Genomic DNA, 142,947 nt, shown 5'->3' with positions numbered 1-142,947 from the left:
ACTGCGACTAGTAAGGGCACGATCATCACCACCTAACAAGGTACCAGTGGTATGAAACACACACTTGTTGTATTCCACTTGTATGCACAATCATAGTGGGTCACAGGCTGAACTGATATCCACAGGTAGTACGTGGCAGTCGGGTGAACAGGTCGCCGGTGGCAGGAAACTAAGTCAGTGCGTCAGAGGGGGGAAAGCCGAGATTCAGTTTGTTAGGATGGGGGACAGTGCGTTTGGAGGATGGGTGCAAGACTGAGTGTCCCGGAGCAAAATTCAGTGTTTGGATTGTTTTCTGGGTCTCCCATCCTCCTCTTCATCATTCTCTTCCACTCTTGGCTCCATCATCATCACTGTCGTTGTCGTCAGTGTCAGTGTGATTGGCGTCACTGTCAGGACCACTCTCAGGGACACTTTCGTTGTCACTCTCATCCTCCTCATCATCCCAGTACCACCTCATTTCTTCAACAATGGGATCTTCTGCTTGCTGGGCCGGGTGTATTTCAATTTCTCCTGCTGGGATTTCTTCTCTGTTATTGACCCAGGGTCCTTCAACTTGAGGTGGATTTATTTCTGTGCCTGCCTTGAACTCTTCAGGTACAGTCGGTTCCCCAGATTGAGTCATGTGGTCTGACTGTTGAAGTTGAGCATTTCTTCTTGGATGAGGATGGTGATGTTGATGTGCACTTTACACAAGTCATTCTGAAGATGTGGTCAGAGATCAGAATTGGTGCACATGTTCCAGGGTGTTTCCCATATATGGTTGGTTGTACCGATGTGCTCGGCATGTGCGAGCAGACGTAACAGTCTTTCTCTGTGGTTCTGTTAAACACGTATCTGTATCAGACATTTTTCATCCAAGGATGGATGTGGTCTTGTGTCACGTCCGGTAGATGTGAGTTGTCATGTCTCTTATCTTGGCTCGTGTATGGGATTCTGCCGTCTTCCAGGTCAGATAGTCTGATGAATAGAGCCGTTGCCAGTAGTAAGACGCCAGTCATCACCTGAGAACACTTCATGCTTGAGGTTGGCCACACCCAAATGTATCAGTGAGCCTAAAGTTGGTCAGTGGCTGGAGAGAATGAGAGTGCGAGCTGAGCTCAATCAGCACTCCTCCCTCGCCACTGGACTCACTGACACCTGGTGAAACACCCCTTTACACTTCTGTGAATCTCTGGTGGTCTGGGCTTCAAGCTCTACTTTCTTGCAGTGGCTCTGATGAATCCAAGATGGTCTCTCTGCTATTTTACAGGCTGTGGGTGTGGTCAATAACACTTGGTATGGGCCCTCCCAGGGTGGCTGTGGCTACAATGTAGCTTGCCATCACCAGTGTGTGAATGTGTGTGTGAATGGGTGGATGACTGGTTGTGTAAAGTGCTTTGGGGTCCTTAGGGACTAGAAAAGCGCTATACAAATACAGGCCATTTACCAAACCATATTAATGATGGTAAATGGCCTGCATTTGTATAGCGCTTTTCTAGTCCATAGGACCCCAAAGCGCTTTACACTACATTCAGTCATTCACCCATTCACACACAGGCGATAGCAAGCTACATTGTAGCCACAGCTGCCCTGGGGCGCACTGACAGAGGCGAGGCTGCCGGACACAGGCGCCACCGGGCCCTCTGACCACCACCAGCAGGCAAACACGGGGTTAGTATCTTGCCCAAGGACATTTGGCATGCAGCCAGGATGCAGCCTGGGATCGAACCACCGACCTTCTGATTAGTGGCTGACCTGCTCTGCCACCTGAGCTACAGCCACCCCATGATGATAGGAAGGCCCCAACCCCGCCTTCCTAATGTGGGAGCCAACCAATAGGACCACTCACTCCATAACTGCGACTAGTAAGGGCACGATCATCACCACCTAACAAGGTACCAGTGGTATGAAACACACACTTGTTGTATTCCACTTGTATGCACAATCATAGTGGGTCACAGGCTGAACTGATATCCACAGGTAGTACGTGGCAGTCGGGTGAACAGGTCGCCGGTGGCAGGAAACTAAGTCAGTGCGTCAGAGGGGGGAAAGCCGAGATTCAGTTTGTTAGGATGGGGGACAGTGCGTTTGGAGGATGGGTGCAAGACTGAGTGTCCCGGAGCAAAATTCAGTGTTTGGATTGTTTTCTGGGTCTCCCATCCTCCTCTTCATCATTCTCTTCCACTCTTGGCTCCATCATCATCACTGTCGTTGTCGTCAGTGTCAGTGTGATTGGCGTCACTGTCAGGACCACTCTCAGGGACACTTTCGTTGTCACTCTCATCCTCCTCATCATCCCAGTACCACCTCATTTCTTCAACAATGGGATCTTCTGCTTGCTGGGCCGGGTGTATTTCAATTTCTCCTGCTGGGATTTCTTCTCTGTTATTGACCCAGGGTCCTTCAACTTGAGGTGGATTTATTTCTGTGCCTGCCTTGAACTCTTCAGGTACAGTCGGTTCCCCAGATTGAGTCATGTGGTCTGACTGTTGAAGTTGAGCATTTCTTCTTGGATGAGGATGGTGATGTTGATGTGCACTTTACACAAGTCATTCTGAAGATGTGGTCAGAGATCAGAATTGGTGCACATGTTCCAGGGTGTTTCCCATATATGGTTGGTTGTACCGATGTGCTCGGCATGTGCGAGCAGACGTAACAGTCTTTCTCTGTGGTTCTGTTAAACACGTATCTGTATCAGGCATTTTTCATCCAAGGATGGATGTGGTCTTGTGTCACGTCCGGTAGATGTGAGTTGTCATGTCTCTTATCTCGGCTCGTGTATGGGATTCTGCCGTCTTCCAGGTCAGATAGTCTGATGAATAGAGCCGTTGCCAGTAGTAAGACGCCAGTCATCACCTGAGAACACTTCATGCTTGAGGTTGGCCACACCCAAATGTATCAGTGAGCCTAAAGTTGGTCAGTGGCTGGAGAGAATGAGAGTGCGAGCTGAGCTCAATCAGCACTCCTCCCTCGCCACTGGACTCACTGACACCTGGTGAAACACCCCTTTACACTTCTGTGAATCTCTGGTGGTCTGGGCTTCAAGCTCTACTTTCTTGCAGTGGCTCTGATGAATCCAAGATGGTCTCTCTGCTATTTTACAGGCTGTGGGTGTGGTCAATAACACTTGGTATGGGCCCTCCCAGGGTGGCTGTGGCTACAATGTAGCTTGCCATCACCAGTGTGTGAATGTGTGTGTGAATGGGTGGATGACTGGTTGTGTAAAGTGCTTTGGGGTCCTTAGGGACTAGAAAAGCGCTATACAAATACAGGCCATTTACCAAACCATATTAATGATGATAGGAAGGCCCCAACCCCGCCTTCCTAATGTGGGAGCCAACCAATAGGACCACTCACTCCATAACTGCGACTAGTAAGGGCACGATCATCACCACCTAACAAGGTACCAGTGGTATGAAACACACACTTGTTGTATTCCACTTGTATGCACAATCATAGTGGGTCACAGGCTGAACAGATATCCACAGGTAGTACGTGGCAGTCGGGTGAACAGGTCGCCGGTGGCAGGAAACTAAGTCAGTGCGTCAGAGGGGGGAAAGCCGAGATTCAGTTTGTTAGGATGGGGGACAGTGCGTTTGGAGGATGGGTGCAAGACTGAGTGTCCCGGAGCAAAATTCAGTGTTTGGATTGTTTTCTGGGTCTCCCATCCTCCTCTTCATCATTCTCTTCCACTCTTGGCTCCATCATCATCACTGTCGTTGTCGTCAGTGTCAGTGTGATTGGCGTCACTGTCAGGACCACTCTCAGGGACACTTTCGTTGTCACTCTCATCCTCCTCATCATCCCAGTACCACCTCATTTCTTCAGCAATGGGATCTTCTGCTTGCTGGGCCGGGTGTATTTCAATTTCTCCTGCTGGGATTTCTTCTCTGTTATTGACCCAGGGTCCTTCAACTTGAGGTGGATTTATTTCTGTGCCTGCCTTGAACTCTTCAGGTACAGTCGGTTCCCCAGATTGAGTCATGTGGTCTGACTGTTGAAGTTGAGCATTTCTTCTTGGATGAGGATGGTGATGTTGATGTGCACTTTACACAAGTCATTCTGAAGATGTGGTCAGAGATCAGAATTGGTGCACATGTTCCAGGGTGTTTCCCATATATGGTTGGTTGTACCGATGTGCTCGGCATGTGCGAGCAGACGTAACAGTCTTTCTCTGTGGTTCTGTTAAACACGTATCTGTATCAGGTATTTTTCATCCAAGGATGGATGTGGTCTTGTGTCACGTCCGGTAGATGTGAGTTGTCATGTCTCTTATCTCGGTTCGTGTATGGGATTCTGCCGTCTTCCAGGTCAGATAGTCTGATGAATAGAGCCGTTGCCAGTAGTAAGACGCCAGTCATCACCTGAGAACACTTCATGCTTGAGGTTGGCCACACCCAAATGTATCAGTGAGCCTAAAGTTGGTCAGTGGCTGGAGAGAATGAGAGTGCGAGCTGAGCTCAATCAGCACTCCTCCCTCACCACTGGACTCACTGACACCTGGTGAAACACCCCTTTACACTTCTGTGAATCTCTGGTGGTCTGGGCTTCAAGCTCTACTTTCTTGCAGTGGCTCTGATGAATCCAAGATGGTCTCTCTGCTATTTTACAGGCTGTGGGTGTGGTCAATAACACTTGGTATGGGCCCTCCCAGGGTGGCTGTGGCTACAATGTAGCTTGCCATCACCAGTGTGTGAATGTGTGTATGACTGGTTGTGTAAAGCGCTTTGGGGTCCTTAGGGACTAGAAAAGCACTATACAAATACAGGCCATTTACCAAACCATATTAATGATGGTAAATGGCCTGCATTTGTATAGCGCTTTTCTAGTCCATAGGACCCCAAAGCGCTTTACACTACATTCAGTCATTCACCCATTCACACACTGGCGATAGCAAGCTACATTGTAGCCACAGCTGCCCTGGGGCGCACTGACAGAGGCGAGGCTGCCGGACACAGGCGCCACCGGGCCCTCTGACCACCACCAGCAGGCAAACACGGGGTTAGTATCTTGCCCAAGGACATTTGGCATGCAGCCAGGATGCAGCCTGGGATCGAACCACCGACCTTCTGATTAGTGGCTGACCTGCTCTGCCACCTGAGCTACAGCCACCCCATGATGATAGGAAGGCCCCAACCCCGCCTTCCTAATGTGGGAGCCAACCAATAGGACCACTCACTCCATAACTGCGACTAGTAAGGGCACGATCATCACCACCTAACAAGGTACCAGTGGTATGAAACACACACTTGTTGTATTCCACTTGTATGCACAATCATAGTGGGTCACAGGCTGAACAGATATCCACAGGTAGTACGTGGCAGTCGGGTGAACAGGTCGCCGGTGGCAGGAAACTAAGTCAGTGCGTCAGAGGGGGGAAAGCCGAGATTCAGTTTGTTAGGATGGGGGACAGTGCGTTTGGAGGATGGGTGCAAGACTGAGTGTCCCGGAGCAAAATTCAGTGTTTGGATTGTTTTCTGGGTCTCCCATCCTCCTCTTCATCATTCTCTTCCACTCTTGGCTCCATCATCATCACTGTCGTTGTCGTCAGTGTCAGTGTGATTGGCGTCACTGTCAGGACCACTCTCAGGGACACTTTCGTTGTCACTCTCATCCTCCTCATCATCCCAGTACCACCTCATTTCTTCAACAATGGGATCTTCTGCTTGCTGGGCCGGGTGTATTTCAATTTCTCCTGCTGGGATTTCTTCTCTGTTATTGACCCAGGGTCCTTCAACTTGAGGTGGATTTATTTCTGTGCCTGCCTTGAACTCTTCAGGTACAGTCGGTTCCCCAGATTGAGTCATGTGGTCTGACTGTTGAAGTTGAGCATTTCTTCTTGGATGAGGATGGTGATGTTGATGTGCACTTTACACAAGTCATTCTGAAGATGTGGTCAGAGATCAGAATTGGTGCACATGTTCCAGGGTGTTTCCCATATATGGTTGGTTGTACCGATGTGCTCGGCATGTGCGAGCAGACGTAACAGTCTTTCTCTGTGGTTCTGTTAAACACGTATCTGTATCAGGCATTTTTCATCCAAGGATGGATGTGGTCTTGTGTCACGTCCGGTAGATGTGAGTTGTCATGTCTCTTATCTCGGCTCGTGTATGGGATTCTGCCGTCTTCCAGGTCAGATAGTCTGATGAATAGAGCCGTTGCCAGTAGTAAGACGCCAGTCATCACCTGAGAACACTTCATGCTTGAGGTTGGCCACACCCAAATGTATCAGTGAGCCTAAAGTTGGTCAGTGGCTGGAGAGAATGAGAGTGCGAGCTGAGCTCAATCAGCACTCCTCCCTCGCCACTGGACTCACTGACACCTGGTGAAACACCCCTTTACACTTCTGTGAATCTCTGGTGGTCTGGGCTTCAAGCTCTACTTTCTTGCAGTGGCTCTGATGAATCCAAGATGGTCTCTCTGCTATTTTACAGGCTGTGGGTGTGGTCAATAACACTTGGTATGGGCCCTCCCAGGGTGGCTGTGGCTACAATGTAGCTTGCCATCACCAGTGTGTGAATGTGTGTGTGAATGGGTGGATGACTGGTTGTGTAAAGTGCTTTGGGGTCCTTAGGGACTAGAAAAGCGCTATACAAATACAGGCCATTTACCAAACCATATTAATGATGATAGGAAGGCCCCAACCCCGCCTTCCTAATGTGGGAGCCAACCAATAGGACCACTCACTCCATAACTGCGACTAGTAAGGGCACGATCATCACCACCTAACAAGGTACCAGTGGTATGAAACACACACTTGTTGTATTCCACTTGTATGCACAATCATAGTGGGTCACAGGCTGAACAGATATCCACAGGTAGTACGTGGCAGTCGGGTGAACAGGTCGCCGGTGGCAGGAAACTAAGTCAGTGCGTCAGAGGGGGGAAAGCCGAGATTCAGTTTGTTAGGATGGGGGACAGTGCGTTTGGAGGATGGGTGCAAGACTGAGTGTCCCGGAGCAAAATTCAGTGTTTGGATTGTTTTCTGGGTCTCCCATCCTCCTCTTCATCATTCTCTTCCACTCTTGGCTCCATCATCATCACTGTCCTTGTCGTCAGTGTCAGTGTGATTGGCGTCACTGTCAGGACCACTCTCAGGGACACTTTCGTTGTCACTCTCATCCTCCTCATCATCCCAGTACCACCTCATTTCTTCAGCAATGGGATCTTCTGCTTGCTGGGCCGGGTGTATTTCAGTTTCTCCTGCTGGGATTTCTTCTCTGTTATTGACCCAGGGTCCTTCAACTTGAGGTGGATTTATTTCTGTGCCTGCCTTGAACTCTTCAGGTACAGTCGGTTCCCCAGATTGAGTCATGTGGTCTGACTGTTGAAGTTGAGCATTTCTTCTTGGATGAGGATGGTGATGTTGATGTGCACTTTACACAAGTCATTCTGAAGATGTGGTCAGAGATCAGAATTGGTGCACATGTTCCAGGGTGTTTCCCATATATGGTTGGTTGTACCGATGTGCTCGGCATGTGCGAGCAGACGTAACAGTCTTTCTCTGTGGTTCTGTTAAACACGTATCTGTATCAGGCATTTTTCATCCAAGGATGGATGTGGTCTTGTGTCACGTCCGGTAGATGTGAGTTGTCATGTCTCTTATCTCGGCTCGTGTATGGGATTCTGCCGTCTTCCAGGTCAGATAGTCTGATGAATAGAGCCGTTGCCAGTAGTAAGACGCCAGTCATCACCTGAGAACACTTCATGCTTGAGGTTGGCCACACCCAAATGTATCAGTGAGCCTAAAGTTGGTCAGTGGCTGGAGAGAATGAGAGTGCGAGCTGAGCTCAATCAGCACTCCTCCCTCGCCACTGGACTCACTGACACCTGGTGAAACACCCCTTTACACTTCTGTGAATCTCTGGTGGTCTGGGCTTCAAGCTCTACTTTCTTGCAGTGGCTCTGATGAATCCAAGATGGTCTCTCTGCTATTTTACAGGCTGTGGGTGTGGTCAATAACACTTGGTATGGGCCCTCCCAGGGTGGCTGTGGCTACAATGTAGCTTGCCATCACCAGTGTGTGAATGTGTGTGTGAATGGGTGGATGACTGGTTGTGTAAAGTGCTTTGGGGTCCTTAGGGACTAGAAAAGCGCTATACAAATACAGGCCATTTACCAAACCATATTAATGATGATAGGAAGGCCCCAACCCCGCCTTCCTAATGTGGGAGCCAACCAATAGGACCACTCACTCCATAACTGCGACTAGTAAGGGCACGATCATCACCACCTAACAAGGTACCAGTGGTATGAAACACACACTTGTTGTATTCCACTTGTATGCACAATCATAGTGGGTCACAGGCTGAACAGATATCCACAGGTAGTACGTGGCAGTCGGGTGAACAGGTCGCCGGTGGCAGGAAACTAAGTCAGTGCGTCAGAGGGGGGAAAGCCGAGATTCAGTTTGTTAGGATGGGGGACAGTGCGTTTGGAGGATGGGTGCAAGACTGAGTGTCCCGGAGCAAAATTCAGTGTTTGGATTGTTTTCTGGGTCTCCCATCCTCCTCTTCATCATTCTCTTCCACTCTTGGCTCCATCATCATCACTGTCGTTGTCGTCAGTGTCAGTGTGATTGGCGTCACTGTCAGGACCACTCTCAGGGACACTTTCGTTGTCACTCTCATCCTCCTCATCATCCCAGTACCACCTCATTTCTTCAGCAATGGGATCTTCTGCTTGCTGGGCCGGGTGTATTTCAGTTTCTCCTGCTGGGATTTCTTCTCTGTTATTGACCCAGGGTCCTTCAACTTGAGGTGGATTTATTTCTGTGCCTGCCTTGAACTCTTCAGGTACAGTCGGTTCCCCAGATTGAGTCATGTGGTCTGACTGTTGAAGTTGAGCATTTCTTCTTGGATGAGGATGGTGATGTTGATGTGCACTTTACACAAGTCATTCTGAAGATGTGGTCAGAGATCAGAATTGGTGCACATGTTCCAGGGTGTTTCCCATATATGGTTGGTTGTACCGATGTGCTCGGCATGTGCGAGCAGACGTAACAGTCTTTCTCTGTGGTTCTGTTAAACACGTATCTGTATCAGGTATTTTTCATCCAAGGATGGATGTGGTCTTGTGTCACGTCCGGTAGATGTGAGTTGTCATGTCTCTTATCTCGGTTCGTGTATGGGATTCTGCCGTCTTCCAGGTCAGATAGTCTGATGAATAGAGCCGTTGCCAGTAGTAAGACGCCAGTCATCACCTGAGAACACTTCATGCTTGAGGTTGGCCACACCCAAATGTATCAGTGAGCCTAAAGTTGGTCAGTGGCTGGAGAGAATGAGAGTGCGAGCTGAGCTCAATCAGCACTCCTCCCTCACCACTGGACTCACTGACACCTGGTGAAACACCCCTTTACACTTCTGTGAATCTCTGGTGGTCTGGGCTTCAAGCTCTACTTTCTTGCAGTGGCTCTGATGAATCCAAGATGGTCTCTCTGCTATTTTACAGGCTGTGGGTGTGGTCAATAACACTTGGTATGGGCCCTCCCAGGGTGGCTGTGGCTACAATGTAGCTTGCCATCACCAGTGTGTGAATGTGTGGATGACTGGTTGTGTAAAGCGCTTTGGGGTCCTTAGGGACTAGAAAAGCACTATACAAATACAGGCCATTTACCAAACCATATTAATGATGGTAAATGGTAAATGGCCTGCATTTGTATAGCGCTTTTCTAGTCCATAGGACCCCAAAGCGCTTTACACTACATTCAGTCATTCACCCATTCACACACTGGCGATAGCAAGCTACATTGTAGCCACAGCTGCCCTGGGGCGCACTGACAGAGGCGAGGCTGCCGGACACAGGCGCCACCGGGCCCTCTGACCACCACCAGCAGGCAAACACGGGGTTAGTATCTTGCCCAAGGACATTTGGCATGCAGCCAGGATGCAGCCTGGGATCGAACCACCGACCTTCTGATTAGTGGCTGACCTGCTCTGCCACCTGAGCTACAGCCACCCCATGATGATAGGAAGGCCCCAACCCCGCCTTCCTAATGTGGGAGCCAACCAATAGGACCACTCACTCCATAACTGCGACTAGTAAGGGCACGATCATCACCACCTAACAAGGTACCAGTGGTATGAAACACACACTTGTTGTATTCCACTTGTATGCACAATCATAGTGGGTCACAGGCTGAACTGATATCCACAGGTAGTACGTGGCAGTCGGGTGAACAGGTCGCCGGTGGCAGGAAACTAAGTCAGTGCGTCAGAGGGGGGAAAGCCGAGATTCAGTTTGTTAGGATGGGGGACAGTGCGTTTGGAGGATGGGTGCAAGACTGAGTGTCCCGGAGCAAAATTCAGTGTTTGGATTGTTTTCTGGGTCTCCCATCCTCCTCTTCATCATTCTCTTCCACTCTTGGCTCCATCATCATCACTGTCGTTGTCGTCAGTGTCAGTGTGATTGGCGTCACTGTCAGGACCACTCTCAGGGACACTTTCGTTGTCACTCTCATCCTCCTCATCATCCCAGTACCACCTCATTTCTTCAGCAATGGGATCTTCTGCTTGCTGGGCCGGGTGTATTTCAATTTCTCCTGCTGGGATTTCTTCTCTGTTATTGACCCAGGGTCCTTCAACTTGAGGTGGATTTATTTCTGTGCCTGCCTTGAACTCTTCAGGTACAGTCGGTTCCCCAGATTGAGTCATGTGGTCTGACTGTTGAAGTTGAGCATTTCTTCTTGGATGAGGATGGTGATGTTGATGTGCACTTTACACAAGTCATTCTGAAGATGTGGTCAGAGATCAGAATTGGTGCACATGTTCCAGGGTGTTTCCCATATATGGTTGGTTGTACCGATGTGCTCGGCATGTGCGAGCAGACGTAACAGTCTTTCTCTGTGGTTCTGTTAAACACGTATCTGTATCAGGCATTTTTCATCCAAGGATGGATGTGGTCTTGTGTCACGTCCGGTAGATGTGAGTTGTCATGTCTCTTATCTCGGCTCGTGTATGGGATTCTGCCGTCTTCCAGGTCAGATAGTCTGATGAATAGAGCCGTTGCCAGTAGTAAGACGCCAGTCATCACCTGAGAACACTTCATGCTTGAGGTTGGCCACACCCAAATGTATCAGTGAGCCTAAAGTTGGTCAGTGGCTGGAGAGAATGAGAGTGCGAGCTGAGCTCAATCAGCACTCCTCCCTCGCCACTGGACTCACTGACACCTGGTGAAACACCCCTTTACACTTCTGTGAATCTCTGGTGGTCTGGGCTTCAAGCTCTACTTTCTTGCAGTGGCTCTGATGAATCCAAGATGGTCTCTCTGCTATTTTACAGGCTGTGGGTGTGGTCAATAACACTTGGTATGGGCCCTCCCAGGGTGGCTGTGGCTACAATGTAGCTTGCCATCACCAGTGTGTGAATGTGTGTGTGAATGGGTGGATGACTGGTTGTGTAAAGTGCTTTGGGGTCCTTAGGGACTAGAAAAGCGCTATACAAATACAGGCCATTTACCAAACCATATTAATGATGATAGGAAGGCCCCAACCCCGCCTTCCTAATGTGGGAGCCAACCAATAGGACCACTCACTCCATAACTGCGACTAGTAAGGGCACGATCATCACCACCTAACAAGGTACCAGTGGTATGAAACACACACTTGTTGTATTCCACTTGTATGCACAATCATAGTGGGTCACAGGCTGAACAGATATCCACAGGTAGTACGTGGCAGTCAGGTGAACAGGTTGCCGGTGGCAGGAAACTAAGTCAGTGCGTCAGAGGGGGGAAAGCCGAGATTTAGTTTGTTAGGATGGGGGACAGTGCGTTTGGAGGATGGGTGCAAGACTGAGTGTCCCGGAGCAAAATTCAGTGTTTGGATTGTTTTCTGGGTCTCCCATCCTCCTCTTCATCATTCTCTTCCACTCTTGGCTCCATCATCATCACTGTCGTTGTCGTCAGTGTCAGTGTGATTGGCGTCACTGTCAGGACCACTCTCAGGGACACTTTCGTTGTCACTCTCATCCTCCTCATCATCCCAGTACCACCTCATTTCTTCAGCAATGGGATCTTCTGCTTGCTGGGCCGGGTGTATTTCAATTTCTCCTGCTGGGATTTCTTCTCTGTTATTGACCCAGGGTCCTTCAACTTGAGGTGGATTTATTTCTGTGCCTGCCTTGAACTCTTCAGGTACAGTCGGTTCCCCAGATTGAGTCATGTGGTCTGACTGTTGAAGTTGAGCATTTCTTCTTGGATGAGGATGGTGATGTTGATGTGCACTTTACACAAGTCATTCTGAAGATGTGGTCAGAGATCAGAATTGGTGCACATGTTCCAGGGTGTTTCCCATATATGGTTGGTTGTACCGATGTGCTCGGCATGTGCGAGCAGACGTAACAGTCTTTCTCTGTGGTTCTGTTAAACACGTATCTGTATCAGGCATTTTTCATCCAAGGATGGATGTGGTCTTGTGTCACGTCCGGTAGATGTGAGTTGTCATGTCTCTTATCTTGGCTCGTGTATGGGATTCTGCCGTCTTCCAGGTCAGATAGTCTGATGAATAGAGCCGTTGCCAGTAGTAAGACGCCAGTCATCACCTGAGAACACTTCATGCTTGAGGTTGGCCACACCCAAATGTATCAGTGAGCCTAAAGTTGGTCAGTGGCTGGAGAGAATGAGAGTGCGAGCTGAGCTCAATCAGCACTCCTCCCTCGCCACTGGACTCACTGACACCTGGTGAAACACCCCTTTACACTTCTGTGAATCTCTGGTGGTCTGGGCTTCAAGCTCTACTTTCTTGCAGTGGCTCTGATGAATCCAAGATGGTCTCTCTGCTATTTTACAGGCTGTGGGTGTGGTCAATAACACTTGGTATGGGCCCTCCCAGGGTGGCTGTGGCTACAATGTAGCTTGCCATCACCAGTGTGTGAATGTGTGTGTGAATGGTTGTGTAAAGTGCTTTGGGGTCCTTAGGGACTAGAAAAGCGCTATACAAATACAGGCCATTTACCAAACCATATTAATGATGGTAAATGGTAAATGGCCTGCATTTGTATAGCGCTTTTCTAGTCCATAGGACCCCAAAGCGCTTTACACTACATTCAGTCATTCACCCATTCATTCACACACTGGCGATAGCAAGCTACATTGTAGCCACAGCTGCCCTGGGGCGCACTGACAGAGGCGAGGCTGCCGGACACAGGCGCCCCCGGGCCCTCTGACCACCACCAGTAGGCAAACACGGGGTTAGTATCTTGCCAAAGGACATTTGGCATGCAGCCAGGATGCAGCCTGGGATCGAACCACCGACCTTCTGATTAGTGGCTGACCTGCTCTGCCACCTGAGCTACAGCCACCCCATGATGATAGGAAGGCCCCAACCCCGCCTTCCTAATGTGGGAGCCAACCAATAGGACCACTCACTCCATAACTGCGACTAGTAAGGGCACGATCATCACCACCTAACAAGGTACCAGTGGTATGAAACACACACTTGTTGTATTCCACTTGTATGCACAATCATAGTGGGTCACAGGCTGAACAGATATCCACAGGTAGTACGTGGCAGTAAGGTGAACAGGTCGCCGGTGGCAGGAAACTAAGTCAGTGCGTCAGAGGGGGGAAAGCCGAGATTCAGTTTGTTAGGATGGGGGACAGTGCGTTTGGAGGATGGGTGCAAGACTGAGTGTCCCGGAGCAAAATTCAGTGTTTGGATTGTTTTCTGGGTCTCCCATCCTCCTCTTCATCATTCTCTTCCACTCTTGGCTCCATCATCATCACTGTCGTTGTCGTCAGTGTCAGTGTGATTGGCGTCACTGTCAGGACCACTCTCAGGGACACTTTCGTTGTCACTCTCATCCTCCTCATCATCCCAGTACCACCTCATTTCTTCAGCAATGGGATCTTCTGCTTGCTGGGCCGGGTGTATTTCAATTTCTCCTGCTGGGATTTCTTCTCTGTTATTGACCCAGGGTCCTTCAACTTGAGGTGGATTTATTTCTGTGCCTGCCTTGAACTCTTCAGGTACAGTCGGTTCCCCAGATTGAGTCATGTGGTCTGACTGTTGAAGTTGAGCATTTCTTCTTGGATGAGGATGGTGATGTTGATGTGCACTTTACACAAGTCATTCTGAAGATGTGGTCAGAGATCAGAATTGGTGCACATGTTCCAGGGTGTTTCCCATATATGGTTGGTTGTACCGATGTGCTCGGCATGTGCGAGCAGACGTAACAGTCTTTCTCTGTGGTTCTGTTAAACACGTATCTGTATCAGGCATTTTTCATCCAAGGATGGATGTGGTCTTGTGTCACGTCCGGTAGATGTGAGTTGTCATGTCTCTTATCTCGGCTCGTGTATGGGATTCTGCCGTCTTCCAGGTCAGATAGTCTGATGAATAGAGCCATTGCCAGTAGTAAGACGCCAGTCATCACCTGAGAACACTTCATGCTTGAGGTTGGCCACACCCAAATGTATCAGTGAGCCTAAAGTTGGTCAGTGGCTGGAGAGAATGAGAGTGCGAGCTGAGCTCAATCAGCACTCCTCCCTCGCCACTGGACTCACTGACACCTGGTGAAACACCCCTTTACACTTCTGTGAATCTCTGGTGGTCTGGGCTTCAAGCTCTACTTTCTTGCAGTGGCTCTGATGAATCCAAGATGGTCTCTCTGCTATTTTACAGGCTGTGGGTGTGGTCAATAACACTTGGTATGGGCCCTCCCAGGGTGGCTGTGGCTACAATGTAGCTTGCCATCACCAGGTGTGTGAATGTGTGTGTGAATGGGTGGATGACTGGTTGTGTAAAGCGCTTTGGGGTCCTTAGGGACTAGAAAAGCGCTATACAAATACAGGCCATTTACCAAACCATATTAATGATGATAGGAAGGCCCCAACCCCGCCTTCCTAATGTGGGAGCCAACCAATAGGACCACTCACTCCATAACTGCAACTAGTAAGGGCACGATCATCACCACCTAACAAGGTACCAGTGGTATGAAACACACACTTGTTGTATTCCACTTGTATGCACAATCATAGTGGGTCACAGGCTGAACTGATATCCACAGGTAGTACGTGGCAGTCGGGTGAACAGGTCGCCGGTGGCAGGAAACTAAGTCAGTGCGTCAGAGGGGGGAAAGCCGAGATTCAGTTTGTTAGGATGGGGGACAGTGCGTTTGGAGGATGGGTGCAAGACTGAGTGTCCCGGAGCAAAATTCAGTGTTTGGATTGTTTTCTGGGTCTCCCATCCTCCTCTTCATCATTCTCTTCCACTCTTGGCTCCATCATCATCACTGTCGTTGTCGTCAGTGTCAGTGTGATTGGCGTCACTGTCAGGACCACTCTCAGGGACACTTTCGTTGTCACTCTCATCCTCCTCATCATCCCAGTACCACCTCATTTCTTCAGCAATGGGATCTTCTGCTTGCTGGGCCGGGTGTATTTCAATTTCTCCTGCTGGGATTTCTTCTCTGTTATTGACCCAGGGTCCTTCAACTTGAGGTGGATTTATTTCTGTGCCTGCCTTGAACTCTTCAGGTACAGTCGGTTCCCCAGATTGAGTCATGTGGTCTGACTGTTGAAGTTGAGCATTTCTTCTTGGATGAGGATGGTGATGTTGATGTGCACTTTACACAAGTCATTCTGAAGATGTGGTCAGAGATCAGAATTGGTGCACATGTTCCAGGGTGTTTCCCATATATGGTTGGTTGTACCGATGTGCTCGGCATGTGCGAGCAGACGTAACAGTCTTTCTCTGTGGTTCTGTTAAACACGTATCTGTATCAGGCATTTTTCATCCAAGGATGGATGTGGTCTTGTGTCACGTCCGGTAGATGTGAGTTGTCATGTCTCTTATCTCGGCTCGTGTATGGGATTCTGCCGTCTTCCAGGTCAGATAGTCTGATGAATAGAGCCGTTGCCAGTAGTAAGACGCCAGTCATCACCTGAGAACACTTCATGCTTGAGGTTGGCCACACCCAAATGTATCAGTGAGCCTAAAGTTGGTCAGTGGCTGGAGAGAATGAGAGTGCGAGCTGAGCTCAATCAGCACTCCTCCCTCGCCACTGGACTCACTGACACCTGGTGAAACACCCCTTTACACTTCTGTGAATCTCTGGTGGTCTGGGCTTCAAGCTCTACTTTCTTGCAGTGGCTCTGATGAATCCAAGATGGTCTCTCTGCTATTTTACAGGCTGTGGGTGTGGTCAATAACACTTGGTATGGGCCCTCCCAGGGTGGCTGTGGCTACAATGTAGCTTGCCATCACCAGTGTGTGAATGTGTGTGTGAATGGGTGGATGACTGGTTGTGTAAAGTGCTTTGGGGTCCTTAGGGACTAGAAAAGCGCTATACAAATACAGGCCATTTACCAAACCACATTAATGATGATAGGAAGGCCCCAACCCCGCCTTCCTAATGTGGGAGCCAACCAATAGGACCACTCACTCCATAACTGCGACTAGTAAGGGCACGATCATCACCACCTAACAAGGTACCAGTGGTATGAAACACACACTTGTTGTATTCCACTTGTATGCACAATCATAGTGGGTCACAGGCTGAACAGATATCCACAGGTAGTACGTGGCAGTCAGGTGAACAGGTTGCCGGTGGCAGGAAACTAAGTCAGTGCGTCAGAGGGGGGAAAGCCGAGATTTAGTTTGTTAGGATGGGGGACAGTGCGTTTGGAGGATGGGTGCAAGACTGAGTGTCCCGGAGCAAAATTCAGTGTTTGGATTGTTTTCTGGGTCTCCCATCCTCCTCTTCATCATTCTCTTCCACTCTTGGCTCCATCATCATCACTGTCGTTGTCGTCAGTGTCAGTGTGATTGGCGTCACTGTCAGGACCACTCTCAGGGACACTTTCGTTGTCACTCTCATCCTCCTCATCATCCCAGTACCACCTCATTTCTTCAGCAATGGGATCTTCTGCTTGCTGGGCCGGGTGTATTTCAATTTCTCCTGCTGGGATTTCTTCTCTGTTATTGACCCAGGGTCCTTCAACTTGAGGTGGATTTATTTCTGTGCCTGCCTTGAACTCTTCAGGTACAGTCGGTTCCCCAGATTGAGTCATGTGGTCTGACTGTTGAAGTTGAGCATTTCTTCTTGGATGAGGATGGTGATGTTGATGTGCACTTTACACAAGTCATTCTGAAGATGTGGTCAGAGATCAGAATTGGTGCACATGTTCCAGGGTGTTTCCCATATATGGTTGGTTGTACCGATGTGCTTGGCATGTGCGAGCAGACGTAACAGTCTTTCTCTGTGGTTCTGTTAAACACGTATCTGTATCAGGCATTTTTCATCCAAGGATGGATGTGGTCTTGTGTCACGTCCGGTAGATGTGAGTTGTCATGTCTCTTATCTCGGCTCGTGTATGGGATTCTGCCGTCTTCCAGGTCAGATAGTCTGATGAATAGAGCCGTTGCCAGTAGTAAGACGCCAGTCATCACCTGAGAACACTTCATGCTTGAGGTTGGCCACACCCAAATGTATCAGTGAGCCTAAAGTTGGTCAGTGGCTGGAGAGAATGAGAGTGCGAGCTGAGCTCAATCAGCACTCCTCCCTCGCCACTGGACTCACTGACACCTGGTGAAACACCCCTTTACACTTCTGTGAATCTCTGGTGGTCTGGGCTTCAAGCTCTACTTTCTTGCAGTGGCTCTGATGAATCCAAGATGGTCTCTCTGCTATTTTACAGGCTGTGGGTGTGGTCAATAACACTTGGTATGGGCCCTCCCAGGGTGACTGTGGCTACAATGTAGCTTGCCATCACCAGTGTGTGAATGTGTGTGTGAATGGGTGGATGACTGGTTGTGTAAAGTGCTTTGGGGTCCTTAGGGACTAGAAAAGCACTATACAAATACAGGCCATTTACCAAACCATATTAATGATGATAGGAAGGCCCCAACCCCGCCTTCCTAATGTGGGAGCCAACCAATAGGACCACTCACTCCATAACTGCGACTAGTAAGGGCACGATCATCACCACCTAACAAGGTACCAGTGGTATGAAACACACACTTGTTGTATTCCACTTGTATGCACAATCATAGTGGGTCACAGGCTGAACAGATATCCACAGGTAGTACGTGGCAGTCAGGTGAACAGGTCGCCGGTGGCAGGAAACTAAGTCAGTGCGTCAGAGGAGGGAAAGCCGAGATTCAGTTTGTTAGGATGGGGGACAGTGCATTTGGAGGATGGGTGCAAGACTGAGTGTCCCGGAGCAAAATTCAGTGTTTGGATTGTTTTCTGGGTCTCTTCATCATTCTCTTCCACTCTTGGCTCCATCATCATCACTGTCGTTGTCATCAGTGTCACTGTGATTGGTGTCACTGTCAGGACCACTCTCAGGGTCACTGTTGCTCTCAGCCTCCTCATCATCCCAGAACCACCTCATTTCTTCAGCTATGGGATCTTCTGCTTGCTGGGCCGGGTGTATTTCAATTTCTCCTGCTGGGATCTCTGCTCTGTTATTTACCCAGGGTCCTTCTACTTGAGGTGGATTTATTTCTGTGCCAGCTGCTGGAACAGCAGCCTCTTTCTCCTCTTCCTCATCAGCCTCTTCCTCATCCTTCTGAGGATTGTCCTCCTCAACATCATGTTGTTGCTGTTGATTAATAACTTGGCCCAGAACACGGAGAATTTCTTAAGTTAAGAGGCCGCGCAGCAGACCAATTTGAAGCCAGTGGACCATCGGGTGAATTGCTTCAAAATCTTCACTGTACTTGTACTCTGGATATTGTTCCATTTCATTTACTAAAAGATGTTATGACACTGTGGGTATGAGTTTGCTGTCTATTGTCCATAGCAGTCTTCAGTCTGGGTGTGTCCCTGCTGACTTTAAACATGCTGTGGTGGAACCTATTCTACAGCTCCAGACCTTTCTAGATAAAAATGGCATTAGTGAAGTATTTCAGTCTGGTTTTAAAGCCCACCACTGTACTGAAACTGCTTTTTAAAAAGGTTTTAATGACCTTTTCACTTTTGCTGACTTGGGAGATTCTGCCATTTTAATACTATTAGACCTCAGTGCTGCCTTTGATACCGTAGATCATAGGATTCTTATCTCTCGGCTTGAACACTGTCGGAGTCAAAGGGACTGCATTGGAGTGGTTTAAATCTTATCTGTCCAACCAAAGCTTTTCTGTTAGACTGGGGGATACATAATCCTCAAAAACCTCACTCGCTTGTGGGGTCCCCTAGGGGTCCATTCTTGGCCCAGTTCTCTTTTCAATTTATATACTCCCTATGGGTTCAGTTTTTTAAAAACATGGCATCTCATTTCATTGTTATGCAGACGACTCACAGATTTAGCTGCCACTGAAACGTACATCTTTGAATCCTCTGTGTCACGGTTCTGGGTCAGTTTCTACCCAGTATTTTGAGTTTATTGTGTTTTGGTTTAATTTTGCATCAGGGTCTGTTTTCTTGTTCTCTTGTTGTGTTTATGATGATGATGATTATGATGTTTATTGTTAGTTTCATGTTTCTGTTTAATTGTGTTTAGGATTTGTTCTTCGGTTGTGTCATTTTCTGTCTGTCTCTCAGTGTCAAGTCTGCGTCTTTGTGTGATGGTTTCTTGTTCCTGTTTTATTGTGAAGGTCTGCGTCTCATGTGAGTGTGTTCAGTTTTACCTCTTGTCTCGTCCCGTTGATTACTCCCAGCTGTGTCCCCCACCTGTGTGTAATCTCCCTGTGTTTCTCTGTGTGCATTTAAGTCGTGTCTTCTGTCTTTGTAGTTGCTGGTCCGTCTGTGTATCCACCATGTTTCATCCGTGTGTTCTCCCTGCTGTCCGTCGTCATTCTCCGCTGCTCATCCTCCTTCATGTTCATGTCCTGGTTTGTGTTCACTAGTTTAGTTGTTCTCAGTTTAGATAGCCTTCTGTTCCGTTTGCCTATTTTTGTGTTCAATAAACCACCTCACCTTCGCGAGTGCCTGCGACAGCATAGAGGATCGCACTGGCCACAACAGACTCATAGAAAATCGTCAGAAAATGCTGAGGATTTTCTATGAGTCTGTTGTGGCCAGTGCGATCCTCTATGCTGTTGCATGCTGGGGGAGCAGGCTGAGGGTCGCAGATGCCAACAGACTTAATAAACTGATCCGTAAGGCCAGCAATGTTGTGGGGATGGAGCTGGACTCCCTCAAGGTGGTGTCGGAGAGGCGGATGCTGTCCAAGATAAAGACAATGTTGGATAACACCTCCCACCCACTCCATGACATGTTGGTCAGTCACAGGAGCTCGTTCAGTGAGAGACTGAGATTACCGAAAAGCACCACTGAACGACACAGGAAATCATTCCTGCCTGTGGCCATCTCCCTGTACAACGCATCCACTTAACACACTGTTTGCTGCTACAGCTACACATGTTTCTTTTCCAACTATTTATTTATAAGTGACTTATGTATGTATGTATGTATATATATGTATATATTGTACTATTCTTAGTTAGCGTATTGTCTGTCTTGTCTTAATGTTGGTTTAAAATGGAGCACTGTAACAAAAAATAATTTCCCCCAGGGATCAATAAAGTATTCTGATTCTGATTCTGATGATTCTGATTGGATCCTCATTTATTATTTTATACGGCTCATCTCACTCGCCATGACACTCTGAAGGGTTTGCTAGATGTCCAGGAGCAAAATTCAGAGTTTGAGTTGTTTTCTAGGTGCCCCATCTTCTTCTTCGTCATCATCCTCCTCCCTTGGTCTCCTCCTTGAACCTCCTGGTACTGGGCTGGGGGGCAGTGGCACAGGGGCATCCTGAACATTGTCTCTGCCATCATCATCGTCATTCTCATCAGTGTCATTGTTATCATTGTTGTTGTTATCAGTGTCACTGTGGTCGCTGTCACTGTCAGGACCACTCTCAGGGTCACTTTCATTGTCGCTGTCATCCTCCTCATCATCCCAGAACCACCTCATTTCTTCAGGAATGGGATCTTCTGCTTGCTGGGCCGGGTGTATTTCAATTTCCAGAGGTGTGGACTCGAGTCACATGACTTGGACTCGAGTCAGACTCGAGTCATTAATTTTATGACTTTAGACTTGACTTGAAATAATGTTCTAAGACTTGTGACTTGACTTGGACTTTTACACCAATGACTTGGGACTTGAATTGGACTTGAACCGGTTTACTTGAAAAGACTTGATATTTTACCCCAAATATAAAATTTAACATGCATATTATATAGAGATTGAAAATGTGACGTCATTCACGGGTAGAACCGCAAAGGATTCTGGGAACTCGTGGCAAGCGGTACTAGCGCACGCAGGCTTTCAATTGAAACCAGTCACACAGCGATAAAAAGAAACACAAAAATGTCAAGAAGCTGTTGTGTTATTAACTGCAATAGCTGGTCGCATGACAGCCACGGGAAGCCGACGGGTAAAGAGATCGGTTGTTATCGGATTACGTCGTTGAAGAGAAATTGTTCAAGCCATGTTTCCGAAGTAACAAAGATGCGACTGGATTGCAGCCATTCAAAGACCAATTATAACGTCCCAGAACCCTCCAGCTCACAGGTTAGTCTGCTCCAAGCATTTCCACAAAGGTCAGTCTGCTGTTGTAGTTAATGCGTCATTTTTCTTAACATAATTGGTGATATAGGTTACAAGCAAGTCTGGCGCTGAACAGAAATTGTCGCGCTATGCTCCTTTATTTATTGTGCATAAATAGTGAATTGTCGTGACAGAATATTGTGTTTCGCTTCTGTTATTATGGTACATTGACAAAAACATATACTTTTATTCACAGGGTAAAACAGTTGTTTTGTATCACTAATTGTCCAGTGCGATTACAGCATACAATATTATTGTCACTGCTACATTTCTGTGATGCTACCAGAAATTATTTCCACTGCTAATTAATTACCGTTGAGCTCAAAGGTCCTATTAATAAACGGTTAACGAATGTGTATTTATGACGACGATTTGTGAGACTGGTAAACTTATGATACGTACGATGGTCTTTCGTTCTACACGGTGCATTTCAAGGTCCTGCACCCATCTGTCGGTAAACTGTACCTGGGCTTGTTGCAGTGACCTGAAGTTACTAAACTTCATGAGTGTATGCACTCACTCCAAGAAGCGTATAATTATAAATATGCATATAAATATGCTACGATGAGATAGCTGACTTCATCTAACTAGCAAATGTTTTCCAGGCTACGTTGGTGATGCAGTTTTTTTTTAAATTATATTTTTTTAAAAATATCATTTATTTATGTATGATATTTTTGTCATGCGATTTTAAAGCCGGTCCTACAAGCGCATCCAAGAATAACATGCAGCTTATCTCAGAACTGTCGGTGAAAATTATTCTTGGAGCTAGGTTTAATTGAGCTGCATTTTAAAGAGGTGCAATTTCACAATTTGTGTATATTTTCTAAGTTCACTATTTTGTCATGTGTTGAGAAAAACACAGATTTTAAAATTACATGGTCTAATATTTACATTTAGCATAACTGCAACATTATTTTTTCGTTGTTTTTTTTTTAAAGACTCGAAAGGACTTGAAATTCAAAATTTCAGACTTGTGACTTTACTTGGACTTTTACACCAGTGACTTGAGACTCGACTCTGACTTGCCTGACATTACTTGAGACTTGACTTGAGACTTGAGGATAAAGACTTGAGACTTACTTGAGACTTGCAAAACAATGACTTGGTCCCACCTCTGTCAATTTCTCCTGCTGGGATTTCTTCTCTGTTATTGACCCAGGGTCCTTCAACTTGAGGTGGATTTATTTCTATCCCCGCTACTGGAACATCAGCCTGTTCCTCCTCTTCGTTATCAGCCTCTTGATCATTGTCCTAAACTCTGTCCTCCTCCTCATCATTTTGTTGCACTTGATGAATAACTTGGCCCAGAACACGGAGGTTTTCCTCAGTTAAGAGGCCGCTCAACACACCGTATTCAAGCCAGCGGACCATCGGCCGAATCGCTTCAAAATCCGGACGCTGTTGCAGTTCCAAAACCAGTTCATCGACTGGTACCCCTACAACAACAAACAGAGAAATATATTATTGTTATCATTCATATGATGAGAAAACTGTCCACAAATTCCAATTTATGCAAAATAACTACTTAGGGAACATACAAACATACGTCCACTACACTTATTACAGTGTGATTGCTCCTTCAAATAAAAAAGGCTTCATTCGATGAGCAGCAACGTGTAAATGTCCTCATGTCAGTTTTCCTCAGCCCTCACTCACTGTTGTAATGCACTATTAAATTCAATTATTAGGATTTTGTTATAATTAACTCATTCACTGCCATTGACGTCTATAGCCGTCAATTGCAGTGAATGAGTCAATGGGTTTAACTCATTCACTGCCAATGGCTGGCAGTGAATGAGTTAAGTGCAAAGTCTAAATCATTTTTATAAAGAGACATGTGTATTCCCAGTGCACCAGGAAATACACAGTACCACACGGATGTTTTCAGGGCTCAGAGCAGCCTCTGGGCTTGTGTGACTGAGGCCTTAAAACTTCAGAAACTTTCATGTGTAGAAACAAACTGTCAGATAATCCATGAGAAAAACTGCAAAGAGAGACCACACTCTTGTCACAACCCTGAAAACACGGGGGAAAGAATCACGAACGTGATATTTAGTTGTCTCTCTCATGCAGTAGTTTACAGCGGTCCCTCGTTTATCGCGGGAGTTATGTTCTAAGAATAACCCGCGACAGGTGAAATCAGAAGTAGCCAACTTTTTTTTTCTTTTTTTTTTTTTTTTACAATTAAAAGATGTTTTAAGGCTGGAAAACCTCTCACTACACACTTTATACACTTTTCTCAGACAGGCACGAACATTTTCACACTTTTCTCTTTTGTTTAAACTCTCGAAGTTCAAACCTTCGTAGAAACATAAGTCCAGTATTATAGAATGAAACCAAAGGCACCCGCAGGAGCCTCTGACGGTGCAAAACGTTTCGTCGGCATTGCTGTGTTTGATGGGGAGAAAACTTACAACATACAGTACAGCACAGAGTCACACTGCTAGCGATTGAAGATGTGTGTAAATTCGACAAGCTAAACGCATTCTGCACTGTACAGCAGCGGTCCCCATCCTAAAACCAGTTTAATGTCACCTTTAAGGTGTGGCGGATAAATACAACAAAATAAAATGATACGACCAAGACAAAAACTGTGGTATTTTGTAAATATAATATATAATAATATCTAACTTTATTAGCAGCGTCCTCCTGAAATGCACCAACAACATTGAGAGTAACGTCCGATCCTCTCTGCGCCTTAATGCTCTCTGGTCGCTATGGTAACGCGTAAATAGTTATTTTAAAATAAGACAACTACACCAGGGGAAAAGACCCAGGAAAACCGATAAAAACCCTGAAAACCATAAATTTCACAGCCTCAACTCTCGCGGCCCGGTACCAAACGACTCACGGACCGGTACCGGCAAAGAGGAGAGCGCGCGAAAGCCCCCTGGTGGAGGATGGAGTCACTAACAATTGATCCCAGAAAGGCGATTAGTAATGGACTAATAAAATGACAACCATTAATGCAACATGAAAAAAATAATAACAATTTTCTTATCGTATTTACATCGTTTTTATGCTTATGGCACCTAATATGAATTAGTATTAACTGTATACACATTTGCTTTGTTGTGAAACCCTATGAATAACAGCTGTATTGAGCTTTTTGATACTGCCTATGGGGAATAACAGTAGTCTTCCAAACTATCACACACTTACTTTGAATCGGTAGTCTGTCTCCTCTGTCCATTCTTCTGGGATGATACACAATCTGGAGGAAACTAAAGCAGTACAGCTCTCAAACTTTACGGACTCAAACTTATCCAGAGTTATGACACAGTCCTTAAAATGCTGTGAAATCTTTTAGCTCTTTAAAAACGCGGAGTAAATGTAGACTAATCGCCACTGAATGCTGCGAGGAACGCTGCCAACTGGTAACTGATATTTCTCCACCAACTATTCAAATATAATGACGATGAGATGAACGTTACAGGTTAACTCTTCGGTGACGTCATCGATTGAAGCTGCTCAACGTTCTGTTGGTGAAAAAACGTCACTTTGAAACTTTTACAGGTGAAGCATTTTTTTTACAGTTTTGAAGGTATTATAGTGACAGAAAGAGGCCACGAGATGGCGCCATTTTTCACGTAGTTGATACCGTTGGCTGTTTGGTTTCTGTTCACACCCCTCCACGAGTGTTTTGCATAAAGTATTCAGGCTCATGATTTCTGCTTCCTCTCTGGCTGAATTATATTATATTAAATTAAATTAAGGAAACTAGAGCGAGTCTTTCATCAGTAATTAGTTATTTTAAACACTTTTCTACCTAAAGTGCATTTTTGGTGCTTTACATGTTTGCTGAACTGCTTCATGGGCTAAAAACCTTCTGATTCGTTAGACGCTGACTCTGTTCTTCAAATAAAATCTAAACTTTTTCATTTGGCTTCCTGGATTGCCAAGTTTGAAAATAAAAGCATTCAACAGAGTGTCAAAATGTGTTGTGTAATTGTAGAAACACTGAACAAAAATATAAATGCAACACTTTGGTTTTTGCTCCCATTTTTCATGAGCTGAACTCAAAGATATGAAACATTTTCTACATGCACAAAACACCCATTACTCTCAAATCAGTCTAAATCTCTGTCAGTGAGCACTTCTCCTTTGCATCCCACCTCACAAGTGTGGCATATTAAGGTGCTGATTAGACAGCATGACTATTGCACAGGTGTGCCTTAGACTGCCCACAATAAATGGGCCTACAGGAGGGTGAGCCCATATAGCTTTTTTTAGGCTGCACTTGGCCAGGCCACATGGGCAAAGGCCCAGCCATCAGGCTCTCTCTCTGCAGCTGCAGTCACAACTGACAACATACAAAAAGGACGACGACCTGATGAATTTTCTTTAAAAATATCATTTTTAAAAATGGCTGCCAATATTTATTTCAGACAGTGTGACAATAATTACAGTTTACAGCTTTCAAAAATCATGTTCACCACTCAGCTGTTTTAGGGAATACACCAAATACCATGTGTTATTATAATGTGGTCAACGTATTTTCACTTTATTTGTCACAAAGTTCATCTGCTTTTCATGTTGGTGCATTTCCACATCTCATTGTTCAAGCAGCAGGTTTATCTTGAAAACATGCATTTTCCCCCCAAGGCTGGTAAGGCGTTAGAATATTCAACCGTTGCTTTGGTTTCAGACGTCAGTGATTGTGGCTAAATGCACTTTTTTTTTTCCCTTATTTTCTCAAAAACAGATTCACTAACTGTCAATTTGTTTTCTGTTTTACTATTAAAAAAATATTACAATACCATTTGCTTCCATTGGGCTGGAGAGGCATCTGGGTGACAGTGATCACAACTTTGTACAGTTTGTTAAAAATCTACTCTACTATGTAACAGTATCTGTGTGAGGTGACCTGCACCCCTAGTGTCTGCTCAGTAGCTGAGTATCTGTTGCGCAGAACTGCTTTGCTGCTGAGGGGTGGCTGGCTGGCTCTGGCTGGGCCAGCCTGGATCTGGGCCCTGGCTCTGGGCCTCCTGACTCTCCCCATGTGCACCCTCCACCACTGGAGTGACCTGCTGCCCTCAGCTGCAGGTACAGGCCTCCATGCCAGAGTCGGGGCCTCTAGCTGGTGGCCCATGGGGTTGACCAGAGTGGCGAAGTTGATGAAATGGGCGACGGACTGGGGTGTCCCGCTTCCAGCAGGACCTACAGTCTCTGGGATGAGTTCTGCAGACCGGTTGTGCAGCACAGCGGAGCCACTGACTGTGTCAAAGGTGACCGTGAGGATGGAGTTGTCCAGTGTGAGGGGCCGGTCGCTGGCTGTCAGGTGGCCCACGGCGACAGGCTGCAGGCTGGTAAACTGGGCAGGGGCGTGGCTGGTGATGGGCGTGATTGTGATGTTGGCCAGTCCCACTGAGCTGTTGGGGAAGGAGGCTGATGGAGCACTGGGGTCGGTCAGAACCACCACCTGAAACGGCAACAATGAAATCAATTGCAACTTGATGATGAAAGCAGCTCATCTGGTGCCAAAGCACAACACTGTTGTTATAATCTAAGTTTGTAAGGAACAGCAACTGGCTGAGGCCGTGAGTCAAGCACAGCCAGCGATCCTGGCAGACCAGCTGACTGAACTGAACTGAATTTTATTGCATTCACATAGCACGAAATGACAACAACGGTCACTTCAAGGTGATTTATATTGTAAAGACTTTACAATAATGCAGAGAAAACCCCAACAATTAGACACCACCCAGTGATCAAGCACACGGTGACAGCGGGAAGGAAAAACTCCCTTTTAACAGGAAGGAACGTGTTGTTACTGATGCTGCCGCTCTCCCGGCCTCTTGGCTTTCCATACTGCACATGTTAGGAAAGTTCCAGAACAGAGGCCAAATATAAATTACTCCAGCTGGAAAAACAGCCTTATATTGACTCAAGAAATAATGTAGTAAACACATCTGAAAAATAAATAAATAAAATCAGAAACTATGTCTTATTTCACATTTTTAAATCAAACTATTTAAGCATCATGCCACTTTGTATAGTTATATTATTAAAATTGTTAAAGGTCTAATGTGTTTGAGCACATCTGTAATCACAAAGCCTTAGCTGTCAATTGTGGCTTCAAGCGTTGCACTGCATTTGTGTAATTTCATAACACTGTCTTAACAGTAGGAAAACAATTTGATATTATAAATGTAATCATTTTGTGGTTTGACTGTGTGTATTTTACACCTGCTTTACTCAACAGATCCACATTTTATCCTACAATTCCCAATGAAGTCATAACTACTAGGTCAACAATTACCAAAGTCAGCAATTTATTAGGTTATGTAACATTATAGTCCATTCAAAAAAACTTTATTAGACAACTGCCACAGTTATTTCATATCAAATAATCAACAAAACAAGTGCAAATCCAGATTTATTCAGCCTTTCATCGGCAATGTCGAGCCAGCCGCTGTGGGTGACTTAAGGGCTCTTCAGGGAGAAAAACTTCAGTCTGTGTTTTCCTTTTTAATCAGGCCGCCTGCCTTTATCCACTTATCGTGGTGTTCGGGGGGAAAGAAGTTGGACACGTTATTGTAGCAACAAAACAGAATCTTCTGGGGGAAATGTGCACACGTACCTGCTGGATGCTCTGTACAGCAGAGCTCATCTCAGTCTCATCACCGACAATGCCTTGATTCAGCAAAATCAACGTATTCATCGGACTCAGAGAGCTCCGGCTCAGCTGAGCTTCTCTGCTTCTTCTTGGGGTGTCGGGAAGGTCGACTGGGCCGCTTCTGACGCATCCCGTCTTTTTCCATGGTCAGAGAGGGCTGCAGAAGGAAGTGAAACATCTTTAGAGTACAGAAAAATGCAGATTTTAAGGCAGCTGACACCACAGACATACTTAATCCAATATGGTTTCTTGTTGTTTGTCAGTGTTTCCATAGCTACACCTCCCTAAAACCACCTCACTTGTCAATAAGGTCAAAGGTCAAGGTCAAGGTCAAATCTATTTATGTAGCACATTTCAAACAGCCGATGCTGCACAAAGTCCTTAACAATATAAAAATGCCAATAAAAAGCAACAATGTAATACAATAATAACAATATAAAACAATAATAGGACAATAAAAGAATTAAAACAATAACTAAAACTATTTAAAATAAGACCAGAATGCTTGGGTCATAGTGTGTTAAAAGCCAGGGCATAAAATGTGTCTTTAGTAGTGATTTCAATTGCTCAAGTGTTTGTGCAGATCTAATATTTAGGGGGAGACTATTCCAGAGTCTGGGACCTGTCACAGAGAAGGCTCTATCACCACGAGATTGGAGACAAGTCCGTGGGATGGACAGCATTCATTTTGAGCTAGACCTCATGGTTTTTCCTGGAGCATAAACAGAGAGGAGCTCAGACAGGTAAGAAGGCGCTCGGGCATTAAGTGACTTAAAAACAAAAAGTAAAAGTTTAAATTGGATCCTGTCAGAGACAGGAAGCCAGTGTAAAGAAGCTAAAACTAGGGTTATACGCTCTCTCCGTTTGATACCAGTTAGCAGGCGAGCAGCTGCATTTTGGACCATCTGAAGACAATGGATGGAGGCCTGGTCTAGACCAAATACAATGAATCGTTTTTGGTCTGTGGTGTCAGAAATCCAGAATTTTATTCTAACCTGCACAATGCTGATAGATGAATCATCCTTTGACAAATTTTCCTGAAGTTCATCAAACTCGTCGATTCTCACAGACACCACCTGTAGGCATATAGGAGAAGGACAGCATTTCAGGTCGAGTCTGCCTTTAGGGTGCTGTAATATGGGTTGTTTCCTCTCAGGTCTGACCCCACTCACCTCGGGATGTTTGCGTCGCAGGTGTTGGTTCATAGAAGTGCGAGTGGACACCTTTGTCCCGCAGAGGTGACACGACTGGGCCTCTACCTTTTCATGGGTCAGGTGGACGTGCTTCTGCAGCATGTACTCTGTCAGATATTTCTTATTGCATGTGGGACATGTCCACGTCTTACCCACTGCAGCAACAGAGAAGGAGAGGAGGTCAGCTCAACAGCATCACTTAGTATGAAGCCTCAAATTAAACTCTATCATATTCAATGTTGTGTGTAATGCACTCCAAACCATCTTTGCTTTGTGTTGTTGGATTTGTGATTTTTTTGGGCCATATTGATGACCCTCTGGAGTGCCTTTCTGTGTGCTGTGGTGCAGCTGGAGAACCACACACCGATGCAATATGTCAGCACACTTTCAGTGGAGCAGCGGTAGAAGACGGTCAGCAGCTCCTTCTTCAGGTCCATTTTTCTGAGGATTCTCAGAAAGTGGAGACGCTGTTGGGCCTTCTTTAAGACCGCAGAGGTGTTAGAGCTCCATTGGAGGTCTGTGTCTATGTGCACACCCAGAAACTTGAATTTTAGGGCAAAATTAGGGCAAAGACAGTGTGGTGGGGCTAAACAGGCAAAAAGAATTACAGCGACTGTGTTTGAACGTGTGCATGGAAAAATACAAACACACAAATTTGTGTAGAGAAAGATTTCTGACATTGCTTAAGACCTGTGTTTCTCTCTGTTGGTGGTCTCATCGTATCCTCACTATGCTGTTTCTTCCCTCCGTGTTCTAAGTAATTCCTGGTTCCTGGCTTACTTTGAGTTTTCCTATTTCTAGTTTTGAGTTGTTTTGCATTTATAGCAGTAATTTCCAACAATAAAGCTGCCACTTTCAGTTACATTTACCGTGTGAGTCTTGTGTTTGTGTCCTGAACAATGAATACTGAGAACAGAGACACACAGGTACAATCTGAGGGTACGACACAACACTGACACAAAGAAACACTGGGCTTAAATACACTGAGGAAGTCATCAAGGAATTAGAGACAGAAGGGGAACACAGCTGGGAGGAATGAGACCTAAGGAGACAGGGGAGCGAAACTAGAAACACAGTTAGTGGGTCAGGTTAATTAGTAACTCTAAATTTCCCACAGGTGTGAATGTGAGTGAGAATGGTTGTCTGTTCCTACGTGTTAGCCCTGCGACAGACTGGCGACCCCCTGAAAAAGGAAAAGCAGAAGAGAACGGATGGTCATTTATTTGTATATATTAGTTGTTCCTGTCTGATAATTGTGACTTGAAAATAATTGTGTGTTTTAAGTGGTTTCTAAATATATTTCATATATTTTCTCTGTTCCACTTCACTGTAGAAATATATTAAATGTTGATTATTTGATTGTAGAACTACATTCCCATTTTTTGTTTTGTTTTTTCAATTCCTGCTGAGTTTAAAATTTGTACTGCATTTGCATTGTGTTTATTAACTAGCAGTAAATCAACCATTATTTGGCATTAGTTTATATCAGGTATAGGACTATAATTATCTATTAGAAGCTACTTTTTGGTGCTCATCTGTCACAAGGGGTCACCACAACATGTTCGAGTTGGCAGTTTTTACACTGGATGCCTCTCCCGACCCAACCCAGAAGGTATCAGTGTCTTTTCCTCAGATCAAACCCGGGGTCTTTCACTTGTTGTTCAGATGCGTAAACCACTTTGCTATGGAGCTACTATTTAAAAATCTATTATTACTTATCATGATTTTATTTTACATGCTTCACTATGATGCACTTTTATTTTTATATACTTAAAAGTATGCAGTAAAGCAATGTTAGTATACGCGGCTGACTGTGTAAACTACTAAATGTTAGAGGGAAGGAGTGGGAACACAGTGAGTGCTTTAATTATCAATGTACATCCATTTAATTATACTTACAGAAAACACATTTGGTTAAATCTTTGTACAGCTTTGCAAACACTGATCTTTTTTTAAGCACAAAAGTCAAGACTTATTTGGGCACCATTCAATCTGAAAATGAGTTTTTCTTCATAAGAGAGACAACAGTTGATGCGTAAACATTTGACAACCATTCATGAAATTACAAAAATGAAATTACTCTGCCAACAATGCAAGACACTGTGGTGCAGGAACACCCCAGTTTATAAGACTGTGCTGAGCTTTCGCACGCCTGTTTCAGACTTGTTCCTTGTAAGAAAACGGAATAAAGTTGACCTGAACTGGCCACAGACGTGAACACAAGCAACTCAGGATGTGAACCACCCTGACTCTTGTTCACAGTAAGATTGTTCTTCATTCACTGGTGGGAAACTGATGAGAGGACGGCCTGTGTTTATGCTTTGCTCTGAGCTTTCTTCTGCAGCCGGGTCCGCGTGGGCTCAGTGTGGATTAAGGGCTCTTGGATGACGTTGGCGGGGTACTTCTTCCCAAGCAGTTCCACCTCCACCTTCTGGCCCAAAGTGCTTAATTCCAGAGGTAGATAAGCGAATGCCAGGCTCTGCTGGCTGCTGTAGCTGTAGGCACCAGAGGTTGTGTTGCCAACCACCTGAAGAGAAGGTCAAGGGACATCAGCGTCATGTGAATGATCACCAAATCTCTAAGCTAAATTGGAAATTGAGTTTTGATCTTCTGTTGTCGCTAACCTTGCCATTGTACCAGACAGTCTCGTTGCCTTCGGGGTCGATATCATCTGTGTTCACAGCAATGTAGGACAGCTTCCTGTTCAGGCCCTTGGCTTTGATCTCCTGGAGAGCTGCTTTGCCGATGAAGTCAGCAGGCTGCAGGACCACAGACACAAACAGTTAAAGAGGAAATGCATGACTGAAACTGGAATATGAATGCATGCAGGAAACAACGTTACCTTGTTTAGTTTAATAAAATAATCTAGTCCTGCCTCCAGAGGGTTAGTGTCACAGTTCATCTGTAAAGATCAATGATTTAAAAAAAAATAAAAAAATCATAAGCTGTACTTTATAAAGTAAAATTTTCACCAATATAATTGTGTCATTTGTTGTAAATTAAAAACAGTGAAATGCAACTTCACTTTATTAAGGCGGGTCTAATAAAAGGTGTTTGGAGTGTATACCATATACAGACTAGGTGAAAAAGATAAGAGAAGAAACATCTTCTCTCTCAAAAATTCAACTCTGTAAGATTCAGATTCTTTTCCAAAGTCACACAAAGACGTCTTTCTTTCATCTCCATTGTTTTGCAGATGTTCCTCTAATCCAGGGGTTTCAATCTTATGACCCAAGGCCCCAGTGAACAGTGAAATCCAGCCCTCATGATGGCTTTGCAAAGTGTGAAAACCCTAACCCTTCCAATGCAATGCTATTCACGATTGGTCCACTGGGTGTCACACTCTCCTAATGACAGTATCAAGGCCAAAGGCTGATATTCTAATATAAACACTACAAGTTAGACTGTGAAGCATACGCTGCTGTTTATTTGAGGCCTCTTTTGAAAATATCTTTATCATAAAAGGAAGAAATTGACACAGTTTGGGGTTTGGCGAGAAAAAAAATGGACCATAGATCATAGTTTTTCACTGGGCTAAAAGGGAAGCTGTGCGTTTGGTGTTTTCATCGCTGATGGAATATAATATTAAAGGACCACTATGAGACAGATCATGGAGAAAAACCACAAGATTTGTGTTTTTTGAATCAGCCTGGCTGGTGATGCAGCACCCTCCTGACTTCAAAAAAGGACAGCTGTCGTCCAAAACATTATGAAAAGTCCAAAAAATGCATCCCTCCATTTGCAGCCTGTATTTTTCTCTTGAATTTTGTCACAACAAGTAGTTTGTTTGTGTCGCCGTGTTGTCCTTAAAAGTGGATGAATTCATGAGTGAGGTTTTGTGAACTGTAATTTTCATCCCAGCCAAAGATTTGAATTCCCGACAGTTTGACAGCCTTCATACTGAAGAAAGCATCATGCGTGGCCTGCCTTACCACACCGAAGCCTCTTTGATTCACAGGAGAATTACAGGAGGCCGAATGGCTGCAAGGACTTGCTTTTTTGCGAGGCATATTTTATACCAGTTGAATACTTTCAAGAAACTTTTATAACAAAATTGTTATAAAAAGTTACAATATGACACTCAAAGTTTCCTGCTGAAGCTGATTTTGTGGAAGACGCAGCTATCAAGAGGTGACGTTTTCATTTCCTCTGTCTCCCTGTTACTGCGTAATATGCTGCTTCACATTTAAACAAGGAGTTTTTTCTTCTTCTTCATGTATATATGTATGTACCTCAGCTCCCCACCCTCTAAAGCCCTTCTCCAGTCGGAGCGAGGCCATGGCATAGGTGCCGAAATTGTCAATGCCCTCGTCTTTTCCTGCTTCCATCATGGCCAGGTACACAGCTGCCAAGTCCTTCTGGTCAGTGTACAGCTCCCAGCCAAGCTCACCTAGACACAAAACACTTACACTTAAGAGCATGTCGATACTCAGCACTGAAAACTATGCGACTGAAAGGAAAAGACAAAAGAATGGGAGCAGTCATAAACTCTAAACTATGAGACTATGCACACTGTAAAAGATTCATAAAAATAAAAGAAAATATCCATAAACCGTGAACTGAGACCATGGAGTGTACATGTTTTATAAAAATAAAAGGAAAATTAATGAAATGAAAATTAAAGTAGTTGAAATAGTTGAAGAAAGATTTTAGTTTGAATGAGTAAATTCAAAATTTTATTTAACAGCTCACATTTTTCTTAAATAAAACATCTCAGTAACTCATAATTCTACTTTTAACCCAATAACCATCATTTTGACTTATCATAATTTTACTACTACTACTACGAATAATAATAATAATGATAATAATTATAAAAATAACAAGTCCCCGTATTGAGTTTGCATCTAAAATCTCTTAATGAATATTTCAGAATTTTGCATTAGCAAGTCATAATATTTAATTGATGTCTAAACTTTGTTCGTAATAAGTCATAGTTTGCATTTTATTTTATAAATTAGGCTAAAGTTTGAGTTATTAAGTCAGAATTTTTGTTTTGGTATAAGTTTGTCTGAGTAATTCATAATATTGATTTTATATTTAATACTTGACATCGTTCTTTTTCCCCTAGATAATAATGACTTATTATTTGACTTAGTATGTCATTACTTTATTAGAATCTTGCATTTTTGTCAAAGTAAGTGAAAAATGTTCACTCGGTATCTCATAATTCTAAGTATCTCGAAATCCACGTGGAGTTTTCTTTTCTTGGGATAAATGAGCCTCCGTATTTTTTTATATTCACTAAACTGATGTTTTTGAATTTCTTTTCTTTTGTGTTTAGACACAAAAGATGAGATGTCAGGGGTTCACCTAGAGTGCCTGTAGAAAATTTCACTCTTTTCACTATTTGAAATATTCGGTCTGGACCAGTATGGAGGAAGCACTGGCCAACACAGCTGTTAGGCATGGCTAAAAATATATATTATTGTGCAAAGCTAGCTAGGGAGAGTTGCATTGCAAGACGCAATAAATGAACTGCCTTGCACTACCGGTGTAGGAGATCCTGATGGCACGGACAGGCTTGCCGGCAAGCTGGATGGACTTGCAGTGGAGAAACTTAAATCCAGCTTCACTCATATCCTCATTTGTCAGTTTCTGGAGAACTTTGCGAGAGTTTGGTCCGGCAATGCCCAGCACACCTATGTCTTCTGTCACATTTGTAATGTCAACGTCATATCCACCTTGTGCAACTTCAGTTTCTATCCACCTGTGGCAAGTGCAAATCCACAAGGCAAAGAGCTGTTAATACATTTATAGACTAGACAAATTTTATGGGCTTTGCAAATATGTGAATTACCACTAGATGTCGCTACATGGCATAAAAAAAACTTCCTTTTTTGAAACTGTGGTAGAGAGTTGATTACAGTGAAGGAATGAAAATAAATGGTTTACGATTCTGCCTCGTGATTGGAGGAGCTCGAGGGGCGTTGTGTTAACAGCTGCAGATAGGTTTTAAGTTTCTGCAGTACAAAACTGACAGCAAGCCAGCACAGCTTGAACTGGGCGCAGGACAGAGAGCAAAACAGTGTTTGCTTAACTGCTAACAGTATGAGCACTGTGCAGGTACTGAAATATTGAAATGTAGTCTAAATCAATATGTGCGTGGAGTTTTAGACATGCGGCACTGATTCAGTTCTGCTACTCTTAGTATGATGCAGTACTTCATTTAAAGAGTTTCAGAGTTATTTTTTTTGATGAGCTAATTAGTTTACTCATTTTCAATATTAAATCACATCTTGGCAACTCACTTCAGTAACTGAGATTCATGGGTATTGGTGTATTTTGACCCAAAGCAAACTGAAAGGAAAACACAAACTTGGAGAAAATCTGAAGTATCAGCCTTAAGACAGAGCTCTGTGTTTTTCTGTGCTATGCAACAAAACTCCTTATTTCTCTGAGTAAGACTGTAATAAGGAACCCAGTCTGGAAAATCTATTGAGCCCAGGTTCACTGAAACTGCATGAAGAGATAATGTTTTAAAATATTCTTTTTAATTAAATTTCTATTTTTTTATTTAAAGAAACTATTCAGGACAATTATTGCTGCTAAATTATCTACGGCTGAATTTGACAGAGAGTTTAAAGTTTAAAGGGTTTGATCCATTTCACCTGAGGTCGTGCAGCTCCGAACCGGAACCTGTGACGAGCAGAAACCTTCCTGGTGCCAGCTGGGTGATGGTAACCTCAGCGTATACTTTCCCAGAGGGTGTCAGCATGTGGCTGATGTTGGTCATGCCCACCTGAAATGGAGTTTGAGAAAACTGTGTGGTCAGGACCGTTTGTGCAGCAGTACAGTGCACTGGATATGTGACCAACACAATCATCACTTTATGAGCTGAACAGTTTACATTAGGTCTTCTACCTTGGGCATGGTGTTGGCAAAGAGGCGATCCAAAAGCTTGTGCGAGTCCTTCCCCTTTACTATGAACTTGCCAAAAGGTGTCAGGTCTATTACTCCAACCTTCTCCATCACCAGCTTGCACTCTCTTCCAACTGGTCCAAACCAGTTGGTGCGTTGGAAGCTGGGTCTGAGCACAACACAAAATCAGTTAACTATGTATTTTACTTACTAGTGATTTGCTTATTTTATTACTTTTTCTATTTGAAAGTGTTATACGTTTCACTGTAAAAGGGCAGTGCACTGAGTGAATATTGTTCCAATGGGAATGAAATATAAACAAGACTAGAGAAAAAAAAAACACTGATAAAAGTTTTAAAGTTTTGCAGACATACCAACATCTGTGCAGGCACTGCATTCTGTAACATCAAAAAAAAGCAACACTATCCATTGCTATTGCATGAAAAATGTTCAAAGCTTATGTTGGAGCAAATTCAACAATCTTTTTAAGCAGTTCTAGTTAGAATTGATACAAGCCAACACATTGCTGGCCCCAAGACTGGATAAATGCATCAAGAAGGGCATCCAATGGTAAATCATTGGCAGACCAAACCATAGTAGATGGATTGAGGCCCAGTTTAACAACAATCACATGCAGTGCTGTTGGCCAACAGGGTGCTGGTGAAAACTGCGCTACTGTTGACTGAAGATAAAAGAGAAGGAAACAGGGAAGGCATGTTTGGAGGCAGCGAAAGAGAAGGAGTGTGGCAGAGAGAATAAGTACTTTAAATGGAGGGACTATGACTGGTAAAGAGAGAGCTGACTGATATGATGGAGAAAGTGAAGACTGAGGACTATGGGGAAGGGAAGCAAGGCCAGAAGCATTGGAGGTAATTTTGAAGGAAGATTATGTGAATAGGGTTGTAAAGGTGAAGAGAGTGCAAGACAGGATCATGCGTTTGAAACTAGAAATCAAAGGGGTAATTGTTGAATGTGTTTATGCCCCAAAGGTTGGATAGTTGGAAGAGAAAGAGGAATTCTGGAGTAAGTTGGATTTAGTGGTAGAGTGTTCCCACGGAGGAGAGACTGACAAGAGATTCACTGGACATGTAGGTGCCAGGAACAGAGAGCATGAGGTCCTGGGTAGGTATGGCGTCAGGAAAGAAATGTGGAAGGGTAGTGGTTGAATATGGATGGTGGTGGATTTTGCAAAAAGGATGGAAATAGCTGCGGTGAATATGTTTCAAGAAGAGGAGGGTGAAATATAAGAGCGGAGGACAGGGGCACACAGGTGGACACAGGTGGAGTTGAAGGTGCTCAGATTTTCATTGGGAGGGACCATGATCGACAGCATTAGAAATGAATATATCAGCAGGAAAGCTCAGCAAGTAGGGAAAGGTGAGATGTTCTTGACATGTGACATCTTTGACCTCCCTACTACACTCCACTGGATAAGTGTTAAAGAAAATGGATGGATGGAAGCATGGATGAAATCAGAGAAGTTGTCCAAAGCAGAACCCCACCCCCCACAGCTGATGATAACCTCATGCTGACACTAGAGAACAAAGCCTGAGCAAAACAAACTCATACCACCACCAATATTCTGTCTTTTAACGGAGTATTCCAATATACAGGCTGATATTTTTTCCATAACATTTCTCATGTGTAGTTATCCAGTACTCATTTACACTCAATTCAGATAAAGAGATAATGTTTTAAAAGACTCCCATGTTATAGCTGATCTGACTGCTCGGATCAACTGGCTGATCGGTCAGGCTCTACATGAGATATCATGAGATTACCCAGAGTGCCTGAAAAAAAAAAAAAAAAATGTGTGTCCAACTATTTGAGATATTCGGTCTGGCTAAAAATATACATTTTATTGTGCAAAACTGGCTAGCGGAAAGTTGCATTGCAAGACACAATAAAGGTTTTGCAAGATTATAACCGCAGCTTTTAGCTTCCATACAAACTAAAATAACTATGTCCCAGAAAGAGCCAAATATGCAACTGCCAAGAAGGCCAACTGGATATGTTTGAGGTTTGGACAACCCAAAGGCTCATCGACATGTGGGTTTGTAAAAGAGACTTGTGCATCTGCTGCATGTGTTCTTGAACAGTAGCAGCTGTTTAGTTTCAGTGGGGAATTTAAATGGTCCTCTTGTGCTAATATCGTCAGAAAGCCTGTTAGATGATCTCGGGCGAACTTGTACCTGTACTACCTGAAAGAGCTTGAAGGGTGGTGGATGTGGTGTTGTAATGCACAGTGGATTCAAGTGGGAAAAAATTAGCATTCAGATTTTCCATATCAAAAAGACACTGTTAGAAATTTACAGAGAAACCTTACTTGTATCCAATGTCATCTCCAGGTTTGTAGAACCAGTGAGGTTGCTCCCAGCCAGCATGAAAGCCCATAGATCCTTTGTCTTTCAGCAGCTCATAAACACCGCTAGTTCGGCAGGTTGGTCGGCCAGCAAAACGCTCCTCCTTGGGGTAACCAACTGCAGTGACCAACAGCATGAGGAGGACACAGCAGGCTTTTAGTAACAATATAATAGAAGGCTCTGTTCCACAAATGCTGTGCAGCTGTCCCATGTTCTTCTTACCCACATTGTTGAAGCCATAGGATTCTCGAGCTTTGGCACATATGAAGGGTACATCAGTCCACTTGCCATAGCGGTTGGGGTCACATTCGATCAGGTCGTATGGAGGTTCTCCGTTCGTGATCCATTCACTCAGGAACTTGCCTATGCCACCAGCATGAATAATACCATACCTAAACAAATATTAAATCAGAGCTTTAGGTACTATCGATTGGCTTTGATGGATTTTAAGAAAAAAAATAAAGCTTTTCAAAGAAAATCAAAGTCTTCTAGAGGTTTAAGTCACACTGCATCTAAAAATATGCACATCACATTTGTAAGTTACATATAGTTGGGATGCAACTCCAACTGCATGTTGTAATGCTAGCCAAATCAATGACTCATACTACATCAGCTATTTTTTCTGTCTTTCACCTCTTAGCAGTATTTTAGATAGATACGGTTCAGCAACACCTGACTAAACACACACCCAAAGCCAATCGCTGTCCAGTAGTTGCGAACTCCACAGTGTGGTCCAACCATAGGCAGGAGGTCAGGAGTGTATGTGATTGGTCCAGAAACAATGTTAATGATGTCAGCTTTCTTTAGTACAGGGACCATCTCCATGGCCTTTTCCACATGCTCCATTATCCTGTCCAAGTCAGACTCAAACAGCTCCTTTCCAAAACCTGCAGGCAGATAGAAACAGTCATGCACAGGAAGATGAAAACTTTGTAGAAATATTTAGATTGGAAAATCTGATGTGGCAGACAGACCTGGTGGTACTCCATCTCTCACCCAGGAGTCCTGTAAAACCATCTTTTCCATCTTCTCATAGGGGCCAAACAGCAGGCCATCTCTTTCCTGACGCAGGTAATAAGACCCCTCCAGGTCCCTGATGACCGCCAGCTCCTCCTTCAGAGCCTTCACCTCCGGTATCGTTGCTGTCACAATGTACTGGTGATGCACTGGAATAGTAGGGTGTTCAAACCCAATCATCTTGCCAACCTCCCGGGCCCAGAAACCTGAAAACAAATTAGATGCAGTCAGTTCAGCTGAAGAGGTGAAGTCAGCCAACAGATAGAGTTGGCTCGCTCTCAATCTCTAAATGCATCTTTGACAAATATTTGTTCAGAATTGTCGTCTCATGAAAACATAAATGTCAGTCAGTTAAAGGTGAAGGCTCAAGATTTCTAGCTTATCTTTGCATAAAGGGGAATCATGATGCTAGCAAACAACAGCCATTTCCAAAATGTAGCTTCTCATAAAAATTTACAGAAGCAGAGTGGTAACAATCATCTTACTCACAGCATGAAACTGGGCTTCCTATTTAAAGAAACATTTTTTAAAGGATGTTTTTCTTTTATTGTTCGATTCTTTATAAAACTACCAAACAGATTACAGAATGTTTAAAAGGTCTGTTGTCTCTGTGTTTTTAAATTGAAACAGCAATTTATTATCATTATCATGGCATGATCAGATTGTGGAAGAAATGTGATTTAAGTGACTTTGAATGGGGCATGGTTGTTACTGCCAGATGGGCTGGTCTGAGTATCTTATCTGGGATTTTCCAACACAACCATCTTTAGGGTTTACAGACAATAATCCAGAAAAAGAATATCTAGTGAGCAACAGTTCTTTGGGTGAAAATGTTCATGCGAAAGATGAAAGAAAAATGGCCAGAGTGCTTCAAGCTGATAAGAAGGTAACAGCAAGTCAAATAACGATTTGTTACAACCAAGATATGCAGAAGAGCATCCCTGAATGCTCATTGTGTCTAAACTTGAAGCACATGAGCTACAGCACCAGGGGGAGTCTGGCTGCCACTCCTGTCAGCCAAGACCAGGAAACTACAATCAAAACTGGACAATAGAAGTGCTGCAACATTTGGAGGGTAAGATCCAAATTTTGCATAAACAACATGAAAACAAGGATGTATCCTGCTTTATATCAAACAATGGTTGATGCTAGCGGTGGTGTAATGGTTCCTGGAATATTTCCTTGGCACACATTTGGCACTTTGACACCAAATAAGCATTGTTTTAATGGCAGTCTACCTGAGTATTGCCGCTGATCACGTCTATCCCGTCATGATCACATTTGTACCCATCTTCTGATGGCTGCTTTCAGCAGGATAACACACCAGGTCACAAGGTTGAAAGTCCATCTCTAACTGGTTTCTTGAACATGACAATGATTTCATTGTACTCCACAGTCACCACATCTCAATCTAGTAGAACATTGGGATGTGGTAGAATGGGAAATTCATATAAAGGATGTGCAGCTGACAAATCTACACCAACTACTTTCAACTCCCGCCACAGATTTTCTATGGGGTTGAGGTCTGGAGACTGGCTAGGCCACTCCAGGACTTTCAAATGCTTCTTACGGAGCCACTCCTTTGTTGCCCGGGCGGTGTGTTTTGGATCATTGTCATGTTGGAAGACCCAGCCTCGTTTCATCTTCAAAGTTCTCACTGATGGAAGGAGGTTTTGGCTCAAAATCTCACGATTTTGGCCCCATTCATTCTGTCCTTAACACAGATCAGTCGTCCTGTCCCCTTGGCAGAAAAACAGCCCCATAACATGATGTTTCCACCCCCATGCTTCACAGTAGGTATGGTGTTCTTGGGATGCAACTCAGTATTCTTCTTCCTCCAAACACGACGAGTTGAGTTTATACCAAAAAGTTCTACTTTGGTTTCATCTGACCACATGACATTCTCCCAATCCTCTGCTGTATCATCCATGTGCTCTCTGGCAAACTTCAGACGGGCCTGGACATGCACTGGCTTCAGCAGCGGAACACGTCTGGCAGTGCGGGATTTGATTCCCTGCCGTTGTAGTGTGTTACTGATGGTGACCTTTGTTACTTTGGTCCCAGCTCTCTGCAGGTCATTCACCAGGTCCCCCCGTGTGGTTCTGGGATCTTTGCTCACCGTTCTCATGATCATTTTGACCCCACGGGATGAGATCTTGCGTGGAGCCCCAGATCGAGGGAGATTATCAGTGGTCTTGTATGTCTTCCATTTTCTGATGATTGCTCCCACAGTTGATTTTTTCACACCAAGCTGCTTGCCTATTGTAGATTCACTCTTCCCAGTCTGGTGCAGGTCTACAATACTTTTCCTGGTGTCCTTCGAAAGCTCTTTGGTCTTGGCCATGGCGGAGTTTGGAGTCTGACTGTTTGAGGCTGTGGACAGGTGTCTTTTATACAGATGATGAGTTCAAACAGGTGCCATTCATACAGGTAACGAGTGGGAGACAGAAAAGCTTCTTACAGAAGACGTTACAGGTCTGTGAGAGCCAGAGATTTTCCTTGTTTGAGGTGACCAAATACTTATTTTCCACCCTAGTTTACGAATAAATTCTTTACAAATCCTACCATGTGGATTCATGGATTTTTTTTTCACATTCTGTCTCTCACAGTTGAAGTGTACCTCTGGTGCAAATTACTGACCTCTGTCATCATTTTAAGTGGGGGAACTTGCACAATCGGTGGCTGACTAAATACTTTTTTGCCCCACTGTATGTGATGCTATAATGTGAGTACTGACCTCTGAGGTCAGTTTTTGAAAATATGCCACCAGCAGGTGCTCCAATCCAATACTGGCAAGGTGTGCTAGTACTGGTGCAAGCTGGATTTCTAATAACACTGACTGCTGGAGTATTTCATCACTTGCAAGGAGGGTTAAGGGATTAGATTTCATAAAAATGTCACATCACAGGGGCAAACACACAGGTGTACACATAGATATATGCAAGACAGACACACATAAGACCCGAAAATGAAGGCAAGAATAAATAGGACAGCACAGATTAAATAGATTCAATATAAACCACGAGGAACTAGTTTAAGAGCCCTATCGCTAATCTAATGTATAAGCATTACAGCATTAGAAGCAAAAAAGAAAAAAGAAAATACAAGTCACAACTATAAAAATCACATGTTATGAGATGACACCAGACATGAATCAGAAGTTACCCTCAGGGTTCAAAGCTCTACATTATTCACCAGAGCAGTTTTTTCACATAGAGGGCACTTCAGTGTGTAGAAGGAATACTAAGCTTAATTTACAACATCACAACATTTTGGTTAAGTTGCTTACTTGAATGTGTTCACTTAGAGTTTCCCCAACTCTTTCTCTTAAAAAAAATAAATTTGCATACACCTGAAGTACAGCATAACCCGTTTTATAAATTAATAGCCACAAAACAAATATGATGGGACACGTGAAAGCAACACAGATGTGTACTAATGCCTTTGCTGGGGCCCAGAGTGTGAAGCCAGAGAAAAACCTGTTGATCCCTGCTATCTTTAGCCAAGTGTTGCAACATACTCTTGTCAGCAACTCTTCACAAGAATTTGTATTCAATCTATGTACTCGTATGTAAGTCTGCAGCATAATAACATTGCAGATTCTATTTACAGTTGGTTACAGGTTGGAGCTTCATATACACAACACTTTAAGAGTTACTGAGTTACCTAGTAAACATTGGTTAATGGAGTAAAGTTTGTTTCTCTGAGAATTATAATAGTCAGACCAATTTACTGTAAAATCAGAGGCTAAACAGCTGTTTGCCACATGCTCAGAATATGTCTAGTTCAGTGGGTGCTGCTAGTCAACTGTGGTATGAGTAAAACAACTTTGAAGAGACTCAGTTTATTATCAGCTACTGGAGGGAGAGCGATTCAAGTTAGCAAGAAGTAATACTTAAACGATTCAAAACAAAAAATGGTTAACCCAGTTTATATGTTACAATGTGAGGCACTGAATGGTCAGAAGAGATATCCAGAAGTGATGGACTGTAGTTTATATAATTAGCTAAATGTAAAGGATAACATAATACAAAACTGCCAAATCACACTTACTGCTTCCACAGGAATTCAGAGGGCAGGTAGCAGCAGGTGCTGCTAAAAATGCACTTCATTTATGGATCATTAGAAAGTGTGAACACCTGTATATAGTTTTGGCATTTTGCTGGTCTGGAAGATTCAGGGCTGTGTCAACACAAAGCCACAATTGCTGCAAAGTCAGATTGTACATTTTGGGGTGGCTGTGGCTCGGGAAGCAGAGCAGGTCCCTTACTAATTAGAAGTTTGGTGGTTTGATGCCGCTCTGTTCCAGTCCGCATGCAAAATATACTTGGTTAAGATACTAAGGTGCTCTCCGACGTATCCATCGCAGTATGAGTGTGTATGAATTTTAGATAGAAAGTACTTACATAAGAAAAGCACAGAAAAAGTGCTTGTGTGAATGATTGATTAAGGCGAGCTAAACAGAAGTGCTCTGAGTGCTCAGAGTAGATATAAGAACCAGCCCATTTACAATGTTCGCATAGACTGCAAAAGAACCCCCCCAGCAAAAGCTACATTTCAGACTGTACAGGGCTTGGTTAGCATGCTAAATTTTAAAATTAATGACAGTACAGTACAAAAAAAAAAAAAAAAAAAAAAAAAAAAAACCCACTGAGCAGGTATCACTTGTTTGGAAGGGTTGCCAGAAGAAAGCCTCTTCTCTTCTCATATGAACAAACCACAAGACCTCTGCAACAATGTCCTTTGGACAGACAAAGTGTAGTCACAGCATAAACACCTCATAACAACTGTGGAGGTGGAGGGGTGATAATAATCTGGGCTTGTTTTGCAGCCAAAGGACATGGGCACCTTGCAGTCCCTGAGTCGACCATGAATTCCTCTGCATATTGCAGTTTCTACAGTCAAACATGAGGCAATCTGTTCAACAGCTAGTGCTTGGCTGAAATTTATGTCATACAACAAGACAGTGATCCCAAGCACATAAGAAAATCTGCAACTGAATGACCGAAAAAAGAAAATAATCAAGTTGTTGCAATGGCCCAATCAAAGTCAAGACTCCTGACTGAAAGGCTGTGGGCGGGGCCTTAAGTGAGTGGTGCAAAAACAAACACTCATAAACCTCAATGAACTAAAGCAAGGTTTTAACTTTGCTAGTCTGGCCATACATTTACACTATTTCATCATGTGATCTGCTATAATAAAGATGGATAAGGAAATGAAAGGGTGAGCTACAAGTTACTGATCTAATGCTAATGAATAGTTTTTAAGACTAACGGTTAAGTAAGAGCTAAAAATGATAACTAGTGAAGTATTAGAAACAGTTTTTATTAATAACAGATCGAAAGTTATGCAATGGTGAAGAAGATGAATACATGCAAAAATCACTGAAACAACAAATGAAATTCCAAGTAAATAGAACCAAACCAGCCTGTACACACATATTTTACATGATGAACAGACTCTAGTACTACAGACAGAAACATTGAGAAAACACTGAAGATAATCAAACGATCGCCTCGTATATTAGGTTCACATGGCAACCATGAGCTTTGGCTTCAACTGAGCCCTCTTTGGTAAGGAGGATGCTTTGATAGGAAGAGGACTTACAGGCTGTACTGCAGATCACACTTTCAACTGTGAGATGTTTTCAACAAAGAGATGTTTGCTGTAGAAGCATAGAGTTTGAGAATGTAAAGGAGTTTTTTGCCACGCTATGTGAGACTGCCCATGAAGCAGAAGAAACTCAAGAACCACAAAAAATTATATTAATCGAATAAATTTAAACTTATTTTGTAAAACTTTGCCTTTTGTTAAAGCTAAACCACAAACCCAAGGTCCCTGCATGCAAGAAGGAGCAGCTGCACAGCAGTAGTGAAAGGCTTAGAACTGCATGTCAGGAGGAGGAGGATTACATGTGCTGCTGCTTCAAGATTGGATGAAATCTGACCTGTTGCCCTAAGTCGATTGGCTGTTACAGTGATGGCGAAATGCCAGCAAGGCCTCAACATAACTGGATTCAACCAGAGTAAAGAAAATATGAAAGGAAGAAAATGTGAATGAAGTAGTAAATATGCTCTGCTGCTAAACATTTGCTATTTTCAGCTTCTTTACACCTTTGTGTGTGCTCCAAAACACATGAACAGACATAGTTTTGTTTCTAGTTTGTTATTTTTAAACTGTGCACATCTTTCAAATTCTTGTATTTATTTTTTGGCGGTGGTTGTTTGACTACAGTCGCTATTTCATTTGCCATTTGTTTCTAAGTTTGTGCATTACATTAAAAAAAGGGTGACTAATGAAATGCATGACTCCACAGGGGAGCACAGACAGGAGAAAGAGAGTGAAGCACATTCTTGAACTTCTGCCAGAAAAACAGGCAACAGCAGCAAAGAGCAGCGGCCAACAAAATCCCCCAAGAACTGGTATGACCCGGTTCAGACCAAAAACTCTGTTTTCTAAACTTTTCAGCCAGTGGTCTGGGTGGGCAAAGGTCTCCTACCAGAGTATCTATAGATAGATAAGGTGTTTTACTGTGGTCTGAAATCCGATATCTATCCTTTTCCCACAAAAAAAGAAACAAATAAAACAAAAACTATTCTTCTTTTACCAACATACACACGAAGAAACTTGAGACAAAGAAGAAAAATCTGGACTTGAACATATTCACATGTGAGTTGCAGACTGCACTTATTCCCTTGTACTTTTCCTTACATTTTCTGCATGGATATAGTGTTTACCATCTAAAATATCAGGATCACCGCTCCTATTATCCTTTGAATAAATGCGTATAGAGATTATGAATATTCACCTGCTGTGTTGACAATGCGGTTTGCCCGAATTGTTCCATGAGAGGTCTGCACGTCCCACTTGCCATCAGACGTTGGCTCGAGGCTCGTCACGGGGGCATTATTATAAATCTGGGCACCATACATACGAGCTCCAGCAGCCAGAGCCATAGTCAGAGAGTAAGGGTCGATGTGGCCGTCTCCTGGGGTGTAAAGACCTGCCAACACCTAAAATTAAACAGAAACCTTCACACAACAAATTCAAAATGGTGATTCAATAATAATAATAATAAACTTAATAATTAGCTGATCAAGCAGCTCCATGAAGATATATTGCTAACAGTGAAATATATCAACTCTATCGACTCAACTATCGACTCTAAGCACTTAAGCAGACGCAGGTCAACAACATATCAACAGATGTCTCATTCTTTGGGTCATTTAACTTAAGAGGTTTGTAGGTTTTACCTTTCTAAGCTGATGTCATACCAAAAACCTAATATTAGATCAACTAATTATTCCCTTATCATAACTGTGTTTGGTAAATTTCAGGAGCGCTGGATCAGGTCAACTTTAAAGCCCAACTTTACAACACTCGTCGAGATGTTTAGCTTTGGATCTAATGCTAAACTGTGAACTTTGGACAGAGCCAAGAGCACAAAACCAGGAACATACAATGACATGTTTCAGCAATAAAATAATAATAAAAACATTTCTAAATTTATTTTAAACTTTAATAGCTCATCCATTTTTCAGCAAGATTTCTACTCGTGTTTAAAGCTCAGATAAAGTAATAATTTTTACATATTTCTTGATTTGGATCACTCCCAACCGGTCATGACAGATGGCTGGCCTTCCCCAAGCCAGAGGTTGCTTCCTGTTAAAAGGGAGTTTTTCCTTCCCACTGTCACCAGGTGTTTGCTCACATGGGGTTCATCTTACTGTAGGGGTTTTCGCTCTATTGTAGAGTCTACAAACCTAATTTAATCATTAAATATAGATATAGATATACAGATATAGATCAGGGATACATTTATACTGACATGATTATCTGAAATGTCTGAACTAGATGGAACTAGTTTGTTTACAAAACCATGCTACAAATAAAAGATGCAGAGAGTCATTTAGAAATGTCACATAGTTTGTGCCATTTGAGAGTCTAGCACTCCAGTGTTACAATACTCTCAGCACTTTTTAAAGTATGTACCAGAGCAGCATTACAACTAAGCAGACGCATGCATGGTCTTAAGTGGGGGAATGTTTATGGCAAGTATCTAACCAGTTCTTGAAATACATTGCTTGAAATCTGTTAAACAATGAGCTCATCACTTTATCTTGTATTTTCAATATAACAGCTGATAGAGGGTTATGAGAACCTTTTACTGTCTAAAAGCTGGTATTGGAATTGCCTGCAAAAATCCAGTATTGGTCGGAGTCTAAGTTAAACATCTCCTTGCTGTAGTTTCATAATGGAAAAGGAAGCACTCCAAGAACGCAAATGTCCGCCAAGGCAGTTCACTGTCTGGGCAGTGTTTCCTTTTAAGGGAATAGCATTATATTTTATTTATATTTATTTTGTTTTCTTTAATCTTTTTTAACGTGCTTTCAGAGGTTTGTAGCGCACTAAAAACCATGACCAATGTTTACTTTAATTACACAAACAGGAGAAGGTAATGGATAATAGGTATTGATTTGTAATCAACAGGGAATGAATATTATTACTTATACAATATAGAGCTTATTGTATAATATCATTATTATTTATAATTTTATGAAAGTTTGACCATATTTGATGTTGAAGAAGAAGTCAGAAGTCCAAAAGTAATGTGATATTTAGAATGCCCATATATCATTCTCTATATGCTGTCAATACAAACAACTGCAGTAAGGAAAAAGGGTTTTAAATAGCTCTGCACAGCATCTCTCTGACTTTCAGATTAATCTACTGACTTTTATAAAAGGTCAGAGGTCAAATGTGACGTGATACTTAAAATCTTTATACAGTACTTTCTATATGTTGACAATACACAGCACACTTGTAAGACTCATCTAAGTTAAACGGTTATTTCTTGACCAACAGGTTATTACGCTGACCTTAATGACCTTGGTGGATGTAAGAAAAATTTTAAGGCACTTACTCTCCACCCCTATAAAGTTTTATCAAAATTAATCTAAAACTTTTCGAGCTGTTGCGCTTATAGACAGTAAGCATGGCAAGCACGTGTGCAAAAAACATATCCTCCATAGCAGAGGTAATAATTAGTGAACAGTTAGAGTGATATTTATCTTCTCTAACTCTTGTCAAGAAGTCAAGTATTTGGCTTTAAAAGTTTTGGGTAATTGAATACCAAAAAACCACATCTGTCAAGGTTCAGATAAACACTGTGCTTCTTCACAGTTTCTAATGTGTGTTTCAAGACAATAAAAAGATTGAGCAGGAACAAGTTTGAGAACAATCGAATTTATGACTTCTTGCTATCAGAAGTCATTAATGTGACTAATCCACAAAGGCATACAGACCTTATCCATATTAAGCAGAGGGAAGAGTTCTTGGATTTTTTCTGGTCCGATGAGGTACTGTTCTGTCACATGCCAGTGTGTGCGGGTCATCTGGTACTTCATTTCATCCACTCGAATCGGCGTTGAAGCAATACGAATGCTGCCAGGCTGGTGCAAGCCCACTGCCTGCAGAGAAAGTCAATATAAAAGATATACAAATATACAAATACAGTTATGCTTGTAAAAGCTAAGGAAAGTACCTCACCTGTCCAGTTTCAGCCTCCAGGGTCTCATATAATTTTATGCTGTCATGATGGATTTTCTTGAGGTTGATCCCTGGATGGTAGTATGTTGTCAAGCCAGCCTAAAATACAAACACACCATTAAGATAATTGGAAAATACACCCAGCAAGATACTGCTTTCACATATTCCAACTTAAAGCTGCAAGAACTGCTTTTTGGCCACTTGGGGGCAGCAAAAAAAAAAAAAAAAAATCAATGAGCCAAAACACTAAAATATTCCTTAAAGCTGTGGGAGCTCTAAGGAGCATTATAGCAATATACATAATCTGAACCGCTAATATCGCTCTTCATTAAACATTAAAAAAAGAAATCACAACTTCTGCCAGCAATGTTGTGGGGATGGAGCTGGACTCTCTTGGGGTGGTGATGGAAAAGCGAATGTTATCCAGGATAAAGTCAGTGTTGGATAATTTCTCCCACCCACTCCATGACGTGCTGGCTAGCCACAGGCGCACGTTCAGTGAGAGACTGAACCACTGAACGACACAGGAAATCATTCCTGCCTGTGGCCATCTCCCTGTACAACTCATCCATCTAATACACAGTATAGTGCTATAGCTACACCCTTTTTATATATTGTGCTATTTCTTACTTCTTGTATTGTCCATTTTTGTTATTGTTTGTACTGGAGCACTGTAACCAACATAATTTCCCCTAGGGATCAATAAAGTATTCAGATTCTGATTCGAATTACATATATTGGTTGGCAATTATAAGTCTGCAGCTACCCTAATTCCTCACCCAGTGTCCACTGGGTCCCTGCCCATCCAATGAGGCAAGTAAGTGAAGAGCAAGTTTCCCCTCTGACATGTGAAATGTCTATTAATAGTATAGGAGTGTTGCGTTTTTGTAAATGAATAACATGGAGTGTAAGGAGCAAGAGGATCAGGACCACAAGTACCTTGAAAACTTAACAGTTGCTCTCACTGGAAAGGGAGTAACAACTGGATGACAGCCACTTGCCAGTACTCGATCTAAACACTTTCACTGTCAAGGAAGAGCCAGACTTCAGTTTTCTGGCAGTATTAACCTCCTAGGACCCTGCGTCCACATATGTGGACATCACATTTTGGGTTATTTAGACCAAAATACTAAATTTTGCTCTACATGGGCCTGATATCCTCTTACGAGGACACTATACTGCTACTGTTCTATCAAAATTTTAAACAAATATCCTCATATGTGGCTCTGATTTTTCTTAAAAACAAAAATAAGGTAAAAAAAATCTGGTAATTCTTTGTTTTTACATTCATCGGGCCTCAATCAGCCCAAATATCAAAGAGAAATTAAAAATGCATGCTGTGAAAGAGTTCAGGTCTTTGGAGGTTAAAGGCTCAGTACCTTCAAATTATTCTGGAGACATGTTATGCTTATCATTACACCACATCACTGACCCAAGACCCAAAATTGAGTCATTTTATTATATTTTTCTTAAGTATTAAGCTAAGAAAGCTCATTCAGAGAATATAAAAATAAAGGCAATTTGAAAAAAATAATAATAATTGTTTCTCATTTTCCAAGCACAAATGCCAAATATACCCTCTTTCCAGTCTCTTAATTTTGAGCATTTGCTTATTCTTCTCTGTTATGCAAAACTCCAACTGTCAGATTACAATTCAACTGAAGGAAAGAAGCCAAATGTAAAGATTTCTTTCAATAACTGATGTAAAATTCAAGTTTAATGGGAGCAGTGGTTTATTGACTTTGGGCTGTGGTCCTTTCAACGTTAATGAAGGTAATAATGGTCGCCAACCAACATGAAAGTGAAATGTGTGACCCTGGCCTTTCTCTGGTTCACATTCAGGACCCTGCGGACCCCTGAAGGGTCTTTGGTCTCAGCACTTTTGTAAACTTACAGCATGCCAGGTAGATCCAGCTGTCAGCTCAGTCTTCTCAAGCAGAACCACATCCTTCATCCCAGCTTTGGCCAGGTGATAGGCCAAGCTGACGCCCACACACCCTCCACCAATGATGACAGTCTCTGCAGTGTCCTTCCACCGCTTTCCCAAAACTGAAGATGCATCACTGCCAGGACAGGAAGCAATTTAACTGCAGGTAAAATAGCTACAGCGCCATGCAACATGCACAAGTTACAAAAGTAGCTTGATAATGATGTACTGAGGTCAGCAAGTTGAGACTTTAAGGTCAGATAAGACTAAAGTGTGTTAAGTCCAACAGTTTTGTGTGAAGCTTGCATATCACGTTAAGTTTTGCTGCACAAATCGATCACTTTCATGGCATTTTTAAAGCCTCATTTGTGATCGTTACCCTGACCAAAACTGGCTGCATGAGACGAATCCTTAAAAATGAATCAAACTAAACTGTCTCACCTCTCCTCTTGTTTTCTTGAGGTGCAGCTGATGGTTCTCAGAGGCTGCCCAGCGACGCCTCGACACGAGGCTAAATCTCTGCGCAACTGAACTCTGATGAGGTTTAGTATCCAAGCCATGACTGAGAAACAGTACTGATGTTTAAAAAAACTACCAATGCACCACGAAGCATGACCAGCCCCCCTCTCTCGGAGTCCCTGTACTGTCGAGTGCAATTACAAATATCCCACTTTTGCACTGACAGCCGCTTTGGCACGCCCACAGTTCGCGAACCAAGTCAGGACGAAGGTTTAACGCAGTTAACGCTTTGTGTGCTGAGACTTCAAATGTAGGTCAGTTAGGCTGGTTTAAAAAAAAGAAAGAAAGAAAGAAAGAAAGAAGAAAAACTTTGTTGAGGGTTAAACTAATGTGCTGTCAGAGAAAACCCTCATTAACATTCTATAAGAGTCTGTATTTGTTTTTGCAGTAACTGGTTTCTGAACACACACTGAGTTTTTTTTGTAGGTGTTAAAACCGTTGCAGGACTGTTTTTATATCTATACAGGGATGTCGTTTTAGCACAAAAACTAATGGCACTTAAAAAAAATTGTGAGCATTTGATCAGTTTTTTTCAGCAACATCTAAAAAAAATGTAGCAGTGCCATGTGTTTATTTTATGAACAGGAAGACAACAGGAATCACTTTAGGTTTGCAGAGGTTACATAAGCTCTGCAGAAAAGGTGATTAATGTGACAGAGTCCTGTGGTCTGCCATAATGACAGCAGCGCTTTAAGCCACAAAAACATAACATGCAGAAATTATGCTTATAATGCTGCTGATTCTAGGGAGATATAAAACATACCAAAATGTGCATAACGTGTTGATTCATAGTGCAGTACAGTAACACTGTTTTTCACAGAAAGCCTTGCACCAGTTGTTTGTATCACCAGGTTTTTTGTGTCAATAGAATCGACTCACAAATGTCTGTCAGATCCAGTTTGAACAATCCATTCAGAAGCATTTATCTCTGAGTAGCCCTTGAGCCTGTAACCCAAGCGGGACAGCTGCAGCAGGTTTGAACTGGGTGCTGATAACTGCTTTATATGAACACAGAAATGAAGAAAGGATATTCACTACAGTACTGATTCATGTTGTGCATGTAATAGCTAAGCTCACAAAAAAGAAAAGCCAGAGTCTACGCAAACGCATGCAGTGGAAAAATATATAACTTTACACAAACACTTGCAAAATAACAACAACAAAGGAACAGCACCGCTGTTGCTGGACTAATTATTAACTCAAACATGGACGACAGGTTTTGGGCATCACCACACATGGTGCTGAAGATAAAACTGTAGCAGTGTATAGGCTGCCAGCTTCTGTTTGGACTATAATGTGCTGCACATTCTTTTTGCAAAACCCACCACCATCTACATTTCTTATCTTCTCCTTAACACTACCTCCTCATCATTTCTGTTCCCTTCACCTACATATCCATTTAAGTCTGCTTTGCCAATCTCTTCCTTAATGGCGACACTCTCTACCACTTAATTCAACTTACTTCATAATTCTTTCACTTCTAACTAACATCCAACTTTGGGGCATACACCAAGGCAGACAGTGTTCAACCTCACACCTTTGACTTCCAGGCTCTCTTCACCTTTACAACAATCTTCACATATCTTCCTTCAAGACTACCCCTACTCCACTTGCCTTCCCATCAACATAACAGGTTGAATCCACCTCCAGTGCTCACAGCCTTGCTTCACAGCCTTGCTTCTCTTTCATCTGGTCTCCTGCACACACGATATATCTGTGATACATCTTTACCAAAATTCTCCATATCAGCCAGCTCTGTCGCTTTACCAGTCAAAGTCCCTAGATTTAAAATCTTTGCTCTCACCATCATACTCCTGTCTGTCCTTCTCTCTTGGTGCCCTCTAACACATTTTCCAGTATGGAAATCTCATTAATGGCGATCCACATGTTTTAGTTACGATGGATGCACTTCCTGATGCAACCCTCTCCATTTATCCGATCTAGGGATCGGCATTAGGAGTACCTGGCTTGTGGCCCCGACTGTGCCTGAGTTGTATATATTGAGTAAATATGTAGTCAGATTTCATATCCATGCAATTTTTGTGTTTAATAAATGTTATATGGTAATCTGTACACAGTGAAAATTATATAAATATATTTCTCCCTGTGTGTGCTTTGTCTTCAGTTCATAATGACAAGTCTGCTCTGCCGCCCTCAGAATTAACATCCCACTGGTTGTTTGGCCTAGTTGACTCTTGTGTTAGTCTGGGCTGGTTTGCCAGAGGAGTGCCATGGAGATCTAGACTAACCTAAAATATTTGTGCAGTTTTGGTTTTGCTTGTGACTAAATAAATGTGTTGCCTTTTGTTTACATATAAAAAAGTAATAATTTCATCTCTTTCTTTTAAACTTTGCAGGCAGGGGAGAGAGTATAATCAGGCAGGAAAGGCTGGGCAGCAGAGCTCAGAGAGAAGAGCTGATGAGTAGGAATAAATAAAAAAGATATTAGTGTGGTAAAACACAATCTGGCAGTCTGCTGAGGTAGAGACTTATGGCTGTGGCTGCAGAAGTTGCAGCCCAGCAGAAGCTGATGGCCTCCGCCACCTCCTGTCCACCTCCTGTGGCTCTGCTTCACAAGGACACACAAACTACACGGATGTGGGAATTGTTGGGGTGAATTCCAAGGGACAACTCAGATTTCATATCACAGGACCTAAAAAACATAAAAAAAAATACAAGGACAACTAAGAGAGCACTGATTGTCTCTTTTGGTCCTTTTTGAATGTGCACCTTTTGGTCTGTAACTGGGGACAGGCATATAACAGCAGTTAGCTTGATTCTGGATCTTGAGGAGATGAGGGGGGCAGTGCAGGCTCATTTCCTGTGCTCGTGTATGTCTGCAGGTTTAGCTGATGCAACAGCTAATTCTTACCCCTGTAGAGGGAGATTGATAGCCAAGAAAGGACAAAAAAGGAGAAATACTTAAGGAGACATTAGATTGGCAGGGCAGCTGAGAACTCCAGGTGGAAGGATTGTCAGAGGGCAGTCCTCATCTCCTGGTTAGCTTTAGGAATGAGGATGGTAACCAGAACAGAGAACGTACAGTATGAGGCTCATAGGGCTAAATGCAACGTCTTCCAGACTTATGAGATGAAAGATGCATTTTATAGAGACAGAATATGATGGAATCCCATGAAAGATGAAGATGTGATTGACCAAGATTCTGATTCACTGAGGGGAGTATGGGTAAGGCAAGGAAACAAGCAGCAGTCAATCATATAGTTGGCTTTGAAGACTTTGTCATTTCAGCCACTAATTTTGCCCTGGCAGAGAGTGAGATGGAGTTTAGTCACATGTTTTTCATAGAAAGGTTAGCCAAATACTTTCTGCATCTCCTGAGTTAAGGTAAGAGAGAAGCAGGCCTCTGGTTGTGCCTCCCACACTGTTGAGTCTCAGTCTCAGGCAACTCCTCTCGACAAGCCAATCAGATAAGCTAGGCATGTGGGATCAGTGGCATAAATGTAGCATGGGAAAGTGAGACAAGATAGAAGACCAGGTATTTGAAGAGCACAGGGCAGTTAATTAAAGGCTTGAGAAACCCAGAGAATTGTCTCCAGGAGAATACCGTCTCAGTCTCCAACTCCATGTCTGGTGGGTTTATTTTATGGTCAGATTCTTTTGTAAAGGCAATAATGGAAAGCCCAAGGCAGTGGTAGCGCCTGACATTTTCTTTTTCTTCCTGTGATTTGAGGTTTTGTCAACTTTTCAGTGAGGGTGCTCTTAAATTTAGCAACTAATTGCCAAACAACACACACTGCACAGCAATTACACGTCATTCTGCTGAATGACTGAAGAGATTCATATAGATTTTAGTGTTGTCAATGTGACAAAGCCTTTGAGTTGCTGCCTCCCGTTGTTTTTTTTTTGTTTTGTTTTTTTGGATCTGGAATGATGGCTCCACTCTACTACATGCAAACATACACAGATAAAACTCCTCAGGCAACATCAGACCCATAGCAACCAGGGCTAGAAATCACCATGAAATAGCAGACCTGTACCGAAACTTTGGTAACTGATCCATATCCTCAATTTACTGTTTTTCTTTATATTGATGGAACAGTAATTTCTTGCTTTTACAGACATTTGCTCTATTGTTCTTGAACCTCTCTGGTCCCTTAATCAACTGCTCCACCTCTCCTCCTGCAGCTGAGCAGTAGCCCCACCCAGCTTACACCCCCCACATATGGTATCATCTCTTTGGTCATTTACGGCCTAATATCAGTTAACTCTGTCTTTACAGAACAATATTTTCCAATTTCAAAAATTCCCAGATATATGTGGATCTATTTTTCCATCATTTGTCCACAAGTTTATTTTACTGGAATGAAACTTTATTGTTTTATCGTTTCTCATTAGGGCTGGGTCATGTGACCCTGAACTATCCCTTAATCATGCTGCCACATGCTCAAGACTGCTACTTTACTTCCACTGTGATGCCCTGAGCATTTCTTCTGTATGTCTCTTCTTGTTAAAATTGAGTTTTTCTCTCCCACCATCTCCAAGCACTTGCTCATGGGGAATCTGGCTGTTGGCATTTTTCTCACAAATAATGTAGGGTCTGTGCTTTGCAGTATAAACACCTTGAGGTGATGGTTGCTGTGAATATGTGAGTATTGCTTATTTTACATAGGTAAATGATTTAAATACTTCTTTCATTACTTTGCTAAACAGTTAGACTTTTCATATAATACTGCATATTCAAGTACAGAAAACTGTTTAGGACCCTAAAAACATGGCATGCTGGGTGAACAGGGTCTCAGTTACCATGGCAGTTGTGTGGCGAATGAAGACTTGAGCCAAAGACCTGAACCTGAGGATCTGACCCCAGTTTACATCACTGTTGTCTATATTCAGCCCTGTCACACCCAAACAACCTACACCTTACTGGTTTGTAAGGTGTAATCACCAGGGGTGCCTCCAGAATTTTTACATAGGGGTGGCCGTATGGGGGCCACTAAAAATATTAGGGTGGCAAACCAAAAACAGAATTTCCAGTCTTATTATGATGTTGTCAAATATAGGCTACTTGAAAAATATGGCAAAAAAAAAAGGGAGAAAGAAAAGAATTATATGCCTAGTTAATTTTCTGCTATCAAAGATGATATCACTGAAAACATGTACATATTACAAATCTAATAAGATTTTGAAATCCATAACAATCTGTTTTAAGCAGGAATAAATAACAAATTAATGTCATTCAACTCGTTGTGGGGTGTCTTCCTCTCTCTTGTGCTCATGTTTATTAGAATCATTACCAAAATAGGACAGCCTTGCCAGGGGAGGCCACTGGAGGGGCCAGCAAATTTTGGGGGATGGGCAGTGCCACCCCTGGCCCCCCTTGGTGACTCCCTTGTGACCACATAATTGTTTTCCCAGTTGCCATTGACATAACATCATCAGTGAGCATACACACACAATTCATTCAGCTCTTTCTTAGGCATAACTGACCTACAAACACAAAAATTAGGCAGTGCTGTCTGACCCTGTGTGTTCACTTACCTGACCTGTCCTTACACAAACACTGCGAAAAATCATTTTAGAAAACGGTTTTTGTTTTTTTGTTTTTTATAGGTAATGGTTTCAAACTTCCTATAAAGGTTAGATGCTGTACTTTTATTCCGCAAAAGTGATCAAACAACGCCTCTCCACAGAGCCGAGATTTTACGGATTCTGCGCCGTCACCAACAACAAGATCAGAAGTGGAAGAGGGAGGTGGTATTCGGATGACATCAGGAGCGACACACCCATCTTGGATTATAAATGCAGCGTGGGTGCCGTAAGCGAGCCTTTTCCAAACTCAAGACTCTGCTGCTGAGAAGTGTGAGGCGGTCACTGCTACAGTAATCATGGCACCAGCGGGAGAAAAGAAGGTGGGCGTGCACTCCGATCAGTCCTGGATAATGCACACGTTGTATTTTGTTTTTGTTTATTATGTTTCTCGTCATGTTGCATGATTAAAAAATGTAAAGGGCGCTCTGAACTTGAGTCAGCTTGTCCGCGCTTCATGCAATGAAATGGGTGTTGTGCAGCTCTGTGTGTTGTTTTGATTTGATTTGCGTGTTAACTTCACGGCAGAACATTTTGAAGCGCCTGGATGCAGGAGAGGTCGTTATTGGGGACGGAGGCTTTGTCTTCGCGCTCGAGAAGAGAGGTTATGTAAAAGCCGGGCCGTGGACACCTGAAGCTGCTGCCGAGCACCCCGAAGCGGGTAGGACTCTGCTTGCTCTCCATTTAAAGCTTAAATGTTGAAGTTCCAGTTTTGTGAGTGCTGAATGGGGGGTGTTGTGTTTGCAGTGCGGCAGCTGCACAGAGAGTTCCTGAGAGCTGGTTCCAATGTCATGCAGACGTTCACTTTCTACGCAAGCGATGACAAACTAGAGAACAGGGGCCAGACTCTGAGCTTCACCGTGAGTTTGTTTTCATGTGCAGCTGCTCTGAGCTCTCATCAAGCATGCAGAGGGGTTTAAACGGACTCAAAACATGAAAGTTGAACTGATTTATAAGTGGTTTTAAAAAATATTTCCTTTCATCCACAGGGACGCCAAATAAACGAAGCAGCTTGTGACCTGGCCAGAGAGGTGGCCAATGAGGGTGACGCTCTGGTGGCAGGTGGAGTCTCTCAGACCCCGGCATACCTCAGCGGCAAGACCGAGGAGGAGGTCAAGGCCATCTTCATGAAACAGATCGAGGTCTTTGTCCAGAAAAATGTCGACTTCTTGATTGCAGAGGTATGCCGTGAACTTAAACATTTCCTTCTGGAAACTTAAAGCAACTTTTGATAAGAGATCACTTAGGTCAACATTTAAAGAGATGTCCCTGAACTAGAACTGTCTCAGTGCAGATTTGGGAGTAAAGCAAAGTTAACAAAACCATTGCAGCAGGTTAGAATATCATCTCTTCTCCTGTCTCTGAATGACTTTATTAATAATGAATCATTTTCAGCTTGGGCATTTTTGCAATTAGAAATGCATTTATTCATGCATTTATATATTTTATGTCTATACATGTAATTCCCCTCTCGTAAGGTGCTGAACTCTGAAGAAGTCTGGAGGGGGTGTTACACCATGTCATTGTATAACTGCTCACATTTCAGTATCTAAATGCTGGAGCCCAGGTTTACTAATGACCACTTTATATATTTTTTCCACTTAGACTTGAGAAAGAAAGTTGTCTCAGTGAGTAGCAAAGTCACCTCCCTTGGTTGCAGACACGGCCCTTCTGTTTGCTTAAATAGCACAAGTAACTGAGATAAGTGTATCCTGCAAAAAAATGTATTTGAATGTGTTTCTCATGACTCTGTACTGTACTCATGACTGAACGCCTTTATGGACCGGTATGTTGAATTCAGGTTGAGGGGTCCCAAAGAGCTCCCACAGCAGCTTTAAACTGTTTTAGTAATTCAGCAGTCTTTACGTTTTGTGCTTCCTTGCAGTACTTTGAGCACGTGGAAGAGGCTGAGTGGGCAGTCCAGGTTTTGAAGGCTTCCGGTAAGCCAGTCGCTGCGACTCTGTGCATTGGACCTGAAGGGGACCTGAACGGCGTCAGCCCTGGAGACTGTGCAGTCAGACTTGTTAAAGCTGGTACGACAATTTCCCGCACGTTGAGTCACAGGAATTTAAGAAAAGTTGACTTTAAAAAAATGTTTAATCAACAATATTATTTAATTTTGGCGCCATTGTTTGACGTATATGAAGAAACTCAGCAGAGTTTAGAGAAACTACCTGAGAACTAATGTTTTGGTAATGTAACTACAGAGCAATGGATGCACACATCAGTGGTCACAATTGCAGAATGTCTTGTTGTCTAAAGGATGCGAACCCTGTTGCATGTCATTGAAGCTCTTGGATCAGGTCTGATAAAAGCAGACTTCAAATTCATTATCAGCTCAAACAGCTGCACACAGTTCTGCCTATGAATAACTATGAACTATGTTGAAATGTCTCTTATGAACTTAAGGCTGGTTTGTTCGTACTCCAGACTTCTCCTGCTAACTCGGCCTAGAGTATTACGATTCGTCTTCTGTAAAGAAAGCCTGTGTGCTTAAAGTTGTTTCCTGTAATGAAACTCTATAGCATCTTTCATTCCCCTCTCCCTGTCTGGTAAGAACCCACATTTGTGGTCCGCACACCTCCTGGTACGGTGAACCATGTGGACAACATACAGTGTATTCAGTATCTTAATGGGGCTTCAATGTCGTATTCAGAGCTAAGTGCACCTCTCCTCACAGCTGCTTTTTTTGTCACACTATGGTAAATTCAGGTCAAGCAGTTTAAAATGAACTGGTCTTGTTCTGTGTAGCTGGACCAGTCAGGGTGTAGTGCATGCTGCACACTGGAGGGACACAGTGGGTCTGTAATTAATATTATCCATTGCACTTGTTTACCCTCCTGGGAAACTGTTCACCCTGTTTTAGTGCTACATTACGCTCAAGCTTGTTTTTGGACCTGCTATCTTCAGCTGACATGTGGGATTCAGTATAATTTTCCCATTGGCACATGTGGAAGCTTTGCGCCAATCTTTCTTGTTTCCTACATCAGATGCTGACAATCTTTTGCTCACATTTAGCTGATCTACACATTTCCAGAAGACTAATTTTAGTTGGTTTGGGAAGTGCTCGGGTCCTATGTCATATGGCATATAGTCTAGCAATGCAATCAGGCCTACCATGGGTATGTCATACAAATGCGCATATTATTACGCAACAGCACTGCAAATCTAAATGTGGGTGTTTGGACATCTCGTTTTGTTATGTGGGGAAAAAAAAAATCAAGACTTGCAAGGTCTGCAAAGTGTCTACGTTTCAAAATATCTTGACTTCTGGTGTTTTTGTGGTCCAAAACTTCATTTGTCACAATCTCCAAATACACCAAGAAAGCATTTTTAGCATGTTAGTGGTATGGACCTGACATCTTAAACTCGATGCATGCAGTTTGTATTCATTTGAAGTCTTAGTCTGTGTTAATGTTCAGTCATTAGATTTCTTGTTAAAGCCACTGTGTAGATCAGATTTTTGCTGCCATCCAGTGGTGGTATGAACAGATGCTGAGGTAATCAGCCATGTGCACTGATACATCCAGCATTGAGCTGAAACCAACATGGATTGCTACCATTTCTTACAAGAATTTTCCACAATCTCAACAATTTATTGCCTCAGTTCTGATCTGTTCTGCACATCTTCTCTGTAGGTGCTGATATTGTTGGCATTAACTGCCACTTTGACCCAGAGACTTGTGTGAAGACTGTGAAACTGATGAAGGAGGGTGTGGAGAAGGCTGGGCTGAAGGCTCACTACATGTCCCAGCCACTGGCCTTTCATACTCCGGACTGCGGCTGCCAGGGATTCATCGACCTGCCGGAATTCCCGTTTGGTCATTACCCTACTTTTTAAAAAAAAAAGTTTTAAAAAATTAAAAATTCTCAATCCACATAAACATTTTTTTAAGAAATCCTCAAAAATAAACTCCTCTTCCAACAGGTCTGGAGCCAAGGATCCTGACCAGAATGGACATGCATAAATATGCCCGGGAAGCATATAATGCTGGGATTCGCTACATTGGAGGCTGCTGCGGATTTGAACCGTATCACATCCGTGCCTTGGCTGAGGAGCTGGAAGCTGAGCGAGGTTGTCTTCCTGCTGGATCTGAGAAGCATGGCAGCTGGGGTAGTGGCCTGTCATTGCACACCAAGCCTTGGGTTAGAGCTAGGTAGATGTTATTTCAGTTTTCTCAAAGCACCTCAAGATTATTGCCACTGTTTTGTTTTCAGGACACCTTGCCATTTCTCTTTTTAGGGCCCGCCGTGACTACTGGGAGAAGCTGAAGCCCGCCTCTGGCCGCCCCTTCTGCCCCTCCATGTCCACACCTGATAGCTGGGGAGTCACCAAAGGCCACGCTGACCTGATGCAGCAAAAGGAGGCTACCTCCAAGGAGCAGCTGGAGGCTCTGTTTGACAAGGCCAGCCAAGGCCACTGAGCTCCTGTCTGAGGCCTTTGACAAGGAGAAGCAAAGGGGTGGCGTGAGAAGGCATACTCACACATTCCCCAAAGTTTATGTACCAAAAAAGATTGAAATGCTGAAGTTCTTTCTTTTTTAGGACCATTTTTACTATGTGAAAGACTGGCATCATATGCTTAACCTTTGAAACTGGCTTTCCAGACTGAGCCTTCAGTGTTATTATGACCATCACAACTGTTTAAAGAAAAAAAGTGAAATTACTGTATTACAAATGTACAGTTGTTTGTGAAAGCACCCAAGTAATGTCACAATGATGTGGGCAGCAATAAACGACAAACTGCAACAAAGAAATCAGCACTGGTGGTTTTGTTCCTTGGAAGGGTCATTTAGACTATGTCCACACTAGCCCGGATAGGGGAAAACGCCATCTCAGGGTGGATGGGAGGCCAAAACGGAGAGAAAACAATGAGTTTTCAAACGAAAATGCATTAATATGGACATAGCCTTACCTATAAAAGTCAAACTTCAGGAAATGGTGTGTTGCTTATCACCTAAAATAGGTTTTGTTTTTGTCGCACAGATGCTCAACTGGATTGAGGTCTGAAGAGTTCGGAGGCCCAGTCAATCCTTAAATTAATTGTTGTTCATCCATTCCTAAACCTTTGGGTTTTTTTTTTTTTTTTTTTTTTTTTTGTTTGTTTGTTTGTTTGTTTTTGGGGCAGGGCATATAGCCTGCTGAAAGATTCCACAGCCATCAGGGAGTACAATTTCCATTAAAAAGGGTGTACATGGTCTGCAAGTAACATCCACGTGGATGGCAGGACCCAAGGTTTCCCAGCAGAACATTACCCAAAGCATCACACTGCCACTGCTGGTTTGCCTTCTTCCCATAGTGCAAATTTAATGTCTGAAGTTGCTATGTTGCAATTAAAGTGCTTTTTCACCCTTTTTGATGTGCGCACAAATATTTGGAATCAGACTTTGAAGTAAAATTAAGAAGTTTTATCAGTTTGGTTTAACAGTTAATAACTTCAGTACAAAGTGCAAAGTTGGTGCAGGGCTATTTATTTGTTATATATATCTATCTATCTATCTATCTATCTATCTATCTATATATATATATATATATATATATATATATATATATATATATATATATCTATAGATATATATATGATATAGATAGAGATATCTCTATCTATCTATCTATCTATCTATATATATAGATAGATAGATAGATAGATAGATAGAGATATCTCTATCTATATCATATATATATCTATAGATATATATATATATATATATATATATATATATATATATATATATCTATAGATATATATATGATATAGATAGAGATATCTCTATCTATCTATCTATCTATCTATATATATATATAGATAGATAGATATATAGATAGATATATAGATATCTCTATCTATCTCTCTCTATATCATATATATATATATATATCTCTAACTATCTCTCAATCATCTTACTTTTCCAAGAGGATAAATGATGAAACCGGTCTCAAAGTGGAATATTACAAGTTTTTCTTTTTGTTTACACCTTAACTATGGAAATTAATGAGCAGTAAATAAAGTGAGGTCAAAACAGGGAATGTGGCAGTGTACGAGAGGTGCTATTTTATTGGAAAGAGAACATGCCTTAGTGGGTGAGACCAAATGTGAAACATCGAGTCAATTTAACAGATTATTACTCAGACATCAATGTGCCTATTTCCATATAAGGGAACAATCTACGAAGCTCTGTAGAGCTTATCTGTTTTTAAACCATGGAAATCCAAAGGGAGTTCTGGTTTCCTGTGTTTATTAGGCTGAAGTATTCTTTCCGCACTCTGACTCAACTGATCCAAATTTTAATGGCAATAATGCATGACCTTCACCTGGTGAACTACATTGAAATGTCTTTTCAATGTGTTTTCACAAGATTTACCAGAAGAGGCAGAGAATTAAAAAGCAGGAAATGCATTTATTTTCAGATTACTTTCCCCCCTCAAATATAATAAAAAAAAATAATAAAACAAAACATATAAAAAATAAAATCAATGCCAATATTTCTGCCGTTGATTGTATTTTACATTCATATTCACGTTTGAGATTTGCCTCATCGTACTTTGAATCCTCGCACATCTTCCATCTCAAGCTTACTGTCAACAAAGGCTGGCATATTTCTACAAATACTCTGCAGTGACTAACAGAACTGAAGTTTGCACTCAGAGGAAATCAAAAGTTGAAAAGATTCTAAATATAAGTCAAGCACCAGCAAGATTTTGGAAAAGGCCCTTAGTAAACTAACCCACTTGGTTCTACATACAGTTTTGTGTGTTTTTTCTAGTAGCTTTAAAAGCACCATAAAGGTAATCTTTGCCCCACTCTACATTTTTTTTCTAGTCGCTAGATTGATTTTAAAGTTGCATGCGAAAATTAACTTTCTTAGAGAATAAATGGTGCATAAACCTGTTTTGACCCAGTTCGCTTACCGTACGCAGTCTGGCACTAAACACGTTCTGTACGTATTTGCGTCATGGATTTGCCCACGTGCAGATGTTTATGCTCCTCGTGCACGTATGCAAGTGAGGAAAAGAGACAGAGGAATAGAGATTAAAAAAAAACAAAAGAGTACAACTCGTAATGAACACTTTTTAAAAATTAAACACGTAAAGTTACTGAATTAAAAAGTAGTTTGCGTGGAACAGTTTTCTGTCTTTGTGTGCCGTTTGGTTTATTAAGCTGTTAAAAGAAACGGACTGTTATGTTGCCTTCAAGGGTTCATGTGGAAAAAGTGTACGCGTAATAAAAACGTTAAACACTGTAATGTAATGAACAAAACATTTTAAGGATGTAGTATGTACAACTGGACTGTGTTTAAAAATATCCAAAAAATAAAAAGAATTGTGAAAAGAATAAAAGTTTGTGATAGAAAGACATGTCATGCTTAATGCATCTGATAAAATATTAGACTTTGCATTGCTTTTTAATGATAAATTGATATATTTCACGTTCACATGGTATAAAGAGAGACTAGCGGATATAGTTAACCAGCATTAGCATATTGTACATTATATGCATCATTAAACGTCTTTTAAAATGCATATTATTGGGAGATAAAGAGATATTTTTGTAGTTTTATAGAGATAAAGAAATATTAGTCAACTAACTAACAATTTGCTCAAAGATCGTTTTGCATGTCAGTACGGTATCGACATTTTCTAGGAGCATCATATTTACCATTTTCATCGTGGAGATGGAATGCAACACCGGAGGGAGGGGGGGGGGTCACCAGTTAAATCCCTCCCCGGACAAACACGCACGCACCTTCTGCTTGTAAACAGAAGCTCACACGTGACATCGAGAGCCGATGTGCGTCGCGCGACGGCATTGTCTGAGAGCGGACAAAGAGCTGCACATTCAAGACAGCGCGAGCATCGGGCAGGTGAGCGCCCAGGTGTCATGGCAACGGACATTAGCTGCCGCAATATGAAGCCGACTTCTCTCCTTCGATTAGACCGCGGTGTCCGAGTGCGTTTGGCTGCTTGAACTTCTTCATGTCGGAATCCCAAATCCGACCATTTGGAGGAGGGACAACGACGTTGGCTGCGCTTTCGGCCGCTTACACGCAACAGACAGCGGGTTAACAAAGCAAGAAAGCCTTTGTGTCATCTCTTAATCTAGCTCGTCGGTTTGTTCGCTGTAGCTCTGCCAAATCTTACTTTGTGTTTTTTTTAAACGTGGGGTCTGCTGTCGGTGGCTACGAGTAGCATTTAGCCTCGACATCAGGGAAGATTTTTTTCCTCTGGCTAACGCATATCTAAGTGTCTTTTTTTACTGGCTGGATGAGATGTCATTCATCATGGAGGATAACTTAGAGTCCGGATGGGTGTCCGTCCGGCCCAAAGTCTTCGACGAAAAAGAGAGACATAAATTTGTTTTCATTGTGGCCTGGAACGACGTCGAGGGAAAGTTCGCCATAACCTGCCACAACAGAACCGTGCAGAGACGGAGCACTTTACTGGACGTCGACTGTGGCCCAATCGCTGGGCTTCCTCCCACCGGTGCCTGCGTGGCTGAAAAACACACAAAAAGTCCCGTCACGGCGAAGAAAGATGGAGTCTGCCAAGTGGGTAAAGTTAGACCGCACTCTGTCCCCAAAGGGAAACCCACAACAAATGCTAACGCAGACAGGAAGACTTTAAAAGCCGGTAGTTCAAAGTCATATGAGTGCGTAAGTCACACTTTAGGGACATGGGACGTTGTGACACCCAAGATAACGGATATGGAGATCCTGGAGCCAGTGGATGTCACGCTGTCTCCGGATGATGCAGACCCAGGCGACATCGAGGCCAGTAACCGCGAAGACTTCAGCTGGGCTGGACTGTTCTCCTTCCAGGAACTGAGAGCAGCCCACCTCCAACTATGCGCCGTCAACTCGGACCTAGAGCCTTGTTTGCCCTCTTTCCCGGAGGAGCAGTCTGGCGTGTGGACTGTCCTTTTCGGTCCGCCCGGGATGTCACAGCGGGAGACGGACGCCCTGTGCTATCAGTTGCAGGTGTACCTGGGTCATGCCCTGGACACCTGCGGCTGGAAGATCCTCTCACAGGTGCTTTTCTCAGAGAGCGACGACACCGAGGAGTACTACGAGAGTCTGAGTGAGCTGAGGCAGAAAGGCTATGAAGATGCTCTGGAGAGGGCCAAAAGACGCATGCAAGAGGTGAAGTAACTTATTCAGTTGTCATGAAGTCTGACTTGCTTTTAAATAAAAGCAGGGAATCAAGCTTTTTAGTACTTGATGATGTGAGATCTGATAAGTACACTCTTAATGGCAGCCTGACATTACATGGAAAGGTAGTTTTGTTTTTTTTTGTTTTTTGATAAACGGGGCAATTTTGGTTTAATTTTAAGTCCATTTATAATTTTAAGGCTGCTGGTTCTCTTCCCTCCTCTTCCTTTGTCCCCCTCCCCTCCTGTGATCTACCATCTGTTGCTGCACATTCACAAGCCAGTAATATGATCTGGTCTGGCCAGACATTACACTCCAGTTGGCTGAACCATTGGAAGGGAGTTACATAGAAAAACAGGAGAACAAAAAGAGGTGGAGTTACAGGAATGATGTGTCACCACAGCTGTCGAGATTGCTTCAGTATAATCCTACACAGATGAAGGTGTATATTTAGCCCAGCTATGTTGCTATATTTCATGTCTGTAGCCTGATGTGAGTGGCAAAGCAAGGTGAAGTGCCAGATACTCTAAAGGTGTAAGTTATGATCATAATTGTAGCCTCAGGAAAAAAATGTTAACCTCCAGAGTGTTTTAACTGACTGATGCACCAAACCAGTAAACGGCTGGTTATCAAGGAGCAAGGAATACTTAATTACTTTAGTGATTCATATGTGACAGGGCACATCTTCAGAGGAAACAGGAATGAGTTTTGTTTGAACTTGTTTTTATAAAAAGAGCAGCAGTCATTACATACAGCTCTCATCAGGTGTTTAAAATCTAGTCGGGGAAACAGTTGTTAGATTAATCGATAATGGAACTAAGTGAAAGATGGGGTAGCTCTTAGTAGCAGCAAAGATGACTCTTCCTTTGATGTGTAATTAGTGTTATTTGTTATTTTATCCAACACACTCATGTGGAAGAGCTCAGTTACTAATACATAACAATAAAATATAATCTAGCTCAAATCATAAGCTGCAGCCTCACGTTGGAACACTATAGTGTCAACAACAGATGTAATATTTACTCTGTTTTATTGGATTGTACTTGTTCCCAAGTTTCCAGGTTCAGTCATGATGAACTTTGACTTTAAGTATGCTGACCTGGTTCCAACACTTTCAGGGCTGTAGTTGGTTTAATTGCATGATGATATTGGGAGAAAAGGAGGGCATGTCATTTTACCTCAAGTAAAATTTACAGTTTTTTACCATAAAGATATGGTGATCTTATAGTAATGTGCTTCCGTACTCCACTAATTACGTTGCTCTATCCAAGCAACAGAAACAGAGAAAATTTTACTTTTTAATCCTTGCCAAGAATGATAATTTTCATCACATAAAACAATATTTTTAGGTTTTTTACCTGTATAGTAAATAAATGACTTGACTGAATTACGTAGAGCCCTTTAAAATGCCAGTTTATGTCATTTTTTCTGATTTGGCATAAACACTGAATAGCCTGTCCTGATTGTTTGGTTTGTCTGGAAAAGCTTCAGACTGAAAATCACTGCTCTTAATAATTGTACTTTGACACTTTCCCAGTTTTTCCTTATCTGTGGTCTGATGCCATACGAAATCCAGCTTATTGCCAGGGGACCTGACATATTGCAAGTTAATAGTTAAAATGTAACATTTTTTTTCTTGTTCTGCGATGACAAGGATGTGAAGGGAACAAAAGGTGATGGGAGGTTAACTACAATTGTAGCACAGAGAGATTAAAGTGAAAGCATACGTAAAAAATCACGCTATAGTGTTTACTATAAAATCTAAGCCACAGGTATCATATAAGAGTCATTCTATCTCAGCTCAGAACATTTTATGCTCAAGCACCTCTGATTTGCCTGGAAATGTTATGGTTTAAAATTTGCACATATATAAGGCTGTGAAATTATAGCTCCATATATCAAATAATTTCAAAGGTTTTACTTGTTTATTTTTGGAAAAAGGTGTATTGACCCACTTCCAGTATGTTTTGATCAATTTGAACATGACTAGATGAAACCTTTAAATTTTCTCTGGCCTCTCAGATACTTAAAAATTTAGTATTTCCTGAATTGTAAACTGTTATATTTGACAAAATAAACCATGTAGCCATATGTAGTCACCAAAATGACAAAAATATGACAATTTCTTCCATTAAAGCAAAAATATCAGTAGATTGTGCAATCGAAATTAGACTGTTGTTTATAGATGATACTCTAATTATAACAGTGAAAGTAGTAGAGTTTTACAAGTCAGGTTTAGATTATAATATATTGTGAGGCAAAGACAAAAGTACTGATGTAAAGTTTTTCATTTGTACAAATAAATATAGCAAAACAATAAAGAGTAATGAAAAAGGGATTAGTTGCTTGTTTCATGTGTGTAGTCCTATATGCCCAAGTTGCCAATGTCTATGTAGCGGCCAATGTCTATGTAGCGATTGGTAGTCTGAGAAAACAGTCAAGAAGGAATCCAGCAATCAACATGCTTGTCATTTGAATAAATGCAAATATATGTATCACATATATTATTGTTGTGATATATATGAAAAAGCAGCATCTTTTGTAATCGTTCTCTCTGTGACGTTTAAATCTGTACAACCATTGTAATTTTTTTTGACAGTTAAACTACTCCTCTGGGTGGTTTGAAATTCAGGCCTAAATGTGTACAATAATCAAGTTTCTCTTCTTTGCTGGGCGACCTCTTGACCTTTGTATGTTGAAGGTTAACATGGCTTCTGCATGTTTTGTGTACGCCCACAGTTTTTGTTATGGTGTGTCTGCATGTTTGCCTCAGGCACAGCTGTGTTGTTAGTCTGCTGTACAGTTACTGAACGGAGCAGTTTACTTCATTCACACTTATGTATAGGGGTATTTTATATTTTGTGTCACTCACATCTTTTTAGTTGTACATAAACTGATACGTTCACAACAATTGCTGTTTTGCCTGCTGGTATTGTCTTGTTGGAGCTAAAAATGGGAACACATAGAGCTGAAGCTGTACTTTTCTGACAATTTTTTGTCAGAGCAACTCCTCAAAAATAAGTAAAATAATAGTTACAATATGCAAATTATTGATATTAAAAATGCATCTTAAACGTTGTGTTTAACCAGTTGACATTACCTCTGTTGATTACAGGTGGCATTACTATTTTCATCTATCACTACATGAAACTTTTGTGCTGAGAAAGCCAGAACCAATCAAGTTGCCTGAAAGATTTAGGCCTGAGGTCTGTTGATTGACGACTCCTGAACAGCATTCAGTTTCAAATGAGCTTTAAAATCCAGTCTCTGCTCAGTCAGGGCGTTCTCTTCCTGCCTCACATCTCAATTAAAAGGCAGAAGGGAAACTGCTTCAGCAAGACTGAGCAGATGTAGCAGCAGCAAGAGTAAGTCCTGATGACAGAGCTGGTATACTGCAGCTATACTCTAGTGCATATTACCAGGAATGTCCCTGTAATTATTATGTACTCATTTCACATTGGAAGGCCTTCTGTTTAACAGCAAGGCTTAACATAGGTTTTATGTTTATTCATTTGCAAACTGCTTTAAAACATGCATATTTATCCATAGCAGACAAGCAAACATACACACAATATACTCTTATTGTCAGGCTGATATAGAATAACAAGAGTAAGAGCAGAACACTAATAAGGCATAAGCAAATGATATGTAAACTAGTCAGAGTAAGAGGCACTTAAAAGAGAGCAATGCCTGAAATCCTGGATGGTGCCTTCAGCTGTGTGTTTGATGTCTGGGTACACAATAAAATGGACCAAGCAGGGGTTACAGTAATTTTGTCTTACAATGTGAAATAATAATTGTTAGCTTTTAAATTTGTCAAAAAACAAAAAACTATGATCGCAGCAGTTGAGTACAGTTTAAATTAAAGTTAATAGGATTGTTCTTAAATGATGAGCTTTTGGATGCGGTGCGTGGGGATTCTAAATGCTCAACATCACACTAGGCAATATCAGACTGATGTTCAAACAAATAGTCCAGTTCATTTGTGCAGTTTTCAGTATAATTTATTTTCCCCACAGGAGCAGTAGTTCATGCTTTTATTGTGGCGTGCGTGTGTTAGACAAAGCACTTAGCGGCATAGATAATAGCGTTGTATCAATGTGTGTGATAGGGTGAGTGAGACTTGTAGTAGAAAGTGCTTTGAGTGGTCAACTTGAGTAGTAGTTATATGAATACCAGTCCATTTATTTCCCCCACAAAAAAGTCCCATTTAATTACATTATAAATGTGTAATTACGTTATACTGGTAGCATAATCTACAAGAATGTAGCATAATTTATTAGTAGATTTATATTTCATATTATAAAACTGTATCTGCAAAAAACATGGTAACAGTAACTTAAAAGTAAATGCAGTAGGGTAAATGTTGTTCCCCTTTTTTATGGGGTGAACATGGCTTTCCATTGGTGGTGTGTTGGCAGGCTGTAGGAAGCTACGAACAGCCCATCTACCTGCAGAGAGTGGCTGTTGCCAGATGGAAGCAGTCCCCAAAATATGTGGTACAATCAGTCTGTGGGCTGCTTCAGCTTTTGATGTTTTTGACCCTTCAGTCAGCTGTGGAGACGAGTAAAGTTATAACACACAAAGAGCTGAAGTGAAATAGATATCTCTCAGTAAGGACACCTGAGCTACATGCTGTTGGGTTTTTGGAGGACTGCACAGGAGCATGATTGTGTAGGTTGACAACACCTCTTGGTAGGCTCACTATAGACAATTAAGGACACATGTGCCGTACAATAAAATAAGCTTTAGACTTACCCCTGCATGCTACAGGCATGTCTACTAGAAAGCAACGGGGTTGCAGCTGTTAGCTCAAGTAATCTTAAGATCTGTCAGTTCACCTGCTTTTTCTTTTTTTCTGTCAGTCACCAAACAGGCCAGCAGCAGGCCAAAAAGCTTGCACAGTATACTGTTTTACTGGTCCCAGTTTAAAAAAGAAAAAAAAAGAAAAAGAAAAGCTTAACACACCTATACACCCCACACCTGACAACATTCAGTTCATCATCAATATAATGTCACTTGTGGTAAAAATAAGCATTACAATACTAGGATTGTAATGTATTGTAATCCTAATTCTAGGATTGTAATGTGATGATGAATGATGAAAAATCAGTTATTAAAACAGCAGCCCATGTATTTTTCTGTTCATTAACTTATTGATTAATTGGTAATTGCCCAAAAACTAATTAAGACAAGTAATACAGTTGGCTTTGGAGGGCAAGAGCAGCAGCTCTTTGCCTTATACTGTTCCCAACAAATATATCAGACCATTAAAATGACATCACTGCAGGAAGTGAAATTGTTGCATTATAAAAATGGGAATTGTAAAAGAAAAATGTGCAAGTCCAGCTTTAGCGATTTATTCTAAAATTCTCCAGTCTGAATTAGAGTCGGCTCATTTAGCTCAGGGGCTTTCCTGGCTAGCAGTGGCTGCAGGGGGTGTACGGCTGGGCACTGGTTTCCAGGGCTACGCAGAGCTAAAGTAAACAGTAGGAGCAGTGTTGGAGCTGAATCGTGTAGTGTCTACCCCAGTACCCACTGTGGAGGGCTGTGGAAACTCAGCCCACAGTTAATATAGGAGTCTCTATTCATATCTATCTGTTTCTGCAGAGCGAGATCACTTTATTCACTACTTTGGATGACGATTGGTGTGGTGGTACATTTCAATATTATCTGAGGCAGACGTGAAGGAGAAGTATTATGCTGTGTGAACTGAAGCTGCTGGCTTCTGAGAGCTGGGAGGTGAATTGTATTTCCTGTGAACAATAGTTGTTTTAATGGTTATTTTCTCTGGAACAATGAAGTGTCTGTGGACGCTTGGACATATGGTATGAATCAGCAACAGTAGAGGCCAATTTATCTTGTACTACACTTAAACAATGTATTTTATGGCATCATTCCTGACCACGCAGACTAGTGTGCCTGCACTTACACATGATTACTAGGATTTTTTTTCTTTGCGCTTTGAAAGGGCTTTTGTTTGGACCTGACTGTAATCATGAATCAGAATTAGACCCAAATTTGGTGCAGCAAGTGACTCCAGTGTCGCAACATTAGCCCTTTTCTACACATAACAGAATTAACTTGGCAATAGTTTCTAGTAAAAAAAAAAAAAATCAAAGGTTAACGTTGTCATGGAATAAGCCACAGTATAGACCTTTTTCACATCACATATGCCGGACAGAAGGGAAACAAGGGTGGAGTTACTAATGTTAATAATGACCCAGTTCCACCGAGTGTCCCAGTATGCCCTGACGGTGAACCAGCACGCATAGTAATAGGATCCCCCGCCATGTGTTTTGAAGTCTGAATGTCAGCTGTGCAAAAGCTTCTTAGGATGTGTTTAAATTTTAAGTCAACAAATTAAAACCAACAATGTTTTTTTTTTTTTTTTTTTTTTTTTTTTTTTTTTTTGTTTCTTTTTGTTTTCTTCTAACTTGCAGTGTAATTGTGCAGCTCCAGAATCAATAAACCTTAACTGAGAACACTATTTTAGTGACTACAGTGATGAAGTAGTGTAATTTATGACTGACATTACATGTTATAGAGGGATTTCTTTTTTCTTTTCAATGGCTCTCTTAGTTGTAATCATACCTATACCTTTTTTTTTTGTTTCAAAGGGAAACACAAACCTCTTGGGGGTTGTGTCAGAAAGGGCATTTGGTATAAACATCTGCCAAATCAAACATGGGAGCTACCTACTATGGCAACCCCTGGTGAATAAAGGAGCAGCCAAAAGTAGCTTTTATACCTGTATTGTTTTTATCTGTGGCAGATAGTTCTTGTCCAGTATCATAGATGGTAAAGAATTTGTCACATTGTGACCCCTGCAGTCCAGTTATCGTATCAAAGATTAGATGTTTTCCCTGAATTTTCTCAGGGATGCCACTCACTGGTTTTCCTTTTCCGCATCTTCCACAGTTCTATGCATAGCTAGTTTTTGCATCACATCACAAAATGTCATATTACCTGACTTACTGGGCATGTATTGCCAGAAGGTGCATTTGTCATGGGAAGGGGCAAAATGTTCATCTACTGTCACCTCAGGGTTGAACATCAGTCAGTGGAAAGACCTGCATCCGTTCCTAATGGGAACAAGCTTGTCAGATGTTGCTCTAGTATCGGTGTTGTAAAGTCTGAGGACTCTTGATATTATTCCGAAGGTCTGAAGTGACATTGTAGTCTGGAAAATAGTTCTGCCTGTTGATGTGTCCCTAAGACTATCAGTGTTCTCATTGCTGGATCTGTACACACCAGCAAGAAGAACACCATTATAGGCATCCAGGTATTCTCATCAATGCCATTCCAAATGTTGCCATGGACTTTTTTTTCCTTCAAAAAATGACAATGGCATAAACGGATCAAAACGTGTCTTGATGTCACTTATTCTTGTCACAGCAAACCAGGTAATCCCAGGCGTCACTTTGATGACATGTGTAGCAATTACCCTACCATGTAAGCCAGGAGTTATTGGACTAAAAAGATATGTCAACAACTGCTTTTGTCAACAACAACTGCTTTTCGCGGATGATGTGGTTCTGTTGGCTTCATCGGGTGATGGCCTCCAGCTCGCACTGGAACGGTTCACAGCCGAGTGTGAAGCAGCGGGAATGAGGATCAGCACCTCCAAATCTGAGGCCATGGTTCTCAGCCGGAAAAGGGTGGAGTGCCCACTCCAGGTCAGGACAAGTTCCTGCCCCAAGTGGAGGAGTTCAAGTATCTCGGGGTCTTGTTCGCGAGTGATGGGAGAAGGGAGCCGGAGATCGACAGACGGATTGGGGCTGCAGCTGCAGTAATGCGGACGCTACACCGGTCCATCGTGGTGAAGAGGGAGCTGAGTGTAAAAGCAAAGCTCTCAATTTACCGGTCGATCTACGTCCCTACCCTCACCTATGGCCACGAGCTGTGGGTAGTGACCGAAAGAACGAACTCGCGGATACAAGAGGCGGAAATGAGCTTCCTCCGAAGGGTGGCTGGCCTCTCCCTTAGAGATAGGGTTAGAAGTTTGGCCATCCGGGAGGGGCTCAGAGTAGAGCCGCTGCTGCTCCACATCGAAAGGAGCCAGCTGAGGTGGTTTGGGCATCTGACAAGGATGCCTCCTGGGGTTGGTGTTCCGGGCATGTCCCACCGGGAGGAGGCCCCGGGGCAGACCCAGGACACGCTGGAGAGATTATATCTCTCGGCTGGCCTGGGAACGCCTTGGTGTTCCCCCGGATAAGCTGGAGGAGGTGGCTGGGGAGAGGAAGTTCTGGGCTTCTCTGCTTAGGCTGCTGCCCCTGCGACCCGGCCCCCGATAAAGCGGATGAAGATGGATGGATGGATGGAGATATGTCAACACTTCTGGATTTGTATGTTTCAGCAGAAGTGAGAGCAGCTCTAGCACATGTGACGACATCATCAGATGTATCTTTGTCCTCTGGTTGATAATCTATTGTCCTCAGAAAGATGGTCAATTATATTGCTATGCTTTTTGTGTCCTCTCATCTTTAGCAAAGATACGATCAAGAGTTTGGCTTATTGTAAATCTTCTTATTTTTGTATGCTACAAACTGGAGATGTGTACTCTCTCTCTCTCTGATAGTGTGGGAGAGCTCAGAGTGTGTTTAGTGCTAAAACTGAAATCATAAAACCGAAATCATAAAACTTTTTAGTTTTATAGTCTTATATTATAACTGTGTCGAAACCAACCCCAACACACAAAGGTCATCATTTTCACCAGAACTTTTTATAATTTAGTTAAATTCAGTTTTTTGTTTTGTTTTGTTTAAATGGAGATTCCTGACAAAGTCTAATGTCTTGTTGAAATAAACAAATTTAATATCCACTTTTATGCATTTAAAACCTAAAAACGGGCCACTGCCGACCCTAATGCAAGAGGAAGGTTAAGTATTTTGGAACAAAGTTTTACCAGTTTTTTGAAGGTCTTTCAAAGTTTTTCCTTGGACATTGTCTGCTTTGTCACTTCTTTCCAGTCCAGCCCTTGCACTTGACCACTTCAGAGAAGTGTTTTTCTTTTGTGTTGGTTTATTAAGCCACTTTACATTTATCCTTGTCCTTCAGACAAAAAAGCCTATCTACAAATGACAGATAACCTAGCAAAGAGCCAATTTTAAACTGTTGTTACAAGTACACTATCACAAAAACACAGAATTTGTTCCCAGTATAGGTATAGAATATAGAAAACAATGATTCCCAAAGAGCTATTAGCTGGAAACTTGGTGAACGGAATATCAGAAACGGAATATCAGAAATGGTCTCAGTTGTGACTGTCAAGAAGCCCTTCTTAAGGTAAATTAGAAGGAAAGGCTGAGATAAGCGAAATTGCATAAGAACTGAAAATCAGTGGCAGCAGGTTTTTATCAGTATTGTAAAGTGCCATATTTTGATCAAACCATGCAGTACTATCTGGAAAGTGTCTGACTGGCTGCACAGCTCTGAACACAACAAAAGGCAGTCAAGGTCCAAAGAGGAGATTTGGATGTCCTTCAAGAAGCCTAGAGAACTATTTCTTGAAGACATTACCTGAAGGCTTGCATAAGCGAGTTCAGTCTATGTTGAATAAAGATGGTCATACAATCTTGATTTTCCGATTTGCTTCTGTAGTGTATTTCCATGTATGTTTGCAACAATTTCCCATTCTCCTAGCAAAATATACAGAAATTAGGGTCATTTGAGACTTTGTCACAGGACTGTAGTTGAGTAATAATTCAGTACTCAAACTACTTAGACCAAAATATCTATAAAGAGTCAAAATGACATGCCTAATTATGAAAAGATGCATGTCATTGGCATTAAATTACAATCAATTTAAAGCTTTTAATGATAATGTTCAAATTTTTCTAACATGCACATATTTCTGAGCTCACACAACTTTCCAATGTCCTCAATGCACCAGTTGCAGGACAAGTAGACTGACAAATAGGTGTGTTGGTATATTTTCCAAGTATGTTAGTTATATGAAATCATGGTATCTTTGTGTATTTTATTGAGCAGACTAACATGCAGACACGTACACATTCTGCTTTTCAGAAACGTGCCTGTGTTACTTGTAGTACTAATCGGGACCAGGACACAGTGGATAATTAACTTCTTATCCTTGGTTCCGATCTGTCTCTGTGGGTGAATAAGATAGTGGTTGTGATGGTGAGAAGTCAACACATGGGTGCACACAGAATATCAGAAATCTACTATGTAAATAGATATGTGAATAACCAGGTTTCTCCTGCTCCATTTAATACACATGCTGATTTTATAGGTCACATATCCAGTCATTAAAAAAAAAAAAACCCACTGGTGATATTTTTCATACACTGTCCTGGTGCTCTTTTCACCCACTAACATGCACCTGATAAACAGCTTAAGAGCTTTAACAAATACAAATACACCATGCACTCAGGTTTGAGTGATGCTTGCTGAAAATTAGGGACGACTAACAGTGTCATTACTAATATATCTGCCCAATACTTTCTCAGGTATTTTGGGTGATCTGTAATAGAGCTAAAGGCCCCAAAGACTCACTTTACTATCAGGAAACCAGCAAATATTCACCTTAACTGAAACCAGTCAACTTAGAGAATTTTACTTAAAAAAAAAAAGAAAAAAAAAAGATTTAAGTCACTATTTAATCATTAAATCTGTTGCTGATTGACTAACTATTGATTTAACTATACAGGGAGTGCAGAATTATTAGGCAAGTTGTATTTTTGAGGAATAATATTATTATTGAACAACAACCATGTTCTCAATGAACCCAAAAAACTCATTAATATCAAAGCTGAATGTTTTTGGAAGTAGTTTTTAGTTTGTTTTTAGTTTTAGCTATTTTAGGAGGATATCTGTGTGTGCAGGTGACTATTACTGTGCATAATTATTAGGCAACTTAACAAAAAACAAATGTATACCCATTTCAATTATTTATTTTTACCAGTGACACCAATATAACATCTCCACATTCACAAATATACATTTCTGACATTCAAAAACAAATCAAAAACAAATCAGCGACCAATATAGCCACCTTTCTTTGCAAGGACACTCAAAAGCCTGCCATCCATGGATTCTGTCAGTGTTTTGATCTGTTCACCATCAACATTGCGTGCAGCAGCAACCACAGCCTCCCAGACACTGTTCAGAGAGGTGTACTGTTTTCCCTCCTTGTAAATCTCACATTTGATGATGGACCACAGGTTCTCAATGGGGTTCAGATCAGGTGAACAAGGAGGCCATGTCATTAGTTTTTCTTCTTTTATACCCTTTCTTGCCAGCCACGCTGTGGAGTACTTGGACGCGTGTGATGGATCATTGTCCTGCATGAAAATCATGTTTTTCTTGAAGGATGCAGACTTCTTCCTGTACCACTGCTTGAAGAAGGTGTCTTCCAGAAACTGGCAGTAGGACTGGGAGTTGAGCTTGACTCCATCCTCAACCCGAAAAGGCCCCACAAGCTCATCTTTGATGATACCAGCCCAAACCAGTACTCCACCTCCACCTTGCTGGCATCTGAGTCGGACTGGAGCTCTCTGCCCTTTACCAATCCAGCCACGGGCCCATCCATCTGGCCCATCAAGATTCACTCTCATTTCATCAGTCCATAAAACCTTAGAAAAACCAGTCTTGAGATATTTCTTGGCCCAGTCTTGACGTTTCAGCTTGTGTGTCTTGTTCAGTGGTGGTCGTCTTTCAGCCTTTCTTACCTTGGCCATGTCTCTGAGTATTGCACACCTTGTGCTTTTGGGCTCTCCAGTGATGCTGCAGCTCTGAAATATGGCCAAACTGGTGGCAAGTGGCATCTTGGCAGCTGCACGCTTGACTTTTCTCAGTTCATGGGCAGTTATTTTGCGCCTTGGTTTTTCCACACGCTTCTTGCGACCCTGTTGACTATTTTGAATGAAACGCTTGATTGTTCGATGATCACGCTTCAGAAGCTTTGCAATTTTGAGACTGCTGCATCCCTCTGCAAGATATCTCACTATTTTTGACTTTTCTGAGCCTGTCAAGTCCTTCTTTTGACCCATTTTGCCAAAGGAAAGGACGTTGCCTAATAATTATGCACACCTGATATAGGGTGTTGATGTCATTAGACCACACCCCTTCTCATTACAGAGATGCACATTACCTAATATGCTTAATTGGTAGTAGGCTTTCGAGCCTATACAGCTTGGAGTAGGACAACATGCATGAAGAGGATGATGTGGACAAAATACTCATTTGCCTAATAATTCTGCACTCCCTGTATTTACACCCAGCTAAAAGCTACAGAGTACAGTAATTAGTGGTTAACAAGCCTGTAAAAACTATAAAACTATTATTTGTGGCACTTTTAGTCTAGATTTTGGTCTTTACTGGCAACCACTAGGGCTTTGTAAAGCCTGAAATGTTTAGTCTTTTGGGTTATTATTGTGGAATTTATTAAAGCGATTTCTCGCATCAGCAACCTTTTACTCCAGTGCAGTATTTTTCACTGTGTGGACTGTTTGTCTGACTATACTGTTCAATGCACATTTTACCTCCAGGTGCTGGATAAACACAAAGCGATGGACAGCATGGTGGAGCTGCTGCAGGTGTACCCGGAGGAGGACGAAGCGTATGGAGAGCTGCTGGAAGCCACAACTCAGCTCTATCACTACCTGCTTCAGCCCTTCAGGGACATGAGGGAACTGGCAATGTTGCGCCGACAGCAGATTAAGGTAATACACACAGGCACACTGATACAAATACCATCTGTTTGAGGGGCTTGATTTAAGTAGGTTTAGCACTAGCTATTGCCGACTAACTGGTCGGCGTGCTCTACAGTGGTGCATGTTAGCAGTTAAAGTGCTGTTGCTATGGTTTGATTAGTGCTGGAAAACGATCCCTGAACCGCTGCATGATGAGCCTACACTTCTAAGCCAAGTGCATTGACCAGCAGTGTTAGGTGTTTAGGCTGGGTGCAGTGGTATTGATGGTTGGGTAGTAGCCGCTCTGCGCTATGCATTTGCTACTGGGGGCTGTGGAGGTCAGAGGATCAGCAGAGAGGCTTTCCCCCAGCGCAGAGCAGCTTAACCAGCATAAGTATTATTGCAGCAGTCACTAAACCACTCAGTAATTCTGCAGCCTCAGCACAGCCTTCTGTTTCCCACTCTCTTTCTCTGCTCTGTCTTTGTTGCTTTTCTTCATTAGGCTTGGAAAGGGAAGTAAATCCACAGACTAATCCCTACTGTCTCACAGACTTCATGGAGAGGAGGAGGCACATGCCTGCTCAGTCAGTAGGTCAGAGTTCTAGCTGCTTCTCGTACACTTGTCCAAAAGCTCAGCGGATAAGAAGTGATATACATAACATTGAAATTCAATAGAAAATTGGATAAGTCAGCTGATTTCTCACTAATATGATAGTTCATATTTTCAACCAAGACAATCAGACTAGAAGTTAGCTAGAGTAAAAATAGGACAACAACTGTCTTGCAACTAGGTCAGGTTGCTGTGATTGAATTTCTTTACATTCAGCCACAAATTGCAAGTGGTCAGGGTGATCACCTGATTGCCCACAGACTGGTCATGCAGCATCCCTGACTTTTGATCACAAGGCGACTGCCTGGGTTGTCTCTTGGGAGTCATCCTGTATCCAAATAGTTGTGGTCTAGCTCAGACTGATTGCAAACACTGTCAGACAGATTGGTGAATGTTTGTAAATAATTGCCATTAATTTCTAAACAGAGTCAGTCTACACTGATAAGCACATTTCGTTTCATGGACATTAATTTAATGGACAATAGAAATAATGTCCCATACAGTCCCTATTACTATCTCTCTACCTGTCTTTTGTTCTCTTTCATAGACTGTCTCAGTCTTTCACCCACAGTTGGGCTGTGAGTATTTTACATTGTCAACATGCCTTTCACAGCATGCTTATTCGGCATCTTGTCACTAACAACACAAGTGCCTGTGTGTGTGTGTGTGTGTGTGTGTGTGTGTGTGTGTGTGTGTGTGTGTGTGTGTGTCTTGGGTGGGATTTCTGTGTGTGTGTTATGATGGTTCTTGGGCAGATGCTGATGTTAAGTGAGATATTTCACTGTTTTCCCCTTTGCACTTTTTTTTAAGGAGAAGTCTAAATATTTGCAATAGTTAGGAAAAAAGGAAAAAAGAAATCTAAATTTTAAGTGTTAGTACATTTTTCTACTCGCTGTACGCAAAGCTCCACTGTTGTCAGATATATTAAAAACACATCAGTGTTGCACTTAGTGGAACTGAGTCAAATATAAACTGTAGTTTGTTGTTATAAATGTCCAGCTACCAAAGGCTTTATGGATTTATCTATAACCTAAAATAGTTTCCTGTAAATAAAGTGTAAAGTTAGTGTTACTAAAAATCTTTCTTTTCGCAACCTGTTTTTAGAGGAGGGCTAACACGTCATTGATTGTTGGTCTTTTTTATTTATTGACAATAAGAAAAATATTTCTGAATCAGTAAATCTACAGATTTCTTTTTTCAAATTTAAGAGAAGTATTTTATCTTTCAAAGCTTCTGGTATTTTGCTATAGCCAATTAGTTATTTATATTTTTTGTATCTTGCTTTTGAGCAAGAGAGTGCAAAGCACCAAGGAAAAAAAGGTAGAAAATAGTAAAAATTGTGAATATTTTACATTTGACACAACCGGCCATGACCAGTGAATATTTTTTGCTTATAAGTTGTGTAACCCATTAATGCAGATTAACTAATCCTTTAAGCTGTGTTGGCAGTCTTATGTTTTAAGATTAGCAGTCTTGTTTATGCTGTGGAAAAAAAAATCAGTAGAAATAAGCAATGTGTTTCTGATGAACTGTGCAAAGTGTGAAGCCTTCACTGACATTTTGTACATTTTTGTGTAGATTACTACAATGCTGCAATACAAACTGTTGTGCTGTGGGTGGGTAGGTGGGGCTGTAAAAGCATGGCGTTTTGTTGAATTAAAGAGCTTATGAATTGCATTATGGGAAATGTAGTCCAGCATGTGGCAAGCTTAGCCCATGACAGCATTTTTATATACTACATAGTAATGTTTATAATATTGCTTTAACTGTTGAAATATGAAATAGAGAATTTGTGATTGTGAATAAAATAGATAAATAAAAACAGGTAAACATCAAAATGTTTTCCTAAGATTACATTTCTCTCTTCTTGTTCTTCTTGTTCTTGTTCTTCTTCTTCTTCTTCTTCTTCTTCTTCTTCTTCTTCTTCCTTTTTTTTTTTTTTTTTTTTACCCCAAGATTTTTCAGGTGTTTTACAATCAGCGAGAGTCTGAGAGTCGGACTTTCTGTTACTTTCTTTTAATTCCTCAGGTTTTATAGATCTGCTACATTGCTGAAAACAAATCCTTCAGCATTTGTTTGGTAGTCTGTGTGTGGTATGATGTTAAACCTGAACTTTAATGTAGTGTCTAATGAATGCAACTATTTCAACTTTTACCTCAAACCTTTTTTATTTTCTCCATGTGCTTCATGTGCCCAAGTTTTTCCAGCTGTACCACCTGCTCCCTTCAGGGCGATCCAACGGCTGAAAACAAAGCTGTATGCAAATGATACCTTGACACAGACTAAAGGGAGCGGGCTTTTTTCAAACTGATGAGTCAGGGGTTTGTGGAGATTCTCTCCTTTGTGAAGAAAGGGGAAGAGGTGTAAGAGGGAATCAGCACATAGGAGATTGTCACTTACATGCAGTTTGCATCCTGCTTGTTGTCGTAAAGATGAGGAGGAAAAAGGCAGACGGGTGCTAGTATTATAACCTGTTCTGACCTCATCTGCAAGTGTGAATGCAGTAATACACATGGCATGTATGAGGTTATTGTGAAAAGACCAAAGTGCTTCAAGGACCTACATGCTGCAATGTTACAGCGGAGCCCTTTTAAATAAACAACAATGCTGGTTTCATCAGTCTGTTAAATGGTGACGTCCTGTTATTCAGACATGTCACTTTTATGGCTTCATGTAAGCGTTCCTGCAACAGTAATGTAACCATGCATAGTACTTGCAGTATATAATGTTCTGTACATGAGATTCCAAAGAACAGAAAGAGTTTCATTAGCCAGACTCTGTTCTCCTTATTGAAATTGTAAAGCTTTATTTGATAACGTCTTAAATCTGTGATAGTTAGAATAGAGGCCTGTGAGTGGATGTGGCAACTAAAAGCAAGCAAACCATCTTTTTCACTCTGTTTATATGTTTGCAAATGTTGAAGTAGCCGGATATTTAATAAACAGTCTAACAGTTTATTTTCCTTTCTTTTTTGCCCCTGACATGATGATGATTTCTCTAAAAAAAAAAATTGTCCCCTTGTGAGCTAATCAACTGAAGATAGAGGAGAGCTCTGTGCATGCTGTTAATGTGACTACGTGCATTCAGACTCAGGATGTATTGAAAGTTTAAAGTGATGCATGTTTGACCTTTACTGAAAAGTGACCAGACTGCCATTCATATACGAAGCTAACATAATCAGATGGAATCACATAAGCGGAAATGACTGTCTGAAAGTAATCTAAGTAAGGTGTAATCTTGTCAGGTAGAGGTATTACACATTAGAGAGAATTGGAAAAAAATTATTTAATACTCGCATGATATATTTTTTGGTACTTAAAAGTTAGGTTAATCTTCTTGGAGATCATTATTTTTCCTAAATTAACTTTAAAATGGTTTAGCCTGTAAAATGTCAGAAAGCAGTGAATATTGCTGACAAACTAGGAGCTGAGATGTATGAATATATGTGTTTAATCATTAATTTGACCATTGTTACTGCTCAGCTGTGAATTTTCAGCTAAAGGGTTTCATGCTCTCAACTGGAGACATCTGAGCTTACCAGAAACAGCGAAAAGCTGATGGAAAATTGAATGAATGTTCTCTCATCAGGCATTTTGGTGAACGGTGCATTGTCCGTAGCATGTCGGAGCAGTCCAGCGTGGGTGTCCTGTTGCTCAGGAGGTCAGAGGGCAGCCATGAATTAAAAATGTGGTTTCACTGTGGCATGGCAGAGATGGTTTTGTGCCATGGTGAGCTCCAGTTACAGTTTCACATTGTATTCATTCTAACATGGCAACAGTTGTCAACATGCTACACTAGATTCACCTCTGCTAAGTTCTTCTGCTCTTTTATCTATGCTCCACCTCTCCACCGCCCTGCATCACTGAAAAACATTTATTTCCTCGACTTCTTTTGTCATTACTTCAGTGTGTCACCGAGGCAGCTTTGTTTTAATTTCCTGTGACTCAAAAAGCCATTTTCCACTAGTACCTACTCAACTCGACTCGAAGGGACTCGACTTGGCTCGGTTTTGGTGGCTTTCATTACATATGAATGTCACCTAATGTGCCTGGGGTCATTACACCAATGCTCTTGAAAGTCCTGTGATGCCATTTGCATGCGACACACACAACCCTACAATGGAGGACGTCGACGCGATGGTATACCTGCTGCTCGGTGTACAGCTTTTCGTCAAACTTGGGGACCGCGGTGTTGTTGGTTTTTTTTTTTTTTTTTTGTGTAGCCATTTTCAAAAATGGCGGGTTTTGTGACGTAGTCGCTCTCATGACTCATGGAGTGAAGTCAGTGACTCGCCAATGTGTGGAAGCCTGTCTGTTGATACCATCTAATGGAAAACCCTATACACTGAGCCGAGCCAAGCCGAGTAGGTAATAGTGGAAAGGGGCTAAGAGAAAACATTTCTATGCACATAAATTAGCTGATTAGGCAATTAATCTAATTGTTTTTTTTACTAGTTATAGAAGTCCTCATTTTTTCTTTGTGGTCTAAATGTTTAAGTTCAAAGTTAATTAAATAAATCATATATTGAAGGACTTCTTTCTCAGCAGCTCCAAACCATGACCAAGACACCACCATGTTTTACAGATGACTGTAGACACTCACTGTTGTACTTCTGTTTTTACCTCCTCAATACATACTGATGACTAAAGATGTAAAATTTTGATCCAGTAATTCATAAAACATGTTGGGACTGATTTTCAATCCAGTTCTTGTGCAGTTTGGCCTGTTTCCCATCCTTAAGATTGATTCCTGGCGGCCACCCTCCCACTGAGAGTATCTCTGATAAGGCTTCGGGAAACAGTTGCTTGATCAACTGTTAGGCCAGATGCACGTCCCAGGCCTGTGTCAGTTCTTTGCAGGACGTGACTTTCAGATACTGTTCATTTCCTGTAGATGTGAAAGACATGCTGCACATGTCAAGTTTTCAGCTAATATCTGATTGAGAATCACCTTCCTGGTCCAAAAAATTATATTTTATCCCTGGTTAACTGTGTTGTCTTTTTTTTTTTTTTTTTTCTAATACACACACTCCTGTGTTTTTGCGACAGGATGCTAGTAACAAAATGCCTCACGATACGGTTTAAAATTGGTTCTTTGAAGGAACTGCAGGTTTTTCAAATAATTATAAATAATTGTTTGATGAAGACTGCCTCGTATCTACCACAGTCATGCTATTTTAATCAAATGAGATAAGGGCGACCATGACAGCATCCGTCCTGTAATCCCAGCACTTTAGCGTGGGAAATGGCGTCACACCTCTGTTTTAAGTAGGGCTGACATATCACTGTATGACACCATGACCAGAGGTGTTAACAGATGTAACTCCCCCCCAACCCCCACCACCATTGTTTTTTGTATTTTTAAACTGTATGCAGGAAGTGAGTGATGGCATGCTAGAAGGGAGCAGGCTGGGGGAAAAAGGATGCTAATTTTATTTGTGTGGCTACTTGGCCTGTTTTTCAGACAGCCAAACATGCAGAAAGCATTTCAAAGCTGACATGTAACTAAAATGTAAAACTCCTTTACTACGTTTGGCTCACAGTCCAAATGTATATTAGTCATAGGAATGTGTCACCTTTTCCGAGCAACTTTACAGGTGTGAATCATCACTTGTTTGCACCGCACTTCTTTTATTTCCATAACTTACTGAGACTTTGATCAGACACAAAGTATATTCAAACAATGCACATTTCAGGAAATTCCCCAAATGCTAGTGTTTGTGTTACATTTCAACGGGCTTTGGCCTGCTTTACTTGTAGAGCAGGTGATGCATTTTGTCAGTTGTCTGGATGCGTTTCAGCTTTGCATAAAACCAGTCTAACAGACTGATGATCAAGAGCCAACTTTATGCAGAGATGTTTTCTTCAGTTTGATTTGCTGCCGAGGTCAGCAGGGACAAAGTCAGTGATGGCATGCAAAGAGGTAAAGGAAAGGAGGCTGGTGAATGTCTGTCCATCCTCACCAGGTGGGATCGACCTGCTAAAAGGCAACCTTGCTCTTGTTTCCTCATGTTGTTGTAATTTTTAGGTGAATAAATAATATACTTTCTAAGATTTGTTCCTGCCAGACTTTTTCTTTTCTTTTGATGTAGACTCTCCTCCCCCGCTTGCTCCCGGTTTCACCCCCGAACCACTCCCTGTTCTTGTGCCTCACTTGTACAAGAATAAAAGCACAGAGTATGCTGGTTAACATAAATCAAAGCCTTTGGGCTTTGATTGGGATTATTATAGTCTTGTTTATTTTTGAGCACCTACGCACATCTGTTTTGCATCAAGATATTGAAATACGACTGCATGCACAGGAGGCCCTCGCAAGGAGTTTAGCTTATATTGTGTGTACATTTTGTTCCCTGCCCTCTCTTAGAGGGGCTTGTATTTCTCCCTCAACACCCAGAACACAACTCCACGTGACACCGCTTTTCTTTTTCTTACTCTTTTTTTCACATGGCAGGAGGAAAAAAAAAAGGACCTCTGTGCATGTATCGTTTTATTTATTGTTCACAAGTATACTGGGTCAGTGTCACTGTATAAGCGTGCACAGACGCGCCTAAGCCATTTCCTTTTTGTTATCACCATCTGCTGTGACTTCCTGGTATTTCAGAATGCTATAGATGGTCTTTGGTGGTGGTTTTCAAACTGGCAGAGGTGAAGTGGCATTTGGAGAAAGGAAGGCAGGGCATACAATGATCAGAACAGGTGCATGCCAGTGTTCTTCAAACAAAAGGGAGCTCAAAGAGGCAGTTAAGGCAATGGATTTCTCTTTGGGCCAAGTTAGCCCAGCTGGGATTGAAAAATTGATCTCTTTTATATTTATATATACACAAACGTGTGTGTGTGTGTGTGTGTGTGTGTGAACATGCCTTCTAATGCTCTGAAGTTGGGTTTTGTGACGTGTGAGTCTAGAGGGATTGGCTCAAATCGCGGTTAGAGCTGAAGTTTTTGGCACAAGAATGTTGCTTCTTGCTTGAAATTCAATTATCAAGTCCATAAACTCATCAGGAAAAAAAACTGTGGCCTAATAGGAGCTTCCTCGTCTGCTTTAAGTTTCAGACCAGGAAGCTGCGTCCATCTTTTATATACAGTCTACGATGGTCATAAAACTGCTTGGGAATCTCCATCTAACTCTGAAATGTGCTTTACACATATTTTTAGTTTTCTACAGTTTCAAAGTAATCCAGTATACATAAACATACATAAACAGGAACCGACAGCTGCTAGTTTGGCATCATTTAATTGGAGCCTGTTTGCCAAAATGTAAACAAAGATAGACTAAAAAAAACATTATTAAAGAACAGTAAGACCAAGACATAAATACCAACATGTGTTGCAAAATCTTCCTATACAAACTCTTGTTACCTCACTGATGATACCTGATCTAAGTACTGTACATTTAAGCTGTTCTAACAAGCTGCCTTAACTCCTGCCAGATTTCTCTGGAGACTGAGCGACTCGGCCCTCGTCGTGTGGAGAGCCTGAGAAAAGAGGACGAGGAGTGGCAGAAGAAGGCTCACGCCGCAGTGCTTTCCATTCAAGACCTGACTGTCAAGTTCTTTGAAACCACAACTCGGTCTCAGAAAGGTAAACACACACAGGAGGCTAGTTTCTCTCTTCAGAAAACAATGTGTGGCGTTGTTTTTGTGGTGACCTTTGAACCTTTATAAAAGTATGTTTACTTCATAAGAGAGCGCTTAGAGATCATGTGAGAATAAAACATTCTGGCTCTGTTCTCATCTCCAACCTCTGGCATACCAAAGTCATTAACATACACTCCACCCTGACTCGTGACACATTTTAATCCTCAAACCTTCTCTGCTATGAATTGGAATAAAAATGTGTTTTTCCTCAAATGGGCTTTATTTACTTCGGATTTCAAGTCAAAGCACTGCTGGTTTGTCCATTTTAGGCATTTAACGCTCCAGAAATAAACTATAGCGTTTAGGCCAAACCATTTTCTCACATGTTCTTTTTGCTCCAAATGATTCAAAACTATTAACCACAATTATGGTCATTAAACTGCTGTTTAAATGTCTAATCATTTGCCAGATAACTAGCTGACTAATCTCTGCAGCTCTAGCCCTTTTCACTTACTTCTTTACTGTATGCGTTATAGCTCTATACGAGAGGATGCGAGCTGACCAGAGAAAGTTTGGGAAGTCAGCGTGGACAGCGGCGGTTGAACGCATGGAGCGGCTGCAGTTTGCCGTTTCCAAAGAAACTCTGCAGCTCATGAGGGCCAAAGAGATCTGCCTGGAACAGAGGAAACATGGCTTGAAGGAGGAGGTAAAACATAACATGCTGATGCTGCTGAAAAACCCCCCAAAAACAAATCACACATGTGGACCAAGATCGGTGTCAAAATTCTGAAGTGTATCTGGGTGTGTTCTGAAAAGGTGGTGCTCAGTCCAGTCAGGTTTGTTTTTAAGAAGCCACAATAAGAGGACATGGATATAGTGAAGTTAACAGAAGAGAAGAACTCGAGATAATAGCCGTGTTGGAAAAATGAGCTCATGGCTGTGGCATCCTGTAATGGAGGGAACAACTTCCTGGTCTGCAGGAGTGGAAATGACTCACTGGGAATGACTGTCAGGTCAAATGTTTGCTGTGCATTTGAAAATACACTAAAACTAAAAATGTACCTGGTCAGTGTGTTGTAGCATAGCACTTAGAGAAGACACAAACACTGGCTCAGCTTCCACCGGATCTGTTAATGTGAAATATAAATGCACAGTCACTCAGGTAGAGCTTTTGGAAAATCCTGTGGACGGTGCCCTTTGGCCTTTGAAATAGTCTCTGTGGTTGTTGTTGTAGATGCAGAGTCTACAGGGTGGGGAGGATGCCATGCTTCGCCTGGACCAGCTGGAGGCGCTGTACTATGAGTTACAGCTGCAGCTGTATGACATTCAGGCCGAGGTGCTGCGCTGCGAGGAGCTGCTGCTCACTGCCCAGCTGCAGAGTCTGCGCAGGCAGATGACAGGTGAGCATCTCTTTAGATGGTTTGGTTCAGGTTGTTATTTTTCTTTCTCTTTTTCTGTTATAGCTCAGTGTGTCAGACTCATGACTGATGCTTACATGTGCTGAAAAATGTGGTTTTCAAGTATAAAACAAAATGTTTTGGCTTCTCATTGGTTTCCAACCTCATCCTCCAGTTAAGTCCTTTGCTTATCCCGTGGCACCACAGCTGTCCTGCTTTGACTTTATCACCAGTACCACTTTTTCTTCTACTCATAGTCAGTCAGAGATCAAATCCTCGAGCCATTGTTACGAGCTGTATAAGCTGCACAAGCAGCATTTGAATCTTCAATGTCTTCTGATTTTCTGCCAGAGCGACAGGATGAGGTGGTGTACTACGATACCTTTGAGAGTCCTGATGCCATGAAGGGTGTAGAAGACCCCACGACCCCACCGTCACCCCTCAGAGAAGAAGAACTCTGCACCCTGCAGCAGAGGACCCGGCAGCTCGAGGCCCGCAGGGGCCGCATCACTGCCAAGAAAGTCTACCTCAAAAATAAGAAGGTGAATTACCGATGGATAAAGATATGGTCGTGTGCTTTATCTCCTGTGGGTTAAGGATCAGTTTGACAGGTCTGTCTATAATAACATTATGTTTGTGTTCTGTTCTTCCTCAAATAGGAAATCTGTATCATCAATCACAAGCAGAAGATACAACAGCGCCAAGGTAGCCATACTGACAGCAAATCCCTGCAGGAGCTGCAGCAGGTAAGAAACTTCTATCTGTGGCTGCAAGGGATAGGATTTATATATTCACTGTTCTACTCTGTCAGTAAATGAAGAGATGATATTACCAGTTAATTCAATGCAGTTTTATTTTTATAGCACCAGAAAGAAAACAGGGAGTCCACTTTGATGCTCACAGACATGGCAAATATTCTGTGGCAATGATCGAACTTTTTTGATTTAGAGCTTGCTGCGAGACAAATTTCAAATATCGATACCAAAGCAGTGAAAGCAGCAATTGTTCCTCACCCTGCTACAACACATTCATCTCATTTGCTGTTTCTGTGAAAAGGGAGATGAAGATGATGAAGCTAAGCGAAACGCCAGAGTGAGTCAGGAGAGGCAGAGGACACTTGACAGGCTTCGCAGCCTCAAGCAGGTGAGGACTTAACATAAACACACACGTCATCTGAGGAGGAACCTTCACTGAATCCTCCTCAAACACCAATGATTAGTAACTTTTCGTTTTTTTAGTTAAAAGATGATTTTGTGTTTGTCCACAGTGTTTTATGTTCTTGTAGTGACATCTACATAGTCTTGATACATTAACCTCCTAAGACCCGAACTCTTCCACAGCATGCATTTTTAATTTCTCTTTGATATTTGGGCTGATTGGGACCCGATGGATGTAAAAACAAAGAACCTGATTCTTGTTTCTAAGAAAAGTGAGAGCCACATATGAGGATATTTGTTTAAAATTTCAATAAAACAGTGGCAGTATAATGTCCTCGTAAGTGGATATCAGGCACTTGTAGAGCAAAATGTAGTATTTTGGTCTAAATAACCCAAATTGTGATGTCCACATATGTGTACGCCAGGTCCTAGGAGGTTAAAGCAAAATCATGTGTGTAATGTTGCGTAAACTGCACTCAGTCCTTCAGCTTTACTTTCTTTCTTGCTGCTTCCCCACACAGAGGTATCCAGGCCAGGTGACTCTAAAGTCAGGCCGCCTGCGCCTGAGTCAGACTCACAGTCGGAGGCGTGCTGGGCAGCAGCCCAGCACCCAGGCTGCCGGCGTTCAGACCGACTGCATCTCAGATCTCCCAGAACTCTCTGCTCCTCTCCCGCCGGACGCGTACGGCTGCGACAGCGTCTCTTTACCTGCGGTCGACCTCCAAGGCCTCGATCCCTCGCCTCCCTTCCTATCGCTGCCCCCACTCTCAGCCGCGCCGTCAAACTTTTCACTGGGTCCCCCTCCCCCGCCTCCTCCTCCGCCTCCTCCACCACTTCCCACCTCAGAGGACGACCAGCAGAAGAACCTCACAGCCGTCACGCTTCAACACCAGAAAGGCGAGTCTGACTCCACCTCGCTCCCGCTGGCTCCATTTTCCCCTCGATTCTTTGACAGCAGCCAGCTGTTAACGGCGAGGAAAAAGCTGCGGAAGACGGCTTCTCTGGACTCGTCGCAGTGGAGGAGAGGTGGGCAGGGAACTTTTCATTGCAGTAGAGACCTTCATGGTTGGTTAATACTACAAATGTTTAATGTAAGGCACATAACACTCATTCGGTACCTACTTTTAAATGAGGTAATTTAAGCATTTTATCAGTCACAGGAAATGGTGTATTTAAACAGAGGTTGGAGCTAAATTGTGTGTCAGCAGTAGGTTGTTTGGCTGTGTGCTAAACGGCGAACCAAGCCTCTAAACACTGTGAGGCTAATTGTCTCTGCCCTGTGTTCTCAGCGAGCTCTCCCATGGATGAGGTGCTGGCATCACTCAAGCGGGGCAGTTTCCACCTGAGGAAGGCTGAGCTGCGGGTCTTGGGCCCGGATCCGGATGACGACAGCAACAATATCCTGGCTCAAATCCGACAGGGCGTCCGGCTTAGGAAGGTACGGACCAGACCGGAGCAGCAGCGTCATCCCAAAAGCTTCCCCCACTCGGCCGACGCTCTGACCCGCAGCATTCACGAGGCTCTGAGGAGAATCAAGGAGGCCTCTCCTGAGTCAGAGTCAGAGGATGAAGGTCTTCCCTGCACTGACTGGGAAAACTAATGCGGTTCATCGAAGGAATCTTTTAAACCCCCCCACCTTTTTGTTTTGTTTTTTTAACACAAAGAGTTTAAACAAAGTGAAACCAAGTTAAGCAGGCAAGCCAGGGTTAAGTCACCTGGAGATTTCTTGGTGCAATTTGAACAAAAACCCTCGATTTTTCTTTTTTTAATATATATTAGAGGATTTTTTTCTTACTCATGTACGCTGTTTGTAAAGATGGACCACTAATCTTTTTTTTTTTTTATGTCATTGCTGTGGCTCTCTGGGCGAGGATACAACCTCTGACCTCTCATCACGTCCGAGTCGTACTGTAGCTTGCTGTGACGGGTTTGTTTGAGGACACGAATTTTGCTCACAGTGATGGTAAACCTTCAGTCTGAGCGTTTACATTTTACTACACAACAAGCATTTGTACTGTACATCTTTTTAAAGGAATAGTTGGACTGAGTGCATACGAGAGTGGTATTAACATTCATATTTACAAAATCGCCAAACTTTGACTTTGAGATGAGGTTTTGTGTAATCACCCACGCAGTTTATCGGAATCAATTTGAACGTCCAGCATCTGTTTTAGGGCTTTAGAACTGTGAAAGCACCTGATTGCAGTACAAAGTGCCCCCAAATACTCTGAGGGCTGTTAGAAAATAATCCAGTTAACTTACAAATGTGTAAAATCCCTGTTTACCTGCACCTCACACAGGATGAGACAACTCGGCCGGTCATCAAAGACAAACGCAAACTTGTAGATTTGCTGCTTTTCAGCTCTAAATATGTGTGAGAATAACAGACCTGGGGCCAGATTTACTCGATGTGATGATACTAATGCAAGAATGTGCTGATAATGCTCATAATGTGCAAATCTAACCACCAGTTCAACCATTGCAGTCTCCTGAGGGCAGTGTAAACGAGTGGGTCAAAAACATGCAGAGCGGACGAGGAAGCAAGTAATCCAGCAAGTGTAGGTTTTCACTCTAAAACAGCTGAAGGAGAATCTATATGTTTTGAGACAAAGACGAACTCTTCTGTTAGAACTCGATGAAGTCTGCGTGGGATCTTGGAGTTTGGGACAGCTGTTCTTGGGATAATGGTCTCAGGCAGGACCAGAGTAAGGCCAACCCCAAACCATCTGTCTGTCGAATTTACTGTAACTGTAAATGTGCTCATGACTCTGTTTCACTCCTGCATGCTGCGTGAGGCTGCTCATATTCAGGACAAAGACAAGACTCAAATAGGTTCAATAAAATGACAAATTCAACTCAAAAATGCCTGAACTTAAAAGGCGTATTAGGGTCACGGTGGTTCATATATGTACACAAACGTTGTACATTTTTTTTAGAAAAAAGTGTCAAATGTACGAGGAGAAAAAAAAGTACAAATTTACGAGAATAAAACTCGGAAAAGGGAATCTGTCGTTACACGTTTCCAGGTTAAGTTAGAAGAAATTCAGATATGTGAACTCCTGGGACTAATAAGCCATACAAATATGTTCGGTATGCCTTTTTTCAAGCATACCAAACCAACTCCATGCATTTAAAAGTCATCCTCTGACCTGTACAGACAGCACTGGGATCATAAAGTTCAACACTGAAAAAAGACGTTCATATCAGCAATAACTTTGTTCTCATTTATGTCACCAACATGTAGATTCTGGGTGCTCCATTGCTGCAAATAGTTAAAAAATAAAAATAAAAAAGCTTATAAGGAAATGATATTAAATGTTCTCTTAACTGAAAGTCATTTAGTAATTTCCCTTGTAAAAATTGCCAATTATTGATAACAATAGAAGCTCGTTTTTACATATGGTTTGATTAACGGGATATCTATGTATTATACGTTTCGGCATTACACTTTGCAGACGGTCCCTGTGTTGTTAGTCCAGGTCAGAGCATGACTGGAAAAACATGAACATGCTGGAAAAAAGATGTTGTTGTTGTTCTAATGAGTTATTGATCCCAGAAGATCAGCTGAACCTTGAAAAGTAAAGCGATGCTTTTTGACTGAAACAAAAGCCACAATTTTTTTTAGTTTTTCTCTTAAATCTGTCGATTTTTTTCTTCTTTGCACTCTGAACTGAAAAATCTGTCTAATACATAAACATAAAGCCAGCCACAAAGAAAACCTGCCGGCATCTTTTAGCTTGGTGCCGATGTAGACCAGTAGCACATCTGGCCCCTGGTGTTCCCGTCATAGTCACACTGTAACACTGTAATCATCAGCACACAAAGAGCTGTGGTTTTACATAACAAGCTTTATCTGTTGTTGTGCATCCTCCACTTCTTTTATAAGGATGCCGTTAACACCAGGTCAGTATTTTGACAGATGTATACCTGTATGACATTTCTATTTTAGCTCCATTTGAAGTATAAATGATTTCTTGAATGTAGCTTTGGATGTTTTCTGTGTTTGGCAGAGTTTACTGTCCACCTTACAGATGGAAATATTGTTGGGACCAGATTCCCTTTCATTTATTACTTTGATCTTGATTCATCATTGACAAATAGCAGAACCAAAAAGCAAAAAAAAGTAGATATGAATCACTATAATGGAGCTCGGCTCTTTAGATACAGATCCACAGATTGTTATCGGTCTAGAATTTCACATCCTCTAAAATAAGAATTTGACATTTCTTTCTTGTTTATTTCTGCTTTTGTGCTAGAAACAAATTCATCTTAATTTTAAAATATAACTGCCTTTTAATCTCTTTATCGTGTTTTTTTTTTTTTTTTTAAAGAATTCAACAGTGCAAAATTGATCTGGCAAAAAGAAAATATTGACTAATATCGGTAAAATTGTTTTTTTGGGGTGTAGCGTCAGTCAAGAGGGGCCGATATCAGCTGGTAGTGTAATGATATTTGGCTGATATGTTGAAATTTTAGAATTTTATTTGTTTTTGTTTTTTGTTTTGTTTCTTTTTTTCTGTTTCATTTAGCATGTGATAGTTAGCTGCACATTAGCTAACCGTAACCTAGATATTTGACACATTTGAAGACATTGCTTTTGGCTTTAGGAAACGGTGATGGGTGTTCTTCCTTCTTGTCTTTATTTTTTACTATTATCGCCACACAATGAAAATAACCAGCATATTATTTTGTAATAATTCAGATGCTTTACACGGTGTGGCAGGGATTCATAGATGAGCTTTAGGAGTATGTGTGACGTTTCTATTTATTGTGCTGTGCTCATTTGTTGTTTTTACTGTCAGTTTCCTCACCTGAGAGATGCTGTCTTTCCACTGCCTTCTTTTATGAAAGATGTTTTCCGAGCTTGCTTCCTTACCTTATTTACTGGAGTTGTTGATGTGTGTGTGTGTGTGTGTGTGGGGGGGGGGGGGGGGGTTTGGTTTTTAATATCTGTTGAGAAAACTTGTTAACTGAAAAACTAATCCCACATTTTCCTGTTTGATAAGCCATGCACTGAGTGAGCAACATGTCATATATATATATCTTCTTTTTTCTTCTCACATATGCTGACATTGCATCAGTGCTGCTGTGTTTGAATGATTACCAGCTTAGCTTAGCATAAAGACTAAAAACAGAGCTAGCTTCTCTGTTTAAAAGCGATACTTAATGAGTTTTAGACGCTAGTTTTGTTTTGTTTTTTTATGATGTAATTATGTCAAAGCAGGACTGTTACTTGGCTGATTTTAAACACAGACCATCAAATTCTGACAAACCTGAATTTGGCCTTGTTTAAAGTAATAAATAACTACACATAGCAAATGTTAGGGAAGTGTGTTTATGTTTCATGTGTCTGAATACTGGATTTTTTTAAAATGAAAAATCTTTTTCGTCTCTAAACTAGCAGAAGTGGAAACACAGACTCAACAGTATTGCTCCTAAAATTCCTGTGGGGTTGTGTTCTAGTCTTCATGCTAAGCTAAGCTAACTGTAGCATTATGTTTTCTGCATACTGTATAACAGGAAGACAATTAGTTGACTGTCAGAGTAAAAGACTGCTGCTAAGTGTTAAAGTCATCATGAATAATTTGCACGCAGTTCCTCTTCACCCAGTTAGATTTTTAAATATATCTGTATGAGTGTAAACCTTTGGCAGCAGATGATCTGACTTTCTCCTTTTCTTTTCTTTTTTTTTTTTTTTACTTTTACAGGGTTTGTTTTTTTGGGGTTTTTTTGTAACCATTTTAACTGTTAGATTTCAAATTCCACCCATAACTCTTTGTCAGTTTGACCTTTACGACCTTATGCATGTGATTGGTTTGATGACAAACCAGTTACAACGTAAGTGCAATAACGAAGATTGGGGGGGGGGGGCTTTTAAGAATGATACTGTAATGAAATGTAAATCATGAAAAATATATCCGCATGCCTAAATGTATTGAAGTATTTATTGAAACTTCATATTTTAAAGAATTTTTAAAGCGTACAAATGTAAATGTACTTTAAGGTTTTCTTTTTGTTTCCTATCATGACATTCCTCTCTGCTTTCTAAAGGCCATTTATAAATATATATGTATATTTTTTCCTTTCAAAATAAAATGATGCACCAAAATGTTGTTTTTGAATCTTTCTTTAGAGTTTAACCCCCACATAATATGCTGTTATCATTCTAGTCCATAATCCATTTACAGAATCCAAAACTCATATTTTTATTCACCTTCCTGAGAATCATTGCTTTCAAGTTTATTCCCACAGACAGACCATTAAACAACACGTCTGTGTTTTTAATAGTTTTAATTGCTCCCCTTTCTTAAAGAGGAAACCCACCAACCCAGTCTGCTAATCCAGAGTAGACACTGCTGAGGAGCTGTTCCCCATCATCCCCAGACTCTGCTTCTTCTTCGAGGCTTGAGGAGATCCTCAAACTATTCTTTCCACAGCGTAGCTAAATCACCAGCACTCCATCCCACTATACAGTGTGGGTACTGTTTCCTCCTGAGATTGTTTGCCAGAATTGCTTTAAACCTGACCAAAATTCTTTGTCAGTGAACTCAACGAACTCTTCCCAGACCTTATTTCAAATAGTTTTTCTAATATAACACCTAATCACAACATAATTAGTCTCAAGGTGCTTTATATGACCCTACAATAATACAGAGGAAACCCCAGCAATCAGACGACCTCCTACAAGCAAGCCCTTGGTGACAGTGGGAAGGAAAAACTCAGGTACAGACATTGATGCATGTCTGTACCTGAGGTTTTGCTTCAGCTGCTGCCAGAGCTGCACTTTGCTTGGCCTGCCAGTACCTGATGAGTCCTTCAGTTTGACAGGTCCATTCAAAACACCATTAGAACATTGTGGGAACGTTTCCTGCTAGTTGAGATGCAAAATCAAAAACATTCATGGATTTAAATGCTTCAGGTTGACGTGCTGAATGCCTGGAAAAGTGACGGTATGCTGGTACTTAAATAGTCCAAAGAACAAGCTTTGAAATAGGACGCAAGTTAAAACTTAAACCAGGCAAGTCTAACTGCAGTCAGGTTTATTTAAACCAGGTTTATGACAGCAGGGCTGGTTTACTGTGCAGTATGCTCATTAAAACACAGCTGCAGCATTTTCATTTGGTTTTCTTTTATTAAAAACTCAAAATTACAATTTGTGTCTGTAAGCATGTGGTTAAATCAGTATTTCAAAGTCTTATTCAAATGTTTCTTTTTTCCCTTTACAGCACAAAAATCCATCCAAGTGTCCCGAATGTACCCGCGCTAACAACAAGCCCTTAAATAGTGTTCTTCAGGTGTACACGCTGAATCGTATTCCTCTCATTTTTGGCAATAGTAAATCCCACCAAATAAAAAGTACCGCTACTTAGCTACCATTGATGCATGTCTGTACCAAAGGCAACATCAGCAAAAATTCAGATCTGTACAGGAAAACATTATTTGGCAAAAGAAAAAAAAAACTGCAGTCAACCCGCCGCATTTTCCTTTTTCCTTCGATAAACAGCTCAAAAATATTGCCAGGTTTCAACATCTTGACACTCACGTACCACATGATAAAAAAAGATTAAGTGAAAATGAGATGTAAATAAAGATACTTTGATTTTGTACAACTTCCATCATAATAATAATCATCATTGTCACAAATTTCAGTAATAAATTAACAAAAAAAAGGATTCAATCATTGCACTTCATGTCGCAACAGAAACAAAGAGGGGAAATGAAACATCTGACTCACTCACACACACATGAACAAGTGCACTATGAATCCGTTATATCCTTAAAAAAAAAGCATATAGAAAGAAAGAAAAGACGTTTGAGTAAAATCCCACCTCGATGTCTTAAACGTATCCAAGAGGAGTAAAATTACCTGAAAGTGAGAGTGGAAAATGTTTTTGTAAACCCTCTGGTGCTGCCCTTTTGTATTGCTCATATATTTCAGAAGAATATTTCACGATAGATACCGACGTCCTCCGGATCCTCTTTGTGTCGAGTCCCCACAACAAATAACCGAATGGATCTCAGAGTTTATTTGGCTGATGGCGACGTGGGTTTTAATAAAGATTTGTGCCTGGAAAAAAAGTCGGAAAGAGGAAAAAAAAAGAGAAAAAAAAACAAGAACAATCGCAGACTCTGAGTGACTGCATTTGAACGCACCAAAGCAACGTTTAAAAGAAAAAAGCGAATTTCGCCTTTAATGTTTCCGTAGAGCGAGGAAAGCTTCTGTGGATTTGTCCAGAGTGGAGCGGAGGGGAAGGCTTCACATGGCGGTTTGTAAACGATCTGAGCGTGGATGTGTGTTAAAGTATAAAGTCGTGTGTAAACCTTTACACGCGTGTGGGAGGAAAAAAACAAAAAAAAGAGAATTCAAGTTGTCAGTGAGCAGGTGAGTGCCGACATGCGGTAAAAGTCTCGGCGCTGGCTGCTGTGTTGGTGGAGGTGGTTGGAGGTGGTGGCACAGTCTTCGTCTCTCTCCGTCTAGCTGCCCTCCAGCAGCTTGGCCAGTGCGTCCCGCAGCTCGTTCAGCTCAAAGATTTTGCTGTCCAGCAGCTCCAGCAGGGAGCGCAGGCTTTTGCGAAAGGCTTCCCGCTCCAGCTGGCTGCTCTCCAGACGCTGCTCCAGATCAGTCAGGTGGGCCTCCAGCGTCTGGTTTCTCACCTCCGTCTCCTGATAGAAACGACACACAACGCTTTTTAAAAACGCACATTTTTAGCTTCATATTTGTAATTTGGGACTCCACTGAAAATCCTTGTTTAGTTTAAACAAGCCCTTTATGAAGCCTTCGTGACCCATTCGCATTTTTTTTTGTCTTTGCTGGTTAGCAGCACTGGTAATATTTTTTAACTCGGGCTTCAACCAATGCAGTATGGACGTTTTATTAATGAACCTCATGTTGGATTTTCTAAAAATGTTTACGTTGGATGCCCTTCCTGACACAAGCCTCCCCTTTTATCGGGTACTAGGAGTACACTGGCCACAGATACGCAGTCCATTACATTATACAGATTGATCATATTTAACATCAAAGCCTTCTTTGAGCAGTCTTGAAGGAACGGGGTCTACAAACAGAGGAAGTACTTACTGAAGTTACCTCGGATCAATCAGAAAGAAAGAGCTTAAATAAATATCAGTAGTTTTGAAAGTTTCTGTACATAATAATACATCTGTGGGGTGGCTATAAATAATTGTTTTCTCCAATGGTTAAAATTTCATTTGTGAAGACATTCATGAAGTCATTAAGGTTAAAGGAATATATCGCTACAGTGCTGAAGAGAAACCAAAGGTTGTTCTTATTTCCTTCAATCAGTGAGGGATAATAAGACGTTCTAGCTTCACAGAGGGCCGTTTTATAGAGCAACAAACTTTCGAGTTATCTGCTTTTAAGTCACATGTTTGTGACATGGACTGGAGTATGTCTGATTAGAGGCTTTCTTCCTCAGAGGAGCTACAGTATCCAGAATCATACACAGTGAGGCTGTAACACTAAACAGGTAATGGCATTATCACTTGTGGCCAGATAATGCCATTAAGCGGCACCAAAAGACAACACCACCACCCACACAGCCAAGGGGCTTGCAGACGTAGAGTTGCAACTGCCTGTATCAGAAAACCTGTCAATCACTGTGGCCACACCCCTAACTCCAACATCTGGATGCACTGCAAATTAATCTCTACCAGGCTATAAGCATTCTTTCTAATGCTGTAAAGTTAGCCATGATACTTTATGAGGACTGACTTAAGTGGCCAATGGAGGAAGTGCAGTTTTTGGCACTTCTGTGCGCCAGTTGGTTAAAAAATACAGTTTTGTAAAAAGATAGCAACCGCCAAAAGACGCTGAAATACTGGTCCACAATCCATGTTTTACATATACGGTGAATTTTTGAAATATTTATACTAAATACAGTCTGAAACAAGCTCCTCCTTCGTTAAAAGTTCACTTCGCCCCTCACCTGGTTTCCAAAGACAGAATCACATTTGTAACTGTTTTATTAACATCTGTTACTGTGTGGTCAAGCAGTTTTCACAAAAATTAATATAATGCACAAATTGATTGATTTTATTATATTTGTTGATGTTATTATGAGGAAAAGACAAGTCTGCAACCCATCTGGCACCACTTCCTGGACTTGGGATGGTCATAGATGGAGTCCTTTTTTTGCTCTTTCTTACTCACTATTTACAGACTGCATTAATCTTTATGCAACACATGATCATTGAGCAATACTCACCTGTAGCCTCTGTGTGAGGGAATCTCTTTGGGACCTAAACTCATTGGCACTCTCCACCTCTGCTTTAAGTCTCTCCAACTCCTGCAAGCATGATCAGAAAGAGTGTACAGCTCAGAACAGATGGTAAACGCACCAATCAAAGTCCAGGCATGCAAAATCCACGACTTCAACCCAGTAGGACGAACAAGCACTCCTTGTACCTCCTCTTTAGCCTTCAAAGCCAACTCCAACTCTTCTATTGTTCGGTTGAGTTCAGTCTTTTGAGATTTAATCCCCGTCGTTTGGCCGCTCACGCACTCCAGCTCCGTCACCTGCAATCCAAAAAGGAAAAGAAAAAGCATTCAGACGTGGTAAAATGGGATCACGCAGTGAGTACTTTCCTGTGTGCAGGGACAGAGTGATACCCGTTTGTGTAGCCTCTCAGCTTCTTCCTGATAGGCTGCCAGCTGCTGCTTCCACTGTTTGACATTGGCTGTAGATTCAAGAAGAGCCGCCGTCAGTTTGGCATTGTTCCCCTTCAGCGCCGCAAGCTCTGCCTCCCAGTGCTTATTAATGCTGGATGAACTGAAAATGGACAATGGAGGAAAGGGAATAACTGGAAAAAGGTGAAAAACGCCCTTCAGAATGTTCTTAAGCCCACAGTGACTTTCAACAGCATTTGGTGTAATTATTACTATACATGAGGTGTGTACATGCGTGCTTATTTTCAGCTTCGTGTTATTCTAAACGGAAATCTATGAGAGAAAAGATGGTGGCTGTCCCGTCCCAAAGAGCCAATCAAAGGCTGGACCAGGACTGTGCGCTGATGTACAAGTGCAGTATTTCTCAGCTTGCTGTGACCATAATACAAATTAACAAGGCATCTGTGGAGTGCTCCGGTGGGATGAGCAAAGATGCTGATCATGTGGGAATTTCAGGCAAAAACAGCTAAATGTAATAAAATAATAATAATAATTCTTTGACAGCTGATTCTGTTTGGTTACCATGAAAATTCATCTTCTTTCATTTACACAGAGGCTTCAAAAATAAAGAATAAATCTTCCCACTCAAGTGTGCGTGTTGTGAAAAAAGGTGCCCTACAAAACCAACAGAATATTTCTCTCTGTGCACCCTAGAGCTGACCACCATGAATAATTCTTTGTGTTTCAGGCTTCCAGACTGTTTAATATGAATGAAGACCCAGCTGAACTAAAATAAAGTGCTGAAAAGTGATGTTACACGCTACTAAACAAGAAGTGCGACTGTTTCTGCGATCCAGTGAACTTTGGTTTACCTGTGTGAGAAGGGCAGTGCATTCTGGGAAGGCTCTGCTCTGGCTTCGGGGTGCTGAGGTGTATCTGGTGTAACTCTGTCATTGTCTGTACCGTTGATGCTCTCTGAGGTCAAAGGTGACTGCAGATCACCTGGGGCTGACTCCTGATTTGGCACATTTGTGAAAGTGAAAGAAACAAAAGAAAACAAACAAAAAAAATGTCACTTCAACACTTTGAGAAATTGATGCTGAGAGTTAAGACTGAAAGAGTGACACCACACACATCTGTAAGCTAAATAAGAAGCTACGACAAGTTAGCTTAGCTTAGGGGGCGGAAGGTGATGGAAACAGGAAGGGGGATACAAAGACGCCAGTTTGTGTCAACACTCGGGGAAGACTCGGAAAAGGTGCTGTCAGATCTGAGACAACAAAGTAATTTTTCTTCCATTTGTCTTTACCTTCTTTATAACAGGTTTGTTGACTGACAACACATTCCTTTTTACGGTGCCAGCCTGAGGACGAATCGTTTGGGAGAGCAAAAGGAGGCAAAACAGGCCACACAAGGTGTTAGCTTAGTGGCTACAGCAGCATAACGTGGACATGATGCCGAGAACAACACAAAAAAGCAAAACACGGCAAACACAGCAGCGATTTCCACAGTTAGGGCTCTCCAAGTAGAATGGTAGCATTTAAATATTAGCAAATACAATGTGTAATATCTCAAGAAAGAAACTTCTCATTCACCTCATAGAGATACCTAAGAATTGATAGCTTTGCATGATTCACAATAATACTTAATCATCTTATCTTATACAGACCCTTTGTGCAGCCCCTAAGTTCACCCTGTGTCAAAAAAAGGTGTTTGTGCACCCTTTTAGTCAACTATCTTCTGATTGGCTGCCCCTTGGAAGCAGGTTTAAACAGTAGATGCTCTGTGCCGACAGCTCACACAGGTGACCATATTAGAGATATATACTTTAAAACAGCAGTCTTTAGCAGATTCAGATCTGAGTCTAAGTCTAAGTCTTCTTCTTATAGTGTTTTGAGTTTGGATGAGGAGGTACGTGTCAAGTTTAACATTTCATTGTAAAGCACGGTGATCAGCCCTATATTGGTTGGACTAAGTTGTAGGAGAGTTTCTAATAGTGTAGGCCCTGGTAGAGGGCTTGAGTCTGAAATCTGGGAACGAATAACGTGCCTGGCTTGCAAGTATCTGAAAAAGTGTGATGGTGGTAGACTGTATTAAAATGTACCATCTTAAGAAAAAACAAGCTCACTTTGACTTCGACGACAACACGTCTCAAAGAAAGTTGTGATGGGCACAAAAAACTACTGCAAAAATTAAGGGTACTCAAAAGAAACAGCTGGAGGAACATGTTGTAACAAATTAAGTTTACTAGTAACAGTAATGTGACTGAGTACAAAGAGATCCTCTTAGAGAGGCCACTTTCACTTTCACTTCGTTCTTGAGTTATTGTATTCACAAACTGACAAAGTGAAGTAGGTTTACAGATCTCAAAAAGCAACACTTCACACCACAATCTAAAGAAACTCAGGTTTTCTGGACCCCAACTAACCACGGTGCAAGCCATTATCCACAAATGGAGAAAACTTCGAACAGTAGTGAACCTTTCCAAGGTTCCAGTCTACCAAAGTTTCCTCTGAAAGCGCACTGACAACTCATCCAGGAGAACAACCTCTAAAAATCTGCAGGCCTCACTTGCCTCAGTTTAGGTCAGTATTCATGAGTTAAGTATTCAATTCAATTCAATTCAATTTTATTTATATAGCGCCAAATCACAACAAAAGTCGCCTCAAGGCGCTTCATAGATACAGAGAAAAACCCAACAATCATATGATCCCCTATGAGCAAGCACTTTGGCGACAGTGGGAAGGAAAAACTCCCTTTTAACAGGAAGAAACCTCCAGCAGAACCAGGCTCAGGGAGGGGCGGGGCCATCTGCTGCAACCGGTTGGGGTGAGAAAAGGAAGACAGGATAAAGACATGCTGTGGAAGAGAGACAGAGGTTAATAACAGATATGATTGAATGCAGAGAGGTCTGTTAATACATAGTGAGCGAGAAAGGTGACTGGAAAGGAAAAACTCAATGCATCATGGGAATCCCCCGGCAGCCTACGTCTATTGCAGCATAACTAAGGGAGGATTCAGGGTCACCTGGTCCAGCCCTAACTATATGCTTTAGCAAAAAGGAAAGTTTTAAGCCTAATCTTGAAAGTAGAGATAGTGTCTGTCTCCTGAATCCAAACTGGAAGCTGGTTCCACAGAAGAGGGGCCTGAAAACTGAAGGCTCTCCCTCCCATTCTACTTTTAAATACTCTAGGAACAACAAGTAGGCCTGCAGTGTGAGAGCGAAGTGCTCTAATAGGGTGATATGGTACTACAAGATCATTAGAGCTCTGGGTAGCTCCCCAACTGGGTCTAGACTGGGTCTAGAGAGTATTTTAAATTCAGGGAATTTAAAATAGAAAGTAGCTCGTCCACAGAAGGACTGGTAGCTCCCCTTACGATAAGGGTTCAGATCGCGCGAACAGGTGTGGGATTAGAGCTCTGGGTAGCTCCCCAACTGGGTCTAGACTGGGTCTAGAGAGTATTTTAAATTCAGGGAATTTAAAATAGAAAGTAGCTCGTCCACAGAAGGACTGGTAGCTCCCCTTACGATAAGGGTTCAGATCGCGCGAACAGGTGTGAAATGTGTGTGTTTAGTTAGTTAGTTTGTTTGCTTGTTTAAATCAATTTTAAATCATGCTTTTTATTTGTTTTTGTTTCTAATGTCTCTGTAAAGCACTTTGAATCACCTTGTTGTTGAATTGTGCTATACAAATAAATTTGCCTTGCCTTGCCTTAAGATAAGATGGGGCCTGATTATTTAAGACCTTGTATGTGAGGAGCAGGATTTTGAATTCAATTCTGGATTTAACAGGAAGCCAATGAAGGGAAGCCAAAACAGGAGAAATATGCTCTCTCTTTCTAGTCCCTGTCAGGACTCTTGCTGCAGCATTTTGGATTAGCTGAAGGCTTTTCAGTGAGTTTTTTGGACATCCTGATAATAATGAATTACAGTAGTCCAGCCTGGAAGTAATAAATGCATGAACTAGTTTTTCAGCGTCACTCTGAGACAGGATATTTCTAATTTTAGAGATGTTGCGCAAATGGAAGAACGCAGTCTTACATATTTGTTTAATATGTGCGTTGAAGGACATGTCCTGGTCAAAAATGACTCCAAGGTTCCTCACAGCGTTACTGGAGGCCAAGGTAATGCCATCCAGAGTAAGAATCTGGTTAGATACCATATTTCTAAGATTTTCAGGGCCGAGTACAATAACCTCAGTTTTTTCTGAATTAAGAAGCAGAAAGTTAGCGGCCATCCAGGTCTTTATGTCTTTAAGACATTCCTGCAGTTTAACTAATTGGGGTGTGTTATCTGGCTTCATGGACAGATAGAGCTGCGTGTCATCAGCATAGCAGTGAAAATGTATGCTATGTCTTCTAATGATGCTGCCTAAGGGAAGCATATATAATGTAAACAGAATTGGTCCTAGCACTGAACCCTGTGGAACTCCATAATTAACCTCAGTGTGTGAAGAGGACTCTCCATTTACATGAACAAATTGGAGTCTATTAGATAGATGTGATACAAACCACTGCAGTGCAGTACCTGTAATACCTACAAGCATGTTCTAATCGCTCTAATAGAATATTATGGTCAACAGTATCAAACGCTGCACTAAGGTCTAGCAGGACAAGCACAGAGATGAGTCCTCTGTCAGAGGCCATAAGAAGATCATTTGTAACCTTCACTAAAGCTGTTTCTGTGCTGTGATGAGCTCTGAAACCTGACTGAAACTCTTCAAATAAACCATTCCTCTGCAGATGATCTGTTAGCTGTTTGACAACTACTCTTTCAAGGATGTTTGATATGAAAGGAAGTAGAGCAGGGCGATATGGCCAAAAATATTTATCACGATATATATTTGAAAATTTGCGATAACGATATAACCGACGATATAATTGATGCGAGACAAAATACAACTCCACAACATTACTAGCGCAAAAAGACAACCTTCCATTTATTTTCACTTAAACAAGAAGCTGGTTTTTATGTACATTAAAGCTTTATAAAAATGTAACAGTGCAAATGCAAATTCCTTGCTGAAAGTTTAACCAAAAGGCATTTCCAGTAGAAATGGGCTGACACATCCTGAGCATAACCATGTATAATATCCACTGAAGTTAAAAAGAGGTGCTTTGCAACATTAAACTGCAGTGTGCAGTACGTATTTTTCGGACCATAAGGTGCACAGGATTATAAGGCACATTAAGCGAAACAAAGCAGTCAGATAAATCAAACTTTATTAAACTCATTCTTCTTGCTTCCTCCATTTCTGTACCATTGATTCATTAATGTTGAATTCTCTGGCAGCTGCTCTATTCCCATGTTGTTGCAGTATATTAATGACTAACCTCGTATTGTGGATGGATTAGCTCAGTTGTTCTCCTGACTGAAGTTTGGTCCGTTTACAGCATCCTGCCATGCGATTGCATTTGTCTCTAACCATGAAGAACCTTCACGTTAACTTTTATAAGTGGAAAAGTGTTAGTGTTCGTCCTCCAGCTTCACTGTTTATGTTATGCTAACATAGCTGTGTCGCTAGCGATCACGTAGCACATCATTATATACAAGCTAGCCCAACTTCAGTAACCCTACAAACGTCACTGCTGTTTAGTTTCCTGTCTTCATTTATGTTGGAAGTGATAGCAGAGCTGTACGTTTGATTTTTTTCAGAAATCTCTCAGTCAGAACATGCAATATCATGCTTAGGTAACTAGCGAAACTAGCGAGCTAACTTCCGCTAGCTTCCTGCTAACTTCTAACTCCGTTAAATGTAATAACTTTTGTTTTCATGGATGCCTGGAAGTTAAACTTTATAGTTACACCTGGTAAAGCAGCAATGCTGATCGTTTTATTAAAGATGAAAGAATTTAGACAGTTTTTAACTCTAAGTGATGCTGCAGTGTTGTTTGACCTGAAGCATACGGAGTTTAGGACCCAGATTACTCCCAGATTTAAGAGCATCTTAGTCCGACAAATACGACAATAACGACGGCCCGCTTGCATGTTCTGCAAAAAAATGTGCTTTGTTGTGTATCTGACGGACAAACACCAAACCAGTTCCACATCACGGAAGTTGCACCATTTTTACAAACCAATTCTGGTTCATCTGTTTCACTCAACAATCGGCCATGTGCGTATGAAAACAAAGGCACTGCGCATGCGCGTTTTACTCCCATTCTATCGCGATATTTCATTTTCCTATCGTTGCCTAACATTATACCGGTATTACCGTGAACGGTATAATATGGCCCAGCCCTAAAAGGAAGGTTGGAGATTGGCCTATAATTAGCTAAGACTGCTGGGTCTAGAGATGGCTTTTTGAGTAAAGGTTTAACTACAGCTAGCTTGAATGCCTGTGGTACATAGCCGATCATTAGAGATAGGTTGATCATATTTAAGATCGAAGAATTAATTAATGGCAGGACTTCTTTGAGCAGTTTTGTAGGAATGGGGTCTAAAAGACACGTTGATGGTTTGGAGGAAGTAATTATTGAAGTTAACTCAGAAAGATCAATTGGAGAAAAAGAGTCTAACTTAACATCAATGGTACTAAGAGTAGCTGTAGATAATATTACATCTGTGGGATGATTACTGGTAATTTTTTCTCTAATGATAAAAATTTTATTTGTGAAGAAGTTCATGAAGTCATTACTAGTTAACGTTAAAGGGATGGTTGGCTCACAAGAGCTCTGACTTTTTGTCAGCCTGGCTACAGTGCTGAAGAGAAACCTGGGGTTGTTCTTATTTTCTTCAATCAGTGATGAATAGTAAGATGTTCTGGCTTTGCGGAGGGCTTTCTTATAAAGCAGCAAACTATTTCTCCAGGCTAAATGATGATCCTCTAAATTTGTGACACGCCATTTCTTCTCCAGATTACGAGTCATCTGCTTTAGGCTACGTGTTTGAGAATTATACCACAGAGTCAGGTACTTCTGATTAGAGACCTTAGTTTTCACAGGAGCTACAGTATCCAGAGTCGTACATAGTGAGGAGGTGAAATTATTAACAAGATAATCGACCTCTGTAGAGTAGCGTTCAGATAGCTGCTCTGCTCTATGTTGGTACAGGGCATTGAAGATGATAACAGTGGGTGGATTATATTCTTAAACTTAGTTACAGCGCTTTCAGAAAGACATCTACTTTGATAAAGTCTACTCTCCACTGCTGTGTAATCAATTATTGTAAATGTAAATGTTATCAGGAAATGATCAGACAGGAGAGGGTTTTCAGAAAACACTGTTAAATGTTCAGTTTCTATGCCATATGTTAACACAAGATCTAGAGTGTGATTAAAGTGGTGGGTGGGTTCTTTTACATTTTGAGAGAAACCAATTGAGTCTAATAACAGACTAAATGCCATGTTGAGGCTGTCATTCTTAGCATCTACATGGATGTTAAAATCACCCACAATAATTATTTTATCTGAGCTCAGAACTAAATTAGATATAAAGTCTGAGAAATCAGACAGAAGCTCTGTGTAAGGCCCAGGTGGACGATAGATGATAACAAGTAAGACTGGTTTCTGAGTTTCACAGCTGGGGTGAAACTCAGAAACCAGTCACATTTTTCCATTACTGTAGTTGTTGATGACAATCTTTTTGGGGTTTTTTTTTTAAAACAGTCTCTGTCTGTATAAGACAGAGACTGGCAAAAATGGCATCCACTGAGAAAACCACTGCTGACCAAAAGAACACAAGAGCTCATCTCACATTTGCAACAAACATCTTGGGAACTTTTGTAAAAATATTCTGTGGACTGATGAGACAAAAGTTGAACTTGATGGTAGGTTTGAGTCCCGTTACATCTGCTGTAAAACTCACGACATTTCATAAAAAGATCATACCAACTGTCAAACATGGTGGTGGTAGTGTGATAGTCTGGGGCTTCTTTGCTGCTTTAGGACCTGGGACGCCAAAACGTATGGAACAACAATTTCTAATGTCTACTGAGAAAATCATGAAGGAGAATTTTCATTTTCAATTTACAATCTGAAACAAACCAGCAAGTCCACCTCAAATGAAGGTTTTCTTTCAGTATCCAGCTCAAAATCCAAATTTAAATCTGATTAAAATGCTTTGGCATGACCTTGAACAGGCTAAGAAGAAAAACAAAAACCAATGGAGCTACATTAATACAATGTTTCAAAGAAGAGTGGGCTAAAATTCCTCCACAGTCACGTGAAAGACTCATTGCCAGTTATTGCTGCCAGGAGTGGCACAAGTTATTCCATTGAGGGGGGCAGGTATGTGTGGATACCTCTTTTCTCTTGGTAAATAAAATCATCATTTAAAAACTGCAGTTTGTATTTACTCGTGTTAGCTTTGTCTATATTCTCTAATATTTCAGTTCCCAGATGGTTACAAACTGTCGTTAACAGAAGAGAAGATGCTACATAGTGACAAACACGGCCCTGTTCCAACTTCTTTGAGATGTGTTTCTGCTGTCAAAAATCAACATGAGCCAGCATTTTTCTTAAAATTGCAGATTTTTTCAGTTTAAACACTCATGTTATATAATGAAGGAAATATGGGATTATAAGATTTGCAAATTCTTGCATTGTGTTTTTACACTTTGCACAGTGTCTCAACAGTTGGGTTTGTATTACAACAAGTTGCCAGCACTTCTGCATCACCTGTGGTGGTGGTACTAGGTCTGAGGCAGCGGTAGTGTTTTTAATGTCTGTTACCTGAGAGGGCGTGCTGGTGAGCTCCATCTTCTCCTGAGACTTCTCCTTGGCTAACCGTGCCGCCTCCTTGAACTCTGCAAACTTCTCTGCAAACTGAAGTAACAGAAACAACTGATACTACAGCACGGCTGGCAACTGAGCAGCGAGCTCTGGTTTCTGATAGGGCATCGGCAGTTTCTCACCTTAACCAGGTGGCTCTCTGATGAGAAGCCGAGGCCGTAGACAGTGTTGGCTCGGCTGTCCGCCCACTGGCCAAACTTTTGCGATGTCTTGGTGAACGTCATGTTGGGGGTGATGGTGCTGTTTATAATGGCCTGTTGGGGACAAGTTGCACATGACAGAACGTCATAATCAAATGTACACATGAACAGCTTATTCAAGCCAAAGAGAGTTTAGAGCTAAAGAAAAGAAATCACTGTCAGCTCAAGGTCAGCATGCTTGCTTTTCTTGAGCTTTATGCAGTTGGAAATGACTCCATCAGACTGTCAAAACCTGATCGAAGTGCACAAGCCTGGTGGTCAGGGATGGCCGCACGCAGACCAAGAGAGTGACATGAGCCCACTACAGCAGGAGGGGTCCGGGGCAGTGTGGAGTGGCCTACCATCATGGGGCAGAAGCCATGTGTACCCTCCAATGTGTTGTGACCACTACTTTGTAAGTGCACATGAACAAACAGAGGAAAACAGGATGGACACTGAATTTAAAGAGCGGTTCTGTGAGGAGGTGCATGGGTATCTCCGTCTGTACATGTGGTCTTTAAAACAATATAAAAACAATAAAATTTGCACTAGTTCTTGGATGGAATCTGCCCAAGTAGTGGAGTAAGTAAGGCTGGATCATTCTAGACTGCTCATGGTTCATGGGAATTTTTAGATTTAAAAAAAGTAACTTTTATGAGTGCAGTTTTGTATTGATTTTTCTTTTTTTTTTTGACTCCTTCACCAAACACCCAAGATAAACCTCCAAAAAAAGTCTGACCTGGTAGAAAAAACTGCTGATTTACCAAATATATATGTATGTTTCTCATTAGTTATACACTTACAGTAACACATAACAGTGGTTTCTAAAATTTGACAGGCTGTAAGAAAGTTAACAGAAGGGAAGAGCAGAAACAAACATTCATGGTTTTCAAAATAAGCATTTGAACACAGCGGGTAGGCAAATGTCAACAATTTGCAAGTGGCTGTTTTTAGCTTGTGATATCAATTTCATGAACCACTTGGGGGCAGCAGAAACTACTGACATAAAATCAACTTTTTAATTGATCTTGCAAACAGTTGCCCATTTACACAATCAGCAGCAGTGAGGGAGAAACATTATGAGTAATTATGACTGTGTTTGTTGAGCTGTTAAAAGCTCAGCAGCTAGCAGCTGGAGCAGGTTGCATGTCGGACAGTTTTTTTCCTGTTGTTGAAAACATCTGCCTGCTTTTGCTGCTGCTGAGTAAACCAAAATAGTCGTGGTTCAGGGGGTTGGGAAGCTCATCTTGTAACCGGAAGGTTGCCGGTTCGATCTTGGTCATTGTATCCTTGGGCAAGACACTTCACCTACCGCCTACTGGTGATGGCCAGAGGGGCCGATGGCGCGATATGGCAGCCTCGCTTCTGTCAGTCTGTCCCAGGGCAGCTGTGGCTACAACTGTAGCTTGCCTCCACCAGTGTGTGAACGTGAGAGTGAATGAATCGTGGAATTGTAAAGCACTTTGAGGGTCTCGAAAAGCGCTATATAAATGCAATTATTATTATTAAATGTGCAACCAAGAAGCCAAAAAATGGATGAACTCACTATAAAGTTTTGAAAACTCTTATTATTAACAAACAGGTTATAACCACTTTTTGTGTATTTCTAGGATCCATGGGTGTACTAACATGTCAAACATGTCAAAAGTTTGCTCCCTCTGGAACTTTGCAAGTAACACCAGTCATTGTGTGTCTCTGCTGAGAATCCTTCTTGTTGTCTGTATAATAATGTCCTCCAAGCACCAGCCCACCCGACTGCTGCTATTTCCAGCACAGCACAGCTAACTTGCTGGTTCAACAACAGCACTGCTAGTCACCCATAGAGACTCTTGCATAACTATGCTAACTCCACCCCTGCACCTATCTCAAGACTAAAATAATCACTGCCACATAGATATGACGGGCCTGAGTTCAACTTCACTGCTCTAGGAGAGAGGCCCGGCTGAGGCACAGCAGTCACAAAGAATATGCACTGATGGAAAACCAGTGTTTCCAATTATTTATATGAATATATTTATATACAATTAAAACTTCAATTCAATTCAGTTTTATTTACATAGCCTCAAATCACAACACCAATCGCCTTAAGGTGCCTTACACTGTAAGGTAAAGACATGAAAAGTTATACAGAGAAAGCCCCAATAATCAAATTGCCCTGTATCAGTAAGCACTTGGCAGTGAGAAGGAAAAACTCCCTTTCAACAGGATGAAACCTCCAGCAGAGCCGGGTTCAGGGAAGGCCATCTTCACTGACTGGTTGAGGGTGAGGGAGACGGGACAAAAGACACGCTGCGGAAGAGTGCTTTACTTCCACTTTGGTGAAATCCAAAAAATTATTCTTGGGTGGTGGAATGTGTGGTGGACGAAAGCATTTCTACGATAAAAATACGTAATTGTTTGATAGCTGAACAAGTAATGTTACTATAGCAAAGCACGTAAAAGAAGTTCGATGAAATCAAAAGGATGTAGATAAACATGTAAACATAGGTTAAAACTGCAATCCTGTACCAGGTCGGGTTAAGAACTGGCTTTACTTGTACACACCTTGGATCCATCCAGACTGATGATTCGATATACATTCCTGGTGCTATCGAAGAAGTACGACACTGTGACGGCATGTTTACTCGTGGGAACCCAGTTCTTCTTGGTGTTCGGGTCTATCTGGAAGACGTGGGCCCGCGTACTGAAGATGGGCTGCTCTCTGCACAGAGAGAGGAAGAAACAGATGAGGATGTTTAAAAGTTTCAGATTAGGATGGCTTAAAGATGTGAACGATTCAATTAAACAGTAGTTTGGAAGAGGAAAAACAAGAGAAATACAGTCCGGATCAAAAGTTTAAGACCACTTGAAAAATGGCAAAAAAAATCATATTTTGCATGTTTAGATTGTAACAAGGTTCCAAGTAGAACTTCAACATGCAACAAGAAGAAATGGGACTGACACAAACATTTTTTGAGCATGCAATTTATTGAAAACAACGCTTAAACTGAAAAAACTGATCAAAGGTTTAGGACCACACCTCCAAAATAAACCTGTAAACTCCCACAAAACAGAAATCACAGTTCCAAACATGAACTCAGTAATGAGTAGCTCCACCTTTATTGTTGATCACTCAAAATTCGTTGTGGCGTGCTTGATGCAAGCGTTTCCATGATGTGAGTGGGAACATTTCTCCAAGTGGTGAAGACGGCTGCACGAAGGGCATCTACTGCGTGGAACTGTTGTCCATTTTTGTAAATGCCCCTTGCCATCCATCCCCAAAGGTTCTCACTTGGATTTGCATCAGGGGAACATGTAGGATGATCCAAAAGAGTGATGTTATTCTCCTGGAAGAAGTCTCTTGACCTGCAGGCATTGTGTACTGTTGAAAAACCCAAGTCATTACCACACAGGCGAGGGCCCTCAGTCATGAGGGACACTCTTTGCAACATCTGGACATAGCCAGCGGCCGTTCGACGCTCCTGCACCTCCTGAAGCTCCATGGTTCCGTTGAAGGAAAAAGCACCCCAGAACATTATGGTGCCCCCTCCACTGTGGTGCATAGAAAACATCTCAGGTTGGATCTGTTTGTCATGTCAGTAACGTTGGAAACCATCAGGACCATCAAGGTCAAATATTTTCCTCATCAGAGAACAGAACTTTCTTCTGCCTTTCAATGTCCCATGTTTGGTACTCTGAAAGTGCAAAGTCCAAGCGGTCAGTTCTGCAGCGTTCAAGGAGATGAGGCCTTTGAAGACATTTTTTGTTTTTGAAGCCTTCCAGTCTCAGAAGCTGTCTGATGGTTATGGGCCTGCAGTCAGCACCAGTAATGGCCTTAATTTAGGTCGAGGATCGTCCAGTGTCTTGATGGACCGTCAATTGGATCCCCCAGCTCAGTACTGGTGAAATTTTGGGGGGTTTTTCCACTTGACTTTTTTGTTTCATAACCCTCAGGATCATTAAAGAAATTTCAAATAACTGTCTTACTGCGTCCCACCTCATCAGCGATGGCGCACTGCAAGAGATCCTGCTTTTGCAGTTCAACAACCCGACCACATTCAAAAAGGGAAAGTTGCAAAACATGCAAAAATTTTTTTTTGCCATGTTTCACGTGGTCTTAAACTTTTGATCGGGTTTGTATTTGGTCCTTAAAAAGTGTCAAAAATCCTAGTTTACTTTTCTCCCAAAGTGCCCTAGATCAGGAAAAAACAGTCAGACAGCAATGAAAAATATCTGAGACCAACACTGGTTGTGTACTGGTTGTGTACTTCTGTTCACTGACTGAAAGGAGTCCCTCCTGAATGATGGAGCTCTTCACTCTGCCTCTATCGGAGAGCACACAGACCCTTTGGAGGAAGCTAATTTCTGACAACTCATTCTTTCAGTCGCTTCCCAAAAGGTCACAGCCTAATACTGCACAAACCATCATTTAAAAAAAGGTGGTATAAAGCTGAAAGCAGACCTCCTTTGTCCACTGTGATAATGAGCTTTCATCCGTTATCCCCTAATATTCAGAGCAAACAGCAGCACAACAAAGACAAAAGAACAAAAAAAGACTTTTAAATATGTTGGCTTCTCTGCTCACCTGGTGTATTAGTCAGAAAACACTGTCCATGTGGGAGAAAGACTGCGAACAGATTTTTTTTTTTAAGCTATCTGATTACAGAATATTTACTATGAATATTATTAATAAAGAGGTGGTTTTACCTCCATGGACCAACTGGCAGGACATCAATTTTGACTTTTTATCCCCTGCTGCTTGTGTCATATCACAGGTCTTGGTGTAATTTCTTTATTTCATTCGGAACTGTTTACGAGCAGTAGCAGGAAATCCCATATTTGTCTCCATTACTATGGACTGCTCATCCGGATAAAAGGTTAATCCACATGTGGAGAACAGGCCCCTGTGTGTTCACAAGTTAATGTGACCCCATTCAAAAGCGGCATAAATGTCAGTTCCAAATTGTATCCGTCTACAGAGACATTTTGTAATCATCTGGTAGATACTGAGATATCTCACGGGATAATCCTAAACAATGATTTTTAAACAATGTTTTTCTCTAGTGGTCCACCCAGCTGTAGTGACTAAAGTGGTGCACCAACCTACCAGCACTGCCAAAGCTAAAGCATACATGTAAACGGAAATATCCAACTCTGTCCTGTACTGCCACGGAAAGGAAGTCTCAAACAACATAATGAATCAGAAGACGCCATTTCTCATCCCCGCACATCCATAATTCACAGACCTACTCTGTTGTTGAACTAGCAGATGCTGAACAATGGACGAAGAAAAAAAGCCAGCAGCCATTCACACTGAGAGCAAGTGCGTAAGTGTGTCTACCGGCAAAGGTGAACATAATACAACTTATGCAATCAGCCACAATGTAGGGATTTAGATTACATTAATGTAACTGGAACAGTGGAATGCATGGGCATTTGACTGTGATATCAGTTGCATTATATATCAAGATAATCTGACACAGACCCAAACTGATGTAGACAAAATCATTAAGACATCTGCCAGTACAAAAATGTTCTAGAAAGCACATAAAAATGAAAGACCTTCAAAGATTTTGTAAAAATTAATAAAAAATAACAAATGTGGAAACGTTGAAAGCCATAATGCAGCATCCTTCATGTCATATTTCAGTCAAAGTCTGTGTGCCAAATCCTGCCCTTTGCAAAATTTAGTCCAGCTTAGATTTAACACTTTAATTAATCTGTGGTCTGCACAGCAATATGTGCTTATCCACACACCAACCCAGACAAGCCATAGCTAGCAAGACTTTTAGGCTTGCTTGACTAAATGGAGATTTGGATGACTGGTTGAGGCCTTGGACCTAAGATGTACACAGAAGATTAGGTGCAGCATGCATTTCACATTAGATAAATGCAGGTCCTTTAACTGCATGTATCTAGCCTCCGAGGCAGTTCTCTTTTAAATTAAGCTTGACACCCCCTTTTAAGATGTATCATTACGAGGTATACTTCACTTTTGCACTTTGCACATAACATCAAAATGTGAACAGCATTTCAAGTAAAGACTTAGTAGAAATTATAGAAGAGAAAAATGTTTTTCTTCTGTACAAATGAAACATGTTTTAGTCTCAGGGACCAGAAAATGATTTGTGCAGTCAACCACTATAACTGCGCTTGACTGTGGAGGCATCTTTTATTGTCCTTCTGAAACCTACTGTCTCTTTTTGAGTGTGTCGTTGATAAAAAATCAGACTGGAATTAAGCTTTGTTTTTTTTAAGCAGCAAAAGAAGCAGAGACAAGTTAATTCTTCTTAAATAATAGAGGTAAACAATACAGCGGAGTATACACAGAAACCAAAAAACGCACATCTCTACATGACCAGGATGATCGGACGACCTCAGGACCCATCGGCAGCAAAGCTCTACAGCAAGCAAAAGCTGGTGATGCTGCTGAGCAACTTGTCGGAGATAGAAGGGATTAGACTTGTTAGAAAAACAGGCTTATCATTGGACTATCACGATCATGTGGGTCCAGATACTGAAGGAATCTTGGTATGCTTCCATATCCGTTCGTTAGGTGCAGATGTGGAGCTGATTGCTGCTGTTTGGCTGTCACTTTCATTTTAAGTGCCTCTTTCACACCAGCAGCACCCATCGCAGCCACAGCTCCACCTGACAAGCCAGAGTGACTTCTGACAGGAAAACTGACATGGTGTTATATTTTTGTTACTTTTTATGTGCAAGTGTGTGCAGGCTGGTCCTAACCAGCGGGGTGCACACTGAGATGAGGTGAACAAATGAAGCCAAAGGTGACCTGGAAGCACCTGTGCCAACATACAGAGATCAGCAGATACTGGATGACTTCCAAACATTGCTATGGATGAAAAGCTCCCAGGGTCTTGGATTAAAAACAAGCTTTGACTGTTCTGGTTGCAACTGGTCACAGTGATGAAGGAAATCCACAGGAAATAAAGAGCAGATATATTTAGAATATTTAAGGGACAGACATAAAGATGGAGACTGTACTCAACCTTGCAAAAATAACAAAAACATTTAATGTGAAAGCACAATTCCAGACTTTTATCTAGAAATACAATCTCAGCTTTTCTTAAAATAGATTTTCAACTCCAATCTGAAAATTATGACTGTTCTCAAAATGATCAACAGCTGGGACACTACGCGCAGACCAACTAATGCTGCTACAGCTAACAAAAGGTAAAGCTGACAGTGACATCTATAAATGCTTTGGTTACTGTATCTGAAACAGATAGTGTCATATCAACATGCAAAATGGGTATTACTTCCAGCGCGTACTGGATTAAGTCAGGGTTGACAGAGATCGACTTTCACGCTCTGGGCTACCAGACGAAAACAGACATGGTCCTGAGAGGACTGCAGCTTCAGTCTAGTTACAATTAGTCAAAAAGCTGCTCAAGTTAGACAACAGATCTAAATGCAGCTAGTAACTCTGTGTGTAGCTCAGTACTATAACAAGCTCTTTATTTCAACATGACTCCTTTAATGCAGTTCTGGTTCTGAGATGTCTATCTGCCAGGCTTTTAGGGAAAGTAGATATGATTCCTTGTCTGGCAGCTAAGTGTTCCATCCCATACGGAAAAGAAATAGTAAAAACTTATATGTGATTACTCATGAAAGTGGCCACTTTCATGAGTAATCACATATAAGGATTACATGATTTACTCATGAAAGTGGCCACTTTCGCATTACTTTCATACATTGTTTTAGTAAGAATCCAAAACATACAAGTTTCATTATATAATTTTTCAAGGGATCTTATATCTGTTTTCACACTTATATGCTTTTCATACAAGTTTCACACAAGACAGATACAAACTTTATAAGATTTATATATATCTTTTCCATATGGGATGACTCCTCTGAGCCCAGCTATTGTTCCCATCTCTGGGAATATCCTGTCACATCTCACTGTGTTAATTAAGATAGCAGAGCAGAGGCTTATTTAAACACTGACACAGTTAATGATGTAACGATGTGTACATGGGAGTCACACCGGCTTCATCAGCTCATGCAAGCTGGAAGTAAAGAACCATATAAATACACTAAAGGACATAAACTCATTAGAAGCGCTTACTGGATGAAAGTAAAGCTCTAGGAGAGACTGAATGCAACAGCACTCTTTGCTTTGGAGGTTACGTGCGAGTCAGAGTTCACAATAAAGACTTCCTCTGACATGATTTGGTTACAGCAGCTCTAACCTGATATCTACCAGGAGATGTTATCAATGAGATATTATGCAAAACAAGCAAGGTTTCGGACAAGATAATTAGAACAGCACAAACTGGCTCATGAATTTTTTTAACTATTGTGAGCTGTTTTTTAAAGCTGTGTCAAGGCAAGCCAATTAAGCTAACATCACCTCTGACTGACTTTCTAATGTTTCAACTGGTGATGCAATATTTGGTTTGGCTATTGCGCCGATCCTGACTCAAAAACCTAGATCAGATGCTCCTGACAGATCAATTTAGTTTCATGTTGTTTGCAGCAAACTGGTGCACAGCTAATATACCAAGGAGGAAGGCAATGTGATTGTAAAGACAAGTGCAAATAAATAAGACAAATAAAACAGATCAAGCTGGATCAGTGCATCCCTAGTTTCATATAACAACAATAATCTGTGTAACAAAAAAGAAAATATTCACAAATATTTGCAGCTGCACTTCAAGCAATAGCACTGTGGCTGCCAACACAGATAATGTTTAGTACCAGCAGGATGCTAATTACACACTTTCAAAATAATTCACTGGTGATAAACTGTATCAGTGACATTCCCCTGTATTAAACTAAAATACAGAAAGATATCCTGAAACTATCTGCTGCATGTAATACATGCAGCAGATGGACTCTGTTAATCTAACTTGTAAGTAGCTACTCAGTTGAATGAATTGAGTAATCTGACAAATGTTATCCCATTTCTTTTAATGATTTTAAGGCAAATATATAGTCAAGTGGTTTTAAAATAGTTCTATAAGCCAATAGAAAAATGTGTAAGGTAACTATTGGAACTAGAGCACATAAAGGTATTATTCAGTTCAATCTCAACTCTTTTGTGCTTGGTTTTAAAGCCATAGTGTAAAGACTCTCACCGCTAGATCAAATGAATTCTGTTTTTTTAACTCTTCCCAATTTAAGCACATAATCCTAGCTAATGTGGCTGCTGTAAAACAAACACATAAAAAAGAAAGGTAAAGCTATTCAGACTGAAAATGAATTGAATGCAAAGCTAAAATGAATTTAAAAGCCATATATAATCAACGTTTGATTAATTCTTAAACAAGAATAAAAGGCATTGCTGGTCACTGTGTCAATGTCTCAATTAGCTGTGGCTTTTCAGGGGCTTGAAGTGGGTGCAGGTCATTAGTCTGACAGTGTGGCCTAGATCAAACTCTGCCCCGGTGCAGTGTGTCTCCATGAGAGCGTGGCGATTGTTAGCCCATAATCCCTTTTCACAATGAAACCTAGCGTTCGAGTCTCAATGACATGTACTTGCACGTGAATCTGAGTGCAGATGTCGTCAGATCAGCAGAAACATTCACAGCAGCAGAAGACACACACGAGCGCTGGTGTTTTCAATGGTGGCAAACAAAGATGTGGACTGTTTGTGACCGAAACAATGCTCAGATTAGTTTCCAATGACAAAGACTCTATTAGGACATGTCACAGTCACTCAGGACACTGAGGTTTGTTGATACCTGCCACATTTAATGACGTCTGGGGACTGATGCGAAACAATTTCCTTAATCGGTCACATATTTGGGATGCAACTAACGTTAACTTGAAGTGTCAACTAATCTGATTAATCTTAATAACTTCACCACTTCATCTGGCTATAAATAAAGTATCTATGAATATAACAAACAAACAGAACTATTCACATCTAAGAGCTTAAATCCAGCAAACTTCATTTTTGCTTGCCAATTGTTTTTGCACTAATACATAGTATGTGTAATTTAGTTTACAGCAAAAATAGTGCAAAAGAGTCATTATTAAAAAAAACATTTAAATTTTGTATATTTTCATGCAACCATTTATATATTAGCATCTCATTAATCCAGTCTGGCTTAAAATAATTATCAGAAAATGCTTGGAATCCACTACAGATGGGTGAAGTTTTTATGAGCAGCCAGTCAAATGAGTGCACATGCATGCTCTGTGTGTTTGTGTGTCTGTGTGCACGTGCGTAAGAAGGAAAAGTCCACAAGAATCAGCTGTGCAAAAAGAATATTTAATCTTCTGTTTGGGATTATTTGGGTTTTAAAACTGATAAAACTGGCAAGAAACTAAACAAAGCAATCGGATGCAGAGCGCCTTCGCCCGCAGCCAGGAAATGAATGAACAGGTGGGGATAACAGACGGTAGTAAATGAACAGGGTGCACAACCACACATTCAGTTTTAGGTCTAGTTTTTTCATTTTCTTCATGAATTGACGTTGTTTTTTAAGTACTAATCCATTAGATGGAGACTTCTTTACATTTACTCTCTGCCATGGTTTGTGAAGAAAAAAATAGTGCTGCTAAAGTGTGCATAACATGGCCAGCTCCTATTAGTGCTTATGTTTTACCGATATAGTATCTACCATGGTAGTTTTATTTTCTTTTTTACAGTCAACAGACTATTAAATAAGAAAATTAATCCCATTCCCGTCAAAAACAACAACTATCACTAATTCGGGTAATCACAAACTACCCAATCCTAACAACCCAAACAAAGGTGTTGGCTGATGTTTGGTTTGCTAGCTGATATCAGCCTATCAGCACATTGGGCCTCGATCACACAGCACTAGAGTCTGATCTGCGACTACTTGCCGTCCTCTGGTCAAAAGGCGGGAAAAAATGCGTATTTCCTAACTGATTGGTTTATATTTGGCTGCTGCTATATAAAATCGGTTGCAAAGAGGACTCTGGACGAAGGCCCTCTTTGTAATTGCATTGGTCATTAGCAGATTGCTGTGGTTGCTCATAGCAAGCATTGAAGTCTTGACTTATCTGCTAACACTCTCTCAGCTTTCGTGAAACATGAAAAAACAAACTGGAGGTTTGTCTTCGGAGTAAAAGTTGTGCCTCACAGGTCACAGATATAAGAGATGTATACAGTGGAAAAATTATTTGATCCCCCGCTGAACTTTGAAATGTCTTTTATTTTTATTAAGTCTCGAATTTTATGTTAGATTCATTTATTTCTTCTTTATAAATCGTAAATCATTTTTTACCTATCCTGTCTATACTATATATGAAGGACTATATCAAGAAGAATATTGAAAACAAATCTGACTACAAGCCAAAACTCCACTGAGTGAAAGCAATGACAGCTGCAGCCCATGTTTGCTATGCATAGGAATAATAACTCCGCATTACTAACTTAGCTGTTACGTTGTCATGGCAACTGCCCATGTGGTCATGAGCTGTGAACATCCTCCAACTCCGTCGCTCCCTCTCCTTCCTACACGCTCTCTCGGCCAATCCGATCGCAGCATCCCTGTGGGTTAGCCCACTCGCAGAGGGAGGCAGCAGGAGCCTGGCAAGGCGAAGCCTCCAGTCCCAAACGCCCATATGCCGCTCACAGACCTCTAGTCTTTCAGCAGCCGACAAAAGAGAAAGAGCAAGCGTGGGACACTCGGCTCGCCTGACACTTTCAAACTATTTCTCATGACAATAACGAAGTCCTGTGTTTTTTCCACTGATGCTCTCTTTGTCTGAATGTAAGAAGTTCAGAAAGTCCGAGCCCTTCTGTAACGACTCTTCTTTGACACTGAAAATAACACAAGCTCATAGAGGAAGTGAAAGAAGTTATGAAAGACTGGCTTGTCTTGAGGAAACCCAACTGAAATCACAAAACAGCAGCTGAGAACATGTCAATTTATATACAAAAACATTTCATTAATCAGCCACAGCTCACAGCGCCAGCTTAAGACCCATAATATTCTGACCTATAATAATATTTAAAAAGATTCAGACACCCATTTGCTTTCACTTTTAAAAAAAATTAGGAATAAATGTGAAAAATAAACATTAAATTTTGCCTATTTCTTGTTGCTTATCTTCTGGTAAATACACCAACAGAGCCATCTACATGAAAAATTAGCAAATATCAGCCGATTTATTGCTGTAGCTCTGCATACGACGTCTTGTTTTTCCCCAGACACACTAATCTTCCCATAAACTTGTCAAATATTCCTATCCGAAAAAGCGCTTTTTAACAAATTGCTCAAATAAATCACTTTGATGGTTAATTGCTCATCAAAACACGTGCCTGTCTACTGAACTGTCATTTTAGTTCTACCTGAAAATAGCAGTGACTTTACACAGGAATGGGACAGATGGATGCAGGCACAAAGGTGCACCCAAAAGGCTCCAGCTGTTATCAGCACGAAGGCTTAAAAATATCAACATACAGGGAGTGCAGAATTATTAGGCAAATGAGTATTTTGTCCACATCATCCTCTTCATGCATGTTGTCTTACTCCAAGCTGTATAGGCTCGAAAGCCTACTACCAATTAAGCATATTAGGTGATGTGCATCTCTGTAATGAGAAGGGGTGTGGTCTAATGACATCAACACCCTATATCAGGTGTGCATAATTATTAGGCAACTTCCTTTCCTTTGGCAAAATGGGTCAAAAGAAGGACTTTACAGGCTCAGAAAAGTCAAAAATAGTGAGATATCTTGCAGAGGGATGCAGCAGTCTCAAAATTGCAAAACTTCTGAAGCGTGATCATCGAACAATCAAGCGCTTCATTCAAAATAGTCAACAGGGTCACAAGAAGCGTGTGGAAAAACCAAGGCGCAAAATAACTGCCCATGAACTGAGAAAAGTCAAGCGTGCAGCTGCCAAGATGCCACTTGCCACCAGTTTGGCCATATTTCAGAGCTGCAACATCACTGGAGTGCCCAAAAGCACAAGGTGTGCAATACTCAGAGACATGGCCAAGGTAAGAAAGGCTGAAAGACGACCACCACTGAACAAGACACACAAGCTGAAACGTCAAGACTGGGTCAAGAAATATCTCAAGACTGATTTTTCTAAGGTTTTATGGACTGATGAAATGAGAGTGAATCTTGATGGGCCAGATGGATGGGCACGTGGCTGGATTGGTAAAGGGCAGAGAGCTCCAGTCCGACTCAGACGCCAGCAAGGTGGAGGTGGAGTACTGGTTTGGGCTGGTATCATCAAAGATGAGCTTGTGGGGCCTTTTCGGGTTGAGGATGGAGTCAAGCTCAACTCCCAGCCCTACTGCCAGTTTCTGGAAGACACCTTCTTCAAGCAGTGGTACAGGAAGAAGTCTGCATCCTTCAAGAAAAACATGATTTTCATGCAGGACAATGCTCCATCACACGCGTCCAAGTACTCCACAGCGTGGCTGGCAAGAAAGGGTATAAAAGAAGAAAAACTAATGACATGGCCTCCTTGTTCACCTGATCTGAACCCCATTGAGAACCTGTGGTCCATCATCAAATGTGAGATTTACAAGGAGGGAAAACAGTACACCTCTCTGAACAGTGTCTGGGAGGCTGTGGTTGCTGCTGCACGCAATGTTAATGGTGAACAGATCAAAACACTGACAGAATCCATGGATGGCAGGCTTTTGAGTGTCCTTGCAAAGAAAGGTGGCTATATTGGTCGCTGATTTGTTTTTGTTTTGTTTTTGAATGTCAGAAATGTATATTTGTGAATGTGGAGATGTTATATTGGTGTCACTGGTAAAAATAAACAATTGAAATGGGTATATATTTGTTTTTTGTTAAGTTGCCTAATAATTATGCACAGTAATAGTCACCTGCACACACAGATATCCCCCTAAAATAGCTCAAACTAAAAACAAACTAAAAACTACTTCCAAAAAGATTCAGCTTTGGGTTTGGGTTCATTGAGAACATGGTTGTTGTTCAATAATAAAATTATTCCTCAAAAATACAACTTGCCTAATAATTCTGCACTCCCTGTATGTAATTTTTTTTTTAATTTAAAAGCATTCAATTGGCATACATCAAAGAGGTTACCCGCATAAGGATAAAATACATGAATTGCACAGACTTCTACAATATCACAGACTCATTGTAATAACAGTATGGGAATAACTGTCTGAAGCTGCGCACCCATTTTTAAGCCAGTAAAAATAAAAACTTTGTAATTGTCATTTTAGGGATTTTATTGTGTTGTTGCTGGATGTACTATGCTTGCTGTTGTTTACTACAAAGTCCTAACTGAATTCCAGTGGTAGGGGTGTGTCACTGCTGCAACTTCAGATATGTTTCAGTTTCCACTGAAAAAACAAAAACATGCCAGTGACATTTGAACTGATCAACAACTGCACAAAGAGGACAGGAACAGGGAGAATTGCTAATTGAGACAGTGTAAACACATACTGTAGGACATACTCTCTTTTGACCGACTCAGAAATTGATTGTTGACTGGATTACAACCACTGGCCTTGAGAATTACAGAGGATGAGGAGGCAAGCCATTCACCAATCCCCTTCTCCTCCTTCCCAACTACAATATGACAACAAACCAATCACATTCTACATCATCTGGAGTGGGAACTAGGTCGCTTTTGATCAGGAGAATCACCACACATCTGCAGGCTCGGCCACATGTAAGCACCACAATGGAGCTGTGGTGATGGAGCCCCCCCCCTTCCACATTTACTCATGGCAAAACATTAAATATGCTCTCCCTATCATCAGTAGCTTACTTCATCGCAGCCTCATCCTTATTGGCTTCTGTAAGCTGAAATGTCAGCGTATGGAGGCTTTAGGTGCACATAATGATGGGATAGTGGTTTACAGTAATTTTTTTCTATGTAAGAGGACAAGGGGGGTTAGCTAGCAGACTGGCAGCTGTGGGTGTTGAAATCTGCAACAACAAAGTGTGCCACACTCATGACATGGGGAGTGAGAAATACAACTTCCACTGAACCACCACTTTACATACCCCATTATAGCTGGATTCTGGTCTCTAAGTTGAGTCGAAAATGATCCTCTCAGCGGTCTCCTGAGAGCTGTGCGGACAGGCTAGCTGCAGCTTTGTTTTTGTTTTGTTTTTATCCGCTCTCCCTCTCAATTGAAAGCCGCTCTCTGCTTGTTTGTGTGAGCTCACAGCCCGACGAAGCCCCACTCTCACTGTTCTCAGTCCGACATGGCTCGGCGTGTTGTTGTGCCCTCTGGGTGCATCATATTTTTGGCATAGGTGGTGGTTTCATCCGTGCGAACGTGTCGGTGCACGCATGATGACTGACAACACGCGCGCGCGCTGCTCTGGCTCTAGTAGCCGCCGCCGTTAGCTAAAAAACCCCACAACCAAACTCCACAGTAATGCAGGATTATGGAGCTCAACTCGGGCTATTAAAAAAAGAAGGAGAAAAAAACTGACAGCAGACGGATGGTGTGATTTATAACCACATTAGACTCGAAGGGATCGTGTTGCGCTTTTAAATTCAGAGTGAAATTATCGAAGGGGAAAAAATGTTAACGTGTTTTAGCAAATAAAACTGCCTATAGTCTCTAAATGTGACGTTAGCTGGCTATAAATGCTCCGTTGGCTGGTGTATAATCTGAATAGGGATGGCAGACGTTGGGATAAAAAAATTAACATTCACCCCTCAATTCCGACACTCATAAATCCCTCTTTAAGTCGCTGGCTCTTGATTGAAGTCCTCTGTGCCATTAAAATCCTCAAATCGGAGAAATATTAAAGAGTTTTACCGCCGCAAGTGAGACATTTAACGCCGCTCTGTGGTGACAGACATCTTCTTTCCAGACGGGGCTTCATCTCCGCTGCTTTTGGAGAGAACACAAAAAAGCCCTTGGAGTACACTCCGGGTTTTATCATCACGTCCTGCCCTCCTCCAAGAGGAAAAAAAAAATCAAAACAGCTTCACCGACGTCGATGTTCGCCACAAAATTTTCCTTCATTCACAAACGAGTAGATTTCTCCGTCTTGTTTTGTTTGCGTTGTTTCGCGTAAACTGGATCTGAGATGGTGGGAGAATAGGACTGATGCTCCTTCAGCTGCTGGTTCATCCTCTCTCATCATCAGCCCGTCTGCCCTCTGTTAGCCCCTCATCTCATTCATCAGCTCCGCTCCATCCGCCGCCTCTGCTCAGAGGGAAGCATTAACCAACGACGTCATCACGCTACGTTAACGCCTGCAGTTTTGACGTTATTGGCAGTATGTATGTCCTCACATCCGGTAGAGGGTAAAATAAACTGACGTAAATAAAAGAGGACAATAACGCAATGGTACTCAGAACATCTGAGTATTATTATATTATATCAGTAACAATAAAGAAAATATATTTTTGTATAATAAACACATTTTTTGTACTTTGATCAGATTTTAGGCACAAAGTCATTATTAGGCATTTAAATCTCACTAAATCCATTTGGGTTTCAACCCTGTCACAGACAAAATTATCATATGATCATTGTGATCATGATTTGAAATCATGCTGAAGTTCAGTTCAGTTTTATTTATATAGCACCAAATCCCAATTACAGTTGTCTCAAGTCCTTTATATTGTAAGGTAAAGACCTTAAAATAATACAGAGGAAATAGCGAAAACCCCAAGAATCATGATAAGTAGTAGTAAATTCTGGTGAGTATGTAATGATGAAATGTCCCATGGCTAAAGATCACTTATGAAACACGTAATTTTCACTCAAAAATACTCTGTTTCATTGCCAGAGCATGCCAAGAGAACTTTCATTAACATCGGTAATAGGGGCTTAACTTTGCATTATGGGGGTTGAAAATGGTGATGGGGTTGAAGGCACAATCAGCATTTCAGTATGATATGCATTCATGACATTAATGATATATGTTTTAAAATAACGGGAGTTTTCTTCTCTGGATCTTAGAGATAAAGTTTCTTTTATCATTTTTTCCTACAGGACCTGTAACAAACTAAGTATAACCTATGGTGCAATCGCTTATAGAGACACCTTTCAGCAGCCTAACATAAATGTCAAATTACTGGCCCAGTGTTTTGTGTTTATTGATTAATTTATATTCTTGGACTTTTCAGTTTTACTTCTTCCCGGTCTTGTTGTGTGTGATTACTGCCTCAAAATTTATATAATATTAAATTCACAGTTTGGCATGCCCACTGGAAAGTTTTATGATGCACAGGGTATGTCAGACTAGTTTACACTGGGGAACTTTTACCCAGATAGAACATGTTGACTAAACCCTCCCCAACTCCTTCACGCTTTCATTTCCCACATAGCATCTCTGACACTCTGTGTGACAGACACGAGCAGGTGGCTCAATCAAAATGAAAGAAAGGCAGATTTTAAAAACTTATTTGGCCAGTTACCACAAAAAATGCTCACTAGTGGGACAGAAAAGCATGACAAGTCTAACTTTTTAATCACAATTTTGGTTTTTACTATTTTTCATTGACATGTGATTTGTTGCACATGAAAAAAAAACAGCTTAAAGATTTTAAACAATCTTACCTCTAACTCGCTTACAGAGAGACTAATGATATCAGATACATGATGCCAAGAAAAAATTATTATTAGACCTGGCAAAAATAAATAAGACAGAGACACTGCCTTAATGTTCCTGCATTTTCACAGTTCAGATTATTTGCAACTGCTTAACCCAGATTAACTTGTTATCTGTATGTAGTGATTTCAAGAGTTCAACCATTGTGAACAGGAGACGAATTACTCTCCCTGCATGCTGCAAATGTTTCAGATGAAACAGTGGAAGGCAAGTTTTCTATTTCAAGATTATGCTGAGCATGAAAACCCGACTCGAGCACGCTCGCTCGCTTCGTATGTGATCAGCAGAGCAGCATCGAGTCGTGTTGAGAGGCTGAAGCAGATCCATACTGCTAACAATGGCTACAGCAATGGAGGATTTTGCACAGTCAGATGTTGACCCCGAGATGACTGTGTTGACATCTGAAGATATTACAGAACAAAACCTTGATGTTACTGATGAAGTGGAGACCCTTCAAAACAGGTGCTCTTTATGCTGCAGGTTAAAGTTTCATCTTAATGAGATTTGTTTTGCAATTTTGTTTTTGTTTTTTACCACAGAAGAAAGTTTTTGATCATTTAGGAATTAGAGTCTGTGGTGAAACATTTATTTTACAGTAATAAAATATGCTGAATTTATGGAGGAAATGCCACATGTTCGTATGTTTGCACTGGTCAAGCAGAATGGGAAGTTCTGCAGGGTGAAATTTCTTTCTTTCTTCCTACTTAATGACACTTGTGTGACGTAAAAATGCTCATGGAGCACAACAAGCATCTTCAAAGGTTGATAGATGTGATGCTTTATGCAGTTCAGACTTTGGTGAATATAAGTTGAGACTCTTTCTCTCGCTTTAGGCGCAGTGCAAAAAGTATTAAAGCAAAAGAACACCTGCACAACTTAGAAGTTATTAGGACATATTTTGTATAGTTTTCCCTTAACCTCCCAATATTTTTGCGCTACTGTGCCTTCAGCTTACGCGAGGCTGTCCACGATGATAATGTCCGGCCTAAGATGCAGTGCCTAATGATGGACTCCTCCTTCTCCATGGTAACTATGCAAGGGGAGGACAGCGGAATCGCATGGGAGACGACCCCCAGTCGCTGCACCACACCATGGATGTCTGAAGCTGGACTCCCCTCTGTGGATCTCAGTGCAATACAGCCTGCAACACCTGGGTCTCATCCAGCAGGCAAAATCATTTTTGTCATGGATGAGGAGCTTATCTCAAGAAGGAAGACAACCAAGGAGAGGGCAAGTGGGCCGAAAAGCAAAGCAGATAGAAAGCGAGAAGTCCTGGCAGAAAGCTCTGAGAACATCTCAGGGCGGCCAGAGTTAGTGGAAGTCTCTCAACCAAATTTGAAAAGTGACGGAGAAGGAGACCAAGACGAAACAACTGATCCTCAGGAAGACAAAGAGCAGCAGCTGTTCAGCTTAGTGTCAGAAGGCTCTGAAATCCTCAACATTGTTGTTCCCCAAAAACTGGCCACCGTGGATGAAGAAGTCAGCAAAGAAATGGTGGACAATCTTTCATACCTGGAGGAAAGTGTTGTTCCTAAAGCTAGTGAGGAGATCCATGAAAATGAGCTGCTGATCTCAGTAGAGACGGGCCCAACAATAGATTACCAAGCCAGCCCCCACCCTCCTGTGGATCTAGATTCCATGGATCCACCGGGAGCTCCCGTGGCCAGAATGCAAAGCAGAGCAGCAGCAGGAAATGTGGACTACTTTGAGGCATTCGCCCTGATTGATGCTCAAGCTCCAGGAGGTCCTGCTGTGGCTGCAGGAGGACAGGTGGAACCAGAGGCAAAGACTGCTACTGAGAGTCAGTACACTGAGAAACATGCACAGACTAAAGAAAGCACCAGCACCAAAGGTGCAGATGTTGACAAGTCAGACACAATCAGTCTGGTGGAACTTGCTAACGAGCTTTTAGATGAAGTCTTTTATGGCGGTACAGACGAATACTTTCTGAAAGGTCCAGGGGCAACAGATGGAGGCGGAGCAGCAGAAAGTGCACTATCTAGGCTTCCCTCAAAACAGAGTGGTTCGAATTTGTTTGGAAGCCAAGAAGATGTCCTCACACCAATCTTTCTACCCGAAGGGCCTCCGAAAATTATTGATCCCATTTTGCTGGAGGAACCCAAAGCCATGGCCTTTCTTTATACAGACCTTTACGAGGAAGCACTCGGCAGCCGGAAAAAAGAAGAAGACACTGAAAGTGTGACCTCGGAGAAGTCCTTCCACAGCAGGCATTCAGACCGAGAGGCCAGGGGATATTTAGAGAAATATGTCCTGATAGATGAGACTCCTGTTGTGGAGGGGGAACCAACAGATAAAGAAAAATGCCCAGAGGAAGGACCTCGGATAATGTCCGAGGATTTGTATGATCTTGATGTTTTTGTGACCAAACCTGAAAAAGGAGAGGTGCCTAACTCAGAGGAGGATATTACAGACTTCTTCAGGTCCAGCGCCAATTCTTCTCCGTGCGACATAGAGCCTTTCCCTCGACTTCTGGAAGAAGACGACACACAAACAGCAAAAAAGAGTAAATCCAAGACAGTAAGGAGTGTGTCTATAACAGTTGAAAAACCAACAGAAATCCCAGTCGATGAACTTAGCATCTCTTGCTTTGAGTTTCCCTCAGAGGAAGCAGACTGGACAAGTATAGATGATCATCCCGCAGCCTTGGAAGAGAGCAATGTCTGTGTTCGGGATTTGTGGAAAAAAGATTCAGAAATAGACAAGCCAGTCGCTCCTCCTAGGAGAAAAGTAGCATCCCCTCCTAAGACGTGTCTAGATCTAACGCCTCTGACTCCAATTGTGCAGGAAAACGAAGAGGCTGGAGGGAAGGAGCAAAGAGAGGAGGAGAAAGAGACGGCATCGCCGGCAGAGACTGCTGATGAAGGCGACGGAGATGGAGAAGAGAATGCGTTGGCTGTGGCCAAAACACAAGCTGAAAGCGTACAGGACGGGAATGAAGTGACCACCAGAGATGAGAGAGATGGAAAGCCAACTGAAGGAGAAAACCCCAAACCAGAAGAAGGAGAAAGAAGCCAGACCGAAACAGTTACAAAACAAACTGAACTAGAGACAGATGTTAAGTCATCAGAAACAGATCCAACAGAGAATAATGCTGAGAAACAAGAAGATAGTTCGACAGTTTTTCCAACTGAGCAAGCCAAAAACAAAGGACAGTGTGTAATACTTTAGTGCGCTACAGTCTTTTTCAATAAACTTGGTATTAAGTGCTGTAACAGATCAATATCCATATTTGGGCTTAAAATGTCAGTAAATGTAAAGTGCATTAAATTAAGATAAATTCTTAAAGCTCAGATTTGCATATATAATCAAAGTCTTATCTAAAACCTTTGCCTTCAGATTGATCATATATCCTTTGTCTCTGCAGGTGAAGCCAAACTGTCTGCCAATAGCGCATGAGTCATAGCATGATTGATGAGAGTGGTTCACATGTGCAAATAAAAAGGATAAGCGTGCATGTGTCGGTGTCTGTACGGTGTCAGGGTGCATCTTCAGCTATAAATAAGCCCTTCTGGCCATTAACTCGACACCTTATCTAAACTGGGAGCCTGTGTTCCGCACAACCGCTTGTAAACATCCAAGACAGAGTCTGTGATCCGTGCAGATGAGCCTATTTACCTGTGGTTATTCCTGACAAATTATCCACCCTGCAAATCTTTGTTTAATCACGGATGTGCTTGGAACGTGAAACTTCTTGACAATGTGCATCTGTCGCTAAGCCAAATGGGGTGTGATGTTTAGCACCCTGTCAAAATAATCTGTAATTAAAGATCTTCATCAAATGTTATAAAATTTTGCAAATGCTTTTTAAAAAAATTATCATAAAAATGTTCAAAGGCATTTATAAAAGTTACGTATATTTCTCCTGCATCATCGAAGAGATATCTCCAACTTAACCAAACGTAGCTCGTTTTAGTCTGCTTTAGCACAGCTGTCTCAAAATGAACAAAATATTCCCCAATGTATGCACATAGAGAAACTTTTTGGGGTTGTTTGTTTTTTTTAATTTTTGCACTGTGGTGTACAGTATTCTGCATGTTTGCATTGCTTGCAGATACACTGTACAGTAGTTGCTTTACGTCTGAATCCAAGGTGCGTTCTGAAGCCTCAGCTGTGACCCTGTGTCGACTGACCTTCAAAGTCAAACTATAAACAAACTCACAGATATCCATTTTCAAATGGACAAACGATGTGTGAATAAAATGCATACGCAACTAAGTGTACATAACTATTTTGCTTCCGTGGGGCAAAAGCTGTGTTTCCAAGTATATTAAAGCGGCCTTACTTTTACATTAAATAGCCTTTGGCGACACCCAGCGTACTTTTTAAAATAACCCTTTTCCTCCACACCGACAGGTGGCAGCCCTGAGTTAATGAAGTACTAACAACTTACAAGCAACTGTGGCGCAGAAATACAATAAATAGAACGGATGTGTCAGTGCATGTTGGTAACTTGAGTTTTTGAACAGCAAACAGCTAACTGACTGAAAATGAAAAACAAAACAACGACGAGTATAACAAAATGATTGCTGTTATATTTATGCCTATGAACTGATTATGAACATCTGTAATCATCCTGAGAAGGACAGCAAAAATTGTAATGAAACACAATTTCGACAATGAAAGTTTAAATAGCTGCTTCTTTTTTTTTTAGCTCTTCAAACAATAATATATTATTTTTCTTTGTTGCATATGATGGCAAACTGAATATATACCGATTTATATACCAGTATATATATATTGTCCTTAGAGATTATAAAAGTATTCTGTTTCTGACATGATTGGCGTTTTTACCAATGATGCATGAAAGCAGTCTGGATTATATGCATACATACACATATTGAGAGTATATTTGAATCTTATGAGAAAGGGGGAAATGATGGGGTTATTATTTAGTCACACACAACTTCCAAACTAAATAGTTAACAGCTTATTGTGAAGCTCACTTTGCACCACTGATCTTGGATATGACAAAAAATAAATAAATAGATGTGACAAAATAAGGAACTAGTCTTAATTTTAGTATCTGTATCTGTATTGAGACCCCGGATGTCAAAAAGTTCTGTGTTAATTTCTGTTAGCATATACGGGAAATCATCTGGGCTAATATCATATATACCTGTGATAATGGCTAATACTGGTTAATAATATCGATCTAGCTTTAGTCTTTTTACTGGTTAACCTTGCAGTAGCAACAAGTGAAGTCGCCCCATAGATCATTACTCTTACCTTACTAACGAGGTAAGCGTAGCCAGAAAAGGTGTCTGTTATGATTATGAAACAAGTTATTTTAGCCATCCAACTCTAAATGTATATAACATACTACGCGATAGACGCATACCAAAGGAGATGGGAGGAAAAGAAAAAGAAGAGAAACACTTTGTATAAACGAATTCAGCCTCGGACTCTCCTGTAATAAACATTTCCTACCACCAGCAGTTATGTGCATTGTGTACTCATCTCTTTTCATCCATTGTAGAGGCGAGGTATATACCCGAAATATAAAGCGTACGCACTGTGAACTCTACGAAACACTTTTAATTACGCCGCCGTGTGCCTTCTCTCTCTAGTCGGTCTACTTCTACACCAGAAGACGGCGCAGTGTTTGGGTACTCGCACAGGTTAGCTTGTTGCTAACTCCACAATGGACTGCGCTCCCAGTCTGTGTCCCGCCGTCACTCAAGAGATACAAAACGCCCCAGAAATGTGCGACGGCTCCTCGATGGAGGACGGGTTGGTTGACGCTTTTGGGGATCTGGCTGCCCTTCCGGTGGAGGCTGGCGAGAGAAGACCGACATGTTTCCGTTGCCGGTGAGTTGAATTAAAGAGCAGCTCATGCTAGTAGTTAGCCGAGTTGGTTGATCCAGGCGGCGTATGAATGTTCCCGTCTCCTCGCGTAGCTGGCATGCTTTAATGAGGGAACAGATCCGTGTCGTTACAGAAAAGCTCAAGACCAGCTGAAACACACACACAGATGGGGGCTATAGGCTGGGAAGTAACTGGGAAAACACAGCCTCACGTCTTCAACTTTCCTCCCATGTAGTCGCCCTCAGAAGGTGTGTCTATGTCCTTTTCTTCCACCACAACCTCTGGAGGTCTCCACATGTCTGTACGTAGTGCAGCATCCTGCAGAGGTGAGTCAAAAGTCATGTTTTAAGACCCAGAGTCCTTGATCTGTTTAAATGTAGCGTTTGTGAAGCTTCAAAAATACATCTATGTCTTTCAAAAGCCTCCAAAAGTCACTGTTATTGTTTATAAAAATCTGTTAGATTAAACTTTATGTTGTGTGGTAGTGTTAGCTGTATTGTTGTATGCATGTATTGCACATTGATTTGAGCCTCTATGGGTTATTTTTTGCCTAGCAAGTTGATCTTGCATGAGTTTCACTTTGAGACCTGGCTGACAAAAATAGGATATAAGTAATAAACTATTATAAGATAAGATAACCTTTATTAGTCCTACGCGTGGGGAAATTTGTTTTGTTACAGCAGTGGACAGTGCAAAGTTACATAGAAAAATTAGAGAAAAAACACTGGAATAATATATCTATGAGATACAGTACACAATAGAGTAGAATAAAATAAATTAAAAATAAAATGCTATATACAATCGTATAAAATAGAATACAAATGCTATATACAATAATATATTATAGGACATGGGTTTAATTGAATCAGCAGAAAAGCTGATAAAGTAACAAAGAGAGAGGGAATTTTACACTAAGATGACTGTAACTGTTTAAGATTGATTTGGTTTAAAAATGCTGATGAATATTTAAGCAAAATAAACACCCAAAAGTATTAATTGTAGAGACAAACATTATGGACTATAATAATCTTACTATCAAAACAAACAGTGACATTAGTTGCACTTTGCACTAAAACGGAAAATTCCCAGTTAAGTTACCTCGCTAATCTAAAATCCTGCATGATGGTACAGATGTCCACTCTTTGGAATCAGATTACTGTCTTGCTCCTGACAGTGGACTCTATAATGTGCGGCTTTCATGACAGTAATGAACACACATTTTATAAAAGGTTAACATGAGAGACTAAAGGTTTCGATCTCTTGCAGGAGAGCCGAGTACTCCGCACAGTTCCTCTACTTGCTGCTTGCTTGCCACAAGGAAAATGCAATGTCATAGTTGGAAGGAGATTTAATGAGGAAAAGTAAGTATGCGTTAATTGAGCGTAGTTAAATATGTGTTATATTTAAATTTTTATTTTCTGCCTTCATTTATTTTCTGTGCAGGCACCCGGAGCTGGCTGCGGTGTGCCGGGACAGCAGAACGCTGATTCTGTACCCAGGACCTAAATCGGAGAACCTTGAGGAGTTGGTGCAATACCAAGAAGTGGGCACTGCGAAATATAATGTCATCATCATAGACGGCACATGGAGCCAAGCCAAAAACATGTTCCTCAAAAACAGCCTTTTCCACCTGCCCAAGCAGGTGCGCATATTAAAGGACGTTGTAGAGAATATAAACTCTGTTCTCTCAGTTGCTAAGCCTTTTTTCTTTCTAGGGTCTTAAAGCCTGAATTGGGTGGAAAATTTGGATTTGTGTGTCCAACTGACACAGAACTATAACATGCAGGTGTGCACAAACGTGATTAGTCAATACAACGCCACAAACACACAAATCAGTTGATCCAGGTAGAGTGAGGGAAAACGTAAACAAGTAAATGAAACACAGAAGTCCGAAAGGGGGGAAAAATTAGCTCATATATCTGATATCAGATAAATCTGTGTCATAAATTCTGTGTCAGTCCGCCTCTAAGTTGAATGTGTGTAATGTTGACAACCAACATTAGAAGATGTTCCAGCTCTGATCACGTGTTTATGGACAAACCATAACTTTGAAACTTCACACCTGTCAGAGATGAACGCTGAAAGCCCTAAATGAAAAACTGCCAGTGTGGTGCATTCCTTAAGAATTACAGCTTTCATAAAATTCATTGCTTTTCATACATCAACATTGTGATTACTGATCACTTCTGCTTTGGTTTACCAGGTGCAGCTCAATAGGACTTTATCAAGTCAATACGTGATCCGCACACAACCTTCCAACATCTGTCTGTCTACTCTGGAATGTGCCGCTGTCGCTCTGTCGATCCTGGAGCGGAATGATGAGATCCAAGAGGTAAAATACCAAAACGGTTATATAGTAGTATAATAAATATCTAAAATCTGTAGTATACAGAATCATAATTATTTTTACATCTAATATTTGCATTACTTTTAACTCTGTGTTTAGTCTCTACCAACTGCTGAGATAAATATCTAGATTTTAATGCTAAATGCTTGACTGTGTTCAGCAGATCATTGCTAAATGGACATTTCCGCTCTTTAGAATAAAATGAGTTTTTTGCTGCTGCCTTCTTAAAACAAGGGTGATGAGTGGGTAGGCTAAATGAAAAGGGTAAAAGGATGGTAAAATGAAGCTTGGAGATAAGAGTGCGTGAGAAGCTGGGCAGTAATTCTTTGTAGGTTCATTATCATGAATCATGTCAAAACACAGAGCATGGTGTTCTTTATCGCGTTCTCCTTCCATTCCCATCTGTGCGTGTGCAGGTTCTGCTCAAGCCCCTGAAAGCACTCTGCTCCTTCCAGCTTCAGCACGGCGCTCAGATCCATCATAGCAAGGAACATCTGCTGAAGAACGGCATGTACGACAAGCCCATGCCAAAGAACAAGCGCAAGATAAAGAGGATGGAGAAACTCCTCAGTGACCACAGCATCTGCCCCAGATGAGGGCATGTCAGAGCAGAGAGGACAGGCCCTGTCAGCTCTGCTTCTCCTGCTGTTTGCACTGTGTCGGACTGTGCGATCAGAGTACAAGGATGGAAACGATGAGACATAAGGGGACTTTTTTCCTTTTTGGTTTTTTGTAAAAACACTTGTATATGCTGATAAATATAATTTATGTATTTGTCATTAATTGTAAGTAAATTACTGACAAATAAATGTTGTACTTGAAGCATCAGAGTTAAGAATAAATTAGGTTTCTTACTTTGTTTACATCACAATAGCTTGAATTTTTTAGAAACGTGTGGTGGTTCTGTTGTGATTGGATTCACGTGGCTATACAGCAGGTCACATGTGGAAGGACTGATTCCACTGATATTTTTAATAAGCAAAATTTCAATTTCCACAAAAAATAATAAAATAAACAGAAAGCAACACAAAACCTACCAAAGACAAATAACACACTGGTAAGAAGAGTGACAACTGAAACTTGCACTATACTGTATAAATGTATAGCTTTATAAATGGTGTTTGGAGGCTTGCCAATAATGTTTGTTGGATGTTACAAAAAGCTGTTTAAGTATTGCAGTTTTTCAATGCCACAAACTATCAATAAAATGGAAAACAAATCTCATTTTAGGAATATGTGTAGAATTTTTCTTTTGTTTACACCAAATTCTGGTCCTACTATCTGAATGTCGCAGCAGATATCCCATGTGCTTCAGGGTTCAACATGTTGTGAATTCAGAAACGCTCTTCTGCATACCTTGCTTGTACTCTGGTTATTTGGTTTACTGCTATCCTCCAATCAGCTCAAAGCAGTCTGGCTGTTCTTCTCTTTATTCATTACTTTTCTCTCCAGGGCATACCTCCACCTCTCTAGGTTATCTTCCACATGCTCTCTACTCTCACTACAGTTCAGCGTCCTCTGCAAACATCATAGTCCATGCCAAGTCCTACCAAACCCCATCTGTGAACTTGTCCATTACCACTGCAAACAAGAGGGGAGTCAGAGGCGAGCCCTGATGTAACTCTTCCCTTCCCACCGGAAACCCATCTGTCATTCATACTGCACACCTCACCACTGTCTCATTGTCCTCGCATGTCCTGCACCACCCTCTGCCACCCTCTATACCCCACTGCTGCTCACTGATTGTCACCTCTTTTCTTAACCTAGCTTAAACAACTTCTTCCCATTTGTTTGTAGTATGGCTCATCAGCTTTATCCATCTGTGTATACATAATTTAAATTGTAATATATTGCATGTCCTAATATTTGCCTCTCAAATGTAGAAAAGAGGAGAAATCCAAAACTTAAATATACATTCTCAGATACACGTTTCCCAAAGTGTAGTTACTTTACACAAAAGAGAATATAAAAAACAGCGGGATTGAATGAAGTTATTAAAAGTCGCACAGGTTTTTACATATTTTATTGATTAGAGATCTACTTGTAATGCATATATTATAGAAGAAAAGAAACATTTACACGTGCTTTTACATGTTTTCGTGTAATAATTATGCGCGTTTTGTCATCTAATTTACACTTTATTATTTTATTTATTTTGTAACCTGTCTAGAAGTTGCCTTTGGACTGAACTACTGCGCATGCGGGACTCGCGTCGGCCTCCAGTTGCTCCGCCATCTTTGTCGGCTGCCCATTGTTCACTCTTGAGCTAACAACGGCGATAAACCAGTTCGCAATAAAATAACTTGACAGTGTCACCGGCAGCTGCCCGCGACAGTCGTGGATTTGCACTCGGGGTTGCGACTTGTTTTCGGCCAGCAACTGAAACAGAATGGACGATGACCAGCCCAAAACCCTGTAAGTGTATGCCTTTATCGTTAGCTAAAGGCTTGTGTTCGTCACGTAATGCTCAGCGGCAGTTTCCAGGGCTGACTCCGGTCTCGAAGCGGTTGTTTCTTTAGGACAGGCACATTGGAGGCTCCCGTCTATATAATAACAGTTGAATGTCTTGTGTAAGCTTTTGTTAAACGTAGCATAACAACGCGTTTATAACATCTAAACACATGGTAACGGTCTTTCTCTGGTATAGTCGACACATTGGTTAATGCTAGCCTGCTAGCTAGTTCCAGAAAAATCTCAAATTAACGCGTCTGTTCACGTTTCTTGCTGAGAATAAGACGGCGTGAAAGTTGAATTGTTTCTAAAATAAATAACTGTTGGTATGCTTAGTGAACGACACTTTAAGTAGTAACTTGGGGAGACTCGCTAAATGTACCAGAGACTTCTCTATAGCGCTGTTAAGTGTTGCAATAAGCAGAAGGACATTAAACTAGCTGGCTTTTCAATGGAGTTCGACGTGCCATCACCCTGATAGAGTCACCATTGTATAGGCCAGGAAACTGTACATATATGTATATGCGTTTGATGCTTTAAGTGTTAACATGGTGTCAGCCAATGTTGATTTGATTATGAAAACGGGTTTTTATTACCTTGGGGAAGATTAATTCTATTTAAAACAGTTCTATTTAAAAGACATGGTTGATATTTCTTTATTTAAACCTCTCCCTACTCTTTGGCTGACATTTAAATGCTCTAATTACAGAATCAAGCATTAAGCATAAATAGCGTTCAAATTTGCATTTAATGGAGCCTTACAAGTGGACTAGTAGTGGTGTCTGGTGCTGATATTGTTTTGTTTATTTTTTTTTATTGTTTTAATCTGTAAGTCGTCATCTTAAATTCAAACCCTTTTATCAGCTCAGTAAGTATGATATATTTTTAGAGATTAAACCATCTTCCAGTGTGTAAAAAGCTTTAAATTGATCCTTGTTGGGCTTCAGCGTTAATCCAAGATATCATACCAAAAAAACACCAGTATTTTGAAGTGTATTTGATATGGAATGCTTTCATAGTAGAGAAATTTAATTTCATAACAATTACTTGTCATTTTAGCTTGTGGCAATATTTTAACTGAATATTTATCCCAACACAGAATGTAATCAGTGATTGTATTTTATCGAAACATGATCATGTCAGCTGCTTTGCCATCTTATGGAAACATGTACCGCCTTGTTATTTTTATCTTTTCCAAGAAATTACAAGAAAGCAATCACCTCCACCTGTCTGAAATTTTCTAGACCGTACCCAAAGGAGGGGTATACGATAATGCATATGTCCTATACAGTTGGATTGGATGAATGCGTGGTATGTGGTTGTGATTTGCTGAGTTGTTCTGGTCTAGGAATTACACATGTAATGGTCCAGCGAATTCACATCTATCAAGTTGTTATGATGCGTCTGGCCTCCTGCACAGTCTACCCAGAAACCTCCCTTATTTAAAACGAAACAAAGTATTTCCAGTAATGAGGGTGAGGCTGATATGAATGTGCTAAAAATGGGAAACAACAACTTCTTACAGTGTCCTGACGTGATGCTTCAAACATTTTCTGGAGTTAGGTTAAAAATGGATTAGGAAAGATGTTTCCCTGGGCTAATTTTTTAACAATGGTAAACTTTTAGAGAAGGGAAACCCTGTTGCCCTGTTAGAGCATCTGCACCAGCCATCGATGGCTACTTTGAAAAACTAGCCAGCACTGACTGTCTCCCGTCTGTTGTTTGTTTTTGTGCATCTAGGTATGTGGGAAATCTGTCCCGGGATGTGACCGAGGCACTCATCTTGGAGTTGTTTGGCCAAATCGGACCCTGCAAAAGCTGCAAAATGATAGTAGATGTGAGTTTTTATTTTATTTTATTTATTTATTTATTTTTCCGTAACTCTTTTTCTTCTCATTTTCTTTTCAGCCCTTGCAATCTGGTTTAGCTACTTGCTTGACTCTTGTAATGTTCATCCTTTTTTTTTCTCCATTTTGCATTGGTGTTGCATCCTCCCAATTTAATGCTTAACAATGACGTCACCATAATTATTCAAGCTTTCATATTGCTCACAGTAACATAACTTATGTGTTTCCTCTCCAACCCAGACAGCAGGTCACGATCCGTACTGCTTTGTGGAGTTTTATGAGCATAGACATGCCACTGCCACAATCGCAGCCATGAATGGTCGGAAAATTCTGGGTAAGGTAAGCTATCGTATCTCCTGGGTGAGTCAACTAGGTCAAGGCTGGGTGGGCACAATTTGAAATGAAGCGTGTGGAGAAACTTGTATCTTGTTAAACCTTATCACACTGCCCTGTTCCTGCTCCACTTCACTTAATTTGTTTAATTCCCCTGTGCAAACCATTCTTCTGTGCACAGTCTGAAATGACCAGGGTGAGAACACTAAGCACTGATCTGTGTAATCTTACTGTTGTGAACTTTATGAATCCTAAAAATATGTAGTCTTGGTTCTCAACAGTGTGAGCTTTTGGTTTTGTGTGTTTGCTGCTCTGTTGGTTGTGTGGAATTAACTCAAATCAGTAGCTGCACATCAAGAAGTGACTGCAAATCATGCAAACCAAAGAAATTAGATGCAAAAATGACTTAATGGCATATTCTTTTCACTGTGGTAGATTAACAGCGGTAGAGTATTTTGAGATTCTCAGAAAGTTAAATAATATTTAATTCGATATTTTGTTGATACAGACATCAAAGATATGACCTTTTTGTTAATTTGTTTTTAGTAATTTTACGAGTTGGGTTATTAATTTGTTTAAATAAATAATTTATTTTTTATTTCAATTATTTTTTACAGATGAAATGAAAATGAATGAAAAATGAGAAAATCTATCAATCAAATTTTAGTGGGACAACAGTTGATGTGTCAATTATGTTCTAGAGCTGCCACCTATTGTTTGTTCAGACCAAACAGATGTTTTCCTGACTTTACTCACACGAATAAAGTGTCCAACTTTTCACTGTCAGCTAGATGCAGTTGACAGAAACATATTTCAGACCTCACCAGGAAGTAGAGTCACTTCTCTTACTTTACTTCAAGTCCTGTTCTCTCTCTCTCTCTCTCTCTCTCTCTCTCTCGCTCTCTCTCTCTCTCTCACTCTGACTCAAATTGTGTTGTGACTTTAAGCTTATCCCCCATTTCTGCTAATTAGTGTAATCAGGAGAAACAACAGCTGATACTTTGGTGATGGAGCATAAAGCAAAGTTGGTGCCAGAGTTTATAAATTTTGTAACTAATGTCTTTGCCTTTGTTTGACACAAATATGTAGCTTCCACAATGTTTATATTTATCTTTACTTCACATTTGGTCTGAACACACTGTTGGGTGAAGTTTTCATTCTAGTTCAAGGCCAGTAACAATTTAATTGAACGCCATAGTTACGGCTCATGTATAGAATGGAAGCGCTAGAATTTTAACCTTAGACTAGAAAATCACAAAAAGGAAGAAAGTGCATAAATGTGGTCACTGAAGCTTTAAATACAGTGTTTTATTTATTTATTTATTTTTCAGCTGTTTTGAATTATTACAGAACTCCTGAAGTCCCATAACATTAAGTGTGTCTCGTATATACAAGGTACAGAAATTCCTGGCTAATAAATACATTTATTTATGTATTTATTTTATTTTAACGAAAACTTTTTTTTAAATTTTATATTATTTTTCGTAAACGTCACCATATGGTATTTCAGGGGCTCTGTAGGTTACAGTACAGTGTCTGACATAGAAAGTGAAATCCAGTATGTGAGTGGGTATAAACACAGTGCTGCCTTTTACTGTCATTTCATGCTCCATGCTGTGCCTGTTTTTAAATGCCGATGTTCCTTAAGTGAGTTTCCATCTGTGTATGAATTAATTTACCGTGGCCCTGCTGTGTAATCATGTAACATTCTCTGATCTCATTTGATTGATGCTCTTCTGTCCCCCTACATCTTTACTGCTGTGTGTTCTTTTGCAAACTTATTTCCACATAGAATCCACATAAGAGCTACTTCCAAGAAAAATACATTCAGTTGAAAATATTTTATCCTCAACAGGTATTGAAGGACCATTTGAGGAGTATAACAAGTTCGTAAAAATCACTTGTTTGTAAGTCCCTTGTTATTTGGACCTTACTTCCTACAGTTTTGCTCCAAATTTTTACTAGACTGAGAGTGAAATGTTCCTGATTATGAAGGTGAAATCTTGATATCCCTCTGTGTACGCCACTGTATTTTTACTGTGTATTAATTACTGCAAAGGTGTATAAAATTAAATGGCAATGGATAAATCAGTTTGTGTTGGTGCTTTAAGAACCCAAATGTGACATACAGAGATCATCTTATTTATATAAAAAAAGTTCTCAATCACAAAATGTGGCCTAAGTAAAAGTGGTGTGTGAAAAAGCCTCTAATCACAGAAAAACAACCTTCCTTCCTTCCACAAGCGCGCTACATGTCTCACCTTTGTCCTCTTCCTCGCTTTCTGCATCTTTCTCTCTTGCAGGAAGTCAAGGTCAACTGGGCTACTACACCAACCAGTCAAAAGAAAGACACAAGCAGTGAGTAAAACTGGTGATGTGGTTGCACAGTATTCTCTGGGGTCGTCTTAGCTTTTTAAACAGGGAACATTGGTCAATAAATAAATGAATTTTGTGTTTTACTGTGTTATGTTTATTTTTCTTTGTTTTTTTTAAGGTCACTTCCATGTCTTTGTTGGAGATCTAAGTCCTGAAATCACCACAGATGACATAAAAGCAGCTTTTGCTCCATTTGGAAAAATATCGTAAGTGTGTTCTTGTGATATTTAGTTTCTGGAAATTTGTGAGCTGAAAACCGCACAATCGAGAATGTGCTAGTAACCAGTGCTTCTGTGTCACCCAGTCTGACTTCCACTGGTTTGTGAAATGAATTAATAGATATGGTGTAAAGGCCATTGTAGGTATTAGCAAACACTACCTTAATAGTTGGTAAACTCGCACTAATCTAACCAGATCTGCTGGTGCTTTCATAAGGAGGAAAGCATCATGGAAATATGCTGGAATTTATTGGTGAAAATGTGAGGCCCATTCCTCAGTAGTTCTAGTGCTGGACCATCACTTGATACATTTTTATTTTTGGAAACCATATGAATCAGGGAAGGTGAACACTGGTTGGCTCTGACTCTTGTAGGAAAATGATTTAATGTGCTGCAAATGCTAGCTTTACATGGTCAATATTTGGTAATATTCGGTTAAAATATATTCTTTATAGGTCTCAGTCTTTCAAGCTGCTTGTTTTGACCGAGTTTCATTTGTTTGCAGGGACTGTCGGGTGGTGAAAGACATGGCCACAGGTAAATCTAAAGGCTATGGCTTTGTCTCCTTCTTCAACAAGTGGGTAAGTGTGTAAATTATGACCGTGTTAGAGGAGTCAGAAACAGGTTCTGATTTTTCACTTAAGTCAGAGACAGGATTTCCATATTGTATTTGATAATGTTTACAAATGTCTTGTTTTTTTCTTCTGTGCTTGCTTTGTGTAATCAGGATGCAGAGAACGCCATTCAGCAGATGGGAGGACAGTGGTTGGGAGGGAGGCAGATCAGGACTAACTGGGCTACAAGGAAGCCTGCTCCAAAAACTACAAGTGAAAGTGAGTGAGAATGAAGATTTGGGAGATTTTCTTTTCTCTTTCCCTTCTTTTTTCTC

The 142,947-nt window shown here is 41.5% G+C and overlaps 7 protein-coding genes and 1 pseudogene across 11 annotated transcripts in view; 5 read left to right on the top strand and 3 right to left on the bottom strand.

Annotated features, from left to right (window-relative positions):
• Nucleotides 1-26,313: 26,313 nt before the first annotated feature.
• Nucleotides 26,314-30,012, bottom strand: LOC147326276 (PR domain zinc finger protein 15-like; annotated as a pseudogene). The gene is made up of 5 exons (XR_015130091.1): nucleotides 29,973-30,012; nucleotides 29,274-29,449; nucleotides 29,097-29,177; nucleotides 28,060-28,258; nucleotides 26,314-26,904 (listed from the first exon to the last, which is right to left on the bottom strand). The product of XR_015130091.1 is annotated as a PR domain zinc finger protein 15-like (transcript).
• Nucleotides 30,013-31,125: 1,113 nt separating this feature from the next.
• dmgdh (dimethylglycine dehydrogenase) lies at nucleotides 31,126-51,675 on the bottom strand. 2 transcript variants are annotated; one of them, XM_086301411.1, is made up of 16 exons: nucleotides 51,453-51,674; nucleotides 50,979-51,147; nucleotides 49,085-49,183; nucleotides 48,841-49,005; nucleotides 46,344-46,548; nucleotides 39,493-39,741; nucleotides 39,207-39,405; nucleotides 38,741-38,910; nucleotides 38,482-38,635; nucleotides 36,159-36,324; nucleotides 35,906-36,036; nucleotides 34,787-35,004; nucleotides 33,527-33,684; nucleotides 32,137-32,196; nucleotides 31,919-32,053; nucleotides 31,127-31,821 (listed from the first exon to the last, which is right to left on the bottom strand). In XM_086301411.1, the coding sequence occupies exons 1-16, from the start codon at nucleotides 51,569-51,571 to the stop codon at nucleotides 31,609-31,611; spliced, it is 2,610 nt and encodes an 869-aa protein (XP_086157537.1). In that variant the 5' UTR covers nucleotides 51,572-51,674; the 3' UTR covers nucleotides 31,127-31,608. The 2 variants fall into 2 exon arrangements, with proteins under 2 accessions (XP_086157538.1, XP_086157537.1); XM_086301412.1 differs by lacking the exon at nucleotides 32,137-32,196 and having other exon boundaries at nucleotides 31,126-31,821; nucleotides 51,453-51,675.
• Nucleotides 51,676-57,248: 5,573 nt separating this feature from the next.
• bhmt (betaine-homocysteine methyltransferase) lies at nucleotides 57,249-61,834 on the top strand. Its single transcript, XM_086301408.1, has 8 exons — nucleotides 57,249-57,400; nucleotides 57,606-57,738; nucleotides 57,825-57,937; nucleotides 58,067-58,258; nucleotides 58,963-59,110; nucleotides 60,716-60,898; nucleotides 61,006-61,234; nucleotides 61,321-61,834. The coding sequence occupies exons 1-8, from the start codon at nucleotides 57,377-57,379 to the stop codon at nucleotides 61,499-61,501; spliced, it is 1,203 nt and encodes a 400-aa protein (XP_086157534.1). The 5' UTR covers nucleotides 57,249-57,376; the 3' UTR covers nucleotides 61,502-61,834.
• A 2,972-nt stretch (nucleotides 61,835-64,806) lies between these two features.
• Nucleotides 64,807-95,743, top strand: jmy (junction mediating and regulatory protein, p53 cofactor). Its single transcript, XM_086301407.1, has 10 exons — nucleotides 64,807-66,214; nucleotides 78,736-78,909; nucleotides 86,916-87,066; nucleotides 87,599-87,768; nucleotides 88,297-88,462; nucleotides 88,811-89,001; nucleotides 89,119-89,205; nucleotides 89,516-89,602; nucleotides 90,138-90,642; nucleotides 90,906-95,743. Exons 1-10 carry the CDS (start codon nucleotides 65,345-65,347, stop codon nucleotides 91,214-91,216), a joined length of 2,712 nt encoding a protein of 903 aa, XP_086157533.1. The 5' UTR covers nucleotides 64,807-65,344; the 3' UTR covers nucleotides 91,217-95,743.
• Nucleotides 95,744-96,157: 414 nt separating this feature from the next.
• On the bottom strand, nucleotides 96,158-125,286 carry homer1 (homer scaffold protein 1). 2 transcript variants are annotated; one of them, XM_086301409.1, is made up of 10 exons: nucleotides 124,084-125,286; nucleotides 111,699-111,855; nucleotides 109,098-109,229; nucleotides 108,916-109,008; nucleotides 101,553-101,606; nucleotides 101,116-101,258; nucleotides 100,247-100,406; nucleotides 100,043-100,153; nucleotides 99,843-99,923; nucleotides 96,158-98,280 (listed from the first exon to the last, which is right to left on the bottom strand). In XM_086301409.1, the coding sequence occupies exons 1-10, from the start codon at nucleotides 124,086-124,088 to the stop codon at nucleotides 98,092-98,094; spliced, it is 1,125 nt and encodes a 374-aa protein (XP_086157535.1). In that variant the 5' UTR covers nucleotides 124,089-125,286; the 3' UTR covers nucleotides 96,158-98,091. The 2 variants fall into 2 exon arrangements, with proteins under 2 accessions (XP_086157535.1, XP_086157536.1); XM_086301410.1 differs by lacking the exon at nucleotides 101,553-101,606 and having other exon boundaries at nucleotides 96,160-98,280; nucleotides 124,084-125,283.
• Nucleotides 125,287-126,939: 1,653 nt separating this feature from the next.
• LOC147326271 (uncharacterized) lies at nucleotides 126,940-131,574 on the top strand. The gene is made up of 2 exons (XM_086301402.1): nucleotides 126,940-127,122; nucleotides 127,611-131,574. The coding sequence occupies exons 1-2, from the start codon at nucleotides 126,998-127,000 to the stop codon at nucleotides 129,847-129,849; spliced, it is 2,364 nt and encodes a 787-aa protein (XP_086157528.1). The 5' UTR covers nucleotides 126,940-126,997; the 3' UTR covers nucleotides 129,850-131,574.
• A 523-nt stretch (nucleotides 131,575-132,097) lies between these two features.
• On the top strand, nucleotides 132,098-135,661 carry dtwd2 (DTW motif tRNA-uridine aminocarboxypropyltransferase 2). The gene is made up of 7 exons (XM_086301403.1): nucleotides 132,098-132,164; nucleotides 132,249-132,489; nucleotides 132,722-132,812; nucleotides 133,753-133,847; nucleotides 133,930-134,128; nucleotides 134,690-134,818; nucleotides 135,250-135,661. Exons 2-7 carry the CDS (start codon nucleotides 132,323-132,325, stop codon nucleotides 135,427-135,429), a joined length of 861 nt encoding a protein of 286 aa, XP_086157529.1. The 5' UTR covers nucleotides 132,098-132,164; nucleotides 132,249-132,322; the 3' UTR covers nucleotides 135,430-135,661.
• A 1,387-nt stretch (nucleotides 135,662-137,048) lies between these two features.
• The window catches only part of LOC147326269 (cytotoxic granule associated RNA binding protein TIA1-like), a 10,149-nt gene continuing 4,250 nt past the window's right edge, over nucleotides 137,049-142,947 (top strand). The window contains exons 1-7 of one of the 2 annotated variants that reach the window (XM_086301401.1): nucleotides 137,049-137,248; nucleotides 139,025-139,121; nucleotides 139,372-139,470; nucleotides 141,768-141,822; nucleotides 141,959-142,046; nucleotides 142,564-142,639; nucleotides 142,786-142,891. In XM_086301401.1, the coding sequence (XP_086157527.1) occupies nucleotides 137,223-137,248; nucleotides 139,025-139,121; nucleotides 139,372-139,470; nucleotides 141,768-141,822; nucleotides 141,959-142,046; nucleotides 142,564-142,639; nucleotides 142,786-142,891 (547 nt within the window). In that variant the 5' untranslated portion in view covers nucleotides 137,049-137,222. The remainder of the gene's footprint in view (nucleotides 137,249-139,024; nucleotides 139,122-139,371; nucleotides 139,471-141,767; nucleotides 141,823-141,958; nucleotides 142,047-142,563; nucleotides 142,640-142,785; nucleotides 142,892-142,947) is intronic. The other variant, XM_086301400.1, reaches the window with a different exon arrangement.

Source organism: Aulonocara sp. 'chitande type north' Nkhata Bay, linkage group LG7 (genome assembly GCF_057382095.1).
Source record: "Aulonocara sp. 'chitande type north' Nkhata Bay isolate Kocher_YH1m ecotype deep benthic linkage group LG7, A_spYH_male_GT1.1, whole genome shotgun sequence".
Classification (NCBI taxonomy): Eukaryota; Metazoa; Chordata; class Actinopteri; order Cichliformes; family Cichlidae; genus Aulonocara; species Aulonocara sp. 'chitande type north' Nkhata Bay.
The sequence above is the reverse complement of the archived record's forward strand: the minus strand, read 5'-3'. Positions and strand labels throughout refer to the sequence as shown.

Excerpts from the sequence above, each read along its gene's own strand:
- LOC147326271 (XM_086301402.1), top strand. The coding sequence starts at position 126,998 with ATGGCTACAGCAATGGAGGATTTTGCACAGTCAGATGTTGACCCCGAG. Across the intron at positions 127,123-127,610 it reads GTGGAGACCCTTCAAAACAG|CTTACGCGAGGCTGTCCACG; the intron begins GTGCTCTTTATG and ends CTGTGCCTTCAG.
- homer1 (XM_086301409.1), bottom strand. Across the intron at positions 100,407-101,115 it reads GCACTGCCCTTCTCACACAG|TTCATCCAGCATTAATAAGC; the intron begins GTAAACCAAAGT and ends GTCCATTTTCAG. Across the intron at positions 98,281-99,842 it reads CCCTCACACAGAGGCTACAG|GAGACGGAGGTGAGAAACCA; the intron begins GTGAGTATTGCT and ends CGTTTCTATCAG.
- bhmt (XM_086301408.1), top strand. The coding sequence starts at position 57,377 with ATGGCACCAGCGGGAGAAAAGAAG. Across the intron at positions 58,259-58,962 it reads TCGACTTCTTGATTGCAGAG|TACTTTGAGCACGTGGAAGA; the intron begins GTATGCCGTGAA and ends GCTTCCTTGCAG. Across the intron at positions 61,235-61,320 it reads AAGCCTTGGGTTAGAGCTAG|GGCCCGCCGTGACTACTGGG; the intron begins GTAGATGTTATT and ends TTCTCTTTTTAG.
- dmgdh (XM_086301411.1), bottom strand. The coding sequence starts at position 51,571 with ATGGCTTGGATACTAAACCTCATCAGAGTTCAGTTGCGCAGAGATTTA. Across the intron at positions 51,148-51,452 it reads TCAAGAAAACAAGAGGAGAG|TGATGCATCTTCAGTTTTGG; the intron begins GTGAGACAGTTT and ends CTGTCCTGGCAG. Across the intron at positions 31,822-31,918 it reads CTGTCTGGTACAATGGCAAG|GTGGTTGGCAACACAACCTC; the intron begins GTTAGCGACAAC and ends CCTTCTCTTCAG.
- jmy (XM_086301407.1), top strand. The coding sequence starts at position 65,345 with ATGTCATTCATCATGGAGGATAACTTAGAGTCCGGATGGGTGTCCGTC. Across the intron at positions 78,910-86,915 it reads TGCGCCGACAGCAGATTAAG|ATTTCTCTGGAGACTGAGCG; the intron begins GTAATACACACA and ends AACTCCTGCCAG. Across the intron at positions 88,463-88,810 it reads TCTGCGCAGGCAGATGACAG|AGCGACAGGATGAGGTGGTG; the intron begins GTGAGCATCTCT and ends ATTTTCTGCCAG.
- dtwd2 (XM_086301403.1), top strand. The coding sequence starts at position 132,323 with ATGGACTGCGCTCCCAGTCTGTGTCCCGCCGTCACTCAAGAGATACAA. Across the intron at positions 132,813-133,752 it reads TAGTGCAGCATCCTGCAGAG|GAGAGCCGAGTACTCCGCAC; the intron begins GTGAGTCAAAAG and ends GATCTCTTGCAG. Across the intron at positions 133,848-133,929 it reads AGGAGATTTAATGAGGAAAA|GCACCCGGAGCTGGCTGCGG; the intron begins GTAAGTATGCGT and ends TTTTCTGTGCAG.